At 43.9% G+C, this 140,232-nt stretch overlaps 11 protein-coding genes, 1 long non-coding RNA gene and 1 other non-coding gene across 24 annotated transcripts in view; 4 read left to right on the top strand and 9 right to left on the bottom strand.

Annotated features, from left to right (window-relative positions):
- The window catches only part of si:ch211-139g16.8, a 9,807-nt gene extending 2,804 nt beyond the window's left edge, over positions 1-7,003 (top strand). Inside the window, exons 1-7 of one of the 2 annotated variants that reach the window (XM_042086127.1) lie at positions 3,360-3,402; positions 3,803-3,928; positions 4,173-4,502; positions 4,717-4,814; positions 4,898-4,954; positions 5,160-5,273; positions 6,668-7,003. In XM_042086127.1, coding sequence (XP_041942061.1) covers positions 3,375-3,402; positions 3,803-3,928; positions 4,173-4,502; positions 4,717-4,814; positions 4,898-4,954; positions 5,160-5,273; positions 6,668-6,721 — 807 coding nt within the window. In that variant the 5' untranslated portion in view covers positions 3,360-3,374 and the 3' untranslated portion in view covers positions 6,722-7,003. Of the gene's footprint in view, positions 1-3,359; positions 3,403-3,802; positions 3,929-4,172; positions 4,503-4,716; positions 4,815-4,897; positions 4,955-5,159; positions 5,274-6,667 lie in introns of those variants that run through there. The other variant, XM_042086128.1, reaches the window with a different exon arrangement.
- Positions 5,283-6,661, top strand: LOC121705250. Its single transcript, XR_006030742.1, has 3 exons — positions 5,283-6,111; positions 6,347-6,353; positions 6,390-6,661. It is a non-coding gene; the product is annotated as an uncharacterized LOC121705250 (long non-coding RNA).
- A 90-nt stretch (positions 7,004-7,093) lies between the features above and the next one.
- Positions 7,094-11,714, bottom strand: mfsd13al (major facilitator superfamily domain containing 13a-like). Its single transcript, XM_042086125.1, has 6 exons — positions 11,341-11,714; positions 10,378-11,106; positions 9,652-9,806; positions 9,049-9,132; positions 8,442-8,585; positions 7,094-8,170 (listed from the first exon to the last, which is right to left on the bottom strand). Exons 1-6 carry the CDS (start codon positions 11,542-11,544, stop codon positions 8,029-8,031), a joined length of 1,458 nt encoding a protein of 485 aa, XP_041942059.1. The 5' UTR covers positions 11,545-11,714; the 3' UTR covers positions 7,094-8,028.
- A 119-nt stretch (positions 11,715-11,833) lies between these two features.
- cdr2a (cerebellar degeneration-related protein 2a) lies at positions 11,834-18,680 on the top strand. Its single transcript, XM_042086124.1, has 5 exons — positions 11,834-12,117; positions 12,996-13,108; positions 14,527-14,675; positions 15,058-15,243; positions 16,623-18,680. The coding sequence occupies exons 1-5, from the start codon at positions 12,036-12,038 to the stop codon at positions 17,599-17,601; spliced, it is 1,509 nt and encodes a 502-aa protein (XP_041942058.1). The 5' UTR covers positions 11,834-12,035; the 3' UTR covers positions 17,602-18,680.
- Positions 18,681-19,863: 1,183 nt separating this feature from the next.
- sdr42e2 (short chain dehydrogenase/reductase family 42E, member 2) lies at positions 19,864-34,390 on the bottom strand. The gene is made up of 13 exons (XM_042086126.1): positions 34,202-34,390; positions 33,084-33,154; positions 32,205-32,644; positions 31,198-31,293; positions 30,702-30,759; positions 30,379-30,497; positions 29,074-29,149; positions 27,703-27,785; positions 25,812-25,949; positions 25,631-25,696; positions 25,301-25,364; positions 24,513-24,586; positions 19,864-21,912 (listed from the first exon to the last, which is right to left on the bottom strand). Exons 3-13 carry the CDS (start codon positions 32,604-32,606, stop codon positions 21,676-21,678), a joined length of 1,413 nt encoding a protein of 470 aa, XP_041942060.1. The 5' UTR covers positions 32,607-32,644; positions 33,084-33,154; positions 34,202-34,390; the 3' UTR covers positions 19,864-21,675.
- A 3,990-nt stretch (positions 34,391-38,380) lies between these two features.
- vwa3a (von Willebrand factor A domain containing 3A) lies at positions 38,381-56,658 on the bottom strand. 2 transcript variants are annotated; one of them, XM_042086235.1, is made up of 32 exons: positions 56,496-56,658; positions 55,755-55,887; positions 55,418-55,542; positions 55,043-55,108; positions 54,755-54,809; positions 54,541-54,642; positions 54,293-54,399; positions 53,216-53,344; positions 52,826-52,934; positions 52,665-52,727; positions 51,931-52,044; positions 51,370-51,508; positions 51,172-51,275; positions 50,973-51,053; positions 50,626-50,723; positions 50,150-50,269; positions 49,421-49,495; positions 48,860-49,001; positions 48,416-48,590; positions 47,252-47,322; positions 46,736-46,897; positions 46,329-46,419; positions 45,913-46,011; positions 45,735-45,832; positions 45,458-45,610; positions 44,847-44,955; positions 40,579-40,723; positions 40,169-40,313; positions 39,677-39,828; positions 38,885-39,017; positions 38,694-38,791; positions 38,381-38,525 (listed from the first exon to the last, which is right to left on the bottom strand). In XM_042086235.1, exons 2-32 carry the CDS (start codon positions 55,878-55,880, stop codon positions 38,486-38,488), a joined length of 3,426 nt encoding a protein of 1,141 aa, XP_041942169.1. In that variant the 5' UTR covers positions 55,881-55,887; positions 56,496-56,658; the 3' UTR covers positions 38,381-38,485. The 2 variants fall into 2 exon arrangements, with proteins under 2 accessions (XP_041942169.1, XP_041942168.1); XM_042086234.1 differs by lacking the exon at positions 56,496-56,658 and adding an exon at positions 56,053-56,126.
- A 1,578-nt stretch (positions 56,659-58,236) lies between these two features.
- Positions 58,237-75,487, bottom strand: mosmoa (modulator of smoothened a). The gene is made up of 3 exons (XM_042086108.1): positions 74,404-75,487; positions 65,570-65,782; positions 58,237-61,911 (listed from the first exon to the last, which is right to left on the bottom strand). The coding sequence occupies exons 1-3, from the start codon at positions 74,507-74,509 to the stop codon at positions 61,727-61,729; spliced, it is 504 nt and encodes a 167-aa protein (XP_041942042.1). The 5' UTR covers positions 74,510-75,487; the 3' UTR covers positions 58,237-61,726.
- A 741-nt stretch (positions 75,488-76,228) lies between these two features.
- On the bottom strand, positions 76,229-84,239 carry kri1 (KRI1 homolog). Its single transcript, XM_042086107.1, has 19 exons — positions 84,028-84,239; positions 83,627-83,703; positions 83,368-83,473; positions 83,166-83,271; positions 82,981-83,038; positions 82,806-82,855; positions 82,594-82,681; positions 82,284-82,361; positions 82,013-82,119; positions 81,558-81,690; positions 81,381-81,476; positions 80,713-80,883; positions 80,355-80,430; positions 80,138-80,259; positions 79,484-79,664; positions 78,416-78,546; positions 77,638-77,702; positions 77,384-77,479; positions 76,229-77,204 (listed from the first exon to the last, which is right to left on the bottom strand). Exons 1-19 carry the CDS (start codon positions 84,110-84,112, stop codon positions 76,691-76,693), a joined length of 2,340 nt encoding a protein of 779 aa, XP_041942041.1. The 5' UTR covers positions 84,113-84,239; the 3' UTR covers positions 76,229-76,690.
- Positions 78,183-78,278, bottom strand: LOC121706348. The gene has a single exon (XR_006031021.1). It is a non-coding gene; the product is annotated as a Z30 small nucleolar RNA (small nucleolar RNA).
- A 6,379-nt stretch (positions 84,240-90,618) lies between the features above and the next one.
- On the bottom strand, positions 90,619-104,540 carry ldlra (low density lipoprotein receptor a). Its single transcript, XM_042086621.1, has 18 exons — positions 104,224-104,540; positions 99,949-100,071; positions 99,392-99,514; positions 98,585-98,962; positions 97,978-98,100; positions 97,415-97,537; positions 96,897-97,016; positions 96,358-96,483; positions 95,978-96,149; positions 95,623-95,850; positions 95,186-95,304; positions 94,860-94,999; positions 94,534-94,675; positions 94,247-94,390; positions 93,910-94,140; positions 93,670-93,750; positions 93,395-93,561; positions 90,619-93,287 (listed from the first exon to the last, which is right to left on the bottom strand). The coding sequence occupies exons 1-18, from the start codon at positions 104,309-104,311 to the stop codon at positions 93,252-93,254; spliced, it is 2,664 nt and encodes an 887-aa protein (XP_041942555.1). The 5' UTR covers positions 104,312-104,540; the 3' UTR covers positions 90,619-93,251.
- A 7,671-nt stretch (positions 104,541-112,211) lies between these two features.
- On the bottom strand, positions 112,212-130,934 carry smarca4a (SWI/SNF related, matrix associated, actin dependent regulator of chromatin, subfamily a, member 4a). 6 transcript variants are annotated; one of them, XM_042084921.1, is made up of 34 exons: positions 130,750-130,934; positions 127,893-128,157; positions 127,227-127,359; positions 125,824-126,333; positions 125,435-125,533; positions 124,663-124,918; positions 124,285-124,411; positions 123,764-123,937; positions 123,271-123,444; positions 122,887-123,060; positions 122,679-122,726; positions 122,375-122,505; positions 122,191-122,245; positions 121,712-121,821; positions 120,912-121,059; positions 120,451-120,614; positions 120,179-120,245; positions 119,937-120,047; positions 119,147-119,389; positions 118,511-118,624; positions 118,276-118,383; positions 117,865-117,951; positions 117,413-117,459; positions 117,003-117,169; positions 116,630-116,793; positions 116,114-116,341; positions 115,671-115,748; positions 115,281-115,499; positions 114,558-114,829; positions 114,184-114,289; positions 113,971-114,072; positions 113,645-113,777; positions 113,397-113,536; positions 112,212-113,159 (listed from the first exon to the last, which is right to left on the bottom strand). In XM_042084921.1, the coding sequence occupies exons 2-34, from the start codon at positions 128,112-128,114 to the stop codon at positions 113,124-113,126; spliced, it is 4,947 nt and encodes a 1,648-aa protein (XP_041940855.1). In that variant the 5' UTR covers positions 128,115-128,157; positions 130,750-130,934; the 3' UTR covers positions 112,212-113,123. The 6 variants fall into 6 exon arrangements, with proteins under 6 accessions (XP_041940855.1, XP_041940853.1, XP_041940854.1 ...); XM_042084919.1 differs by having other exon boundaries at positions 116,057-116,341; positions 130,750-130,932; XM_042084920.1 differs by having other exon boundaries at positions 114,184-114,292; positions 130,750-130,932.
- LOC121704587 (galactosylceramide sulfotransferase) lies at positions 129,588-136,823 on the top strand. Of its 3 annotated transcripts, none has more exons than XM_042084925.1 (4): positions 129,588-129,744; positions 131,579-131,890; positions 135,013-135,312; positions 135,588-136,823. In XM_042084925.1, the coding sequence occupies exons 2-4, from the start codon at positions 131,619-131,621 to the stop codon at positions 136,525-136,527; spliced, it is 1,512 nt and encodes a 503-aa protein (XP_041940859.1). In that variant the 5' UTR covers positions 129,588-129,744; positions 131,579-131,618; the 3' UTR covers positions 136,528-136,823. The 3 variants fall into 3 exon arrangements, with proteins under 3 accessions (XP_041940859.1, XP_041940857.1, XP_041940858.1); XM_042084923.1 differs by having other exon boundaries at positions 129,588-129,902; positions 131,550-131,890; XM_042084924.1 differs by having other exon boundaries at positions 129,588-129,906.
- A 336-nt stretch (positions 136,824-137,159) lies between these two features.
- The window catches only part of LOC121704588 (cysteine protease ATG4D-like), a 6,229-nt gene continuing 3,156 nt past the window's right edge, over positions 137,160-140,232 (bottom strand). For all 3 annotated transcript variants that reach the window (XM_042084928.1, XM_042084926.1, XM_042084929.1), the window contains exons 7-11: positions 139,641-139,789; positions 139,385-139,463; positions 139,045-139,121; positions 138,783-138,902; positions 137,160-138,430 (exon numbers count right to left, since the gene is read on the bottom strand). In XM_042084928.1, coding sequence (XP_041940862.1) covers positions 138,251-138,430; positions 138,783-138,902; positions 139,045-139,121; positions 139,385-139,463; positions 139,641-139,789 — 605 coding nt within the window. In that variant the 3' untranslated portion in view covers positions 137,160-138,250. The remainder of the gene's footprint in view (positions 138,431-138,782; positions 138,903-139,044; positions 139,122-139,384; positions 139,464-139,640; positions 139,790-140,232) is intronic.

The raw sequence follows: 140,232 nt of genomic DNA, 5'->3' as shown, positions 1-140,232 counted from the left end.
GATAGTCCATAACATACACACACACATTCACTAACAGCAGAAAAAAGTAATTAAAAGTATATAATATAAAAAACACAACTAAGCAATAAGGACAGTAGAAGATAAAGAATATACTAAATATACTAAAATACAAATTATACTAAATAACACTTCATCTAAATCAATTCTAAAAACAGTATCCACATAGTGGGTGATTCAAGATGCGCTTGCAATGACTGAGGCAGGGACTGAGCCTGTGATTCTCTGTGCATAGTAACTCTGTTTTTGTCGGGGTTACGTAGGGGTTACTCAGGAAGACATATAACAGATACTGTTCCAAGATAGTCCATAACATACACACACACATTCACTAACAGCAGAAAAAAGTAATTAAAAGTATATAATATAAAAAACACAACTAAGCAATAAGGACAGTAGAAGATAAAGAATATACTAAATATACTAAAATACAAATTATACTAAATAACACTTCATCTAAATCAATTCTAAAAACAGTATCCACATAGTGGGTGATTCAAGATGCGCTTGCAATGACTGAGGCAGGGACTGAGCCTGTGATTCTCTGTGCATAGTAACTCTGTTTTTGTCGGGGTTACGTAGGGGTTACTCAGTAAGAATAGGGAGGGTGCCTGGAGACATCCCTTGGGCAATTCCCTATATTCAGCTGTAAAGTTAACCTAAAAATGCAAATGTTATACCCTTTTGAAAGAAAAGCTTGAAATGTTTACCCATTTTTCATTTTTTCTGCAGTAGTATGTATGCCACATTGTGAGCAACTTAAAAGTGTTAGATCCAACATTTTTCTTTTACGATCCCCTCTGAACATGTCTGAAGTTGGAAAAAAATGAAAAGAAAAGTCAATTGAGGGAGCCAAAGTGATCAACTTTAGTTTTTTGGAGTTTTCTCAACAGGTTAATTCATTCTATATACCTTATAGGATGTTATTCTATTTATCCCCCATGTTGCCAGTCATGTATGAAGGCAATAGGCATGCATTTATAGCAGAAGGGAAATGCAGTTCAGTTTAAAAAGAGGCAGACCTGTTCAATTAGTTGTATTAGTAGTATTTCATTGGTTACGGAAACGTATGGGTAGTTTGCTTTGTTACAGTTGATTCCACTGTTGCGAAGCCTGCTTGTTGTCAGTTCAATCATCATTTACATTGATATGGGATGGTGACTACATTTTTTTAACCAGATCTACTTCATAGGTGCCCTAATTTACAGAATTAATATCCCCCTGCCAGCAAATCAAAAAATGGTACGTTTTCAATAATAGGCCTAGTATTCCTTGTTAGGATATGATTAGGCTATTGTGTGGGTAGCCTATTTTTGTATTTTCAAATGACTAATTATTTGTATTTTTCATTTTCATTTCATTTTTCATTTTCATGAGCCAGTATTTGTAATTTGTAACAAAATAGTTTTTGATGTATTTGTGCCCACCTCTGCCCAAATCCATGCTACTCATCGGCGCCCCACCCTGGTGAATTTACACTTTAATTATATACGCAGAAAACAAGCTTCGCCTTCGCGCCGGCATAGCACAGGGGTTACTTCTGTCTACAATTCTCTTTCCAAGAGATCCATACTCCACCTCTCCCGTAAAGGGGATCGAACCCCGTGCGCTGTCCGGCGTTTTACTGGTCAGTAACATGAAGAAATGCTATATTGTACTACTAATCAGATGTAATGAAAAAGAGAAAATATAAGATAGTTCGTAGGGGAATAAATGCTGAAATGCTGAGGTCGACGTGAGTGTGGATAACCTCTTGCATCTGCGTGATGTAGTCTGCGGAGGACGAACGAGAAACCACTCGTTTGATAAATCAGCCAGTATGGCCTAGTGGACAAATAACTTTCAGGAATAATCTGTAGGCCTACTGCAAAAACGAATGTTGGTAGCGGGTGTTTTAACAGCTGCAACAAATAGAGGATTCATAGTCATGGTTCGTAAATTATTTTCATAAAAGTTGCCCTATCATAACTTCACTCTTCAAATTCTTCACTAGACAGTAGGCTATTTATTTTCTGTACAATAAACACATTTATTTGTTCAACTTTTGCAATATTAACCCCCCCCTGTGTTTTCCCCACCTCTGCCTAGGCCTATTAGCCTATTAGATATCCCAAATATAGTACAGGCTACTCACCAGCGCCCCCCTGGTAAATTTACACTTGAATTATATACGCAGCAAACAAGTTTTGCTTTCGCGCCGGCATAGCACAGGGGTTACTTCTGTCTACATTCTCTTTCAGAGATCCGTACTCCACCTCTCCCGTAAAGGGAGATCGAACCCCGTGCGCTGTCCGGCGTTTTGCTGGTCATTAACATAAAGAAACTCTATATTGTAGTAGCCAACTATTCCGATGTTATGAAAAAGAGAAAATATAAGATACCAAGCGAACTAAGGGGAATAAATGCTGAAGTCGACGTGAGCATAACCTCCAGGGGGCATCTGCGTGATACTTTTCCCTTTCAGATAAATATGTAAAGCACGTTCTTTTTCTAGTTCTCCCGAAAGGTATCGAACCTCGGGCACTATTTCAGTGTTTTATCGCTCAGTAGGGTAAGTTACCTTGAAGAAACTCAAAAGTTTAGGCCTAGGTTACTATTACTGTAAGAGATAGCATGGTCTTTATAAGAATGTGAACCCTATATCAGAACCTCAATGGGACATCTGCGTGATACATTTCTCTTTTAGAAAAAAGATGGCAAGGGGAATAACAGTAGGCCTAAATATTCTTTGAACTATTCAAACATTCATGAGCATGTCCTATTGTACTGGCAGAAATGGAGTGTGTGCACTGATGAAAAAGCATACAGAAACGTGTAGGGCCTACTGTTTAATATTTGGTTGGCAATCAGTTTGTGATGCTAGGACTAGTTGATCCTGCCTTTCTCTGTCTCTGTCTGGCATTTACAGTGCATTTAGAGTAGTAACAATAATACGCTTTATTTGTATAGGCTAGCACCTTTCATACACAGAATGCAGCTCGAAGTTCTTTACATTTGGAGCATGTAACACAATATTAGAGTCAGTCAGTCATTATCAATCACTTTCACTTTTCTTCATTGCTGTGGCCGTTAATGATCCGATCAGCAACATATCAGAAATAAAGAAAATAACATGCAACACAATTATAGAGAAGTCAGTCATTCCCCTTTGTTGCTGTGGCCGTTTATGATCCAATCAGCAACATATCAGAAATACTATATATAAAGGCTTTGCTAACAAATGCTTAGGCTAACAAATGCTTAGGCCCCGTTGATGCAGACTCCAAGCAGCCAGCTTTAGCATGTTCTTAGCATATGTCGTAATTATTTGACTTTATACACAGACATTTAAGACTGGCAGCCTTAAAAACTCAGAGATGGAGGTGCTCTGCCATTCAGAGCTTTGTAAGTAATTAACATAACCTTAAAATAAATTCTACAGGGAGCCAGTGCAGTTCAGCCAACACAGGGATGATGTGTTCTCTCTTCTTGGTCTTAGTTAAAAGAGTGGCCTTTTTATCACAGAACTGTGGGACTGCTGCAGATTTGTACATTGAAGGGCGATTTCTTTCAAGCCAAAAAAAATAAAACCGTTTTGAGAGGCAAGTTGCCAAAGGATCATTTATGGTCATATATTATTTCCACTGAAAGATCTTTAGCTTATTTTTGTGTTCTGCTGCATGGCAAAGGATAGCCTGTGAGTCACCAGGTTACTCATACTCTCTGAGAAGAGTGACTCAAATTGGGCCAAGAAATAGGAAGAACTTTTGTAGATAGCTCACTTCTGTTTTTCTCTCTTTGACAGTGCCGGTAAAGCCACGTTCACGTCAGAAACTCGAGACACATACGCAGCGGAGGTATACTGTAGAATCTTTCATGGCACACGAGGCGTACATCTATCACCGAGTTGCACTCACTCTCATCTTTACAGGTAAGGATCACAGGCCATCTTCCCCTTGCTCTAGCAAACAGGAGGGTTTTCATAAGTCTTCATATCTGTCATAGTTTTTCTGTTCAACCTCATTCGTTGTTAAGTTCTAGCTGTAACGAATATTCTACAAATATATACCATCCAGTGTGAATTATTTCAGCAGAGCTTAATAACACTAATAATTGGAAGTCAGATGCATACCCATTTTGTGACACTTACCACAGCAACATGTTATTCTGCCAAGTTTTCCGTGTAGACTCCTGCAAGATGGAGGTCAAAGAGAAGTCAATTACAGAAATATGGCTGATGGAGGAAGAGTCCCATAGTATTCCCTGTGATGTCAGTGTAACTCAGTGTCCTGGCGGGGTGGATTTTTCCTGGCATGTCTTCAGGAAGTCCTCATATGAATGGCTAAACCTGGACGCTGGCTCATCTAAGTTTTCAGTTCTGAATGAGGGGGCACTGGAGGTGAAGTCCTTTCACGTGGTTGACAGTGGGATTTACCATTGTGGTGTGGAGTATCACAGAACAGGGAAACAAATCATTGGAAATGGCACGGTTGTGACAGTCACAGGTAAGAGGAGATTTGCAATAAAGGTGAAATGGGATTGTCTTTAGAGAAGATAAAGGAAACTGACTTCTTGTTATGATGTATTGTTGTTAACATGTTTACATCTGTGATAATGGTGAATAATAACTGTATGAGTTAAGAGAGAGACGTTGGATTTGGTCATTTGTCTTGTTGTAGTGTGATTGTTAACATGTTTACCTGTGCCCTGTGTTTACAGCGTTAAGTCATCAGATCAGACAGGCTTTGCTCTGGTTTCTGTTTGCAGTGTTGGCCCTCTACAGTCTAATAGTCCTTACTCTCCTCATTTTGAAGATGGTAAACACATTTGTGTCACACAATTATTTGAACTAACTAAGTGTTGAAAACTTGTTTTTGAAATAATTTTTGATTTTCTCCAGACTGGACGAGACATACCAATCCTCAGGGGGAAATGTGGAAACATTAATGGCTCAAAGGTATAAACACAACTATCTGCTGTATTGCGAAATGCATGCTTTGTATGCCTTATGATGATCTGCAGCTTCTCCTTTTCATGCATGTGTGATATAATGTATTAAATATATGTTTCGGTAAATTGGCAATGTTGACTCAATTACTTAACCGTGTATTATAAATGTATATATTTGTATGTCTGCCTCTTTACACCATCCTGTCTTGCAGAACAACTCAACCAGAAGAAGACACTTCCGGGCTGTGGTGCAAGAGCTATATAGCAAGAGGAACTTACACAGCTCTCCAAAACCCCCAGGCCTTCCACAGTCAGCAGACAGCCAGGTTCAAAACTATATCATATTATGGCTCATTCTGTGCCCCATAGGTTGTTGACCTTGCACCGTCTCAGATTTTGTTCAAACCTCGTCTATAATACCATGAATGGTCCAAAAACCAAGGCCAGTCAAATATTTATTTTATAAAAATATTCATATTTTTCAGCACTTGATATTTGTTTCAGTTGTTGTACATCCTAAAAACACATATCTGGGAAGCAGTGTTTGGGCATATATATAAAAAATATATATTTTTTAAAGTATTATTCATACCCAGCCCAAACTGTGTAAAGCAGATGAACAGGTTCTCAGTATGACTGAACAATTAAAAGTTTGTATGGCATGCTCAATGATTTTCTCTAAAGGCCCTAGATTTGAAAAAGTGCAAAACGAGTGACATTGAGAGTATAAACTTGAACACATTTCATATCAAACACTATTTCATCAATGTTGTTCCAATATTTGAGCTGTCCACATAAAACAAACATGACAACAAAACAAGAGAAGGTTATGATTTACTAGAATGGTAGTGGGGTAGCTAGTACATGAAAATCTATGTGGTAGTAGCTCAATGTATGGGTATTTAGTGTGCAAATGCCAATACTGTAGATAGATATACCGGTAGTTCAAATATTTGTTTTACCCCAGGGACAAGAATGAGAAGGCAGATCAATGCAAGTGTACTAGGAATAAAACACAGTGAAACACTGACACTTTGTATACTGAGCTATTCCCCCATAGATTTGTTGTGCTCCTAATGGCTACCCCACATGGCATTTTTAGTCCTATGAAAATGACCAAAACATGCAATTATAATTATACTTAATATCTTCATGTGTTTTTTTGTAGAGACTTCAAATATTGGCACATTCATAAAGTATTGAATTTGCAGACAAAATACTGATTGATCCCATGTGGGTACAAAAAAGTTTACAAGACCCTCAAAATCACTCATTTGGCCCTTTGTTCAAAATCTAGGGTCTTGTGTAAAATCAATGGGCATACAGAACAAATATTTAATGGTCCACTCATACTAAGAAGTTTGTTTGTCCTCCATCTTACACAGTTTGGGCAGACTAGGATAATAGTTTTTTAGATATTATTGTCCAAATATATCTCCAAGATAATCTCCAGGGTAAGGCATTTTTGAGTGTACAAATGTTTTTTTAAGGATGAAAAATCTGAGACAGTGTGGAGACCATTTTCCTGGATTCTGTCTGATTTTACACAGAATAACCCGCAAGATAACTGCCCAATTATAGAAGTTCTGATAAGAATTAGACAATTTCACCATGTGTCTTCATTGTTCTTGCCTAAACAAGAGCCTAAAATTGGTTTGAGCATTATTGCTATGTTAAGGGTTTTTGGATGGTGTGTGAAATTGGCCTTCTTCTGTTTCAGTTTGAGAACCCACATACCCCAACACAAGATGATGACATCTATCAAAACATGTGACTTAAACCACCGGAAGGAGTAGTGGGAGGTCAAAATGTTCACAGTTGTCACCTGACTAACCCAGAATGTTTACAAGTACAATGGCTGGTCCTGCAGCAATAGGATTTGATGTCCTGTTTAAAATCTTTTAAAATGTAAAATCAAATGATGAAGCAAGAATTCATTCAGTATACATGTGAACTCCAACTGCCCTTTTTGTGTTTGGGTACTCACACAATGACAACATTTGTAACCTGATAATTTACTGTATTTTTTAAATAAAGATAGACCCTCTGAATGTCAGGAAAGAGTTTAAGAATGACAAAATACAAAGTCAAGAAAATGAGTCATTCAAGTAAGCATTGGCCTCTGTACCAACAATTCGACTGAAAGTCTCATACAATAGCTTTACTGTTAATAGTCCTTCCAAACGCAAACCTTTTATCTAAAGTCAGTTTTGTAGTCTGGTGACAAAACAGTCTTACACAACTGATAAAAAGGAAAAGAAAATTCTCAAAAAAATATAAGCATACAAACCAGTTCAAATTGTTTGATATCAAATATAGGTTACAACTTAACTCTTCTCTTTTATCAGAACAGTGGTTGTTTTTCAGCTGTAGTTATTTCATGAATTCTGCACAGCTGGCAGTAACTTTAGTAGCAATCTTCATTTAAGATGTCTCGTATAAATCATTAAGACACGTGTGTGTGAAATGTCTGTAGTCAATGGGTTAAAACCCCATTCTACTGTCAAGGCAAGGCCACGTTATGAATGAAATTGATAGTCACTGAGTTAAAACAAATATACCAAATTTAGTGAACACTGGCATGTTTCAAACCTTGGCCCAAGTCTGGAAATGTCATTCTACATTCTATACTAAATGTTTCAGCAGCCCTTAACTCCATTGTGTGATTTTAGCATTTTCATTTATGGCTAATTTGCTACTAGGGTAGCTAATCTCACTTCTTAGCTCTTTCATGTGGCTGACTTCCAATAGGTAAAGATGAAACCTGTCCCTTTGAAACAGTTATTGTCAAACACTGAAAATCCCAGTGGTGGAGGGCCAATGCACTATTTAAGGCACTCACTCACTGAACCATTTTAAGGCTCACCCTATTAAAGAAAAGACAGAGTAAACAAAACAGCAACTGCCATCATAAAGAAGATATAAAAAAAACCATCACATTTCAACAGAGTTTAAAGCACATCATAGTCCTCTGTTCTTCTACATTCATCCAGTGAACATTTTCACTGTATAGCTTCCAGTGCATATTCTGCCCATAGGTCAAACACAACCAATGGAACGGAGATCTACAGTATGAGTATATCAGCCATCGATGTACTTGGAGTCAACAGTGTGACTGTTTCTGATGGAGAACGGCCGCCATGCCAGCACTTGTAGTGCAGAGACACAGAGGGGCACCAAACACACCAGGTAGAACATGGCTCCATATAAGGGCTGTAGTACACTGCAAAGTTAATAGAAGTGTTATCATTACAGAATGCATCAGTACAGAGTACATAATTATTACCACCACATTGTTCTTTTTTCCAACTCAAGTAACTTCTAAATGTAAATGACCATGACATTTTAACATTACCCGTACATGTAAAACAGTTTGATTAAAAAACAATTCAGTGATCAATTTGAACAAGACACATTTTAACCAAGCCAGATGATATCCCCAGTGACATATGTATGATGGGAAATAGAAATCTAACGAGAAATCAAAAGTGTACCTCGGGTCTGTGGCCTGTGAAGTGTCTTTTAGACTTTCGTAGCCATACTGGTTCAGAACAGAGACGACCAACATGGGGGCCAATGACTGCGCTGGTTTAGTGAACAAAGCGTTGGTCCCAAAGACCATGGAGGACAAAGGGGTGCTGGAGAGTCAATAGAAGGTTTTTGCATTAAAACCGTAACATGCAGGTTCCACAGAATCAATCGTTAACTTGTGTAGAAATCATTTGTTATGGTTATGTTATGCAACTTTTCAGTCTAAAGCATTGCTAGTTCCTTTCTATTATACAGCCTTGTGCACTCTTAAAACAAATGTGTTGAAAACAACACAACTTGTGTTGTTTTTAACACATCTCTGTGTCCAGATAGGGACAACACAATTTGTGTTGTTTCCTTTTTTTATTTGTTACCCAATATGGGTTGAAAATAACACAACTTGCATTGAAAACAACACATTTTTAACACATTTCTGTGTCCAGATAGGGACAACACATTTGTTTTAAGAGTGTGTCATTTCGCACATACAACACATCCAAAGTCCACCAATAAAATGGTGTTGTGTCAATCGGAAGATAAAAATGCACAAATGGGATGGACACAATTCACCTGCGTTTGTATCTCTGGAGATCAGAGTCGATGATGTCTGCCAGGGGTAAATTAAAGAGACTGAAGGCAGCCTGAACCAAAACCCTGAGAGAGTGAAAATAAGATCATATAATATGATTAGATTATTAGATCATGTCAACTTATTCATTACTAGCTACAATGTTCACACAAGTTACAAGGCAAAGCTTTTCCCTCTGTGTATGCTAATGACATGGTAAGGTTCACCACTAAGCATACAAAACCGATTTACATGTATAACTGTCTGAAGATAATTTTCTTAACTGGCTGTACAAGTACAGTGAACAAGTTTATTGGCAACTTACTACCAACTTTGCATTTAATCATATTACTACATCTGGATAGTAGATTTTCACAAATATTGCTTTAGAGAAAAAGAAAATACAACAGAATCAAAAAAGCTTCAGTATAGTAAATACGAAGCACTAAATCTGTTTAATAAGACACATTGCAAAGAGAACAGGTGAAGAGTTACACAGCAGGTAAGAGATAGATAGGCATACACAATAGAAATAACCACAACCATGCATGACCTCATGCACCTTCTAGCACAGCATAGGTTAAAATGCACTGCTAAAGGCTCACATGTTGGCGGTGAGGAAGATGGCCAGCAGATAATAGTGGTGTCGGCCCAGCAGCAGCATGATAGCGGCGCCCACTGCCTCCACGTGAAAGGCGAGCAGGATCAGCCGGTAGTAGCCAACGCGCTGCAGCAGCCTCTGGCTGCTCAGGACCAGGATCTGTGGAGAGCAACAGCCAACAGCCTCATTTCTCATGCAAGAGAAGAAGATGTGTGTGATGAACAGGTGCATCACGGAGAGTCACAGAGACTCTGTCTGTCTCTCTCTCTCATAAAGTCAAACACCCAGATAATTTCTGATCCAGCAACACCAGTTACCAGTCAGGGTAGACCTTGTTAGATTACCATGAACAGTATAAACCCTGGTAGCCTGTTCCAATGAGGCTTTGTTTTTGTTTTTTTAATCACACTGTTACACAGACATATTAACCTTTATCCTTGAATACAGATGAACAACATGCTAAATTATGATGTTAATGATAATTTGTCCCTCTTGAAAAGTAGAGGAATAGTCCAGTCAATGGAGACTTTTGATACAAAGTCCAGTCTATGGAGACTTCTTATAGCAATTTGTTAAACACTCAGACAAGTGTTTTCACTTGTAATTCACTTTTCACTGGTAATGGAATGGACCCTCTAATCCTTAAGAGCTATAACACCTCAGATACCAACTCGGCTTGGGTGCTGCTTGAACACTGCCCAGCCTGTTGAACTGCAGGAACACACACTACCTGTGGGCAGATGAAGCCGGCGCCATACATGAGGCTCTTGGCCAACGAGGGCAGCACATCGGGCGGGATGAGGTACTCAGCAAAGATCATGGTGAAGTTGTTGCAGAAGGCCACCATGAAGACCTGGAAGAAGTTCATGAGCACGAAGAGCTGGAAGTCCCGGTTGGCGAGGATCTGCCACGTCATGGAGAGCACTGAGGCCAGAGAGAGCTGAGGCTCGGAGGAGGATGGGGAGCCGTCCGACTGGGTCTTGCTGTCGAAGCGGGTCTCGCTGTTCAGGCCCGTGTAGAGCATGCAGCCGGCGCCCAGCACGGCTACAATCATGCAGAAGGTCTGGAAAGCGCCAAAGTCCTCCATGTTGCTCGATACAAGGCCGCAGAAGAGCACGCTGGACGAGCCCACCAGCGACGCCACCTGGCTGTACTGGATGAGGCGGAGCCGGCTCTGGTGGTGGGCCGAGATCTCGGCGAACAGGGCACACTGGGCCAGCAGGACGAAGGTCAGCATGCCGTCGAAGGCACACAGGGTCACCATCAGGTGCAAGCCGCTGAGCCAGTCGCCGGACTGGTAGGCCCGCCACGGGAACCAAGCGAGCAGGAAAGCCAGAGCGTAGAAGGGAGCACCATAAAGGATGGAGAGGCGTCTGTGGGAGCAGCATGGTATGCGAGAGTTATCCTGCAGGTACCCAAACAAGGGGTCGTTCACCGCATTCCAGATCATGTAAACTACCTGGAGAGGGAGTAGAGTTACACAGTTGTTTATTCAGCCCACATATGAATTCCTAACCCCTTTATGTGGCGGCACCTTTTTGGCTGTTTTGAACTTTTACGTTGACTGTGTCGCACCAGAAGAAGAACCTGGACTAAAAACAAGGCCCCGCCTAGGTAAACTATAGCCTAGGTGTGTGTTTAATAATAACGTAAGATTTCATTCTGCGACTCCATTCATGAGACCAGTACTCACTTGAGATTGGTGGAAGGCTCCCTCTGAGATCTTGTACTTGTTTAGAAAGAGCTTGACATAATAGAAGCTGAATATGCTGTTCATCATGCTCGCCCCAACAGTTGTCATCGCGTAAGCCACCGCGGCTGGGTGTGCACCTATACTTGCTGTCAGGTGTCTCACCACGGCAAAGGGGCCCTGACCCCTGACTTTCTCCGAATTCATAGCTGCAAAACTTTTGGCGCGATTGTTTGTTCAATAACTTACACCCACCGCAACCAAAAAATCACAAGTTAGAGACGTTTACTATATTTTTGATGCATAATCAGGAACCGCTGTTTCCCACAATTTGTTTTCAGCAACTGATGTGTTTGTCAGGATGCATGAACACGGAAGAAGGCGTGACAATAACTACCATGTGACTACGTCAACAGTAGAAAGGATTGGCCCTTGCGATATGCCCTACCCCTTGGACGAATCATTGGCTGACTGTCTAGTCAGTAAATTCCAAACTCTTGGTCCTCCTGGGCGATTTACTTCGGGGAGTTTCAGGGCTTGGACTTTGCCACGTTGCTGTGGACGCCGGGCTTCGCTGCTGCAGGATGTTGTGACTGAGGCAATACGGTGCAACCCTGTGGGATGAACGAAAAAGTTAAAGCACACGAAACAGCTGGTGGAGATAGTAGTGCGTTTGTTTGAGTGGAGCGCTTTTAAAAATGCTTACTGACGTGGTTATCGAGGAGGATTTCGAGCTGAGAGGCGAAGACCTTTGGTACAGCAAACAGGACCTTGAGAATGGTAAGTTTATCTTTTTTCAATTTTAGGATGATGTTGATGATGATGTAGCCTAGAAACGGTCGCACCCATCAGCAAAACTAAACGATAGCCTTCAGCAATTAGGCAGGATGGTTTGTTTCGTAGAACTAAACTGATGTTCATTCAAGCGAAGCGTCATCTTCTCTGATCCTATTGCACATTTTAATCCAGTGTATCCCAGTCAGGAGCAATGTTTTTTAGAAAACATATTTTTTTATTAGTTACATTTATAAAAGTGTTGTTCATGTAGGCCTTTGCATGCATAGTGTTGTACAACAGTAGGACTTCTACAAATGTAGATCTGTAGTCTGTCTAGTAAAATAAAATTTGGTTGGCTACATACAGAAGCCTACATCCCCAGGGGATGAGGTTTGTAAATATGAGGTTGCAGCCAAACTGCATATTTCACTGAATAAGTGCACAGTCTAGCCTTCTTCTTTCTTTGACTGGTATAAAATTCCTCCAAACTACAGAAGAGGTTCTGTACACATTCGTGTCTGTTGATCGACACTGCTGCCTTTGATTCAGGTTTGAGCTGAGCTGATTTTTTTTTGTTATTCTTTCTCTGACACTGTAGTTTTTTTTTTTTGCATGAATGCTCTCTTATTTAAAAGAGTGAAGTGATGATTGCCTGTGGGTTTTGTCTCGTGCTTTAAATTCTTGTGACACTCACACTAGCTATACTACCAGTGACCTTCCCTGATATTGTCAGACAGTCGTGTGTGTGTGTGTGTGTGTGTGTGTGTGTGTGTGTTCGGTTGCTGGTTTCTCACTGTGCTTTTCGGATTGCTAAGATGTATACATTTCATAAATCTCTCTTTGTGTATGTGTGTGTCTGTTCTTATGTGTGGATGTCTTAGATTTACATTTGGCCGCTGAGCTTGGCAAAACTCTGCTGGACAGGAACCATGAGCTGGAGCAGAGCCTTCAGCAGATGTACACAAACAACCAGGAACAGCTGCAGGAAATCGAGGTGACTGGCCACTTCTTGTAGGCCTACTAAAAAACAGGATTAAGCAAAAGCAAACCTCCAGACATCCAAAAAACCAAAGTCGACTTCCAACAGCATTTTTACAGATTTTCTGTACTGTCTGTACCTTCCTAATTACTACCTAACAACTTTTATATTATACAACAAGCTTAAGTCTTATTGTGTTGCTTGACCTCTTTATGAGATGAAGAGTAAAAACCGGACTTGATCTGTGTCTTTCCATGACAGTTTTGGCACAGTGCAGACTGAAGGCATAATTGGCCACCTATCTGTCTATATATAGCTGGTGCGTACGTGTGCGTGTGTGTGTGTGTGTGTGTGAGTGTGAGTGTGAGCCGCAGCCGCCTCTCACCTATGGGTGTGTTCTCCAGTGATAGATTTAGCCTGTCTGCTCTGTGGTGGAACAAACAGCTAAGGATTTCCTGCCCCTGCTCCTTCTTCTGCCAGGCAGTTGATGGGGTTGCTCAAGGGCCCTTCCTGTTTGAGTTTCCTCCCTCACCTTTCTCCCTACAAGTCTCTGTCACCACACCAGAGCCAAGATAAGGCTGCTAAAGCGTGACGCTCTTGGCCTGTGACGACTGACGAGCTGAAACTAATCTCATTATTCTGACCTGAGTAGGTTTGTGCTGTCCCTGTCCACTGCCACATTGTTTGTTGATTGAGAGAGATTGCTGAAATTGTGTCATTACAGTTGCTGACATTAATAGGTGCAGATGCCATATTGTGATTGGATTATAGCATATAGATGCTGTATAGAAATTGCAGCTGTATTTGTGGGTTTTGATGGTGTCCACCACAACTGTGGCTCACTGACTCCCTGAATGTAGAGCCACAAGCTTGCTCATTATGTTTTATGGCTTATGGTCTTACAGACTCAATGCAAATGCATTCCCTAGTTGGCTTAGCATAGCTCACTGGGAAGGACATGACGCCTTTCACGCTTTTCATGATGCGGTGGGGAATGGACTTTACCTCTTGGCCATACCTTTTCTACTTGTTTGCATGTCATTCTTGTAGCACCGACTAATTTTACTACCACAATAAAATCACAATAAAGCGTAATAATGTCTGGCATTAGGGCTTGTCACACTGTAGCACTAAAGCATGAGAAGTTTCATCGAAGAAAAAAAACCTAGTGTGAGTAAGCATTGAGTAATTTAGACAAGAACTTCGACTCATCAGATATAATAGACATAATACAGATAAATGACAGTGCAAGAGATAGGCAGAGGAAGTTGCATGCAACACAAATATCCGGCTACTGCTGCATTTGGCAGTACCAAAAACAAAGCACCAGTAATTTGGTTGAATATAATACAACCATATTGCACATATAGTACACATCGCATATAAGGCACCCCAATTTCTGCTAACTCACACTGCCTTCCTCCCTCTCCCAGTACCTGACCAAGCAGATGGACGTGCTGCGTCAGATGAACGAGCAGCACGCCAAGGTGTACGAGCAGCTGGACGGGGTGGCCAGAGAGCTGGAGCAGGGCAACTGCAAGCTGATGCAGGACAACCGGGCCGCTCAGCAGAGGATCCAGAGGTGAGAAAACAAGGTGGATGGAGTCCGAGGTGAATGGGGTCATTTGGCCCGCTTGCTCTCCTGTAAGGCTTTTGGCCAAAGCTTCTCCACGAGTCACTATTGGCATCGTTGATGATGATGATAAATGAGGCTTTTAGCCATACTGGTTGCTTGTTTGTGCTGATATTATCCAATCTTGCCACTGATGTGACATGTTATGGTGTGAGGTAATACCTCATGAAAATGTATGTCATGTACAAATGTATGTGCATTACAGAGCATCTCAGTACATGAAAGTTTGCACTTTTCAATATGCAGCATGCCCGTAGAATGTGCAGGTGCGTTTAATGTACAATGTGCCTATGTGTTCGTCATGCCAAACTCTTGTCCCCTCTCCTGGCAGCCTGACTGAGACGGTGGACACTCTTCAGGCGCACATGGACGAGCTGCAGGAGCAGGTGGAGCAGCTAAGTGCAGCCCAGTCGGAGCGCAGCCGCAGGGAGAAGGCCCAGCTGCAGCAGCGGCGCACCAGTCTGAGTGCCCAGAGTGTCCCCTGTCTGAAGGAGCTCTACGACCTGCACCAGGACAAGTAAACCGACACTCTTAAGCTTAATACACAACACGATAAAATACATCACAACACATACTGTATGACCTGAAATACACATTACATATATAGCATATAAGATGGCATCCCACACAACACAGTACTACATGGTATTGCATGTGGCTGAATCCCTTTATCCTGAACTTTGCTGTGTTGCACATAATGGATTTAATACTGATTTAATGCCTAAGCCTAAAGGCAGGTTTGTATAGCTCATAAGGACACAGCAATAGGCTAAGTGACTTACCTACAGGCCTAATCATAACTCTCATGACTCTCCTTGTGTCACAAGGCCCTATTGTCCCTTTGTTTTGCTTACAAACAAATAATTATGAAATGAGCTTTCGGTACACTGCTCCAAAGGTTCAAGTCCATGCATGCCCTAATTAGCACAACCGGATTGCAGTCATGTCATCTGATTGGGAAAGGATATTAGATATTGCCTTTTCTTGAGGCCTGAGTCTATCTTAGAGTCAGGTAAGCATCAGTCCCATGCAGCGCAGTAGGGCTGGTTTAGGCCAGTCAGATGCTGACGCCTCACGTGTTGCCCAGTCCAGTGGGTGACCTCTGGGATCTGCTCATGGTGACCCGCATGCTTATTAGCACATCAGCGCTCGCTCGCATGCTGACTGGACAGGTGCGGGGCTTGCAGACCTAGACACCACAATCTGGCCCGGGCCTTTCTGACTATAATCCAGTAATCCATAATCCACGCCTTCCATGTCAAGGAGGGCTGAGAATTCAGGGGCATGTTCAGCAAGCTTCTCTATTAATTAGGTACTGTATACTGCCTACTGTATAAGCTTGCTTATAGAGTTACCTTATTGATGTGAATTACCATATTACTGCTTTATTAGTGCATACAGATGAAAATCATCTTGACAATGAAACTCAACCATTTGAAAATCAGAGATAATTTTCAAGCCTTCATAAACATATGGTTGAAAAAAACTAAATGTAAATTCCATAAACGCACAGACTAGTCCATTGCTTTATTTATATATTTATTTACCCTCTGGATCACCCTCCCCGACCACATCAAATAGTCAAGCACCTTACCATCCTTCAAACAGGCCCTCAAAACTCACCTCTTTGAACTTGCTTTTTCCTGTTAACAGACTTTCTCAGTTTCCCCCTCCTTTTCATTGCCCACCTCTCTAGCTTTGCCTCTGATTGTCCATGCACCTATGTGTTTTCTTTTCTTTTGTCTGTTATGTAACCTTGTGTGTTTGTTGTATCTATGTATTTAAAGCTGTAAAGCTTCTTTGAATGCCTCGAAAAGTGCTATAAAAATAAATGTATTTATTATTATTATTTATTGTGTTTTTGTTAAGCCTGTATCTACTTCTCTGGCTCTTCAGGTGCCTGATGTCCACTGACGTCCTAGCATGTGAGCGTCCTTGGGTGCTTCAGCCGGAGGAGCAGACGGCCGCAGCGGAGGCGGAGGAGGAGGAGCGGGCAGCCCTGTGTGGGCTGGTCCAGACCCTGGAGGCCCAGCTGGAGGTGGAGCGCTCGCGCCGGCACGAGGCCGAGCAGGAAGCAGAGGCGACGGCAGAGGAGAACAGCATGCTGGGACAGCGTCTGGCGGCATTGGATGGCTGCCGCATCCGTCAGGCGGAGCTGGAGGCTGAGGTAGAGGAGCTCCGTCAGCTGTGGCGCTCTGAGATGGCTAGTGCCAGGAGGGCACAGCAGCGGGCACTGCACGATGACGTGTCCCTTAGCGCAGATGGGCAGCCCGGAGGGGAGCATGAGAGGGGAGAAGAACTGGAAGAGGAGGAGGAAGAGCAGGAGGAGGAAGAGCAGGATGAGGGAGAGGAGGTGGTGGAGGAGGAAGAGAGAGGGGAGGGGAAGCCGCGGGCGCGATGCCAGAGCGAGGGGGCCATCCAGGGCGCCAGCGGTGAGGAGCTGCGGCGACGCCACAGGCCCACCTGTGCCCGCCGGCCCCGGGCGCTCTTGACACGCCGCGGGGTGTCGCTGCTCAGCGAGGTGGACGCTCAGTACAGCGCCCTCCAGAGGCAGTACGACGAGCTTCTCCGCCGCTCCCAGCACAGCGCCGCGGCCGGCGGCCCGCTCAGCCACAAGGCTGTCCAGACGCCCGCGGGTGGCGGCAGCTGTCCCATCTACGCGCACGCCGCTGCCCACGCCGCCGCCCACGCTCCTCGCCGCCGCCTCTCCAGCTCGGCGTCCGGCGAGCCGCCCGAGTACAAGGCCCTCTTCATGGAGATCTTCAACTGCATCCAGAAGACCAAAGGGGACCTGAGCGACACCAGCGTCCAGGCCCTCCACAGAATGCAGACGAGACGTCTGAGCCAGTCCATCCAGACGGATGAGACACCGTGACTCACTCCCACAGAGAGGGTTGGCTACCACAGTTACTGCCTCTTTCCCCTGTCCTGGGGTTGGGGCTGCAGCTTCCTCTAGGCTTGGGCATCAGTAAGAGCAGAGTGTGCAGGATTGGCTTTGGGTTTCTCCACAGATGCTTCTTTTTGTTTAACCTCCTGCCATATCGGAGCTCAGTTCTGTTAAAGAGTTGTGTCTTTACTTTACATGGCTGGGTGCTGGACAAGCTTTGGTGTGGCGTTGAAGCTGTTTAGTTTTGTAGGCCTATGTCAGGGGTCAGCTGAGACTTGCTGTGTTTCTTCCAAAACAATTGCAAGTGAAAAGTTAGATGCAAGATGTATTAAATTACCGTTGACTTGACATTTTGAACCACAAAGTAGACCCGATTCAACGAAAACATATACATGCTGAATTTAGAAGCCAATGAATGTAATGACTTCAGTTCTTATATATTTGCACTTGATTTGATATCAATACAATGATGTGTGGTGCTTTGGGATTGAAGAACATTGCAGCTATTTTGAGATAGAGTTGCATAGCTGGCTTGCATGTGAGTGCCATATATTCTTATAGTAACGTTAAATGTGAATGATTACGTCCAGAATGATGAAGAAAATCTCATGGACTGTCCAGAAGCTACAAAGCCTGGGCAAGAAATGTGTTCAGGGAGTCCATACTGTTTAGGCAGTGGATAAAGTGTTTGTACTTGTTGTTGGAACACAGAGCAGATAGACCTACCATGGAGACGCTAAACTGCTTTGCACACGACCGTATTAACATTTTCCTCTTATTTATTATTTATTATAAATTATAAATATTTAGAAATGAGAGTTTATTTATTTTGTACCTTCTCGTGTGTTTACAGTTATGCATCTCAAATGGATGAAATTATTGTTCATGTAACTAAGTCAGAGGTCAGTTTTGTAAGTTACTTAGTGGAGGCAGAGATTGGATTTGACACGCATTCCTGCAGTCAGAATTACACAACAAGCATAATCTTGTAGTCTCTGTTACAGTAGCTAGCAGTTGTCTACTTGAATCAAAGACACAAGGTGATTTTGTGTTTTTTTTTTTTTTTTTGTTTTTTTTTGCAGAAGAACAGATCACATTTTCAGTGTTATTGCTCTAATGCAATGTTCTAAATGTGTAATGTATTTTGTATGTGAGAACCCAGAGCTGAGATGGAGGAGATTAAGTCAGTATGTGATCGAAGGACAAAGGAATGTTGATCGTTGATGGAGAAAAAAAAGATTGGGAAAGGATTCCACTGTTAATTGGTGTGTGGTACAAGAGCGTTGATTAGGGGCTCGGCGAGGTGTGAGGCTTGCATTCTTGGGTCCTCTCCATCCTTGCAATCTACAGTAATGCTAGCAAAGATTCGGTGCAAATTCTGTTCTCTGTTTGTGGCCCTGTGTAATTGGATTACCTACTTAATGTAAGCACAAGTCACAAACAGTGGAAGAAAGTCAGTAATGTTGCTTTTGACATTTAAACTAGATAAATATTCCTTAGTTGGAACTCCTCTACTATTTTGTTGTCATCAAGCTTTCTGATGGATTTGTGCTCTGAAATGGCTGTAGATTAAATAATGTAGCTTTCATATTGTTACAGACACTTTTTGAATCCAAATGTATTAATTCATGTCTATCAGTGGAAAAAAACATGTGTTGTTTGTATATCAATCATAATGTCACTCAACAGCATTTCTATCTTTTGTTTGACCTTTTTCAGAGACCATGGTATATATATTTTTATGATGCACCTTTTCTAAGTGTTGAAATCCTTAAACTGTAATCATAAGGCTACTTACTAACACGTGACTTGCAAAACAATAAAATATATTTATAAACAAGCAAGCGGTTTCCTTGTACTGATGTGTTTCAATTTAGAGATCATGAATGAGGTTATTAAATTTGATAACGGAAATGCTCGGTCAAAGTGCCCTCTAGTGGATTTCTGGTAGAGGTAAATATTCACACAATCCATACACACTTAAATGAATCCAATGGCCTCAGTCTCATGCAGGCAGTTAGCCTGGTGAGGTAAAGGTTTGGGCCGTCTTCCAGGCTAGCAAGCAGTGCTCCTTAATAAGACATAGTTATATCAAAAAGAAAGAGATTAAATCCATGCCTTCTAATATTGGAGTGAGAGTGAAGTACATCAAACCCCACTTAAACTGATACATGTGATGATAAACTGGTCATATTTCATGGTTTAATGTTGGGAAGCAAAAACATCCTTCTGTATAATTACTATTTATGGTATTTTTTTATATTAATTCACAACAAGAATCATGGACACTTGAGCATAACACAGTGATCATCTCCATGAAGAATCCAGAACACATAGTGTAACACATTAATCCCACTACCTGACAACCAGGCACAACACATGCCCTTTTAACACACAAACTATTACTCTAAAAACAAGGCAAATTTTAGATTTGGGTGTATGTTGCCTTGTGTACATTAGTGTATTGTTTAATTATATGTGTTCAAAAATAAATATAACATACAGTATACAACAAAATTGCATATGAACAGTATGCGATATCAATTAAAAGTCAAAAGATTCAAAATTATATCACCTTACAGTAATTGCATTACTTCAATTTTGAACAGTAGTATTACTATTGTGTAAAACAAAAACAAAAAATAAATGTTTTCTATATTTACTATATTAAAAATATAGTCCTATACAATTATAAATCATTTAACATGTAAGTGATATTGCACAGTGGTGTTCTCATTTCTGTTATATATTATATATATTCCATTATTAAAATAATAAATACAATATATATGCATTTATCATGTTAAAAATTATACATGTTATGTATGTTAATACTTTTTAGAAGCATGTCACCAGCACCCACATTCATGAACCACACAAACACATACTAAAAGCTTAAATTAATGAAAGATATTGCTATTATTCTAAGACTTGTTAATATTGTTAACATAGTTAATATGGTATTGTGTACTAGTCAATACTCTGGTTCATTACCTGCCAATGACACAAAAGTCTCTGTGCCGATTTACACCCCATTTACTTCTACATCCACTTCTACGTATAGAGTTTAGATTAGTGGACAATCATTTAGGTCCATTGCTAGGAAGACTAAAATAATGTCTACATTCACAGCAGTCATTTATGTATGTCTCTGGGGATAATATGCAGTATGTACTTGTTTGTCTCTGACCACCGAAGGTCTGGTCCAACTAACTATTCAAACTTATCTAGGTGTTTCAGTCCTATACAGCAAAATATCCATTAGAGTTCTCTCTCTCTCTCTCTCTTTCTCTCTCTCTTTGGAAGACTAAAATGTACCAAGGGATGTGGGCTTATCTCCAGACTTAATGAGGCAGACATGGAGGCCTAGAGGCCTCTTTGTTACTGCTTTACTATGTCTGGGGCCACATAACTATAAGGACATCAATATCAATGCCAATCGGGGAGAGTAACAACCTCCCCGAAAAGGGATTCTTCAGTTTTCTAAATATGGCACTGTGGGTATTCCTCAGGAAGCAATGGATATTTTGGAGGAAGTGACCAACAGCCACTGTATGAAGAAATTTGTGTAAAACCAGTTTGAGATGATGCGAATGCCAATTCTCAGACCACAGTAGTAATGGTGCCACATTTTGCCATCTGACACCAACTGCAAACATGCCTATACTGTAGAATTAGAAACCTGGAATTGGGTTACAATGGCTTCAGATACTATTTGGAATCATATCAAAAACAAAACTGCTTACATGAAATAATTCAACTAGCAATCTATTATTGCAATACTGATATTAAATGAGTCTTTCCTGAAGAGAACTGTTAAATAATGAGTATCTCACTTACATCTCCAGAATAAATATGTCAACACAAATTATTATGTTATCCCTGCAGCACACAAACACCCTCTGTCCCACAAACCCTCTTCTGTGTGTGTGTGTGCTGCTGTTTTTATAATAATAGATGATGTGCTTCAAGGTGTACCAGGCAGCCTGTGGTCAGGTACAGTGTGTTTCTTACGAGTCTCTGGGGTGAATCAGTGCTTTTCGGGGTCAGTGCTAGAGCGGTTCAGTGCTTCTGGTCCCATCCCCCTGAGCAGAGCAGCAGGGTGAAGAGGCCCATGAAGAGCAGCACCAGCAGGAAGAAGAGCTGGGAGGACAGGGGCCCGCTCTGGCCAGACTGCAGCTGCCGGTTCTTCAGGTAGTGGTCCACCGCATCGGCCAGGCTGTACTTGTTGGGAGAGTAGCCCAGCTCACGTCGCGCCTTGTCGATCTTGAAGGTATGACTGATAGCGATGTTTCTCACCTACAAGAAAGTTAATCACACCATTTGACACATTTATTGATTGTACTCAATATTGTCCTCATTTATTTTTTCAGCATTGTGTATTTCCTAGCATGTCAGCTCCATGTATGAGAGACAAGTTTGGGAAAAATAGGTCTGGTGACATTTTAGTGAATAATCTTAGACTTACATTTGAATTTCAACAGGGACTAATAACATCCCAACTCAAATGTTATGTGGCCATTTTTACCATGATATGCTCTCCTATATGTCTATGGAGATAACAATGTCAACAGCCTCTGACACTGATATTCACACAGAGCACATATGGAGAATGTAAACATACGTCCAAGAACTGGCCTCAGCTGTGGTATCATCAGCTCTCATGTTCGGGGAGTGCAAGTGATCGATCCTGCAGAAATCAACAGCACCTCCTACTGGCCAAGAGGGAATAAAACTGTCACCATGGAAACTGAGAGGACATCAGAGCTCGGAAACGAATCTGGTGTCCACTCGTGACACACGACTCACGAGGATCGTGTAACCAGAGATGCTGAATATGTTTAAAAACCAAAGACCAAGCGAAAGTGTAAGAGCAGGGGCTCTTACCATCACACAACACTGACCTCTACAGAGAAAGACCGGACAGGTCCAATGTGGTCAAGTGACAGTAGGGAGAGATGGACCCTTTAAAACTGCTCTTCCTGTATCGCTCACCTACTTCTGTCCCCCCGGGACGCAGCCTGGCACCACAACGCCAAGCCAAGCCCTCATCTTTAATTCACACACAGCCACCAATCATCAATCTTCTGGGCCATCTGATGAGGAGAATTACCCCTACAGGCCCAAGGCTTCTGTTTCCCATCAAACATGCATGACGGGGTACCTGGCTCTTAAACCAGCTCTAAATGCCTTAACAAAAGGGTCCTCATGTGGAGTCCGGGGAGAGGCCTCCGGAAGCCATTATTACCATGTCTGACAAAGCAAGCTGGGTAACATTCTCTAGTGTCTACTGTGACATTGTTGGGGACTGACTATCATGGGTACTCTAATTGATGATCAGCCAGTTTACCGTTCATGACCCCAGATTGACACATTTTAATTGAAGTTCTAGAACAAGGATTAAACCATGTATGGGGTAGTGCCTCAATATGTCTATGATAGTATTGTATTCATAATTGTGAAACACCCTAGCCTGGGTTTCCCCATGCTGCCATACACGCGCAATTTTATTTACGCTGCTAGGCAGCCTGGATTCCATGGACCAAATTTTCACCTCAACGAAAGAACCAATCACAGAACGGAGGAGGGACAGCAAGACGATGACAACACACCGAAGCGGTTATGAGCTACGTACAGACGCATTTCATAGACATTCGTAGCCTCAATAAACGGCTCTGGGCATTCGTAAATCACGTCTCGAATACGAGAAAATGAATGTGTACTGTAGTTCCAAGACCCCATCTCAATGAGATGAGGTCTGGCGTTAGCCAGGCTAGAGACACCCAATGACATATCATGTCAGGCTCAAGGCATGAAAATCACCCCTTCATCCTCTACGAGATGGGATTCACTTGAGCTGTGCTGGGAATTTCCTTCACTTCAGTGCTGTGGCTTAGCCCAGTGGTAGTGATAAAATTATGTTGGATATAGTGAATGTCATCAGAGAGCTTCCCTGACATCTTCACATTATCCTGTGCACTGTCTCAGCCTGTAGCAGTCTGATTAAAAAGACAGAAACCTGGTAAATAATACATATGCCATCGAAAGAGGTATAAGGGAGCGATGTGAAGGGAGGGGAGGAGAGGAGATCAGACTGGTTGATTGCGATGGCCTGTCCACTGTCTGCCCAGAATGGCCCAGTGAGACTTAAACAAGGATCTCATCAGGCACTGTAACCAGACCACCAGCGCCACCGCTGTCTGTCGCCTCAACACCTCCCCCACAGCGAGTGCTCCCCCACACAGCGCAGCATCTGACCGACTGGAGTGTGACCGCGACAACCTCTGGGGTTCTAGGGCCACCGAGACACAGGTCATGCACCGCGGCGTCTCGTAGGCAGTATGCCCTTCATTCCAGCACAGAGAGACTCCTGTGTCCCTCCTCAAAGAGTCCTTCAAGGACACAGATGAACGGATTCATCCTCTTTTTTTCTCTGTTCCACACAGAGGCTCCCCATGGACACATCCACTTTAGATAGACACCCTCGGGACATCAGCGTCAGAGGGACTCTAGGGACTGTTGAAAACCGTGAATAAGAAACTTGATGCACCTATCGATGTGTGTGCAATCTAATGCAACCAACTGACTCTGAGAACCAAAAATCTACAATCGCATGCACACATGAGTGAGTACATGAGTGAGTACATCCTCACTAAAATTGTGCTTTCCCCTCCCATGTTTTTTATTTTCTCACGGCCCGAAAGACAACACAACACAGGTTACACAAGCAGGGATATACCCATAAAAGAGATAGTTCCTCATGCCAAAGAAATCAAGGAAAGAGTGAGAGAGAGAGAGAGAGAGAGAGAGAGAAAACGAAAGAAAAAGAGAGAGAAGAGCAGAGGATTGTGAGGGGTGTAAGCGTGATGAGGGTAAAATTGCATGAGCCGAGGAGTTACCTCATTTCTGGTGAAGAGCACTGGGATTTCCACAAAGGGTCTCAGCAGCAGATGCACACGTTCCATCAGTACAGCTAGAAAATGGAGGAAATGGAAGCCATTTCAGAGAGAGCTTACATAAATGCACTGTAATGGCTATCAGTGAATCTCTGGCAGCGCTGGAATGTTTATTATCATGCGAGAGAAGACTATGATCTTATGTTGAGGCTCAATATGAAATGAAATGCAAGCTTTAAAAAGAGTCTGGAAGAGGGCTGTGCCAAAAAATATTTTAGGAGGCAAAGGCTCAAGCACATGAAAGAGAACTCTTTCTCTTGAACTCTTTCTCTTTCTTGATAGTGGGGAAGGCTTATAAAATGCCAAGGGTTTCTCTAAAGGAAGAAAGGGCAGGGGTTCAAATATTGCCTCAGGGCCTCTCTAAGCACATGCCTGGTGACGTGAACACTGACTGTGGACTCTACTGTGGTCTGTGTGACATCTACTTAAAACAGTGACCCATTTCAGGAAGCAGTATGCCCCTGTTGCTTCAACAGTTTATTCCTTCTCAAAAAGTTTCTGTTTTTATCTTATAGTTATAGCTTGAATCTCATAGTTCTAGAAACGCAGTCAAATAATCCCTCAGCATGGATAGCATAGAAATGAAGTGTGGAGTATCGTCTCTCTAAAACTTTTTTGGATGAAACTTTCTCTGACTGACAAGGGATTGCAGTTAGGACAGCTACACATGACACACACAGAGAAGCTGTCATCACATTGCTTATGTGTAGGCTTGTTTTCTGCTTTCCTACCTGCTGCGTAGACCAGACAGACGGGGAGGTGGATCAAAGGCCGGCTGTGTCCCAGCTTCTCAAACTAATGAGGGGAAATGTTACAAGAAGTGTCATAACAAGCAAGACAACTGGTGAATAGTTGCACACGTTAATATGGTAAGCCTACGTTGTTTCGTTTTAATCGTATCACATATGATACTCAGTAAATCTATCTTGTGGTCATTACACATTTGAATCTGGAGAATTCATCTTTAAGTGAACACCATTTTACAAATTCACATGCAGGCTTAACCATATCTTCATCCATAGCCAATGCCTCTAGTCTCCATACACAGCAGCATTACCTACCAAAGGTGTGAACCATTCAAAAATGTTCACGGACACCCCGTCATTAATGAAGTAGGCCTGTCCACTCTGGAAGAGAGACAGGAGATAGAGCACATGAGCCTCTGGACTACAGTAACACCAGCATAGGGACTACCTACTGTTTCACTGCTTGTCTGGGCAGCCATGAGAAGCTAATGCTCACCGCTATGCAGCTTTTCTCTGGGGTCAGTGACTCTGCAGCGAGCAGGTGGGCCGTGACCAGGTTGTCCACATGCACCCAGTTCATCTGGGCCCGGGGGTTCCCGAAGCTGAAGCTGAAGAAACGCCTCTCCACGTTGACCTGTAGGAAAACAGCCGTTGATGAACAATGAACAAATGAATGGTAATACGCTAGACTTCTCTTCTAAAGGGACTTCTCTGAGGTATCCTACTTTTGTTGTAAAATCTGTGTTGTATGAAATGTGTTTTAAGGGAGTGCTGAGAGTAATTTTGTTTCCAGCATGAAACCTGGTTAACACTGGCACACCACTTGAGGAAGCAAAAATTGCCTGAAAGCAGCAGAATTGTGCACATGTGGTGCCGTACTGCTGCTCGGTGACTTCCTGTGCACCGCTGGTTTAAAGAGGCTTCCAATTTAACACGGGAGTGTTCCTCGAGTGGTGCAGGAGGAGGCGTGGGGTGAAGGGCAAATGAGAGTAAAATGTAACTGAAAGAACTGAAAAGATGTGACTAATTCAGTATTTTCTAGTGTTTCACAATACTAATTTCATAACACCCATCACCCCCCCCATCCCCGCAAAAAATGAATTCACTCGTGAACAATATTTGTCCGTTTTAGGTCCGTGCATTGGTCAGTCAGCAAAAAAAAATAGCCTACATAGCATAACAACATCCACATGCAATAATACAACGACAACGTCTACAATGACCTATTCATTTGGACAACTTGATACAGCCCTATACAGGCTAAAGTTACCTTTAGTTTTGTTCTAGCGTAACGTGACGTCTGGCTTTAGTGCAGTCTAACGTTCTGACAAGCACAATTGCCTACCTTGTTCTTGTCCATCTGGAATAACTCCTAGCTTTGCTGCCTCCATCCTTTCTGTTTTCGTTGTTTAAAACTTGTGATATCCATGATGAGTATTGAGTTAGTGAATTAGCTCAACATTGTGTGCTGATAACCATATATAGATAGCCGAGTAAAAGAAAACAACAAGTAGCCTATTGTGTGCCTGCGTGCAGTATTCTCTCCTGCTCAAACAAAATGTGTGCACGTTAATTTTGATAACGTGTTCACTAACTTTACGTAATTGAAAAGTAAATAGCCTGATGGCATACAGCTAATGGGATACTGTGCATAGTTGGGAGGGTATGGTAGGCCAATTTGGTGTGAATACACACACACACACAAAGGACATTTTCTCTCGCTGTTGAGTAGCCTGATGGTACGCACAGTGCGTATGGACGTACACCTGCAGGCGCGCCTGGGCTATGGTGCAGAGGCCACTATTTACATGTACAGTTATATTAGATTTTCTGGAAACAACGAGAAAAAAAAACATTTAACCTCTCTTGCCATCTTTTACAGTAAAGGAAACTATTGATTCCATGTCCTGTGTGCATGCTGTCCATTAGACTGCATGCTGTGTATCATAGCATAAATAAATGGGTTATTACATTTGAATAAAACCTTTCACAATGCATAAGAATCTGTCAAGTAAGCAAGTAAGGTTTATCACGTCTATAAAGACAGTAAAGAGAGGACTCCCGTTAAGTTCAGTAAGTTAAGCTAAGCTCCATTAGGCTAAGCAAGTAACCCAGTGTGCATACGTGTGTATGTATGTGTGTGAGTGTGAATGCCGTGGTCTTGAGTCTCTCTGAGAGACTTTGAAGCAGGAGGCAGGAGGAGGGGGTGTAAAGTGATAGTCTCCAAACGTCCAAACGTTCATAAATATTGTACAGCCACCGCTAGGCTCACACAGGTGTCTTCAGGAGGACCACACAGCAAGCGCATTTGAGATCTCAGCAGAGACGGAGAGCTGCCCACGGAGGCTAAGGTTCCAGAGCAGGGAGAGCAGGGGAAAGAGACTCACCATCACCCGGTGGAGGTGGCGCCTCTCCTCTGGGCCATAGATCCCCGACGGACGCAGCACGCAGGTCTGCAGCACATCGCCCCCTGTTTGAGACACTCAGCTATTACACCTCTATGTAAGCCATCACCCAGGCATTTATAACCCAGGAGACCTTAAAGCCCAGCACAGAATTACAGTACATCTCACTCCACCAGGTGCCCTCCTGGGGCCACGAACCTCCTGGAACACTTCACCAGCACCATTAAAGTCTCTTTCCCCAGCCTCCAGAACACGGCTCCCTTAATGATTTTCCATAGCAGAGGAGGTCTCCCTCTCTCTCTCTCTCTCTGTGTAAAGCCTTTCAACGCGGGGCTGAGCCTCTGCAGACTTGGCTCCTCCGTCTGAATAAATGCATGAGGAAGTCTATGGGAGTATCATGACCCGGGACCATAGGCCAGAGCTTAATTGAATATGTTAATAAGATATAGAGTATCGCCTCTGGAGAGGGTGATCATACGAGCGAGCGAGTGGGCCTGCCTTGCACCTGTCAGTGGTGCAGCTGGGGACCAAAAAACTCCTGCAGACTTTTCCATTAAGGAGATTGGACCAAACCCACACGACTTGCATTGCACGCGCACAGACAAATGTATTAGTTTCAATGTTACGAGGTGTATCAATCTACTTTTCCATCAGGATTTTGTGACCTTCCTGGTTTGCGTTCAAATGGCGCACTGAATGTTTTGGTGTGTAAGGATATATATAGCTTTTTTTTCTATTCTTCTCTTTCTAGCAATATGGCTATTAATCTTCCTTTCATGGTCTCTTCTGTTCTTCCATTCAATTCCAGGAGTACTTGTGCCTGTAGTGAGTGTTAAAATGAATGAGGTGTGGCTAGTGCCTATCTATTTTCTACATGTGTTTCTGTAAATGAAGACTCTACTGCAAACCAAATTTACCTGTGGGTACAAATAAAGTTAGCTGAACCTGAAACCGAACCTGTCCATAATCAGAATTCCTGTCCAATTTACAGGAATTCTATCAATATACTTCCATACATGTATATGTGCATGTTTTTATGTATGTCTGTGCATGAGTGTCTGTGCATGTTTGTGTGTGTGCGTGTGTGTGTGTGCGCGCGTGCTACACAGCAGACACAGCAGTGTCAGGTTTAAGCTGGGCTCTGTTTGTCCGTATTGTCCTGTCCGACTCTATTTTTAACCTAGTGTCAGCAGGTCTGGCTGTATACCGTTGCAGACATAGGCTCGGGCTGCTGCATTGCCGTGGCACCACCTTAACTCACTCATGTCTCAGGACAAGAAGCACACGCTGGACTCTCATACAGGGAACTCAACGAATGGCTATATTGAGAGGGGGAGAATATGTTGTTCTTACCTTTCAGCGTCCTTCCATTGGCTGCCAGCACCATTCGGTCTGCTATGGCTTTGGTTCTGGAGTAGTGGTCTATGTGCTTTGAACAGACAGAGGGAGAGGAAAAGACAAAGTGAAACGGAAGGGAAAATGGAAGACTTTTCATCTCTAGCTCCTCATTGACCAAATACTTCAAATACCCCACTTCTCAATAGCAAGAAAGACTCTGAAGCTATATCTGTATGCATGTACTGTACGGTGTATACAATGTAAAGAAGCACAGTATAGAATAAGAGCAAATTTGATGAATGAATGATAAACTTGACTAAAGCTCATGAGCACCAGCTCCGACACGCTTCAAAGACTCTCGGCAGCCACAGCATGGAAGACAAAAGGCAGCCATTGTTGTTAACATTATGTTATACACAAGAGAGACACAGCAACAAAGGCTCTGGGTTAACCTACACGATCCCCACGGCTTATGAGCACTGCACCCACACCCACACCCACCCCAGCCCGCTTGGAGACCCAACTGAACAAAAGTCCCCTGCACCCTGACACTCTTCTGACAGGCACGTGTGTAATCCTCCTGAGAGTGAAATTACTTCTCTCTCTCTCTCTCTCTCGTACTCTCTCTTGTGCTCCCACAGAACATGAATAATCTGCCTTTTAAACCTCGATTGGACTCACCACAGGGGGATAATGTTTCACTTCAAACGTGGATGTAATGCTGCCACGGTCAATTTTTCGAACAGCATTGCTGAGCTACAAACACACTTCAAATCTCCTCTCTCGAGATCCAGCTCCATTCACTTTAATTCCATTTTATACAGTAACATTTTAAGAACTATCCCAGCATGCTTTAAAAAAAAAAAAACATGGCTAACCCATGCCACCACTACTGAGCGTGTGGGGGCCCCGAGGGAGAGTTTGTAGGAGAATGGTGGAGGAAGGGGAGAGGGAGGACAGGAATTTAGAGGAGTGGGTAACAGGCGGAGAGGGCAGAAAAGAAGCAAGTGGACGTACAACAGCTGGCGTGCATACAGCAGGTATTCTTCCATGGAGGTTGGGTTCTATGCTTCCATTAAAGGTTCTAAAGGTTCTATTTAGAAATCTCTGGAAAGGAATGTTTTGTAGAACACTTGTAGATTCCTCTGACAGATCGATGTAAACAGACACAGCCCTTGAAGAACCACTTTGGTGACATTTTTGCCAAGAAATATTCTATGGTGAGTTTAACCAAGCTGATAAAAACCTCTGAGGACCATTTTTGTGAAAGTGCAAGAGACCTGTGAGAAATGTTCATAATCCTAAGAGCTGACCACTCACCATGTCCAGGGGAAGGCAGGCCACAGTGTCCTCATCCCCATCCTCTATGGGTTTCCCAGCAAATGCCACATTTACGGTGCTGGTGTAGATCAGACGCGTTATTCCACGCTCAGAACACACTGCACAGACACGGACACGAGTCAGCCGGGACTATTGTCAGGATAAGTCATGATGGTACTTCATGTAGAATGTACATGTACTATACATGTGCTATATTATAGTGGTATCATACAGAAGGATGGCAATGATGAGGACACTTCAGCTGCAATATTTCCATAGGTTGGAGGAGGGAAAGTGGTTTTATTACATCATGGAGGTCTCACCATTAATAACGTTGTTGGTTCCTCCAACGTTGATAGATTCAACTAGATCTTTCTTTAGCTGTCAATGGAAAAAAACAACATTTACAAGCATTACCTACTATTCTATTAAGCATTTGACATCTCTTGACTGTGGCTACAGTAGTTCCATTTCCAGGACAATACTGGGTGGGAGCAAGTGTTTTTAAAAGAAAAGATACATTTTAATACATTTAATCAATTAATACAATTCTCAAATAAAGCCAATTAAAGTTATTTCAAGCATTAGTAACTTATTTAACCAGTAAGTACATAATATAAAATTCAAAGCAGCAACCATTTAAGAGTAACACATTTAAAAAAGAAAAAAAACAAATTAAGAGGCCATCTGCAGCTCTTAGACAAGAAAGCTGCCACTGTGTCCTCCTTGCATTTCCATAGCAGCATAACAGGGTTTTAAAGTGCCGATGTGGAGTAACATTAATAAACATAGAATGCCGCTGTTGCAGCTGATATGTACCTGTTCAGGACCAGACATTCCATAAGACGCCGTATGAAATATGCAGTCCACCCCATCACACACCTTGTACAGGGACTCATAATCTCGAATGTCACTCTGCAATGGAGAGATTTGAATCAGGCGATTAGTCATGGTGCAAACCAAGGTGGGTGACAGGTCACACCAGCTAACCTGTGAGGTGAGCAGTCCTGTCCGCGCTTGTGTCAGGAGAATCAAGCAATAAAAAGACTATTACACACTAGCATTGCAGATTTGGGGTTTCGGATACCTGTTCTTAACTGTTGCCCTTTGATATGGTTAGCTTTGTGTCTCAGGTGCCCTAGAGCAGACAGCATTAAAGTTATACATATTTGTCTTGACGTGGCCCACAGACAGGAAAGACAGGAAAGACTCTGGTGACAGCTGTGCGGCACAAGCGCCACACCTGTAACCTGAGGCTGAGAGCCCACCCTGCCCCCACGCCCATACACCCCTCTCCCCCAACCCCTTGGCCTGATCAGCACCTGGCCTTCTCAGTCACATAGATCTTCTCCTTGAGTTTCACCTGGCCAGCCAGCACCCACTCAAATGCCAGCACAGGACCAGGGGACGCAGCACCACTGAGAGGCAAAATCCGCCTCATGTGTTCCTGCTTAGCATCCTGACAGTGTGCTAACATGGCAAAGCTACGACTGCCAATGCACTGTTAGTTTAATCATTTACTACAGGTATATTTGTGCGGATTATGAATACCATATGATTCATAATCTGCCTCTATTTAACTGGTCCCAATTCAAAGTGCTATTGCTACTGCTGAGTAAGGCCAAGAATTTGTAATATTTTTTTTTACAGCATTTGCACCCTACAGCATTTGCTCCCAAGCCCCTGATAATCTCTGATCAGCCTGCCACAGGAACTATGATATGATATGATATGATATGATATGATATGATGATATATTCATTGTGAAATAATAAACTGCTTGGTCATTGCCTGCCTCCCCAACAAGAAATTTCCACACATCTTACCTGAAAGAAGACAACCCCATCCGGGACATCCCTCAGCGGCTTGTGCAGGTCAAGCAGAACCACCTTCACTCCCTGGTCGGCCAGAGTCCGCCCCAGCCTGAACCCAAAGTACCCGGCCCCACCGGTCACCAGGACCTTCCCCAGTGCTCCCCGGCCTTCCTTCTCCATGGTCTCCGCCCGCCTGGCCACACACTCCGGGCTGCTGCACCAGGAGCCAACTGCCCCATTGGATCTGTTTCGGGGACCGGCCGAAGCAGACGAACCCACGGCGGTGCTCTTTGATGCCCACGCTGAGTCGTGGGCACCGGCCTGGGCCCTGCTGCTGGTGCTCCTGCCGCAATCTAGCAGACAGGGGCATGGGGCAGGCTCCACCAACGCGCAGGAGGCACCGCTGTGTTTCATGATGCCCAGCTCTGCTTCAGTCCTGTGCTGCTCTCGACCTGCAGGGATGAAGTGGAACCCAGAAACGACCACAAGGTGATCAGAAGCAGGTCTGTCCAGGGCAATGTCCTCATATATCTCCCTATCAGACCCAAGCACTACACTACACAATCAACTGGAAAGTTAACCCTGTTCTAAGGAGCCTAAGATTACATTAGATCACTACTGTTGCTACTGCTGCCACTACCACACAGGGGATGATCTACACAAGCAATCACTCAGGTTATTTGGCTCTATTGCAGTGTGAGGCAAGACAGCATATTTCATTGAACAGGTCATGTTAGACACCGTGTAGTCTATGCGCTAATCTACACAAAATCCTGAATGCAGTAAAACAATACCAATGGACAGTTTCCAATACCAACTGTGTTTCTGAGCATTCTTCATTCACCACCAGCACACAGTGCAGAGAAAACAAAGGAATGAAGGAATGCTTACCAGCAAGATAATGGCTTCTGCCCAGTTGTCAAATGCCAGGATGCCAGGGACACCCTCCGAGTTTTGAACACCTACAGTTCATGATACAGCACCCACAAACACAAAACTATGGTCTTAGAACAATTTGTCAAGTTGAGAGTAAGTGTTGCCTGCCATGAAATAGTTTTAAGAAAAAGATGATTGACAATCACATCAAGGCACAGTGGTGCTTAACCAGTTCTGCAAGTCCATGTCATCCTATATGGAGAGGTACTGAATGCTGTGGCCTCTTGGTTGTACGTTATTATATAGAATGTAACTATTTATCCAGGTGGCATTAACATCTGTAGCCTAATGAGATAGATAGATAGATAGATAGATAGATAGATCGATACTTTATTGATCCCCATGGGGAAATTCAAGATTCAAGATGACATCAGAGGACTATTTTAAATAATGACCACGTTCTTTTGCCAAAAAAAATTCGCCATAGAGGTATTTTTGCAATGTGAAGCAGGCAAGTATTATGAATCAGAGCATGACAAACCTGTGACAGTATGTTGTTGTAAAAAACTGATTTTAATCGACTGCACGTGGCATTGATATAAAAACGAAAAGGGCAGGTAACGTTAACATTAAAAACATGTTCTCCGTCTTAAACAATCAAAGAAACAATTGGAACTGTTATCATATAAGCTTTAACAAAATAGGCCTACATGTGGTTATACCTCAGACAATTAAAATGCATGTAAATCGCATGTATATAGTTTTGGCAATGCTTCACGTGTTATTTGATTATTATTTTAAAGCATAAACCAACACTGATGGTTACAGATATCAGTAGGCTACCATAAATATGTTATGACGAATTAAAATAGTCCAATTGTTTCTTTGATATTGTGTTATTATAGGCTATAACAACATAATTATGCTTTTATATAGCCAACTAGCATGTTTTAAGGCATTAGGCCTACATTTAGGCTACTTTGACAAATAATGTTATTTGGAACCACTCAAAAAACTCCAACGAAACAGCACAACTGCCTAATGAATAAACCAAGAGATGCTCAGTGCATTGCAACTGTTTTCCAGCTCGACATTATATAAACAAACTAAGTAAAACTAAACTAACACTTTACCTTCTTATCGCGGGTCATGAATTACATAAAAAAATTCCATCCTCTGTCTCTATCCACGGACATTCCGCTTGTTCGTAGCCCCTTACTCAGGTTCCGATCTCATTTGATATCCTCAACCTGTCAATCACCTGTTGCTTCACCTGAGACTCTTACCGTAAGTAAACGAAAAGCTCCGCATATCGCATTCGCCTTGATCACATTCACACTTTTTTTTTTATTAAATACTATTAAAAAAAAACAGTGCCATAAATTAAAAAAAAAAACAGAGCCATAATATATGACTATATGCCTACTTCACATACAGTTGTCATTAAAGAACAATTTAAAAAGAACAATTAAGCCTAACATAGGCCTAATCATATACATTTTCAGAACATATTTTCTTTAATATTTTATGATTTTATGAATAAAAGTGAGGTCCCCCTACGTCATTGATTGCATTTCTTTAAAACATGGCATGAGTTTACCAGTTTCATTATTTCCAAACCATTGATACGTTTATGCCCTGGAATTCAAATACCACAGGTGCTGCTCTGTAGGCCTACACACAACACTGAGATCTAGGCTATTCACTTCAGTTTATAGGTCATCTACCAGAAAAAAATAGGGAAATCGTTAAACAAAATGCCCTTTGGATCCTGTCACACCTTTGCTAAAAAAGTACACTTTGTCCAACTGATGTGAAGAACTACAAACCTGTCTCCCTTCTTCCTGTCTTGGTGGTTTTGGAGAAAGTGGTCTTCAAGCAAGTCTGTGACTTCCTATATCAGAACAACCTGCTAGACATGCAGTCTGGTTTTAGGAGGTTTATGTCCTATATAGTCGAAAATTATACAGTGTTCCAAATTATTATACAAACATTTTTCTCAGATTTTCCTAAATAGTTGATGCAAATGACAGTCAGTAACATTTTCAAGTCATTCACCATTAGAGTATAATTTGAATTTTATTGAAAAAGCCTCCCAATGATAACAGTATTTTTTTTCAAGAATGCAAAACTCAAAATGCACTGTTTCAAATTATTATGCACGAGTTTCAAGACATTTTATTTTAAATCAAAAGTTAATTCAATCAAAAACATCTTAACAGGCCAAGTTACATGTCAATATAGGACCCCTTCATTGATATCACCTTCACATGACACTTAAATCCAATTTGCATAATAATTTGGAACACAGTGTCATTTTTACTCATTTAAAGTTGTTAATAAATAAGGGGACAGTTTCTTGCTAAAATGACACTGTTTTTAATGACAATGTCCCTATTAGAGGGAGAGCAGATAGCTAACAAACGTTCAGAAAAAGTCCTGTTGGCAAATTTTAGGAAAAGTCGGTAAAGGGGCTATTTCACACAATTTGAGGTTGCTGAATTCAAATATTTTGTTTAGCAAGTTCAATTTTGAGTTTTAAGCTTGCTAATTAGCATAATTAGCATAATTCACATACTTTTTGGTTTTGCCATCAGATATCATAGGAATTGCAAATAAAAAGGCATTAATATACTCTTTATGTATCAGATATGTTGTGGGACAGGACAGGAATTACCCCAATGACCCTCAAGTAGCAAATGAAAATAAGCTAAAATTAAAATATAAATTGAAATAATAGCTAAAATTCAGTATGACGTTTAGAAGCAAAATAGATTCCTTGATAATAAATTGATAGAATAGTAGATGACTGCTCATTTTTCTGTAGAAAGTACTTTGTCACTAACTATTATGAACAGTTGTCGGTCTTTACAGATAATTTACACTGTATTTTTTTTACTGTAAAGGCGACTGTGCTTGCATAGTTAAAACATCTCACTGGTGCTCTTTCCTATCATTCAAATTCCAGCCATGCAAAAAAATGGAAGAGTGTGCATGTTTGAGGGTTGCTGAAGAGTGCTATGGAGATTGCCTTATTTGCAAAACATTTAGACAAGATATCCTTTATAGTGCAACAAAAAGAAACATTCTCCAGTACATCATTACTGTATATGATGCTGAAAGGGAAGTGGACCTATCCTCAGCTATGAACTGATTAATGTCCCTGTACTGTAGCTATTGCAGATAGCGATGGTTATTTGTGAAGTGGAAATAAGTCTTATTCTCACTCAAGTGCTGTGTAGCAATGTGGAATGTCCAGTAGTGATCACTGCAAAAACTGCTCATTCAACACTGGTAATAGATGCTCAAGATTTAGTTATGTCTTTAGGACACCCATCTGACTGCAGCACATTTAAGAAGTATGCAGGAAAGTAGACCTAATGTAGGAATGCACACAGATATTGCAACAGATACGCTCAGGCCAATCCAAACTTTTCTCATCTGTTGTTCCTCGTTGGTGGAACACACTGCCAGTTCCTACAAGGGCAGGGTCATCCCTCTCCATTTTCAAAAAACTCCTCAAGACCCAGCTCTTTAGAGAACATATCCTCTCATAGCACCACTTACAACAAGTCTTGCTGATCCTAGCACTTACCACCCGTCTTGAACTGACACTCAACTGTTTAAAAACAGCACTTACTGATGCACTTATTCTTACTGTAGTCTACTGTTTTTAAATTGTCCTAAAATTGTTGAGAGAATTGCTTTAAAACTTAACTGTTACCATGTTGTTAGTCGCTTTGGTTAAAAATGTGTCAGCCAAATGTAATGTAATGTAATAATGGTGTAGGCCTATCTGATTAAGACCCAAAGAGTGGTTGAAACGTACTTATTAAATTACACTGGGAGCAAAGAAGACTATCTTCACTTTTTTCCCTTTGCAACTGTCAAAGAAATCCCATAAACACAGGAAGGCCTAGGGTAGCCTACATCAGATGGCCTAAAGATTAGGCTCTTCTGCATAGCATTAAGTGATTTGCATGCAGTAATTTGAACACTGACTTTGATCTAGCCTACTTTGGCTATTTAAAGGGACACCAGGCAACGTTTTTGTGTTAATTACTCATCTTCGTAAGTCGGTATATGGTTAAATGACTCATTACAGGGCGAATGAAGACTCTCTCGCCCGCCCCTACTGCCTGTAGGAAGAATATCCCGCTTGCAAGTTCAGTGTATTGTACCCGCCGACCGAAGCAGGATCAGTTTACAGCACAGAGGCAGGCTAACGAAACGCTAGCGTTTGTTGCAAACGTGTGTATAATGGCAGAGCCGGCGAAGAAGCAGCAAAAAACCCTTGACGGAAGATGCAAAGAAAAGGAAAAGAGCTTCAGACCGAGCGAGGGGGAGTTTCGTAGAGAAAAAGCATCAGGCTTGCCTGGTGTCCCTTTAAAGGTAATTTATTGCCAAAACATCACACAATATAAATGAGCTATAACAAACAATAAAGGACTTAATCACACACAAACTACTATTTTACTGACTACAAAAATAATAATTATGTAGGAAGTTTAGAATTTTGAAACCCAGAATTGACCAAACGTGCACCAAATTCAACACAAATGACTCAATACACTTGGAGGAGGCCTTCGTCCTTTCTTTTCCAGATATTTTAGGATTTGGATATCGCTTCAGTATCGAGTATCAAGATATTTATGGCAGGTATTGTATCGAAGTCATCATTTTGGTATCGTGACAACACTAGATGTTGAGGATCTGAGGCTCTACCACCAACAAGTGATGCTGCTCAATGGCATATTAGAAGAGCACATTATCAAGCTCTAGTATGGAGGCAAGCACACATACCAAATCCAGTGTTACTAGAAGTAAAATGTTTTTTACTTGACGGTTGTTGCTGACGGTAGATGCAGTTCTGCATTAGGCTTATTCCCGCTATCTAAGTTCATATGTAGCCTACTGTAGGATATACTCTGAGTTGAAGGTTATCTGTGCAATTTGTTATTGTGATGAAATGCATTAAACACCACGAGTGACTCACTATGTTAGCAATAAAAAATATGGTTGTGTTTTGATTAGAATTTCAGAGTTTATTACATGTTAACTGTAATCATGTTCCCATTAAATACGTTTATAAACTATAGTATGGCTTCTTTAATGCTCAAACATGTATTTAGAGAACACTTTTATTTGGTTTTAGTGATTACTTTTGAAATTAACCCAATTTAGGGAAAAATAAGCAAAAATAATCACTATTTTATGTTAAAATGCTGATTATGTGGCTTAGAACTCAGAATTGAGCTTGGTAAACTAAATATTCAGAATCAGCACCCTCAAATAAGGTAAGAAGGGTGGTTTACCAACTTTTCCTCAAATTTGCCGTCAGAAGTTCTCTTCTGTGAAGCTGCTCTCCCTCTAATTTTTCTGGCAGATGACCTGTCTATTAAGTTCATCATTTCCACTCAAGTTGCTTCATGATTCTTCTTCTCCAATAGAATGTCTCTGTTAAGACACACAAAAGACATCCTTTCAGTTTGACCAACACTTTTAACGATCATGAATAAATTACACTATTCCAGGAGAACTTATAAAACATCTGGGCCACTTAGCCTTAGTTTCAATATTTCAGTGAGTAATTGGAGGGCATGTGAAAGCAGATAAAGCATTAACCTGAAACCGCGGGCCTCCACCTGGAACTGCATCAGTTTGCTCATTTCCTCCCCCAGTCTCTTCAAGTCGTCTCCCTCGAACACAGGGACGGTGAGCTCCTGCAGAGCAAGGACCGAATTACAGCCTGAAAGTCAGAACCAGCTCCTCACAGCTCACTATGCACACTCATGTTAGAAGTGTGGGCTACTTACGTGCCCCTCATTCAACTTGCTCTCCCACCGTTTGCAGGCGGCAAGGGTTTCTATGGCTTTGGCATCCTCCTGGGCACAGTGAAATCGCCCCCCTGTTTTATGTGCAAGAGTCTTCAGAAACTCTTTATCTGCTCTGTGAGAAAAAATGAAATGGCAAGCACTTTACGGATGTATTTCCACTGTATTCTCTCCAAAGTCACTTGCAGCGCAGTTGAGACACATTTTCATCCATATGCATGTCAAATCCATGATGCCGGTGTTGTGAGCTCTTAGCTCTACCTGCCGTACATCCTATACCAGTTGAGTCACAGGAACACAAGCATATTACATACATCAGCACAATGCAGTATGTACACAGGCATATATGAAAAACAATATCTGACCCTGGCCTGCACAATGCTTTTATGTAAAATATGGACTGGAAGTCCATGCTGAAGGGCATATTGGATACTAACGGCTCCCACACACAGTTGCGTGCGTTGCAGTGCTGGATACGCATTCCGTTCACTTGACATGGGCTTACGTCATCCGTTGCCGAACTGAATTGTGGGTCCGTTGCGTCGCGTTGCTCCCGTCGCTCACGTTAAGGAGTTCAAATTTTGCTGCACCGACGGATGGCACCAGTCAATCAAAATGCGAACAAGCGAACAGCAGACGGCACCAGCCAATCAAATTACGGGTTAAGTAATTTGCATTAAGTCATTTGCATAGCTACCGTCGGGAACACCCATTGGCATGCGTTGACGGAACGCAACTGTGTGTGGAAGCCGTAAGCCAGGTATATTGCAGCACCTGTCTCTACAGTGGAATGCGATGGTGTGGACGGTAATGTCCTTCCCGGTGGTCAGTCTCTCTGCCTCCTGCAGAAGGCGACTGCAGCTGGAGTCGGGCCTCCCATCACTGATCACGTAGCAGCCCAGAGGGGCTCCAAGCCCACACGCCACCTTGGAGGATCACAGACACAAACTCAACTCACAAATCTACATCATTACAACGTGTCCCAAATTATTATGCAAATTGGATTTTTTTGGACATTTATTTTTTTTGTTTTTCTATTAAATCGGTTTAAAGGTTGAGGTTAATGTCTTTGTCTAATGCCAAAATATCTGTGTTGCTGTGTGCAACCTGGTACCATTATCTCACTACGGAGGTTCCTTACAAACGTACAATAGTCATTCACTAATATTGGACAATAGAACAACAAAAGGGGCGCCATGGTGCAAGTGTGAGTGCAATGTGGGCAAAATATAAGTGCAGTCAAGCAGTGTGGTGTGGAGGTGTTACCTGCAGGGCCTCCAGAGTGCAGGTCCCCCCGTGTGAGGTGAGCTGGGCCAGCCACTGCTCTGCCTGGCCGCAGGCCTCGTCAGTGGGCTCCACCAGTTCTGGGCGCCAGGGCCTCACGTCCCCCGAGAACGCCAGCAGGGTGAATCTGGAGAATGCACTTATCCTATGAGCATGTTATGAATCTCAATGCAGTATACTAAATGTGTGAATGTCTACATGATTGGTGTATGTGCTGATGGTGTATGTGTGTATGACAGCCTGTTGACAGACTTTTTCACCTGAATAAGACATGGCTGAGGGCATGTTTGACACCTATGTATGTGAGGTATGTATAGTGTGAGATATTATCTGTGTGCATGTGTGTGTATATCTATTTTTGTGAGTATACACTCTTTCACTGTCAGTTTCACCTCACTCTTCGCTTGTGCAGCTGTTCCCAGATCAGTGAGGCCAGCTCCCTCTTCAGCTCTGACAGGTTGGGGGCCATGGAGCCGGAGACATCCAGCAGGAAGCACGCCGAGCTCTCCAGCACTGCCCCAAATACGCACCGGCTTCCTGAACACAAACACCCCACTAAAGCTGATGAGACATGGGGCACCTTTTTGATATATCTTTTCCTCATTATTGTGGTTCTGGCATGTTCTCATTGATATTGGGCAACAATTTATTTTCTGGAGAACTTTAATCACCAGTAGGCAAATCATCATGATCATCCAATCAGAATAAATGGAACTGGTTATGTGGTTGCCCAGCAAAATTGCTCAAAATGTGCCCCATTTATCATCATGTCCACACTAACTGTAAAGATAACTTTAACTGTATTATGAACCAACTGACCAATGATAAAGAAAGACTCTCAGCAACATTCTTCATGTTAATTTACGTAATGTTTAAAATGTAATGGATTCTGATTTGCTGTCAGCTTTCACAAAATCATTGTGAATGCAATCCCCAAGGATAGTGCTCTTCAAGTCGTTGTCATTATAGTACACAATGTGACCATACCTGCGCTGGTCTCGACTACCCCTCACCATGCCTTAGTTATGCTGCTATAGCATAGTGCTGTCATGGACTTTTCATGTGTCACGCCGTACAACCCCCCCCCCCCCCCCCCCCCCTCTCTCCCCTTCTCTCTCTCTCTCTCCCTCTTTTGCTTATTCTCACTATGGTATACTGTAACAATATATAGTACCACTGATTACTTATTGACATTAACCATTTTGATTTTCAGTAACCCACTCTACTAACCCACTCTACATCTCTCTTTCTTCCCCCTTACTGTACCTCACTTGTAAGGTATATCATCACCAGTCATCAACCATCCGTGTGTTGGCCCTCCTCTCACCCATCTCACCTGAAGTCTTATCCTCAACTGCCCTATTACTGTCCCCCTATCTGGATTCCTATCTATCTATTCTGATAGTATATTTTTACTACCATATTTCTCTTAAAACACAATCAGGACGATGCAAGATCAGGATCCAGGCTTTATTCTTTTCAATGAGGGGCCAGTGGCCCTCAAGGGAGAGAAGAACATGTTTGTTTCACCCCATCATGGATTTCACCAGATTCTCAGTATTCTCTGACTTCTCTGACTATACAGAAACAGTCTACCATATTTAAAGTTACACACATAGAGAAGGAGTGACCTCTAGGTCCAACCCAGTTTGAATATGCAATAGAAAGGGAGGATGAGGATTAGGCCTTCATCAGGTCTGGTCAGCTTCTATTGTCTTTTAATTAAAACTACCCCCTTTCCTGGGAAGTTCCTCAGAGGCCTGGACACATGCTGTTCTACAAACATTAACATTTCACACCTGGTGATAGGCAAAGGCCTCTAGACAAGCTTTCATTGAATTCAAGGATAAACAAAGGATGCTTGCATACAGACCAGAGACATACACAGGGTACACATTGGTACAAAAATCACAGATGACCATAAGAAGTACGCAGTATGTACATTTACAGAAATGAGGCTGATTCACAACACTTTCAATTCCTATCTGGATGCCCGTACAGCCAGTACTGCCACCACTGTCCATCGACGGAGATGCTGTGGAGAGAGTGAGCAGCACAAAATTTCTGGGGGTGCACATCAGCGACGACCTCTCCTGGACCACCAACACAGCATCACTGGCGAAGAAAGCCCAGCAGCGCCTCTACTTCTTGCGCAAATTGAAGAAGGCAAGTGCCACGCCTCCTGTCATGACTACATTCTACAGAGGGACCATCGAGAGCATCGTCTCCAGCAGCATCACAGTGTGGGGCGGAAGCTGCACAGATCAGAACAGGAAGACCCTCCAGCGCACCGTTAACACAGCTAAGAGGATCATTGGAGCACCACTCCCCTCCCTGCAGGACATTTACACCACCCGCCTCACCCGCAAAGCACTAATGATTGTCAAGGATACAACCCACCCTGCACACGAACTGTTCAGCCTCCTGCCCTCTGGAAAGCGGTACAGGAGCCTCCGCTCCCGCGCCACCAGACTGGCAAGTAGCTTCATCCACCAAGCAATCAGGATGCTGAACACTCTACCCACTCTCCCATCACTGACAGCCCCCCCCACCCACCAGCCAACCAGGAACCTAGGAAACTAGGATCCTGTCTACCAAACCCCCCCCCAACACCGCCATGTGGAACTGCACTGTGACTGCGCAGCCAAACGTGTTGCTGCTTCACATCAAGCCTGATATACTTGAATTACTACATACTGCATATCAATGTAAATATACAGGTCACACAAGCACAAGTTTAAACTTCATGTAACTGTTAAGACTATAGAAATATACAACACAACTACCTCTATTTTTTTTATATATATATATGTCCTATATTTCTATTTTGATACATACATGTTCTATATTTCAGTCTTGCACTTTAATTTAATGTTTATTGTCTATGGCTATGTCCATAGTATGTCTATGTCTGTATTTAAAGCATGTCTATGTCTGCATGGGAAAGTAAGAAACGAAATTTCAATTCTTTGTATGACCAGTGCATGTAAAGAAATTGACAATAAAAGCCGACTTGACTTGACTTGACTTGACTAGCGACCCATCACCTGCCTATGACAACTCTGCCCGGATTACTGGCCCGTCTGCCGACCCACCACTTGACAACTCCCTTCCCCTGGACAATTCCAACGCTGGACTATTTGAACTTTCTGTCACTAAATCAGGATTAATGAATTATCATACCGGATACGTAATCATCCCACCTCTTGTAACTTTCAGCTCAAGTGCTTTTAACACCATGTCTTATTCTCTACACCTGACTATCATATGCATTTGTCATGTATACAGACCTTACTGTCCTGTATTGACCCTAGGCAGATGGGTCAGGCCCTTGAGTCGTGGATCTGCTTGAGGTTTCTTCCTATATGTATCTCCAATTCTAGGGAGTTTTTCCTCGCCCCTGTTACCCATGGGCCTCTCTCTTTCTTTTCTTCCTTTCTTTCCTTTTTTCTCTGATTGCCTACATTCTGTGAAGCGCCATGATACATGTGTAATGTTTTGGCGCTCTATAAGCACAATAAATTGACAATGTGGATGCCGTCATTCTAATTAACTACAGTATAGATATACTACAAACTATAGTTTTTACCATTATTGTTAGTTATTGGCAGGGTAGACAGGCCTTAATACTGAAGGTTCAGCCCACTTACCCACACATTGACATGGGAGATTCTTCATTACATCTACACAGTATTCACAGCATCACCATGCCACTGAATGGCGCTCAATATTATAATACAATTCAAATGATAAATGAAATTATTATTCTACCGCTGAATAACGCCGCTGTCTTTTAGAACATGCCAGGTGCCGTCTTTTCTTCTGCTTTCACTAGTGATGCGTGGCCTTGAGAAGCCAGGCAGGGCTAAATTGCCATGCAGGCTCCTTTTAAGTGGTCTCCACGGCTTCCTCCATGAAGCCACACGAGCCGCAACGATGAAGGGCCAACATTCATGCGAATGGTGTCAAGAAGTCCTTTTTCGAAAATGGCAGGGAAACGATGAATAATGCAGCCAGCGTGGGCGTAGGAGGGACAGAGAGAGAGAGAGAGAGAGAGAGGAAGAGAGAGATAGAGAGAGAGAGAGAGGAAGGGAGAGAGTGCATGAAGAAGAGGCAGAATGGAGCACAAAACTGTTGTCAAACTCTCTGCAGCAGTCCAAGGCCAGGCCTCACTTGGAGCTGCACGTTCCCACGTTTACTCAGTGATAGCAGAGCTTTCTATGCACCTCCTGTGGACCACCTCGTGTATGACAGGACTGCATTCGCATGGCTATAAAATTGTCACTCATTTGTCAGTTAGACTGAGTGAGTATACTGGATGATTAAAAGATGATTATTTACAGGGGAAAGGTCAGATGGTCTTAAGGCTCCTCTACTTGGTGTGTGTCTCATGACTCATGACTCAATTCCCTGTGAAAACACCCTGTTCTATGGCATGTATGCCCTCAAGGTACTGTATGTCCTTTTGAATGAAAACAGGAAGTGAATTTAATTAATCCAATGTCTGTACAAGCACAGCGAATTTATGTGGGTTAATTGAGTTTAATGTTTGGACGAGAGAGAAAAGATGGAGAGAGAGAGAGAAAAGGGGAAGAGGGGGGGGAGAGAGAGAAGGAGAGAGAGAGAGAGAGAGAGAGAGAGAGAGGTTGTGGTAGCTCACCAGAGAGGAGCCACTGCATCCTGTGGTAGTAGCGCTGCAGCAGCCTCTGGGCCTCGGTCAGGTACTGTCTCAGCTCAGCAGGGGTCAGCTGAAGGTGCCTCACTCTGCCCTGAGGCACACACACACACACACACACACACACACACACACACACGCGCACAGATGAGATAACCACCCACCCACAATGATCAGTGACGAGCACATGACATCAGAACACTGCTGAACGCTGACAAACAAAGCACCTTCTGGCCATGTGTTGAGGGACTGCAGAACATTTTCAAAACGACAAACTTGACAATACTCACAGTTTTCATTCTGGTCTAATGACTTCAATGAGTCATGACCATGTAACACAGAAGGGTAATGAGCTTTTGTTCTGCTCATAGGATATACAGTATATTTAAAGACTGCAGGTTTGTGTATCCTGTTCAGTATACAGCAGCTTGGACACCTCAAGATCACTGTACCCACTCTGACACAACAGATATGATAACTGTCTCTTTTTTCTCCATGGTGTCAGTATAAGGCCACGGAGCGTTCCCAATGAGATGCTCTGTCATGATTGTATTAGGCTAGTTATTCTCCAGTGGTCTTGTCTATCTCTCACTCACATTCAGTTCCACGCTTGGAAGGACGGCGCAGTACTTTGCAGGGCCTTTCTGCTGGATGACCGGCACAAGCTTCTTATGGTGAACGCAGTCAGGGCCCGAGACAAGCTTGTGAAGATCAAGCCGCAAGCTCCTGATTCCATATCGCTTCAGCCACTGTTAATCAGCACAAAGAAAATGGGTCAGCTTATCTGAGTGTGATGTCATTTTGTTTAAATGGAACGGAGTGAAGAAAGATTTGTGAGAAAAAAGCTTGGTCCAACGCTTGGGATCACGAGACCTGTTTAGTTGAGCAAATCTCTTCGCGTTTTGGAAGCTTTACTGAAGTAACCCCTTTTCGAACGCCTCTTGGTTTTGGGTAAGCCTTGAAAACCATCCCTATTATAAATGAAAAATAAACTGTAAAATACAAGTTGGAAATCAACATAAGTGTTAAAAATTGCCACAAATTATTTTACCCATGCTGCCATCTTCTAAGAAAAAGAATGACTGAGTTGTTTTGACTTTCTTTCGCTTGAGGTTACTTTCCACTGGCTTCCAACCATTTACTAGATTTGCTGAGAAAAACAGACAATATGTCAGAAAGTAAAAATACTGGGTACTTTTCAAAACAAGTGGAGTGAGAAACAATAACATGTTTACAAACAATCCTGTGATAACGTTTTGAAAGGTCATTACCACTTTGAATGTTTCTAGTTTACATATTTTATTCTTATTCTCTTTTGGCAAAGAATGGAATATAATGGAACAATAAACCCCTAACAAGCCTCTAGAAAGGGCAATTTAAAAGAATGGGTATATTTTTTAGTTATGGCAGATATTGTTGATGCAGTTTCTTCTTAAAGCCCGTTAAAATGCAGAGCAGCAGTTTCACCTGGGGGGATAACAGCTTTCGCACTGCTCGGACGCCACGTTATTGCTCTCTGTGGGGAGCCTTTGTCTGGTTCGACTGTTCGACTGTTCGACTGTGGGCAGAAACAGAAAACAGAAAAACGCTGTCTCCATTCAAACATAAAATAGCTACTCCTCGAAACATTAACCATCTCAAGTGTTTTTTCTATTCCATGTGAATGTGTTTGTTGACACATACAGGGATACTGTATGTCTAGTCACCAAAGACATAAAAGTCTGTCTGCTCTTACTGATGGCTTTGCCTATCATCTCTAAAGCTGTGGGAATAGCTGTTTTGCCACTAGGTGAAAATCAATGGCAACACAGATGACACAGTCCTGCTGACACAGGGACAGACAAGAGAGGTGCAGGTGGTGGGTTTTCTCTGACCAGCCGTTTGAGGGTGAGTATGGTGGGTCGGGGTGGGGGCAGTTTCTCCTGTCGTCCCCCAGCCTGGGCACTCCTGACTGAGGCACTGGCTGCCTGAGCCTGGCTTGAAACTGGAGCCCTGATCGAAGCCTTCTGGGTCAAAGACTTCACCAGATCACTGCACTGCAGAAGGGAAGGAAGGGGGTGGGATGGGGGTGGGCATTGAAACAACTTATGAGTCAGACAGAGCAAGGGTGAGATTCCTTCCTGCCTGTGTGTCAGAGTGATGACATATTTAATCTGTTCAACGATGTTGATGTTGATTCAGTCATTTGATATGAGGATAAATGCTATTGCTAACTCTGGAGGAAACAGATGCAGCTTCAGATAGTTCTCCAGTACAGTCTAAAAGTAAAGCAACAATGAGTCACGACACATCAGTACACTACCATATCAGTAGAAAAGTGGATCATTATGGCTTCGTACAGTACATGACGGACGGCTTGGTGTAGGTGTAGATTTGAGGGAAAGTCTCACCTTTTGCCAATAATGAGTAGCCTTCTCCATTTCTCCAATTAGAGCACTGACGTCATCACTCTCAATAACGCCTGCAGGGAGAGGGCATGCCCGGACTTTCCATGACTAACACCACAACGCAACACAAGTAATGACTTTGGTGCTGGAGACATACGCAGAAATGAGGGTCTCATGTAATATTATTAGCACGGTTAAAATGTTCCTCAACTGATAACAAAAAGCTGCAATACAGCGTGTTCATGAAATATTTGAGTTCATTTTTAAGGATATTGTCCTTTAAGAATCTGGCATTATTGTGTATGAAGTCCAGCACCATTTATGATCAAAACACAAGTCATGTGTCTTCTGACTAGTTGGTGAAACGATTAAGTCTTTATTTTACTATTCACAGGAGTAGATCTGCTGACTCGAACAGACTGACAAGCAAACAGAAACAGAAATTTGCACTTCAGGTCACTTCGGGTCAGTTCACCTTCCCAAACAGGCGCGCGACAATGCTTTGTTTATGTTTTCCCACCTTTTTGCCCCCTGCTGCTCCCGTTCAGCAGGGGGCAGCCATCACACTGATTGGGAGCGCAGTGAAATCTGCATGGAGGCAGCCTTTCTGGTAAAGACACCACCTCGGTAAACCCCCAGAACAGCAGGGACAAAAGGAGCAGCTAGGGCTAATGAGAACAAACTGGCCTTTTGGGCTAACAAGATGAAGTGACTGCCACACAGTGCAGCCTGCCTCCGTTTAACTCCCTCTGTGTTTCCTACAAAGGCCTTTGTGAATGTTCTGATCCCTCCTGCCACCCCCTGGGTTCATTTTTGTGTGTGTGTGTCAATTTGAAAATAAAGACATCTCTTCACTGACTAGTCAGAAGACACATTGCAACAGCTGCATTACTTCAACAGAGTCTTCAGTGAGCCAAGACTTGCTGAAGCAATGTAGGGGTGAATAAGATATTGAGGCTGTGCAGCTAATCTCTGGATGTCGGAGAGGCCTAGTTGTTTTCAGCACTGCAAAAAGGGTTTTCACAACAAGACTCAGCGATGTCAAATACCTCCTTAGACATCTACTCCAGAAGTAGTGTTGTTTGATCTAAACACCAAGAGCTAATGACAAATAAGTGTTCCTCTCTGGACCCTTGAATCCAGATGGCATGGCAGTGAGGGCCGTACCTGTGTGACTGATCCAGTGGAAGCGGCCTTTGCCAGCCTGTGCCAGCTGCCGCAGGGCCTGGGCAGTGTCGACCAGCGGGTCCACGGGAGACCCCTCTTCAGCAGTGAAGAGGCACACGTGGAGTCTCACGTCCAAGGTGCTGCAGCGCTCCGCCACATACGCACTCACCACTGCCTGGGAACCGGGTAGGTGAGGAGGGGGTTAGACCACACATGCGTGTACCCAGACACACACAAGAATCAAAGAGCATGCTACACACCTTATACTGGACATATTGAATGAAAAACAATCAAGGGCAGCTATCGCCTATTCCCATGAATCAGTGAGTAAATGAATAAATTGCTGAAGGAAAATGGAAAACACGAAATAGCAAAAACAAAATTGAGGAGAAACTAGAGGAAAAGGGAGCATGAGTGATTGCAAAAAAAGATGTTCCTTCTCACCACGTCCTGGTCAGGCATCCCGCTGGTGAAGAGGTAGAGTCCTTGGGGTGTTGGAGAGGCCCTGAGATGATCTCCCTCCAGAGCCAGCCTCAGGGCCCCCAGCGTGTTGCGGCCCCCAGCACACTGTCTGCCCTGGAGCCACCTACGGATGGACAAAAAGACCTCTCATCACTGACAAACCAATTGTGTACTTTAAAAGAGAACATATTGTATTTGGAGTATTTCTCTTCTTTTTTATTGTGATGAGTGGATTTATTTTAGGGTATTGTGCTGCTATTGCGCATGCTTTACAAATACCTGTATACCTTTAAATACCTATATACCTTTAAATGCTAATCACAAAATGAGCCAAATTCCCGGGGGGAAAATCCCTTGTTTGGGCAGTACGCCTCTTCCCCTTTAGTGTATTATATAAAACCCTCAGAATGGTCCAGTAAGTAGAGCCTACTTGAACAAGTGTTCACTTATGGGCAAAAAGGACAGAGGGAGATGGAGAAACGGAAAAATACGGGGGACAAAGGCTTGTATGGAGCATACGACGTAAAAGCAGCTCTCTCTTACTGCCAGGCGTCCTGAAGGCTCTTTGGGGACACAGGAACCAGGCTCTCTCTCCAGGACGTCGCCTCTGTACCAAACCTGAGAAAGAGAGAGAGAGAGAGAAAGAGAGAGAGAAAGAGAGAAAGAGAGAGAGAGAAAGAGAGAGAGAGCAAGAAGAGACATGTATAGAGGTCATCCTCATTTCTGATGTGACAGACAACACCCCCACTACAGCACACAGAGGTGCAGTGCATTATGGATATGATCGTACATCCTGTTTTTCCTGGATTCCCTGCGTATTCTAGTCGAATGCGAAACTCTAATTGATATTACCGATCCATTCAAAAACATGTGAAGCGAAACGTAGCACACTCGAGACAGAAATTATGTAAATGTCCCCCAAAAGCTACAATAAAGTGATTGGCACTAATGGGAGGCTAAGCCTGTTTATTCACAGGAAGGCTTTTAACCAAAGTCAATTAGTTATATTTTCATGCACTGCTAGACAAAAATATTCCCTATTGCGCCAAAAAGATATTAAGTGGACCATTCTCTGACTTGTCTATTTCCTCTCGATAATAAAACCCATTTTTAGCTGGCAGTTGTGCTTCAGGGTAGACGGTCTGCAGAAGATATATATTTTTTATATCAGCGTCCTTCTGCTTCTTGGGACTGTCACACACACATGTTGTGTAGCATGCTCTGAGCTGGATGTGTGCTGATGTGTGGAGGCTGCAGGGTGCCGTGACTTACACGGTGACATTGAAGCTCTGCTGGTTGGCGAGATGCTCTTCCAGGAGTAGCCTGAGGGAGTGCAGAATGTGGAGCCAGTGCCGATCGTTCACGCTCGACGTCTCGACCAGAATCTGCACCCTGTCACAGAGAGAGAGAAGGAGAGAGAGAGTATTGACTTCTAGAAGACATTTTATAGCATATGACACATTCCTATACCAGTAATGACTTCATGGCTAAACAATACTGCACTTTCATATTCCAAATGCCTATTACACATAACATGGAATGTGTCCAGGAGCTTCCCTTGGGTGAGACATATGTATGCATGGGCATGGCATGTGTGGTGTGTAGTTTGTGTTGTACTGTGTTGTGTTGTGGTATGTTGGTATGTTGTCGTTGCTGTCGACACATGTTCTGCAGTGATGTGGTGTGTGTGTGTGTGTGTGTGTGTGTGTGTGTGTGTGTGTGTGTGTGTGTGTGTGTGCATATCTTGCCTGGGCTCACACACAGTTCCCCAGATCTGCCTGCTGCCAGTGCTGCTCAGCCACAGCAGTCTCCGCTCCAGCTCCTGCATGGCCCTCTGCAGCTGCTTCTGTGGGCGCGCGCGCGTGCACACACACACACACACACACACACACACACACACACACACACACACACACACACACACACACACACACACACACACACACACACGTTAATAAGACACACCTGAGTGTGTGTTTGTGTGTGTATGTGTGAGACTGATATGTCAAACGAGACTAAATTAATAAACTAAATAGGTGGATAAATAGCTAAGACAGAAAAACAAACAGCCAGACAGATCATGCAATCACTCTACCTGGTAATGAAACAACAGCGGCAGATCCACGTGGACGTTCTTCACGGTTCCGTCATGCCACTCAAACGGCACCATGGCCCTCTAGAACCAACACAGCCACATACAACAGCAAAGGTCATCATCGCACCAATGCCATTCTAAAACAAATGGGCACATCATTTCGACATAAAGAGCCCATGGTCTCAAAGCACAAACCCACCTCATGTACAGTTGCTGTCACAGTCTTCCCCAGGATGGGCACAAACTCCTTTAGAGGAGAGTAGGCATTGGGAGCCAGGACGTGGTAGAGGCCCAGCTTCTGAGCTAGGAGTTTATTAGATCATTGTCACTGCAGATCAGAATACTGAATTCAATTCAAGATCACAAGAGCAATTTGTAGATATTTATTTCAGGTCACCTTTCAAGCCATTGGTCTTGAGCCACTCCACTGAGGTAACTGGCAGCAGGCCTTTAGGCTGGATGTGTAAGGGGGTGTTAAGATGGTCTGTCCCAGAATTCCTCTCAGAGAGTGAAATCTCCTCCACGCCTGTCAGGATCTGAACCAGAGGTTAGATCTCTTTTTATACTCCAATTATATCTTTTGACTAAAACCAGCTTTATTTAGGCTTGTATCTGGGCAGACTATCTTATTATACAAACTCAGGGTGGTTATGAAATGCTAAAAAGAATATTTTTCAGTTCAGAATATCCCATTTAAATACTGTAACTGTTTCTAAGTAACTGACTGCTATCTTAAGGAAGAGTCGCTCGATGGTGTTTTAAGCCCCCACCGTCGACTTCAAGGCAGTGCTGCGACCGTCGCCTTCAAGGCACCTAACCCTAACCTTAATCCTAACCCTAACCTTTACCCTTACCCTTGCCTAACCCTAGTGCCTTCCATGCAGCGCTACCTGGAAGACGACGTTGGAGGCTTAAAACACCAAACACCGTAAAAGTGTAAGAGTCAGGTCATACATACCTCCGCATCTTCCATGTGACCAGAGCGCATGTGGTGAATGTGGCTGAGAACGTCTCTGGCCGCTTTAATTTCAGCCCATAGGAGCTCCAGGTCAGTGCTATCATCCAGCACACCCTGACCCATAAAAAACACACAGATACACACACATCCACACACAGACAATATATGTGGCTGTTTTTGTGGGCCACTCATTGTGAATATATTCAAATATATTAAATAAATACTGAACACCCTGCAATCACATTATTCTGTAGTTAGAATTCAGTATGTTATTTAAGCAATAAGCCCCGAGAGGCCGTGGGTTACACTGATTTTACAACAGCTAAGGGGCGTTGTTAGGCCCTTTACAGTCTATGGTTAGGCCTAAAACCCCCCTTAGATGTTGTAAAATCAGTGTAAACTACGGACTCGAGTGGCTTATTGCTTTTCTAAAACTGTTACTATAAATACCTGGCAAAGTTTCATAAAGTAAAGGCACAGCAACGAGAAATGTAACGATTCATAGATCATCATTCTTCCGCCAAGAAATATATTTCCTCTATCTGAATGGTTGCCAAGCAACGCAGCTACTTTAACTTTTGTATCAAGTTATGGTAGCGCAGTAATATAGAACGAAATGCGGTCAAGGTGTATGTTTATGCTGCATTTTACAACAGCATCGAACGTGATTTAGCCAATCACAATCAAGGACCGGGACTATCAGTTTTAGAAAAGCACATTTAGGCTCCATTTACCAGGGACGGTGAGAACAGGTGGTAGCTCCCCCTTGTGACCCCAGCCAGTTTCTTCACGGTTTCCTACAGATATGAGAGACAGTTACCAGAATAATAACTGACAAGACCATGCAAACCACTGTGGACCTAAATCAGAGAAAACAAATTAACACTTCACTCACTATAGCAACAGAATTGCTGCAGCAGTAGCCCACAACATGGACGGACATCTCTCTTCCCGGAAAAGCCTGCTCCACTACATCACAGAGGAGGCCTAAGGGCTGATCGGGGCTAAGAGAAACACAGAGATGTTTTTAACAGTACAGACTTTGAAGAGCCTGAGTAAACATCTGAAGGACATGACAGGCACTGGTAATGCTTGGCTCAGAGTTTCAACTCCCAAGGAGCTCCAGTTCGGAGAAAAGTGCACTCGTCAGAGAAACCCTTCAGGTTAAGTGCTTTTCCACACGTCTGAATGTCAAAGGCGATGGCAAATGTGAGTGTAAAGTGAGTGTGGTGGGTCTGGGGTTGGTGTGTGTTTGTGTTTGTGTTTGTGGGAGGAAGGCGGTCACCTGGAGCCCAAGATGACGAGCAGAGCGTCCAGCTCCTCTGTCTGAGCCCAGGCTGTCTTCAGTGCCTGCAGCAGGTTACAGCCTCCGCTCGGCCTCAGCTGCAGGACCCACTCACGGACCTCCCGTAGCCTGAGAGAACAGGGAGAGAGGGAGAGAAAAAGAGAGAGAGGGAGGGAGAGGGAGAGGAAAAGAGAGGGAGGGAGGGAGAGAGAGAGAAGAGAGAGAGAGAGAGGTAGACAACACTTCTAGATTAAAATATAAAAAAAAGCAGTGACTTTGTAGATAAGAAAATTAATATGAGTGATTTTATTACTATGACTATCTACTCCACACAGTAAACTTGTCCACCAGTGTCATCTGAAGTGGATCCCTATGGCTACAAATCATGTAATTAAAACATAGAACATAGAACACAGCTGGATTTTCCTTAAATACACACAAACCAATCTAATGCGCAAAACTTTAAGGCAACATCACAGTACATTTTTTGGTGTTTTTCACCTTCATTAACCCAGCAGTATTCTCTCTCTCTCTCTCTCTCTCTCTCTCTCTCTCTCTCTCTCTCTCTCTCTCATCCCCTAGTCTGCCCTCTTCGCTATGCAATCTCCCTTCCATTTCATGGAGGAACACAATCTTCTCTCATGCCCCCCCCCCAAAATTCCCCACTGACTCATCTGAAATAGAATAGTGACAGCACATGAAAATAGACATTTAATATCCCTTTGTTAATAGCCAGTTGTGAACAAAACTGCAATCAATATAGCCGCTGCCACCACCACCATCCTCCAATCTCTCCTTGAGGACCTGGGTGATTAAGGCTGAAACAGCTACTTATATTCATGAGGTTAGGTAATCATCACATTCAGTGAGGACAACAGATAATGGCAATTTAATTTCCCTCGCTATATTTGATCATTGAATATTACTGTGAATATAAGTGTCAGCCCCATGCTCATCTGCATCTTGCTCTTCAAGAGAGGGGTCTGCACACACCTGCGTGCACACACAGAGAGAGAGAGAGAGACAGACAATACATATATGTGGCTGTTTTTGTGGGCCACTCATTGTGAATTCCACCTGAGGGGCGAGGTGTCTCTGGGCTTGTCCCACAGGGAGGCGACCTCCGACCCGAGTGAAATGGGACATATCCGGCTTTTGTGGCGCAGCTGCTTATCGAGCAAATCCTGCAGTGACACACACAGAGAAACACCACAAACAGATGAGCTCATCATAACCCTAATGCAGTTGAAGCCATGCCATTTTTCAAGGTGACCGCCTGGAGAGCTTTTGGCCTCGCTAGCTTGACGCGGCAGAGAAAACCTTACCAAGAGGTTCCTCTGAAGATCAATGAGTCTGTCTGTAGAGCAGTTCACATCCGACGCATCCACCAAGACCGCCACCTTGGAGCCTCTCACCATTCCAAAAACCTTTTTGGAAGCGCAGTGTTAAGAGATAATGCCGAGTCGGTTGAAATGTCTGGCTCTTTGAGCCCAGCAGTAAGCACTGGTGCTTGTGTGTGATAACACTGCACATGCTCACCTTCCTGCTTCCCTCTGTGAGCCATCTGATCCTGTTGTGGTAAAGCTCAATCATCCTGCAAGGACAACACCTTTCTATTAATATTCCCACAGCCTATTACCTTTTACACACAGCAAGCTCCGAACCACAAAATCACGACTTACAACTGGCTTTAGTAAACAGATTTTCACAATTTTCACAAGAGTTTTATTTATATATCATTTAGCCAGCGTGTTACATGATTCATATAGATATGTTAGTGGAAGTGAAATTCATAATCCAAATGTGGTATATTCAAGTGTCACTCACTGGTACAGCTTCATCTCAGAGTCTCTGAGCATCTCAGCACTGACCTCCAACTGTCCCCCAGTGGTGCTGTCAACAGATAATAATCTGCCGTCAGAAGCTGGACAGCCAGGTTTGGTGCACTGGTAGACTACAAGCCCATTTGCTTGGGTTTATTTGCCGTGCCATGCACTCTGCTGTCTTTTTGCACAGCGTTCCAAAACGTATTGGTGTGCTACCATTATATTTGTGCTGGTCTATGCTGTGTGGTGTTTTATTCAAGACCACTGAAGAAATGGCAGACACAAGGGGTGTTTATTGTAGGCTTGTAGGCTACTGTACTGTGTTCTGCTGCACTGTGCTGAGTTCTGGCCGGTGCCATGCTGTAGACTGACTGACCCAGGTGAGGCGGCGCAGCAGGACAGGAAATGAGGCAGAGAGAGGCCGGCACTCTCCAGACCGTTGGACTCCAACCAGTCAGCCGAGCTCTGGCAGCTCTGGTCAGCTCTCAGTGTGTGCATCCTCTGCACATAGAACACAAAAATATGGACATGTTCTCAGCCACCCATGACACTATACATCAAACACACAGAAACACGAAAATCTGACATTAAATTGATATGAGTGGAGACCTGATCTGACAATTAGACGGCAGGATATAGCTGATGACAAATTCTACATTTTGCATCACATTATAATTAAATTGATTCTATTTAAACATGAACAGTCATATCACCATTAGGTCCTTGGAGTGATTAATGCTTGTGATTAGAAGACCATCATCTTCATCTGCTGCCTGGTCTGACTCATGCCATTGTTCCCAGCATTGCCTAACTGAGAGAGATGCACTGTGGGAGTTCATCTCACACCTGTTGGTCAGCACGAAAGGGTGAAACACAGATTAAAACACGGAGTGACAAGAAGGCCTAGTAACAAATAAAGTCAGGATTTCTTTTTCTAAATATATTTTGCATGGAAAAGACACAGTGCATCACACCTAAAGATAGGCATATCGTTTCGGTCCTGAAAAATACCTGACTTTCTCGGAGTCAACCAATACTGTCTGCATCCATGTACATTGTGCTGTCTGAGTGAAAACACTGGCCTGCCTAGGTTACTACAACATTGCAGAATTCGGTCGCAGACTTTTGGCCTTAAATATCCATTGGTTATTTTGATGCTGATGCTGATGCTGATTTCGTGCTATAACTCGCGATATGAAGCCACGACCTTGCACTTCGTTTAAAGATTGTGTAGGCTACTCAACTCATATACATTATAAATTATAAGTCAACTAGCCCTCGTGAAGTAACGTTGCTTTCTTGTGGACACTAATGCTATGTTAAATGCTTCATCATGCTACATCAGTTTGTTACAAAGTTACAAAGCCAGAACACAGAAAAATAGTCTATTATGTAGAACTCAGAATACAAGCACGTATGTTTGTTGAACTAGGGTATTTGAAACCATTACATACCTAAATGTTCTCTGTACAACGAGGGGCAACCCTTGCACTCCCAACGCAATGTTTCCCGTCTCCAAGGGAACTGACAGACCAGTTCAGACCTTATACAGTCAATGGTTCAGACTGACTGCAAGTGTTGCAAACTGATGTGGTCATTGCTAGAGAACAATGTAACCTGAATGGAAGGATCAAAGTGTGTAAAAAACATTTACGTCTGATGTTAATGCATTTCTTGTGCGCACAATAAGCCTACTGTCGATAAGGGATGGGATAGGCGTATGCAGGCATCTGCCTATCTAATTTTTTACTCTAAAACTATTGACATCAAGACCAATGGACAACTCAACATTGGGATATAAAATATGATAGTAAGACCGACGTGTAGGTGTAGTTGATGCAAGCTATATTACTCTCTTACCTGGTAAATATTTTGAGTATTCACTTGTAGTCCTGTCTATTTCCAATCAGTGTGCAATGATGTCCTATGTCCCAATGAATGACACATCTATACCCTCAAGTTACACTCGAATAATACCTGGTAGCCTACAGAGAATCACGATTTGTCTCTTCTGCTTCTTATGCAATATCCTTCACAGAAAAAGAACACTTTCATGCAGAGGGTGAGTCTCTGACAGGCTAAGGGTCTCAATTTCATGATAAAACCTATTGAGATATAAAACATTGTGAGCTGCTGTTAATAAGGTATTTAGTGTAGGCTATTGCCTTATGTAATTTTGCCTGTATTTGAAAGAGACCATATCCTATAATCAGACAGTTTTCTATTAAGCTTTCTTACATAACTGTTTGAGTTGCCATTAAAAAAACACAACTCTTCTTTAATCTGCATTTGGACTGCTTCTCAGGAAGTTACAATGGACTGGTCTCTGATGTTTCTCACCTGATGTTTAACAACAGCCTGGCAATTTCTGTTCCTGTGTTACCAGGGAAACACACATACAAAGGGGGGGGGGGGGAGAGAGAGAGAGAGAGAGAGAGAGAGAGAGAGAGAGAGAGAGAGAGAGAGACAGAGAGAGAGAGAGAGAGACAGAGAGAGCATAACTGACCTGGTAATTTCACACACACAGGTCTTGTTTTCTCGTGGTGTTCAGAGGAAATCTCTTTAATGACTAAAGTAGCCCCTTATTAGCACTTCCTCCAGGCAGCACTGTCCACAGGGAGTTTCCATCAGTAGAGCACAAAAGCCTTAGTGCACGGTGAACTAGACTTTGCCATGTATCCTAAAAGAACATGGCAATTTTACAGAGCCGACTGATCAACGGTATGATAATCAATGGAAAACAATGCCTTTTCTCTTAAGAGATGCTGTTGTGATATTCACCTGACTGACTGATCAGTTTTGTTGATGATTCATCTAGGCAACCACTGGAAGTGTGAAGTGTATTTCAAAATGTAAAGGATAAACATGGGATCATAAATTTACAACCCAACAAATAGAGATGGCATATTTTTTGTTCCTATATGATGTTTAATGTTAAGATGGTCTGTGTTAAATAGGTAACTAACACAATTAAGAATGAGATTAAAGAAACATGACACTACTAGATTAATAAAGAACATAATCCGTTTTATGATGAAAACTATTTTAGATTACCAACACCATGTGTAAGAGCAATCATGTCTAAGCCTTGTCTGACTGATAAAGGCTGAAAGCTGTGGTGTCTAGTACTTGTGCGTTGCAACACTCACATAATAATTATTTTCGCAATGCCAGTTATCAGAGACTCTCAGTTGCTTATCAACCATAAAGGCTCGGATGATGCCTTTTATTGTATTGTACAGTGAAGTGAAACATTAACACAAAAAGTGAAGGGGAAGGAAAAAGAAATAAAACAATCAATAATGTCAATTCTGTCAACAGTAACTGTGCACTGTCAATGCTGTCATCCATTGATTGTTAACACTGTTGTGAATACACGTTTATTCGTCCCTTTTTAAATTATAAATATTAACTTCATAATCCTTTACAAAACAAAACAAGTTACTTTTTTTGCAAAAAAACTTAAACAACAAATCATTAAAGCAGTCTTTAAGAGTTCATATTTGTCATTGCAGGCTTTGTCACAATGTCCATTAGTGACCCCCCCACCCCCAGAAAAAAAAAATCTTTGACATGTATAAAGTCACTGTAGTGAGCTCTCAACAGTTTTGCAAAGATGCAAAGATTTTTACAATACTGAGTTGTACTTAGTGTTAGGTTTCCTTTATCACACTCTTTTTCTGCTGTCCTAACTGTGCGTTAATAATACTTGTGCTAGTGGAGTTTTAAGTTCTGGTTATAGTTTATACTGCTGACTCAAACCTCTACAGGTTTAAACCAGTGGCAGCTGGTGACTGAAGGGTGCTGGGACAAGGCCCTTTCACTGCATACGGTCAATGCCAATTCAAGTGTCAGCGCTTGGACCCCTATTAACTTAAGAGTTGGCTCCATATTGTTCAGCTGCATGACCCTCTACTAAGCATTGTGCGCTTCTTTACAAACCACACAAAAATTTTAATCAGCCTTCCACAAAAATTCCTACTTCTTAATGATGACATTTACTGAAGAAGTCAACAGCTGAAAAACTGATGTTAGAAATGAGGGATGATGGAACTCAGCTGAACAGTGTGCCCAGACAGGGCAAGCATGACTGCTACTCAAGGGTTGTCAGGATGAAAGGCCACAACACATTTGGGATGGTGATAGCTTTTGGATAATACTGTTGTTCATTAGGTCATGGTAGCCAAGCTAAGGTTAACAACCTAAATGGCCAGTTTGACATGGGTCAGCCCAATTATGTTCGAATGTATCCTTCTTATAAATATTTTCAATTCCCTCTTGCAGAATCAAGTTTTCAGAACCAAAATATGCTGACGAAATCCTAGGCAGTTTTAGACTTTCCCAAAGAAGATCCAATTTTGCTTGGCACTCACACTGACAGAATCGTAGTGGAGTGGAAACTGGAATCATTATGGAAATCTCACCAACTTCTTTGGGGAACTTCCAATGAGAAACTGCAACTGCCTATTCTTGTCAGTAATATTCTATGGCGCTGGTCCCAGTCCACCAACCAAAACTTGCACCAGTTGCCACCGGTTTAACTGAACAGGTGTCCTGCCACTGTAATCTAGAGAACACTGTTATATTCTTGACCCTACTCACATGGTAATAACCTCTTTCACATAATGAATGAAAACACTGATGAAGCTGGACAACTGTAAAAAAAAGAAAAGTAATTGAAAAATGTTGTTTTTGTGCAGATAGTTCAAACATAACAGGCCGTGAGGGGGGAAAAGATGCAATTTCAATGAAAGAAAAAAAAACTTCCATCATTTTTCAGGAGAAATGTAACTTTTTCTTTGAACAGACATTATTACCCTTGAGATTCTGTTATAGACCAATGCTCAGAAAGTATCCACTCTGTTTATGCAGCATCCTTGTAGATGTAGACCTGATGAAAGGCCAGGACTTCTATTAATGTTCAGAAGCAAGTGGCAAAAAACAGGACGTAATTACCTGCAAAAAGCTTGCCAATCTCTTATTCAGTGTAAGGTACATAGTGTGTCAGAAAAGCAATGTCAGGGTTTCAGTTGCCATGTTTCTGCTCAGGAAAGCACACAATGATAGGGCACACATGATGTTATTTTTAACAAAGGTTTACAATAGGTACAACAATGAGGTAAGAATTTTCTGTGTCTAGATCTGTGATGTTTTCCTGTGCTGCTGGCTGTACAACCCTAATGCACCGACTGTGCTTCCTTAAAAAAGCAAGCTGTCGGTTCATGGCACAACAGCATCAGGAAGGTAAAAGAATGGCGAAAAACAAAAAACAAACAAACACACACACACACACTCTCTGAACCTAGAGGAGCCGAAACAGAACAAAACAGATTTCGATTACACCCAGCACTTAAGGAACACAAGAAGGTAACGTGAGTTCCATTCAGCTTGGTCACACTTTGTGTGTGTGTGTGTGTGTGTGTGTGTGTGTGTGTGTGTGTGCCCCCATGTGAGATACTGTTCAGCAGCATCACACTGAAGCACGTTGAGGCTCTGTTCCACAAGGTCCTGACCAGCAGTCCTGATGCTGTTGAGTGTCTTTGAACTGAGCCTGTGACCAAAGCTTATTCCTATCCTCTAGCTATCCTCCCTGCTCGTCCATCTGTTTCCATTTTTTTTTTGGCCTTTTCTTTGTTGTGGAGTGGCACCATGGGAGCTCTAAGAACCTAACAAGGCAGCAAGCCTCCTCCTTCTGTCCCCTGTGGCCTCCTCTCCTCAGTGGCATCCACTCCTCCTGCTTTCTCTGGCAAGACGCCTCTTTAGTGTTGAGGGGGTTGAAGTGACCAGGGGTGCCAAGGAGCCCTCCTACAAGCCCCTGCTATCTCTCCTGACCTGCAGTGCTTCCGTTCTCACAGCCAGAATCTTCCCCGGTCTTTTGGTTTGCCAGCCCACAACCCAGTCATGGATGTACTGCCTCGCTTAACCTTCTCCACACTTTCCCCCGACTGCTATTGTGGAGGGGAAAAGAAGCAAACCTCCAAAAGGTCCAAGACATGTGGGTCCTTGTTCACACGTAATGGGAAGAAACTGAAAACCTCATGGGTGAAAATGATGGCACCAAAATGAAAGGGGGAGAAGACACTAAAGCAAGATAAAACAACTGAACGATCAAACAAACAAATGATGGACAAAAAAAATGTTAAAAAAAAATCGAGTGGTGGGCAAAGGCTTCTCCCAGGGACACACGCTGCCACTGACAACAGTGATGTCATAAAAATACTGGCGCCTTGGGGACCTACCGATTCAACCACAAGCATCGCTGCTCTGCTGTTCTTTTCCTGCTGCCGCCTCTCTCCAGCTCCCTCTCCCTGACTTCCTCTCCTCTTCAAACCACCCTCCGAAAGTGCAACATAAAGACAAACACTTGTGTAATCACAGGAGTAGGCACGGAGAGCATGGGGGCAGGGGGGAGGAGGGGCGTTCCTATCAGGACCCTCTTGCAGCTATATAACTGAGCGCAGTTTGTTGTTTGTTTTGTTTTTTTTGTTCCTATTGGCACTATTTTTTTTTCAATGCTTAAGTGTGGTTGCTCCTAGTTGCCGCTTCGTGCGGACATCCCTTCCTCCATCGTAACATTGTCTGTTTTTTTTTCGGTTTCATTTGTTCTTATGTTTTTGTTGTTGTTTGTCTGTCCTTCCTCTGGTCTGACAAGCCCAACGTTGAGGCCAGGGGGCAGAAGGGTCCTTCAGCCGGGCAGGCAGACCTTCCCAGCGAACAACAGCCCCACTATCGTGAAGAAGATGGAGAGGACGAAGAGTACATACGACGAGCCCACCACCGTGTTGTTAGGCAGCTTGTATGGCTGGCCCCCCACTTCATTAATGTAAAATCCTATCGGGAAGATGAGAGCAGCCATACAGAACAGGATCACTGCAACAAAAAAAAAGAGAGAGAGAGAGAGAGAGAAACAGGAGAAAGAGAAGTAGGAGATGCATTAGAAATACTATATTAAATAAAATATTAACGCACATTAGCACAGCTGTTTCCTAAAAATGGATAATTGAAGATTTACGCAACCTAGAGCCGCAGAGTTTTAAAGGTTGTATTAGCGATTTCAGGCCAAAAAAAGGGCCAAACATAAATGATCACATTCATCTAATCCTAACGATCCGCTAGCTGCCTGCCCCATAAGCAGGCCGTCAAAAAACCCCGTCTCTGTAGGCAGCCTAGGCTCCGAGATCTGTACACAAAAACAATAGCTACCAACAGGGGTTGGCAACCACTCAAAAGCAAAATAAAGTGTTTCAACCAATAACCGACGAGATGCGCGTTTAGGAGAGTTTCAATTGCACGGGAGGGAGGGGGAGGGAGTAGTGAGCTAGCTCTCTGTTTTGTTTGAACATCAACAGAAGTGTCGTATCCCCGCTATCACTGATACAACCTTTAAGCAGTTCTTAGAGAGCCACTGGTAAGTGCTTTTACCTCATGATTCACAAAAAAAATTTAACAAAATAAGCGGCACATCTGGACAAAATGAGGCCTCCTCCACAGTGTGCCACACCATCCTTTCAGGAGGCTCTAAAAGGGTTTGTGTCATTCAGTCGAGAGAACGAGAGAACAGTTGGAGATAAGTGCTGGTAGTTTTCTCCCTTTCTGCAGCTGTCAGAAATGAATGCTGAAGCTCTGATGTTTGAGACCTGACAGCTTTTGTATCTGGATGCAGAGAGGAACAAGAAAAGTTCTCATCTACAAATGTCTAATTACACAGGGAAGAGACTCCTCTGTCACTAATTATATCCTCAGAAATTAAATATCGGTTTGCTATCAGAAAGTTGTTCTTGCAGGCATTGCAGGATGTCTCTTTAGGGCCATGCCATTCATGCTTACACAGAACACAATTGGGCAATCCTACATAGGCAGAGTTTTTTTGAAGCTTTTTGGCATTACAACATAAGCATGTAGGGCAATTCCACGGAAAATGGACTTTTTGTCACATCCATAACGCCAGTGAAATGCCTTGGCATTTGTATGATGCGAGTGATAATTCATTTTTTGTGCATTTTTTCTCATGTACATTCTTCAGCCAAAAGTAGCAAATGCTCAAATTTCATGTAATCATTCACATCATACCATACCATCACATTTTATTGGCGTTATGGATGTTACAAAAAACTTAATTTTCCCTGGAATTGCCCTGTAGCAAAAAATAATCACTTTAAATGCTCTCTGTCCCAATCATAAAGACCTACAAGCACAGACACAACAGGCTGGCCTTTGGAGAACCAGCTCCTTGTTTTTTTTTTTCAGAGGCTGTCTGTGAATGACTACACATTAATCCCAATGTCGGGTGGGTGCTGAAGCTTTCAGGCCACAGAAAACGGAAAACAACAGAAAGCGAGTGAGGTCCCAGCCAGCTCCGTATTTCATTTCAATGGAGCCATTAGTCAGGGGAAAGCTTTTCTCCATCCCCGCCCCTCTCTCTCTCTCTCTCCTGCCACACTTACAAACATCGATTAAAAACACCCTTGCGAAGAAGACAAGGGTGGGCTGGACCAAGGCAGAGAACGAGACAGACAAAGATCCGATGCGCCGAAGTGGCTCCATGACAGATGGGGCCATTAACAGCTGATTTCAAGAGAGCTCTCCGCTGAGACAATTTCATGATTCCCCACTCAGGAAAATGTCTCACCTCACATACACTCCAGGGGGGCATACGTGGCCCAGGGGATGGGGATGGGGGAGCACCTCTAGGCTGCATAGTTACAGCTACTCGCCAACTTCAAAAACACATCTCAATGATTCTCTGCAACTGCTGTATATATGTATATGTTTGTAGAGTTAGGTATATTTAAACATATAACGCTACACTTTCTTTCTAAGTTTTGACAATCAACATAACTCTCAAAATGAGAAATTTGAATCTCCAGTCTCCGGAGAAGAGAGAGGAAAAGACAGAAGCGGTGCATGCGTATCGGCACATTTCTTGGGTCTTACATAAATATTTGACACAACCTGCTATTTTTGCTTGCGCTAATGAGGGGAGTGTATTTTTAAACGGCTGGCCTTTCCATGGGACATAGTGGCCTAGTCTTTTTTGCTGAATGAATAAATGACTGGCTGGATGAATGGATGGATGCTGTCTGGGTAACCAGCAAGGCAGTGGCCAGACAACAGCTAATATTGATGTCTGTGCCTGCCAAACATGCCATATGTTTGCCCTGCACCAGCCAGAACCACAGCAGCAGCTATGGCACCCCTAGGTCAGCCAGGAGGTGGGGTGACCTGTGTGGTGGTTGAGAGGTGGGGCTGGAGGTGAGGTCCAGTCCCAGCTGGGACAGTAAGGGGCTTGTGCTGCCCTCACAAAGCTGCCCTTTCAGGTGCTTTGGCCCCTGTCCAACTGTGGAGTTCCAGCACTAACTCAGCCACCTGTGCCGCCCCCCCCCCCCCCCCCCCCAACATCTCACACACACACACACACACACACCTTTCCCCACTTTCCAGACCCAAACAACTTCCTTCATCTGCCCCCTCAACCTCGCACTCCCAAAACAGCCTCTTAAATGTCTCTGAAAGGCTGCTCATCCCTCCCTGAGATCGTAGGAGACCAAATTCTATGTTTTGACATTCTGTTAATACCCTGGAAGCAATCCCAAAATTTGCTTGGGCACCAGCAAATCCTCAGCACACAAAACAAAATCTGACACTCCAAAAAGTGACGTTTCATAAACGCACACAGACTGCTTTCTTGTGGTTTCTGGTAGGCTCATCGGTGAGACACTCGACAAAATTAGTCCTCTCCTTATTGGGATGAGGATGACACGTTTAATCTTTGAGCTCATTTCTGGTGCTGAATACAGCAGGTCTTTACTGGCCCCCGTCTACTGATTATAGGTGACAAGAGGAGAGAGAGAGAGAGAGAGAGAGAGAGAGAGAGAGAGAGAGAGAGAGAGAGAGAGAGAGAGAGAGAGAGAGAGAGAGAGAGGCCCAGAGTACTAACGAGAGAAGCCTGGACACCAGGGGTCACTGGGTTTCTGTTGCCATGGCAACCATGTGACTGCGAACATGATTCAGAAAATGACTTCTTTATGCACTTCCCCTCCCAAGCGGAGGAAAATTGTGTCCGATAACAAGGTGTCCCTGGTGTCCCTGCTGCCCCCCCCCCCCCCCCCCTCCCATTCTCTCTCTGGCTAATGTGTTCAAATCTACAAAGGTGTTAACAACCTCAAAACGAAAACATCCATTTTGCGCACAGAGCTAAGGCAGAGTGTGGCTAACTCCCACCACAAACACCTCCACACAGATGCTTCCTCTTATATCGGGCTTGGCAATAAGGTGGAATGAGATGAGGATGTTTGCTTAAAAAGGCACATTGAGCAGGTTTTGGAGTAAAAAATGCTACACTCAGATAGATTCTGCAATACTACAACTAGAAGGCGATGTTTGTGATCAAGAACATGAAAAAAGTTAGCATCAAATGTCTTTTAATCAAACCCAAATCATTGAATACAGGCTCGATTTTGCCAAAACTTTTGAAATGACATCGTCAGTGTACTTTTAAGAATACTTTCTGCACTGGAAGGGTACTTACTCCCGGTGAAGGCGATCCAGCGGGCGTACTTGGTGGCCTCCCGGCGCCAGTGCGAGGCCACCAGCAGCCCGCATGTTACAGTGAGGGAGATGATGCCCATGATGATGAAGAAGAGCGTGGTGACCCACTCGGGCGGGAGCCGCGGCGGGATGCACGTGCGGTCACGCCCGTGGATCGTCTGACACTGCCGCACCAGCCCTACCGTCAGAGCACCTGAGGAGAGGAGAGATGAGGGGAGAGGGAAGGAGGAAAAAGAGGAAATGCATCAAATTAATGATTAAAATGAATAACTTAATAATTTAAGTCAGGTAAATAAGGCCAAATGAACTCGAAATCCAGCATCCAACTAGGGCTGCAACTAACAATTTTCATCGATTAATCTGTTGTTGAGTGTTTCCAAAAGCCCAAGATTATGTCCTCAAATGCCTTGTTTTGTCTACACACCAAACCAAGTTTAATGTCATAGAGGGGCAAGTAAAGCTGAAAATAATGAAGTTTAAGAAACAGCAATCAGAGACCTGAGGTATTTTCCTTAAAAAAAAGGACACAAAAAAAAACAATTACCAAAATTGTTGGCGATTAATTTAACAGTCGACAACTAATCGATGAACTGATGCAGCCTTACATCCAACAATGCAAAAATATCAGTCTAAGCTCCAGCTCCCACTTCATAACTGCGGCAGTAAGGACCATGAATTTAATTAGCCTGTTGGACCATTGTGTTAGGCAGCTCCTGCTCATTAAATTAGGATGTCACCTCATTGTCTCAGACACATTCTGGTTGCTCGCTCCCTGTGGCAATCAGAGCTCCTGGAGGAGCTGTTGCATCCAATAAACAAGCAGCTGTGCCCAGAGCCATCTCCAGGAGAGGAGACTCGCTGGCTGGATTAAGTGCTGTGTCACAGTTTTACACAGCGACTGGCGAATAAACGGAGTCGGCAGGGGAGCTACTGAATACAGTTCACCACCGTACACTTCAGCGTGGCTGCCATCTAGACCTACATCTTGTTTTTTTACTTCCACAGGCGAGGCCTAAGTGTGCCCAACAGTCAGCTGCTTTACTGGCAATCGTGGCTCATATTCCTTAACCATCAGTATTAGTATAATTATTAGCTTAATTGCACAGTATCCACCTTCACCTAACTTTAGCAGTAGGATCTCTACTCATGAAGCCCAGTCCCTTATCTGCTTTTTATTCACTGCCACAACAATTAGTGCAAGCAATGCAACATTATTGCATTACTGCAACCAGCCAGTCTGGTTGTCCAGTTTGGCCATGATTTATTACCAGCATAATCAGACTCAAAACAATTTTTTCCCCCTTCAATTCATCTGTTCATCTAGTATAATACCAGCTTCTAGCCATACATATCAGGGGAATGTCTAAGGCCCCGTCCACATGGAGACGCTGTTTGGGTTAAACGCACCGGTTTTGCTTCGTCTTGGCCGATCGTCCAAACGAATCCTGTAAACGCACTGCCCGAAACTAGCCTAGAAATCTAGACACACCCTAGCGGCAGCAAATTAAATTTGCTGCCAGGGCTAGTCTAGCAACTCTCCGTTGGCTTGAGCTTGAAAAATTAAACTTCTATTAGGCCAATCAAATCGTGTATAGAGTCGTTAGGCGGGCTTAACATAATGATTGATGGCAGAGTTGCAACGGTTTGGCTTGAATCCCCTGCTACTTGAAAACAAAGAAGATGGATGTTGCTGTTGGCAAACAGTGCGACACGAATTAAGCTTTCTTTAAGTTGGCAAAAGTTTGAACTAGCCAACTAGCTCCGCTGGTGGGAAAACGCATAGGACTCATAGCGCTGTCCTATTGCGTGCAGAGGGAATTTGAAAGACAACCGATTATCCCGCTCCTCGGACTGAGCGCTGCGAACGGTGAGTGCCCAGACCCTACATTTTAATGTGGGTCTGGCTCATCAGGCTAGCCTGAAACCGCACTTTTTTGAAACCTGGTCCCAGAGTGGAAAAATCTGAAACCGTAGCCCTTTTGAGTTCGTTTGGACGGCGAAACCGCATACTTGCGTATTGATGATGTCATCGGCACACCTCAGCTGCCCTGGACTTGACACTTATAGTATTGCCTAACAATACTAGTTTTCATACATGACATTACCTATGATTACACTCAGTAGGATAAATATCACAACTGGTGCTGCGCCGCGCCAATAGCTTATGACTTGGTGGACTGAACAGTGTTTTTTTAGCTACTGTCAGTGACGCGAGAGAACTAGTCAGAAGTTATTAAGGAAGTGCGGTGTAAGTTTAAATTAATTTAGTAGTGCCGGTGTCATTCATTTATTTTACATGTCTTACAACATAAATAAATGCATTCATATTCTAGTGAAGTCAGATATGAGCATACAAAGACGCTTAACTCATGTTAAGCCTATGGTAGATGCGCACTAAATGCGAATGCGCGATTTGATACAGGCAAAAGTATCGACTGTTACTAACGAAGGTATTATAGCAATATTATAAATGTGGCGACGGAATAGCCTAGAACTTGGGTAGGCCTAGCGTTTAGTAGCCTATGCACTTGCGGTGATATCCAAAACTAATGTGAATCGCGGACTATCCTACAACCAAAGAAAGTAAAGGAGATTATTTGTACCTGCGTTAGCCAAATAAAGGACGGGACTGCAACCCTTCACAAACCGTAAAAATGAAGTTTATTAGTTTTACAGTTGACAGTTCACCATCAGTCCACACAAACAATTCTGGTTTCCTTGTACACTAGCCATTTTCCGTAGCTGTCTGTTTGTATAGCCTACAGCGCGCAAGCTTTGGTCAATTTCTGTAAAGAAACAGTGCCACCTATAGACCTGGGATATGAAGTAACGTGTTGAGTCGTGTTGAGATGGATCCGTTTGGACGCAAATATTCTTGATACAGTTCCAGGGAAGACGGAGGAAAAAAAGATCGGTTTGGCACGTGTGGACTAGGCCTAAATGCTACAGGGGCTAGCCACTACATTAACGGAGAGTGGCATCATGTCACAGCTGGATGACTGGACAGTCCCTTGAGGACAGATCTGTGCATTTACTTTTCTGATGGCAGACAGACAGAACCTTCCAGAAGCTCTGTGCCTCTCTCCCTGTCTCTCTGTCACAGCTCCAGCAGCTCACAGGAGAGCATGTGGGGGATAGAGGAGAGGAGAGGAGAGGAGAGGAGGCAGCACGCAGCCTGAGAGCACTGAGCATGTGACAGAGCCAATCACTTGATCATAAGCACCCTTTCAAGAGCAGTGGAGCCTCAGGCGACGAGGACTGTGCTTCTCCCTGTGAGGAGCTGTGTGTGTGTGTGTGTGTGTGGCCTTAAGAAGAAAAGAGAGAGAGAGAAAGAAAGGAAAAGAGGAGAGAGAGAGTGGGAGGAGAGCTTGTGACTCTTGGACCATTGATACAGGCCTGTGGGGTCAAACCTCAAAATCACCAGCACTATTGACACCAGGTCACAGGCTACTGTGAGATAAAGGAAGTGAGAACAATGGAGCTAAAGTAAAGGGGGGGTCCAACGCTCCAATTCACAGGCTGACGGCACGGCTCAGAAAATCTCTCTCCCTGACACTCACACACACACACACACACACACACGCACACACACACGCACACAGATTCAGACACATGCAGTGTGCACACAGTGGCTGATGATCTCAGTAAACAGAAGATGCACACTCACATGGCAAGAGATTTTTCACTAGATAGCAACATGACGTGTGTGTGTGGGGAAAAAAAAGTCTCTCTGCTCCGAGTCACGACCGGCGGAGAAGAAGAGAACGTTTAAGAGTCCATTTTCTCCACACAACTCAATTACACCCACCATCTGGGGCCTTTTCGAAAGCGGACGGCCATTGACATCTCTACTTGCAACTCCGCCAAAGAGCTCCAACAGGAAGCACTGAGCCTATATATAGGACATATGTTTGGCCACTTGTTTCTCTGTAACCAAGACTGGTAGAAACCAGAGAGAGTGAGAGCGTGCACACACATGCGCGCAAGAGAGTCGTTTTTTTAAAAACATCATAATTATCCCACGCGATAGACCTTTCAGCACAACCCACCGTGATGCTCCACAGCATTATCCTGCAGGCCTCTCTGTGTGAACCTGTGTGTGGTTCCAACATGGGGTGTTCATCACCATGGAACGGATCACTTTCAAAGTGAGTACGCTGGCATGCACGGGGCAGATCATATCAGTCCATCACAATCCCTGAATGGGAGGATAGGGGGTGCAGAGTGATTTGTATTGAGAGTCAATAAGCGCCATGGAGACAGCCTAAGACATCCTTTTCTTCTGTCTCGGAAGCAGTGCAACTGGAGTGCTGCAATGTCAACATGGTGGCCCAACCCTTCCTTCAGCGCTATCGAACTCTCTCTCTCTCACACACACACACTCAGCGCCCGCATATATATATGTGTGTGTGTGTGTGTGTGTGTGTGTGTGTGTGTGTGTGTTATAGCCCTCCAGGAAGGAATGTTTTGATTCCATTAAGGTGTGGTGCATTCTTTTTCTGCTTAGCAGGAAAATTCTGCCAAGCGTGAGTGAGGGATGGACAGAAGGGGGGGGGGGGGGGGTTCACAAAGCCCTACTACCCTCTGGTCAGTACACACACACACACACACACACACACACACACACATGACCTGCATGCAAGCAAACAAACATATGTGCACATGTACACAAAAGCACGCACACATAAAAACAAGCATACAGGCTTGTGCATGCACCCACAAACACATGCATGCATGTATGCAACACATGCACACAGACGTACGCGCACACAGACAGACACCCACACAAACTCTGAAAGATTTGAAAAAGTACAGGTCAGTGAAGACACTCCGGTCCGCATCTCCCTTAAACAAGCTCCCACAGGCACCCCCGCTGCTCCAACACCCTACTGTTTCAAACCTTCCTGCAAAATGCCAACGTTCAAAACAGCTGGTGCACAGCGGCAAGCCATGGCAGACATGCTGGCGGGCAATCCACAAGACATGAGACGCTTGAGGGATGTCAGACTCCGACACACACCACACACACACACACACATCTCACTCTAAACTGTCAGGAGGCTCTAAATGCAGACTCAGGAGCACTGCAACCACATCACAAGTGAACAGCTCTATCTGAGATTTAAAGTTGATATGCCTGCAGGCCAGAAGTTCCTTCCCCATCCACAAAAAGTGCAGAGTTGCAATAATACTCCTGTCATTGTTTACAGGAGTTTGCCGGCTGAAATGAAATGTTATCACCTGCAATTGGACTTCCCACGACAGGTTTCAACATGTTGCTTTGTGTTTCTCACACAGCCAGGCCCAGGGCGGAGAGGAGAGAGAAAGACCGCTCCCTTCTACCTTCCCAAAAATAAATGTTAAACACAGGGTCCGTCTGCCCTAGGATGCCCAGGCATCGTGATCACATCGCCCTGCTCTCCTCTCTTACTAGCTTCTTCCCTCCCATCCCATGCTCCACCTTCACAGCTTTGGCGCCGGATGTACTGTAGGACAGGAAATGAGGCGGCAGCGTCTCCCTCTGCTGCGTGCTGAACAGGAAGTCCTCCTGGGAATGAGTCAAGTGGCTCATGAACTCAGATGGGTGGGGTGGGGGGTGGGGGGGTGAAGCAAGGATGGCGGGGAAGGGGAGGGGGGGGTGGAAGGAGCAAAAGATCTGCAGGAGTCAGCTTACATCACTCAGCTCTGTGCACCATCAAATGTGTGGGTGTGATCAGTGTGCATACATAGAATGCTCTCAGCAGAAACACAGCCTCTCTAACGCACACAGACCGTTTCAATATGCTAGGTGTCTGTTTGCTGGGAAAAGATAAATGCATCAGATAGAATTATGGCAATCCCAGACCACAAACCTAACCAATTAACAAAGCAATTAAAACAATTAACATACCCGAGAACCATATTAAATGTAAGCTTTACATACGGCTACATCATTTCAAGCCTCCATTCCCTGTTAAAAAGGAGAATATGTGCGTTATCCGGGGGCCAGACTGCACATTTCACCTCACTTCCCCTGTTCATCATTTGATAAGCAGTGGTGCCCCTGGTAACACAGAGACATTAGGGGTGCTTGTCTCCCCAGCCCATGGTGAGATTGCTGAATTGTTCATCGGCATTTGGCTTTCTAAGAGCAGTGGGCGGCCTTGACATTTCTTCCTGGGGGCAGTATTGTTTTCGCTGTGAACACAAAACTGCTGCCTACCGTACCAAATGAAAATAAAAATGAACCACAGAAAGCAGAATAGCTCCACACGCGCTACACCATGATCAGGTGCTGATCTATCCCAGCGCAGACCACCGCAACGAAAGCGCTGTTCTGTCAGCAGGGGTTTATTGTTTTGTTTTTGAAAATGTCAGAGCCAGCCTGCTGTGGGCACTGCAGGCCTCTCTGGGACCAGGACAAAGCCACTCCTCCACTGGGCATGGGTTGGAATTTTCATGCCGGCCTGAGGTTTGAATTTACAAGGGGAGGAAAGGAAAATATCACTTCGACGTCAGAGAGAGTTTAAATAGCCCATACGGATTTAGTCAGGTGTGTGGGTTGGAGCACGGTGAGCAGAAACTCCACTACAGTCCTGACACTGTTCAGAATCGAACAAAAGACAGATACTCCTTTCTCATCCATCTCTCACTCACTGTCCACTGTTTCAATTCAACAATCTGACTGTGCTGGAGTGGACCGTCCAACTCAATCATTCAACTCTGTGTGCATGTGTTGCAAGTTGATGCACTGTAGGTTTTCAGCACTATGCACAAAGAAACATAACAATGACCGGGCGCCCTCCCTGATGATTGAGAGAGAAGAGGATGTGCTCCCGGTAGCATGGCTTAAACTTGAAAAGGCCAGCACAGGCTGCAACGGTTTGGAAAAGTCCGATGTTTATTTACGGGAGTTATAAAGCTGGTAACACTTATGAAAATGTTAAGTCAACCCCTGTGGAAAATCCCTGAAGAGCAGGTAAGGCTGGCATGTGAGGATTTAAAGAGACCTGTCACTGAACTAGAGATTTCCAAACCTACAACACATTTGGTCATGTAGCTGGGAGTCAACAAAAAAAATAATAATCAAGATCCGGAATGCTGACCAAAGCAAAGTGAGCTGCTCAACACGCATGATTGAATATACAGCTTTCCGCGGACAAATTGGGTGACAGGAAAAGTTGACAATCCACTCGGCCAGCAGACAGCGCCCCAGAGAAAATTGCTCTGTCTGTGCTCAGCCTTTCAGACACTAGACGAGAGGCTAGAAACACCACCCTCTGCACTGCTTTCCACACAATCAAGAGAAAGGGAAACCACATCAGTGGGTGCCCGGGTGCCAGAGCTGTTGACACACACGTGCAAGGAATAGTGCGAAGTGCAACACACGGCCTTCCTCTATTGCTGACAACAGGAAGTCCTTCATCTCTACAGGCACCTAGGCTATAGGAGACATCACTATAGCCAACACCGCATCAGTGTCAAACTGTTTGAGAGGCGAGAATGAGGGGGTGTCCCCTCACATTGCTGTGGTCTCGTTAACCCAGCCCTCTGTCCTTTTAAGATAAGAATGAAATGCTGTGCCCAGAGCTAGGTCATGCCAGACTTGTCTCTCGGAGAGTTCAGTTATTCCTGGAAGCCCGTGTCACTCAGTTATGATGCGTCATCATGGTGGGACTGGTGGTGCTTACACAACCAGCAGAGATGAGGTTAACTAAATATGAAAATCAATTCACAGTGGCTACAAACAAGGACCCACCAGGGGGCCATCAACAGAGATAATTATCCTGTGTGTGCACTTCCAACAAATGGCAGGCTGAGCTGATTCAAATGTAATTCTTCCAGATGCCAATTTTGCACATAACATGCAAATTACTTAATCTGTTTTCAACTAAATGTCCCCACAAGTTACAAATTCATTTGGAGTTGCCAATTCATGACAAATGTAAACATCTAAAAGCATCACTCTGACAAGTGCAGGAAGGAATGCCTGCTGAGGACAAAGTCCTTTCATTGTCTGTGCTTCCTGAAAAACCAATGTGGGATTGATACTCTGGACTATAGAAAGCCTCCCTTTTGGAAATAATAAGCAAAGCCAACCGAGTCTCTCATTGTTCCTACAATGAACAACAGAAAGCATAGCTTCTCTTACACACAGGCACAACTGTTTGGCCATTCTGGCTGCCTTCACAAAACCCTATTTGAACCCTTCTTGACCCACTTAAGCAGTCGTGAATAAGGAACAATGAGACGCTGACAATCAGTAGCTCACTGTTTTGAAGGCTGGCGTAAAACATCTCCGTGCTATAGATAGAGATGTACCAGACATCACAATGAACGCCATTATTTATATCACTGATGCTTGACCTCAGCGCACTGATGACGTCGCTTACGGTATACTCATCACAAAAGTTATATGGCCTTTTAAAGACCATCAATAATACTATCCCCACTGAATGTACACATTAAAACATATAGTAATATAATGTTGAATGGCACAACAGTGTATGGCTATACCCATGAAAAAATCGAATGAAGCTGACATCTAACGTTGTTATGGTATCCTCATCAAAGAGGATGTGCTGTGTTCTTGGGGAGACAAAAGAGGATGCTAATGCACAGAGCAGTAGCGGGATCTTATCTTTGTTCAGGGGATTAACCGACGAGCTGAGCCCGCGCGGGGTTGCTCTATTCGCAATTAACCTGGGCTCTTTAGAGTGAGGACACGGCAACCTTGCTGGATGCTGCGAGGGTGACGGAGTCCGCGAAATCCAAGGATGCACTGGAATGGGAGGAGGTCCCACTTTCACCATTAGCCTAAGATAAAAAACATACCTGCCGACTCGCCCGTGTTGATCCAGTCAGGGTTTGCAATGCTAGCAATTGCAAATATGTCTGCGGCCAGGAATAGACATCCTGAAATTATGGTGAGTTTATCCATCTCAGATGAAGTCTATTTGCCTTGAGATTGGAAGGTGAAGAGGACACTTCAGACCAATGCAAACAGATGAGAGTCGACCCCTTCTACTGAAGATTTTACAGGGTCTGTGTCTACCTAGCCCCGTCCTACAGGAGCCCGGTTACAGGCTGAGTCTTCCCTTATTTTCAAGCCACATTGCGGCGCAATACGGCTCTCGCATCAACGGGAGAAGTTCAATACGCCTTCCATTTAAGTGCAGGTGAAAATACGGTATCACATATCCGTGGGGCCGGTTTGGTCTTGAGCTGTACTCCAAACGAACAGATCGCAAAATCTGAAAGTGTGGGCCCAAGGCTCCAGCTTCTCTTCTGGTAGATCCTCTACACAGCAGCGGCAGCGGCAGCAGCAGCATTGGGTAACTGCAGCTAGCCGAGCCGCTAGTAGCTGACCACTATTTCCCCACAGTCGGGCTCCGTGTGCCGGACGGCGGGCCTAAACGGACTTGACGCCCAAGCACCCATTTGAGCGAGCTACGAGAAGGAGTGATGAGAAATACACGGTTATGGCGAGGCAGGCGTCAATACAGGCCGCGATCCTATACACAGCACCATGTCCTTGTTTTCAGCCCTCCCGTTAGACAAGCGGAGCAGTCCTCTTGCTTAATCATGCCCCCCTTTCCTCCCCTGGAAACGCATCTGCACGAACTAGCAAAGCAAAACTGGTAGCGTTTTCCTGCACCACGTAGAGAAGAAAGAATGTGTATCTGCCTACGGCGTGAATTAGCTAAGTCTGTCTGAGCACGATGCGTTAAAGGTCTCTCCGACGCAACTGAAGCAAAATATGTAGCTACCAATCCGCACCAGCTTTCTCTCCCGAGCAAATGACAACGAGAAGCAAACGCGCACCCCCACGCAGCGCGATCGTCAGACACAACAGCTTGCCAACCTCGCGTTCGGTGGGCATTTGATCTCGCGAGATGCGCTGTCATTGAGGGCAACAGTGATGTGGCTGTTTATCAACCACACTTTCCTTATCATTTTCTGATGGGACAGTGAGTCCAGAGCAGCCAAACAAAAGCCATTATTTGTGGTGATCTGATTTATGAGATTACAATTAACAATTGAGCAGTGTCACATAAGAGTCAGTACAGAATTTAGTCAACATCTTGGAATTGAGTGGAATGACTAATATGTTTACTAATGTTTTTTTATATATATAATCTTAAAAAAATAAAATGGTGACTTACATTTGTCTTCCCTCCCTATTTTCCCATAAATAACACTCTTTGAAATCTCATCAGGCAACCTTAGATCACATCAGCCATATATTAACTGACTAACAGGATAAATTGTCTACACTCCCTATGTATTTCCTTAGTCTATGTAAACACATGTTCCATTACCATTATAGACTATATAATATTATACATAACAGTGTATCATACTGTATAATATGATTATATATGACAGTTTTTTTTTTTTTTTAGGCTTTTCAAAGACATTATTTACATTAGGTTTCTTTTCCAACATGTCCCTTGGTGAAGCCTTACAACCACATATTAAACTGATTTTTAAGATGAGCCTTGTGGTTCTATTTTGATGCACTCTCTTCAAACGCACAATTCATAAAAGTTTGGGCCTAAAATAAAAAATCTTATTGTACAATAAATCATTGAAATGAATGTATATTAAGAATTTCCAATCAATTAGAAAAACATTATTAGTCTGGACACAGTACAGCTGAAATGAAAAGCCTCAAACCTTCTTTTATTCTATATATACAAACGGACAGGGGCTGGGGAGAGAAACACACACACACACACACACACACACACACACACACACACACACACACACACACACACACACAAACAAAGGGAATTAAATCCACATGAACTTCAGTGGGTGAAGTGTGGGAACACTGGCAGATTCAGCTCTCCTCTAATCGCCCCAGGATGGGTCTGCCAGTAAACTGAACAACAAAGCTGTAAAGTACACTGTCGCCAAAGCAGGGAAACTCAACAACCCCCCCACCCCCCAACATCATCAGCACTGCAGACATGATGAAAAGATTAAATCGTCCTGCGAATGTAAATGTTTTGGTAAGGCATGTGGAGGAAGTTAAACCTTCTAACTGCGGCCCTGTTCCATGACAACTTCAAAAACGAACCTGGGCGGCATGTTGCTAAAAATGGCGACTGCTTTAATCGCTTTTCTGTGTCTTCTGCTTGTTGTGATTTTCTTGCCGTTTTCGTTTCTGCCTGTGAAGTTCCCTGTAGTGCAGTTTCTTAGGGTTAAGTCCGTACGCCCTCAGTCTCTGCCGGCTAAACTCCCTACCGCCCAGTTTGACCTTGAAGGACCTGGAGAGTAGCCGTCCACCTGGGTGCCTGGGCTTTTTCCTGGGCCACTTCTGCTTGTCCACTTTGAGTTTGGTCGTCTCTTCACCGGCAGCTTCTGCCACCACCACCTCCTTACGCTCCTGCAGCTTGGGCTTCTTCTTTTTGGGGACCAATAACTCTTCTTCATCCTCCTCTTCCTCAGCGCTCATCTCTGTTAGGGCTTTGAGGATGGATGCCTCAGTGGTGTCGGCAACTGTGTGACTACACCCAGCTTCCTCCTCCTCCTCTTCCTCCTGCACATTCTGCCTCTGTTCAGCATTCTTCATCCGATCTCTCCTCTTCTTCCCAACTTTGCCCTTGGCCTCCTCCTTCTCTTCCCTGGATAGCACAAAAAAAAAAAAACATAAGAACCTAGAGAAATATGAGCAACAAGTGAACCTAAACAAAAACTTTTGTTTTGCTTTTTAAGTAGTGAGGCTCAATGGCAGCCTCGGCTATTCGGTGCACAGCACATAAAAAACTCTTTGAAGGGAAACCGGGAAAGGTCTGGTACTCACTCGGAATAAAGGGAGACAAAGATCTGCTTCTTCTTCCTCACATCTTTGGCTTTGACCTGGTAATTCTTCACATCGCACAACTCGTCTTTTTCGGGCCTGACACAGAAAATTCAGGAATAGAGACGCCTCAGTCAGACAAAAAGTCTCAGTCTTTTTCTGGAAGCTAAAAGGATCTAGGTGTCTTGTGCTCTCAAGAGAGGTTATTTCTGAATGCCTCCATCCTGGAGAAAGACTAAAGTCAGAGACTTAGGTACCTGTACATGCAGGTCTTCTTCAGGGAGCACCAGCGATTCAGCTCTTTCTCATCTGCGGTCAGGATCTGCAAGGGGGAAAAGAGGCGCATGCTAACGGTGATGATACAAAGGGTAAACTTTTCAGCATTGTTTGCTGTGAAATGTTGATGGTTGTGGAACTGATGGTCATGTTACTGCCAGTCATATGTTCGACCAGCAAAACATCATGAAGTTAAACTTGCCAAACCCAGCTAAACAGTCAGCCAAAGGCAGATAAACATTGGCCATTGATAACAGTTCAACCATAACTTCTTTTTAGATATTTCTGTCAGAAAAGTGCTGTCTGTTTTCCCCTAAAAGTCAGTGGGAACGTATCGCAATTCAAAGTTCCCAGTCCAACTTATGGCACCCAGGTGGACGGCTACTCTCCAGGTTGTTGCCCATGGACAAAAGACAAGGACAAAAGAGCTGAAATCCCCATGCCAACTGTAGATTCCAAATTCCACGCTCACCTAACATCCTACTCCTGTTCATCTCCCCTTCCACCCATTTTCCCATCACCTTGTCAGCTCAGAGAGAAGATTACTGTCCTCATATCCTGGTCAGAGCTTACCCCAGAGGGAGCAATACCAGGTCAGACACAATCCGATCTCATCAGTGCTAGACACACTCGATCTTATGCCACTGCTGGGATTTGAACCCATGCACTCCTGAACTACAGGATTGGATTCTAGTCCTGACACTTTACCTATTGAGCCACAAGTGCTCCACTTTTACTAAGCAATTGCACCATTCTCACCTCATCAGTACTCAGGCCAAAGTCATTGGGGACCACTTCCCTATAGCGAAACCTGCAGGGTTGGTCATCTATAATGTCCTCGTAGTCCAGGCGGTAGTATTCATCAAGGTACTGCTCAAAAGACTTATTCTCTGGAATAAAACAATTCATATAAATCACAGATAAATAGCAGATCGATGCATCAAAGCAAATGACAATTCTCTGATATAATAATAATTCTTGAAAAAATAAATGTATATAATTACTAGGGCTGTCAAAATAACGGATTCATTTCAATTAATTAATTTGAGAAAAAATAACTCATTAAAAAAAATAGTGCAGATTAATCGATTCCGCATGACCCTGATCCGTTCTAGTCAGTAACCATTAGACTGTAAAATGAAGAAGAGAGAAGAAAATGTGCTGCCTAGATCATTGATTGAAACATTGATGGTGCCTGATCTGATGGTGTTGATAAAAATAAAGTGTTGATTAAAATAAAGTCCTCTGCAATGTCTGCAGCAAGGAATTTGCATATCACCAGAGTTCGTCAACTCAAGTCGCACATCAATGCAAAGAAATAGTGTTGACATTGAGGGGAGTGTTAATTTATTTTCATTGTGTCCCCTAGGTTATATCTGTGACCTGAAATGCCTTGTACAGTATGTGAAAAACACTTCTTCCTGAAGCACTTTTGAATTTATTTCCTCAGCATATTAGGTCATATCATAGATTATTATGGCCATTGTTTGAACAGTGAAAATAATAATAAATACGTTTTTGAACTTCAATGTCACTAATGCTGATTATTCAATGATTCATTTGAATTTAAATATTTAAAATACTTTCACAGCAAAAATTATAAATGCGATTCATTTAGATTAATTAATCACAGAGTATGTAATTAATTAGATTTTTTAATCGATTGACAGCCCTAGTAAATACATGTTAATTGCAACAACCTACATACCGTAATTTCAACAGAATTTCAAATGAACAAAAACATTTTTTTTTTGTGGCATACAGTCCAAAAAACACTGATTTTGACATAAGCCAATGGATATTTTCTTGGTGCTTGCTATGACTTACTTGGGTCAAACACGGGCTTGTTTTTAGAGATGACCTCAGCGAAGTGGGACACCTTCCTTTTCTTGCCCATCAGAGGGACATCATCTTTGGAGAGCTTCTGCTGCTTCTTCTTCTCCTCTCGCTCCTTCTTCTTCTTTTTCTTCTTGGCAGGCTGCTGACTGGGGTCATAGTCCGCATCCATCTGCACAACATCAGTTCAGATCGGATTTAGACAAAATACCGGACTGTGCTATTGTCAAGTGGGGCAACCAGGAACATGACGTGAAAAGAGCTGACCTAATCCAGATCTGGATGGCCATGCAAAGGGGACAAAGACATGGTGACCTTGTATGAAGATTTGAAGTAGATTGTTGTGTGAATTATTATGTAAATCTTATACAGGGGGTGAGGATAGTCACTATTGAGTTGCTCTGAACTTTATACAATTGGTTGCATATGAACAGTACTTAGGTATAATTGCCTTTTGTCATGCCCAATGACTTCACTGAAATGTAATAAAGTATGACATAAGTGTCAGCTGAAGGAGTAAATGAACAATACAGATGTGGTCTCTACAGCATCTGTCTTTGAGGGGGAAAGGCATAGGGCACAGAGGGCTTGCTTTTCCTGAGAGGACAGTTAATGGACAAAACAGGCAACATAGCAGGAGCTCACAATGAAATCAGGGTCATCACAGGTTGGCTCATAGTATTCAGGCTTCTCGTCGCCATAGTCTTCCTCTTGTTCACCGTCGCCTTCATCACCCTCTCCTGTCCAGGTGTCCCAATTCCAATGGCCTGGTGACACAATATACAGACCTCACTCACTCACTCACTCACTCACTGGAGAACAATGTCTGGTAAAACAATAGTGTTCAGACAACAGTTCTTACCATCCTCAAGTTCCTCGTCATCAAACTGAGGCTTTTCATCCTCGTCCATCCCATAATACTCATCACCAAAGAATTTCTACAAAAAACATACAGCATGAACAATTAGACCATAAAGACCATGTAGAAAAATCAAGTGATTTTCAACATTAATAGCATTGCACAATTGTCAGCACCAGCAGCACCACTATTCTCCTAAAAACAGCATTGTACATTTGATAATATGAGAAACATATAAGCACCTTATTATAAACCTCATGCATGTACTGAGCCTGGCCAATGTTTATTTGCCTAGAGAACATGTTCCCTAGGCCTAGAGGACCTAATGGCATCTTTCAGAAGTGTGGCCGTGAGAGCGTACCTCCATGAGCTGGTCGTGCTGCTGCGGGTCGAACTCTCCCTCCAGGTCGTGCTGGCTGAAGGCCAGCTCCTCGTTGCCCGTCAGGTCCTGCAGCCGCTTCAGCTTGTCCATGATCTCGCTCCTCTTCAGGTTCTTCAGCTGCTTCAGCTGCTCCCTCTTCTGCTCCTTCTCCTGCGGGGAGCACCAGGAAGAGGTGGAGGAACAAGACAGGAGGTAAGACTCGCGGCACAAAGGGCTTTTGGTTCAACATTATCTAGGGACTAGTAAGATATGCCAGATATGCCAGATAAGCTGAGATGATCATGACCTCCCTTTCCTCCTCTCTCTGGTTCTTACCAGCAGGCAAGACATGTAAAGCTAGAGTGCTTTCCTTCAGTATTGTTATATTAGTATTTGCTGCACAAATAGAGATTACACCATCAAGTACATCTATGTACCTTCAATATTGTTATTTTTCTGCAGACAAATGAAGCGGTCATATTTAGTTATCTTTTAATGTCAGAATGGACAGGTATAAACTCTATTCTCTGCCTTCTCTGTCTAACTTACTAGACACCATACTAACATATAAAATGTAATGGCTACATACATTTCAGGGGAGAACTGAGGATATACACAAGGCTAACCTAAATAAATGAAATAATGGGAGAAAGACTGGAATGTCTTACTTTTTTCTTCCTCTCCTTTATCTCCTCCCTCTTGCGTTTCCTCCGCTCATCTTGCGTACGGACGGAGGTGGCAATGTTTCGAGGGTATGTTTTCACCTGCAAGAAATATATGAGCATTTAGACATGTTTAACAACAAACATGCTCTAACTTTGTGGCCCATTGGGGCACTGAATCACCTTTATAGCATCTGGCTCCTCAAAGCGGAAGTTGTATTTCCTCTCAAAGTCTTCCTGCTTCTTTAGGAACGAGTCTCCTTCATCCTCAGAATCCTCCACATCGTCTTGGACCAACTCTTCATAGGTAGGTATCCTGTATAATAAACAGACATCATCCAAAAAGAAATTATTTTTAAACCAAAAGGTAACTGCCGTTTTACTGTCTGAAGAATTTTACACCATTCATTCAATTTAAGCCAATGAATCTACACAATGATTCAATTACCTACCTAAATAACAAATTCCCTACAGCAAGCAAAACCTTGTCTTGGTCATAAAAGGTGATAAATGCCTTTTCCAGATATTCATTCTCTGAGTAATATAAGCTTCAGTGCAAACAGCTGTATCACAGCATTGAACCACACAGAGAAAAGGAGCTATGACAGTATGACAGGAAGTGATGAGAGCCCAGTCACCTGTCTTCATCATCCCCCTCCAGGTAGCCCTTGTTGAGGACATAGTCCCGCAGGAAGCGCTCCTTCTCATCCAGCTTGGGGTCATTCCAGTACTCCTTAAGGTATGACTGCACCGGCACAAGAGCGAGTCAATTCATCAAAAGCAAAAAAAACAGATCACACCTCATAGAGGTCACATTATCAGTGACCTCTATGAGGTCTTAAGAAAGTTGGTGTCTTTGTGCGAATCCATTACAGCCCCTTGATGGAGCGGTTCTGACTACAGACTCACCATGTCCTGAACTTCCTCCTTTCCCTCCAGGTCAGCCTGCCCCTTTAGCCACTCCACATAGTCTGCCTCCTCATTGTCCTGATACACACACACACACACACACACACACACACACACACACACACACACACACACACACACACACCGAGTGAGTGTGTATTGCCAAGGGGAAAACCTTTGTGTATGTTGGAAATGCAGATTAACAAAAATATGAACACTGTGCAAAGATGTATGCATTTCTTATTGGTGAAATGTGCATAATATCCAAGGTGTACAAGGTCCTATGCTGCACTACTGAGCAGCTCCTGACCTTCTCTTCTTGGGTTTTGACCCTTCTCTTTAATAACATGCCATCATCATCACTGCCTTCATCGCTGTCCTGCATGAATTTGCGAAAACTGGGGGAAAACACAGACAGACACAACCCAGAGTCACACAAACATCATGAACAAACAAATCTATGTAGAACTCAACTACAACCTCAGGGCTGAAAGTCTTACAATCTGTTTGGGAAATGCATACCTGGCTTTTATATCCCTCTGTTCCTGCATGTAACTGGGTGATGCAGCTCTCTGTGAGAAGACAGAATAAATACATTAACATGTGCACCCTACACAATAATACACATACACCTCTACATAATCATGTTCACACATGCAAGTGAACAAGAAGTGTGGCCAAGCTCTGTAAACAGTACCTCTTGCATTAGCCTTGATGCATCCTCATTCTCACTGTCATCTTCATCTTCATATTTCCTAAGAGCAAAGACACGTTTTGAAGAGGTCATAAGAAAATGCATCACATTACTGTGACAACATGGTCTATTTGCCCATCACCCATTAATGGAGTTACATCAGTGCAAGCTGAAATAGACTTACTCACCCTCCCTTTTCCAGGATAACTTTGCGCTCATAGTCCCGCAAGTACATTGGCTTTACAGCTGCCTTAGATGTGGATGGCTCCTCATCATCACTATTGGACCCAGTTCCTATTGAGAAATACAGACAGGGTGTGAACTTGGTAAGACATTTTAAACTGAACCTGTTGATTTTTTAAGACCATGGTAAAGGGTGAAGGCACTTGCCTTCTTCTGCGTAAAATGTTACATCCTCCTGATAAATCTTAGGATCTTTTTTCTTCAGCAATGAGAGAGTTCTGTAGAAATCCCTCTCTAACTTGGGATCAAGCTCCTGTCAATGAATGAAGCAAACATTAGACATTAAACATTAGAAAACAAATGTAACATGTTTTTAGGCATCATTATTGGGCCTTTTAAAAGTTTTCAGAGGTTTTACATTCAATATGTCCTGCATTCATATAATTTGAGGGTATTTGATGCTCACCACTTCACTGTCTTCATCGGAATCCGAGTCCGATGTATCACTGCCATCCTCCTCATCATCACCGAAGCGGTCTTTCACTAAAAAAAAAATATTTCACACTGTTACGAGGTCATTTCCACCCAGAAAGTCTAGCACTATGTTCCAATCCACGTACTTCCATCTTTCATGCAGTGCGCTGTGTCTGTTTCTGCTGAAGTTGACTTAACGTTACTGGCAAAGTAAGTGGTTCGTTTCTTCTTTTTCCATGCAAATAACGTAAGTAACGAGTAACTGCAAAATAACTTTCTGTTTCAGCTTATCACTATAGAATATCAAAATTAATGGAAAAACAAGTTAGTAGTAAAGCAAGATGGTGTTAGCACAAGCCATGCTAATGTTAGATGTTGACTGTGACAACTCACACTTTTGCAGTTCCTCCTTTTGTCTGTACTTGTCATATTTCTCTGCAAATTTTGTATTGATCTTAAATTCCGTCTGACCAGGCATTATGTCTGAAGAACCAACTATATTTCAAAAGTTACTACTTGATTTACAGATTCACAGTTCCATTCCGCATGGAAATGTTCTTCTTTCTTTCTGTCGTGGTTCGTGGTGGCCTTCCTGTACTGCTGCCATCTACTGGAATGGAGTATCCATAATCCTAATAAACTAGACCCAAGATGCTTGGTGAGCGCTTAGTAGGCCTACAGACAACCTAAATCTAACTTTTCTTTTAAAAAAAAAATAAAATAAAAAAAACACCTGGCAACAGAAATCAGATATATTTTTGTCGAATAAAATTCCAAATTAGCAGACTTGGCCACCAAAATAATAACGTAATTTTACAGACAGATGGCGCTGCTGCGATGATGAGAGAGAGAGACCTGTACTCCACAGGTATGAAATACCAAAGCATTACCAGTAGAGACCAACAGAGTGCATTGCAATATCCATTCAAACCAACAATTCTCATTACACCTTATAGAATTTCTATTCTGTGATGGATTATTCTTTTTAGCAGGTCGGACATAACACATTAGGTAGGAAGAGCCTTGCTCCATCCTCCTATGTCTATATGAGTCAGGAGGACATTTAACACCCTTAACCCATATTCAATTTTCTAAAGCACTTTTCTTATCGTTTTTGGTTGACCTATTATGGCATCATTATAAGAGAGTATTCTATTTTTATTTTAGTCTAGAATGGGAGTTGCTGATTTTGTTGTAACATTTGTCATTTAGCACACATTGATATTTTGTTGGTACATCTGGAGATAAAAGTAAATCAGTAATCATAGATTATGAGAAAGTACTGGAGCTGAAATGGAAATGGAAATTCAGTCTCTCCCTGTAGGTCAGATCTGGATTGTAACTCTAAAACTGTGTGGATGAGCACCACTTCAGTGTCAGGATCTTCAGAGGATCCTATTTGACCCACGGTCAGGAAACTGTTGAACTTGCACATAAGTGCAGTGTCTGACACCTAAGGCGGGAAGGAAAGAGGAGCAACTCATCATGTTCAGAAAGAGACGTGACTAGAAGTGAAATGAGTGGTGAGATTCTTCCTGGCTAAGCCAGAAGCTCACTCCATAGTCAGTGCTTCCAGGAGCTGTACATGCATTTTAACACAAGTTCAAGGAGGCCTATGTGTGTGACTAACTCTTATTTCATTGTTTCTTAGTAATGAACTCTAATCTCCACAATAATGTGGCAGGAATACAGTGAACATGCTTGAACTGGTAGTTTTCTTTTGGGGGGAAATCCAAAGTGAGTTATAGTCTCTTCCTGTCACACAAATGTCAGACATGTGGAGCAGTTAAGATGATGCTGGTTTTTGCACAATGATCTATTCACGGCGTGTACACTTGAGTATAAAGACGGATAACATTTTAAAGACCCACCCATCATTCCTTTATCTCTCATCCGTATCTTGTGATGATTTCCACAGCTATTTTGTTTGCTTTGTAGATTAGCAGTATTGCTCATAGTCATTTCCCCTCCATAAATACTGTAGCTCCCATACAGCAGATGAGATTAGATTATTAGAATCTCCTCCTTGGGTCTATTTACATTGCAGCCCATAAGGAGGCCTGTCAAATAATAACATATCCCAATGCACAGAGGGGAGCTGACGCAGGAAGCATGTTTATAGAACCTTGTTCAAGTTTTTTCCCCCCTTTCCCCCCCTAATATCATTCTGGGAAGCTTGGACCACTAGGATTTCATGGGGCTTAGAGGAGGCTCTGGGGGAGTAAGGGCCCTGACATTTTTATGAAGTTGGAGGCTCGGGGGTGGGGTGTGTGTGGGGGGGGGGGGGGGGGGGGGGGGGTTATGGGACTTGTGTCTGATGTGTTAGAAGCACAGCATGTAGGCATTTATGTAAGGTAAATTACCGTAGTCTGACATTGACTTAGGTTTTGTCACATTTGTTTGGAACCTCTATTGAATGCCTACAGATAAACATCAAAATCTGGGCCATACTAGACTGACCTCATGCAAAAAAGAGGAGAAAATGTGTTTGATGGGAGGCCTCTGCTTCTATTTAAAAATGTCCTGAAGCACTAAATGTATTGTTTATATAGTCTAAACGCAATGTTGTCTTGTGGTATACGCTTCCTCAGTGGACAGTAATGCAGCTGCTGAACATCTGTTGCCATGCAATGGCAAGTGTCCTTCACTGGCCTCTATCCCTGAATCCCCTCTTGCAATCTCTGGGAAATGTAAATATTTCCACCCTACACTTATAGAGTTGGCAGCAACGCAAAGCACACAGTAAAGAGGTTCAGAGTGCAGAGTGTGCTACATTAATGACGGCTTTGATGTGGCCGCTAACCTGCAGTTGAGGTGGTTTTCCTTTGCCCCAGATTAAGTTTTAGTGATACAGGGCCGTGGTTATAAACACCTAGGGATTGGGCTTGACGCTGATTAAGAGAGGTGGCACTGAATGACACTATAACTAGTTGAGTATTCTAGTTATATTGGATTATAAAGAAACCTGTGACACAAAGACATAAGCTCAAATTGGAATTTTTGAAACACACAAGAGAAGAGTGGATTTGTGTGCATATCTGATCCCAGAATCATTCACAAAATGACAGAGTGATTAAACAATCTAAATTCCTGGAGTGGGGACATCGGAAGGAGGGGTTGCATCAGCTCAGTCAGTCTAACCTACTCAGATTGAATCGCTGGTATATAGCTGGAACACGTCCCATGGCCTCATTCCGCAGGCTCTGTTTGCGTGCTCACGGGGGCCATGGACTCTCTGCCTCCTCATCTGGCCCGGTGCTAATTCTCTCTTTCTCTCGCAGGGGCCCCATTTCCACTGCCCTCTATGGGCAGGCCTCATCTTAAATACTAGTGACAGATCAGCAATGGCTACAATAGCACCCTCACACAGTCCTAGAGCTTTTGTTACAGACACAGATAGTCTCTTTTGGTGGGAAATCAAAAGCCTAAGTTTTTTCCAAAGTACTGTTTTACCTTTTTAATGTAATGTTTTTTTATACACAATAATAGTGTGTAAATCTTTTTGTTGGGCACTAGCACTGCGTATTCATTCACATAAGTGCATTCACACTGATAATTATGATTAAAAAGAGCACTGAAAGTATATGGACGCTTTTCACCCTGAATGATTGCCATTTTGGCTGCGTAGTAGGGGAGGGAGATTATAGACTAACCGATATTGTTTAATTACTAATGCCAAAAAAAATTAGTCTGCATCAGTCCTCTTTCCTCAAATCACTCTGTGGCACTGTTGGTATAACAAATAACTAAATTTTATCTATTGTAGTGTTCATACAGCAATATGTGTGCATGTGTGTGTGGGGGGGGGGCATAACACAGTTTTGGGGGTGTATAATGGCTTAGATTGGAGTGCAACAGCATATTTGGGGACACTGTATGCTATGGCTCCAGGCATCCCAAAGTGCTTGGAGGAGAATGCACTGTAGTTATCAAGTGCAGATTAGGTGCCATTTTACCATGTACTGAAGCTTAATATTCGTGTTTCATTGTGGCCAGGTAGCCCACAATGCTGTGTTCATGACATTCCCAGCTTTGTAAATCCATCCTGTGGGTCTGTGACACCTGACGGACACACACAGAGGGCGGTGTCTTTGTCAGAGAGGCCCATTGACAGGGACTGGTGCCAGCAGGTACTTGGGGAGGGGTCCTGCTTATTACTACACTAGGGGCTCTCATGCAAAAAAATATTTGTCACTTGGAGATAACGACAAGGTGAAATGTCTAGATTGGTACAGTGTGATCACAAAAATATTACCATGACGTGTGGCCTTCAATGTGCTTCGTAGAAATGGTCTTGTGTTATTGGTTAATTATTGATGATGTAAAAGCCTGTGATTCACTAAACTCCCGTGTCATGCTGAGAAAGACAAACAATGTGGGACACTTTGTGTCATTTTCCTTGATGTTTCCAGTGTATGTTAATGCACTATTTTATCGGTAATCAATACCATTTAAAGCACACACTGCTACTAACAACAGCAGTCATGTATTAGCCAATGATTAAAAAATGTAGAACACTAACAGTGGCACAAATGAATATGTGTTTTTTATGGGTATAATAAATCAATTTGCAGTACACTGTAACAGCAACCATGACAACAGGAATATATGTGTTTGCATACTGTGTGTGTGTGTGTGTGTGTGTGTGTGTGTGTGTGTGTGTCTGCGTCTGTGTCTGTGTCTGTGTGTGTGTGTGTGTGTGTGTGTGTGTGTGTGTGTGTGTGTGTGTGTGTGTGTGTGTGTGAGAGAGAGAGAATGGGTATGTGTGATCTTGTTTTCCTTTTGCCATTCAGATCCAAATAAAAGCATTTGTGTGTGTGTGTGTGTGTGTGTGTGTGTGTGTGTGTGTGTGTGTGTGTGTGTGTATGGGTGTGTGTGTGTGAGAGAAAGAGAGAGAGAGAGAGAGAGAAAGTGTTTACCTTTGCTTTACTGGTTTATCACACATCTCCCTCCAATAGCCTTGAACTTTGAGGTGGCGTCTGCAGACGCCCACAGACCACTGCCCTGGAGCTGCAGGTGACCAGAGACCTATTTTCTCTGACCATGTGCTGTTGCTGTGGCCAGCTCCCCAGCAGCCTCTGTGGAGTGCCAGAAACGTGAGACAGCCCATGTGTCCGATAAGCCTAGGTGCTCAGGTGGAGTTGGGGCCGGCTGCACCCACTTGTCAGGTACAAGCCCCTGCCCAGGGAGGGACTCAAGGCACTCTAAATCGCTCCAATACATCAGGATTCTTCAAGGTCATAAGAGATACGAAGGTTTGACAGGTGGGGTTAAAACTGACCGAGAACTGATAATGTACTGTAGGCTGTTATTTGAAGCCAGCTTTCACATTTTTTTTAATAATGGGTACACAAGGATTTAGGTCTTAAATGGTTGTTTCCGTGCAATGTGGACAGTTTCTGTGAGACCACGGTGTTATCAACACTGGGGGTCATGGTTTTATGTCCAGGGGCAGAAGCATAGATAAAAAGCATACCGTTCTATACTCTAAAATCACTTTAAACGAAAGCATCTGTTGTACATACTAGCATAACAGCAGTCGATGCCCGTAACAGTTAGTGACTGACCTTAAAGAGCATTAAATCATTTTTAGTCAATAGATAGATAGATAGATACTTTATTGATCCCCAGGGGAAATTCAAGGTCTCAGCAGCATACAGACAACACAAACACATTCTTTAACAGCAGAAAGAGTAATTAAAGTATATTATATAAAAACACAACTAAGCAATAAGGACAGTAGAAGATAAAGAATATGCTAAATATACTAAAATACAAATTATACTAACTAACACTTAATCTAAATCAATTCTAAAAACAGTATCCACATAGTGGTGATTAATCAATCAGAGGCGCTTGCAATGACTGAGGCAGGGACTGAGCCTGTGATTCTCTGTGCATAGTAAGGTAAGGTAAGGTGCTCTGTGTGAATGTGTGTCATAGTGATAGTGCAATGGTGATAGTGGTCATGGTGATAGTGCAAATGAGTAAGTCCAACAGTGCAACAATGCATAAATAAAGTAAAGTAAAGTCTATATATCTATATATTTAACTATTTTAAGAAAAGGTATAAGTATGGCCACAGTTCGGCTGTGGCATGGAGAGAGGGGTTATACATATGTGCTAATGTGCTAATATAGCACGCAAACAGTGAGGCAGAAAGACAGTGGTAAAAGTGGCTAGTGGACAGACGGTATCCAAACATGGAGGGGGTGAAGAGGCAGACAGACTATGCAGAGAAGTCTATCTCTCCTCTTCCCTTAAGTGAAGCATTGAACAGTTCAATGGCCCTGGGGACAAATGACTTTCTCAGTCTGTCTGTTGTGCAAGGCAGTGAGCGAAGTCTCCAGCTGATCAGGCTCTTCTGATGAGGAGAAGCACTGAACACAGAATGAACTACTTCTTGGTGGCTATCTGAGCAAGAGGTAAACAGGCAAAAACCGCAGTGATCAAGCAAAAGATTGCATTCAATGAATTGTCACTTGTTCAGATAATTTAAATGAAGTTGTGTAAAAAGCTGTCCTACTGTTGACCTTCAGGGTGAAGGATGAAAAAGTTTCTGGGAGCTTATATTAACAGATGTTACTTGTAAACCTGAATGGTCAAACTAACAAAATATTTGATGATACTTATTATCTTATTTTTTTTTATTTAATCCTTTAAAAGCTAAAACAAAGATTTAATTTGAGTATAGTAACTCAAGTATTTAAAGTGACCCGAATCATATACATTCAATTAAGTTCACTGTCAAATAAAACTATTGAGCATTTTCCAAACACGTCTTGTATCTTTCACAACTGAACAATGGACAGCAGAGCAGATAGCAATACATTGGACTGCAATCATCAGGGAAGACATATATGCTCAACACAGCTGGGTAATAAAGCCTATACTGTGTGACATCTACGGGAGTGCTAATCAAAGCTTGACTATAGGTTATTAGTTTTATACTGAGAACACAATGAAATTATGTGAACAGTCAAGTAGGTCTCTTCATTTTTTATTCAATGGACTTCTTCACAATGTTTACCCTGACCATATCCAAGCATTCACCAACATTCAACTACATCTATTCACCAGCACATGTCAAAGATCACTATAAAGACGACACAACCCACAACGTTTGATCAGTACAGCCAATTCTCAAATGCATGCCCTGACAACTATATTTGATTATTTTAATGATTTTAGCAAATGATTGTTGGAATACATTAAGTTGTGTTAAACCATCATTTTGACTGTTATGGGTTTATAGAAGAGATTTTCAATAAAAAAAAAACAAGACTACCTATTTGGAATTGAATGGAAACAGAGTCAGACAGATTTTTTAACACATTTTTATAGTTTTACATCACACAGTTTCGGATTTCACAAACACACCTGGAATTTCTGTATTTACAATGTTAGTCTGACCAATATGTGACATAAATATCAACTCCTGGTATGATTTACAGACAGACGAGAGCACTGTAGAAAAGAATGCCTTCACTGAAATGTATCATTTTAATCAGACAAAATTTGCTTGGATAGTTTGCTGTGTAAACAACTGAGGGTAAACTGTACAGATTTGTTTTTTCAGTCATTTGAAAATACAACATGGAGGTATTTCACAAATGATGTTATGACAGTCAGTTTATATAAAAGTGATTTCACAAAAACAACAGTGATTAAAATGTTTTTAACATTGTCATGACTCATCTTAATGACTGATCTTAATTCCAATTAGAAGGTGATGGAAATGCCATTAGCCAATTTGGACATATTTTTATATAGTCTGTGTTTTCAAATAAATATACAGGAGGCCTTTTTGGAGCATGTTTTTCAATGTACAACAGGGGGGCAGGGATGAAGCACAAACATTTGTAAGTATTTACAGAAAAACATATTTACAAATACACAGAAAAATAACTGTAATCTGAAGGTTGACAATAATTACCGATATCTAGCTGGTTAAAAAAGTGAAATGGTTTTCGCACTCCCTTTTGGCCATAAAATATATGTACATACAAAACGTCTCACCAAAACACCACTAAAATGGTGAGGGTAAAGCATTTACAGACTATGGACATCCTGCCCTCTTTCTCACAATCTCACAAAGCAATGTGTGTAACGCTTTCACACACTCTGGCTACTGTGATGAACAGACAGCCCTATGGGCATCTTCTAATGTAGTTTAATTGGAGATTTATGGAGGTTCCACTTCACAACACTGTGATTTTTCTGCATTTGGCAAATCAGATACATATGTCGTGCAGAATTAAGTGCTCAGTTTCCTTGCATTACAAAAAAACAAGTACAACTATGCTATAATTTTCAAATTTAAGGAATGTTATTGCTTTGTCTAAAAGCACACTCAACCAAAAATGAACATATTGATAAATCTCCATATTAACCAAACTGTAAAAAGATCAGAACAAATAGGAACTAGGGAATTCCCTATGGACTCAACTTTAGATTTAAGGACGGTGTGGATGGACCACCTGAGACACTGTACCATCTAAACAATTAGATTGCACAAACACGAAACGCAGATTAGCACCATTTAAATCACTGCATTGACCTGCATTTGAACTATCCCTACCAGCACTCCACAGACAATGTGATATATTACGTATAAATACAACACAAAAGGTGGAATGCTCCCTAGCCAAAGTAAACTGCATTTAAATCAAGGCACAGACAGAATAGCTTATTGGCACTTTGTTTTGTTGAGGCAAGTAAAAATCCAGTGAAGCCTATTTGTCAGTTTAGCCTGTGGGTTGGACTTAGCTAGCCATTGAAAAACATTCAAACTAGTGTTCGCTCTTACGGGTTTCATGTGGTTTGTATTTTACATATACAACTATATCTGCCTTGAGGCAGTTCAAGACCTTGCTTTCGTAAGGTAGAGGTAGTGCACAATACACTCTAAGAAGCATATTAAAGCATTCCAGGTGTACTGGACGCAAATGCATGGTCTACATTCTCTTCTCCTCACTTCTCAGGGAACTACAGGGCTTTCAACGGGCTCCTTGTAAAAGTGGTTCCATAGTAACACACACACACACACACACACACACACACACACACACACACACACACACACACACACACACACACACACACCCAGACAGACATACACACAAACACACACATACACACACACACACACACACACACACACACAAACACTTCACAAAATCCTAAATGTATTCACATCTAGATACCAGACTGGTATTGCTTCCCACTGATTTGTGCATTAAACAAAAACATCTAGAACCTAGAACATTTGAGGTCTTCTTCAAGCTGAGGGGGACGAAACGTTGAAACATGGAACGACACAATTTGCTTTAATGTCCCCATGGGGACACAATAGGCCCTGTCCTATCAATCAGGGACTGCTACATTGACCGAAGGCCCTGCCCCAAGTACCCTGTAGGGGTAATTTATGGCTGTCATCCTAAAGTAATGTTCACAGTATTTTGGTCATGGTGGGTCTGCAATAAAACTGGATATGTTGTTCCCTCTTTCCAAGAAGCTTAGAAAGAAAAGGACCTCCAAGAACCTCCATATAAATCATGGCTTTGATCTTCATCCCGCCTCATTTCCACTGACAGACATGGTCACCAATGCAGACATCAAGGCATCTCATCGTCCAGGCTGACTACCTGCCGCTGGAACAAAATGCATCTGTTAGCAAGGCTATGACTGATACACTGGCTAGCAGTTAGCGCAGCACTTCTGGCCAAAGGTCAAAGATCTGCAATGCAATGTCACTTACAACAGGATAAATGTAGCCGTCTGAATTGTTTCGGCATATGTGGACTTGGTCTTCCGTGGTCTTCTGGTACACAGGGTTGTCAAAGTGAATAGTATTGGTGTTCTTCAGCTTCCAGTGTCTCCACAGGTACATGGCCCCGAAGCCGAAAGCCACTAGACATACGAGCGCTTTAGGAGAAACCATGAGAGAATATTTTTGAGTTTGTGCTGGGCAGACTTTTGAAGTCCAATATTTGGAGAGTCCAATAATATGGCTTTGAGCAGTCAATATCCTACCTATTGGCATTGCGATGTAGAGGGTCATGGAATTTGAGGGAGCTTTCTCAGGAACGACTACTGCTACTCCATTTGGTTTGTCTGCAATATGGAGAGAATGTATATCAGCAAAGAAGAAACTCGCTTATCGCATTTTAACAGTTTTTAGATCACTATGTTGCTTTCATACCAAAAGGAACTGAAATCCAACCAAATATGAGCAACTGAATCTCTTCAGGAGCATTCAGTCTCCTGTCATACCTGGTTGAGTGGTGGCAGGGACCTCTGTAGCGGTCTCAGGGACTTTTGGTCTCTCTGGCTGGGTGGGTCTGGCTGGAGGTGCAGGCTGGCCAGTGGTTCTGACTTTAAGGGGTGGTGCGCGACTGGTGACTGGAACTTTGGGCTGCACAGGAGGTGACACAGACACTTTGGGCTCAACGGGAGGTGGTTCAGTAACATTGGGCTCAACGGGAGGTGGCACAGTCACTGGAGCTGCATGGAAGAAAACGATCACAAAGTCAAGAGTGAGATCTGGAAGAGATTGACATCTGGGAGGTCTTCCAGGTTGCTTCTGTAAGAGGCATCAAAACTGACTTACCTGGAACACACTTTCTCATGTCTTTAGCCAGAACCATGTGGTCAGGACAGGCACAGGTATACTTTGGAGAGTATCTGGACACCTGTGGAGCAGCTAGACACAGGAACTCACACCCTCCATTGCTCCCTCGGCACCAATTAATACCTGAGATTACAGAGAGAGTTGAATCATTACTGTTCTTCTGCATCATTTCCTTTTTCAATGAGTATATTATATCAAAGGATGCTTGTAACATGGTTGTATGGATGTGTAATATATCACATAAAGCTACACATATAGCTCCATACCTGTGGGTTGCTTGAGGTTATGGTACAGCACAACATCCTCAGGTGATGTCAGGTGTTCTGCCACTGGGGTGATGTCCCTGCCTGTGACACGGTTGGCACTCAGGATGGCGTTCTGGTTGACGTCTGTCCAGAAGACTTTCTCCTGTGACCAACAGGAAATGACACATGGGTTCACAGGGAGTTCATCAGTCATACAGCATCCCACTGGACACTGAGACTTGTACTCGTAATGCAGCATAGTAGGTTTCAGGAATCAGGTGGATATAAATGGAGGTTCATAGTTATAGATGGAAGCATATCTGAAAGGACAAAGACACCCTGCTCACCTCAAACACAGCGACGCTGAGGGGATGGGCCAGCCTCTGCTTGTCTACGATGAGGGTGCGACGGCCACCTCCCTGGATATCAATACTGGAAAGGGTGTGCAGCTTTGAGTCCACCCAGTACAGACGCTGGTTCAGCAAGTCTAAAGAGGGGACAGGAGAGCAAGACATCGTGAGACCAGATCTAGTTTATTCCATCTGACAATGATAACAGCCAAAGGATGCTTAGAAGTGATGACTAAATGAGTGCAGGGTCAGTCAGTGGTATCCGTATGTGGTTTGGATTGGTTCAGTGTGGCAAGGCAGCACCAATCTAAATGAATATTCACCAAGGGTGATGCCATTGGGCCACACTATGTCATCCACCACCAGGTCACTGCGGTCCCCTCCATTCAAGCCTGCCTTCTCAATCCGTGCAGGATTTCCCCAGTCAGTCCAGTACATGAAGCTGGGAAGCACAAATACAAATGGCACATTCCCACGTATGTTAAAAATAGGCAGAGTTTGGGAGTCACGGGGGCAAGAGTAAATTCATGCTATAATCTGGCTTGACCTGTGCTGATAACACTTGTTTGCTCTGCCTTGTAGCTGAAAGAATAAGGCAAACTAGCAAAGGCTGACAAACACAAAATATGGGGTGGGAGAATATCTGTGTGTGGACTAAGCTGGAAAGAAATCAAATCAATCAAATCTCTGCTGATAGCTGAGCGTTATCTTCATTCAATGTCCCTGTCAAATGAGATTTGGAGGTTTTCATGGAACCTACTTGCGAATTGGATCCACCACAATGGCACGAGGCTTGGCCAGGCCCTCCTTGAAGAGGGTTTTTCGACGACTTCCATCGACTGTCGCCACGGAGATGGAGCCACGGAGGCTATCGGTCCAGTAGATGGTCCCATGGACCCAGTCCACAGCAAGGCCTTCAGGCGCATCGATACTTTCGCCAATGACCACGCTGTGTTTGGAGGAATCTAAGGCTGTGTCCATGGAGGTTCTAGGATGTAAGGTGACAGAAGAAAGACCACAGATAAAAAATCTGGATTTTGTCACAGACATTGCAAAAATTACATTTCATGTCTTATTGAAGAAGATGAAGGACAATAAGGTAATAAGATATTTACTTGTAGATCTTCTTATGGGAAATGTCAGACCAGAAGATCTCCTTGGAGGCCACATTCATATCCAGAGCCACCACGTTCTTCAGCCGAGGGATGACACGGACATACTCGCTGCGGTCCAGCGTCATCTTCCTCACCTCATGGCGATTGGTAAAGAACAGGTAGGCCACCGTACCTGCCAGATCCCCAACACAATTGGATTACAAACTCAACATTGTGAGTTATTAAGTAATTGCATGCACCAAGTAGCATGGCCGTGTAGTGTTAGCAGAGACGGTTAAAGCGGAGCTAGTAATCAAAGATCTTTGGTGTTAGTATCAATTACAGTCCATTACAGTACAGTGTAAGTAATGTAACATGGAAGGCCTTATGGTGTCACCTACCAGTGGCTTTGCAGGCTTTGGTGGAGGGGTCAATCTGATAGCCCTCTTTACATTCACACTTGTAGCTACCGACCAGGTTGATGCAAATCTGGCTGCACACGTCTGGGTTGGCACATTCATCGATATCTGTGTAGAGTTCGAAACAGGGCCATGGTTACATTTAACCTACCAAAATCAGGCAATAGTTTGACAATGTTGAGTCAGAAGGGTGAGGGTACATTGTGTGTACAAAGCACTGCATGTACTTTTATGCTGTGCCTTCTCCCATAGAGGGCCATTCATTTTGGTGCCTGCCCACAAAAAAGTAAACACAACCCAAGTGCAAGGGTCAGATGTCCAGTCTCTGGTCCTGACCAATGACCTCACTAAAAAAATATCTAGCTGTGATGCAAGTATTTAGTTTAAAAGAGTGTCCATCTGAATGGTCTCATCTGAATTGCCCCTTTGTCTCTGACCGAAATCCATATGAAATGTGCAAATCATATTTGGTGCCTGCGTGAGAGTATGTGTGAGAATCCTCAAGCACTTGGGAGACTGACCTTCACAGCGTTTCTTGTCCACTAGACGGAAACCAGAGGGACACATACACTCATATCCAATCTTCAGGTCGTTGCAAATATGTGAGCACCCTCCATTGTTGTACAGGCACTCGTTGGTATCTGCATAGGAGACAAAATGCCATATGATATCACTGCCTATGCCTGGAAACACAGTGTAAACAGACTCCTCCAGTCCCAGTCCAATAAATCAAGACCTGTCAGAATGACACTGCATAATCTGTGACCGAATGCAGCCAGTCATTTTAACTCTCCCAGCAATTCCACTGGCCATGAGCCACAGACTACTGCTAACGTCCATGCCTGGTGTGTGTGGGCTTCTTTGTTTTCTGAAAATCTTCTTGTGGGCTGCTGGCTATAGCTGTGGGCTGAACTACTGTCACTGGTCTCTGTATGGACAAGCACCGGAGAAACCGGCTCTGCACATTGATCAGGGCCTGATCCAGACATTGATCAGAGCTTAATCCAGACACTGATCTGCTGCCTGGGGAGCTACTCACCGCACTCTCGGAGCGGCTCGTCGGACCAGTCCCTGCAGTCGCGCTGCTTGTTGCACACCTTCTCCATGCTGATGCACTCCCCACTGCGGCACTTGAACCTGGACGGGGCCACGCAGTGGGAGACTGCCGGAGAAGAGCAGAGGCACAGAGAGAGAGAGAGATGGAGAGAGAGAGAGGAGAGAGAGATGGAGAGAGAGAGAGGAGAGAGAGATGGAGAGAAAGAGAGGAGAGAGAGATGGAGAGAGAGATAGAGAGAAAGAGAGGAGAGAGAGGGAAGTGAGACACTGAAAGATCAGGAATTGTGTGTTGGCTAACGCAGAGGCACTCCTGTGCATAATGAGAGAGGATCGTGAGGGAGAAATGTGCAAAAAAGTCAAAAATCCTCATCATCACATCTGTATACACAGATATTTCACATTTGGTTTAAAAACCACTGAAATCTGAATCTTGAAATAGATTAATATTTCCACTGATCTAGTACATGAAAATTAGTAATCCTAGTAATTAAGCATGGCGTGAGCTGTGTATGAAGAGGTTGGTGAGAGTAGAGAAGAGGTGCGTACCATTGACACAGCCCATCTCATCACTCATGTCTTTGCAGTCATAGACGTGGTTACACTGACGGCTGCCATGGATGCAGGTTCCATCTCCACACTGGAACTCGTCTGGGCGGCAGGTGGTGTGTGCTAAAGGCAGAGCAGAGAGGTGAGACGAGTATGACTTTCATCCTTTATCTTATCCATTCTCTATCTAGCATGGTATTTTATCCCCATCTTTATAGTTTATCACTTGGAAAAGCCTAAATGTTTAAAACAAATCTTGTCTGAGTGTCTGAATGTAAATTAAAATTCTTGTCTGAATCGTCTGAACATTTCAGTCTGAAGAAAATATTTAAGAACAGAAAACATCAAAGCTCTAGTTTGGGAAGATCTTCAGGTCTCACAGGATATGACAGGAAAGTGTCAAAACAAAGAAACAGAACCACTGCAGCTGGAGTGGGCAGTCTTGACTAAAAAGACGTGCATGGTCTAGCCGACCATGCAGCCGACCGACAGACTACCTGACTCCACTACTATGACCAACTAATGCCAGTCCTAATGCTTAACTGAACTGAGTATCGGTCCCTCTGGTCATCAGGTCATCTTTAGACACAGAGAGGTCTTCACTCACTGCAGTTGCTCTCGTCCGAGCGATCCAGGCAGTCGTCTCCGCCGTCGCACCTCCAGCTCTTGTGGACGCACTCGCCGCTGCCGCAGTGGAACTCCTGGGCGGTGCAGGGCCGGGTGGGCGGCGGCTTGGGCTGCGTGCCGCACGTCTCGGGGGCCTCGTCCGAGCCATCGGTGCAGTCGGCGTCGCCGTCGCAGACCCACAGGCGGGGCACGCACTGCGAGTTCTTGCAGCGGAAGGAGATCGAGCTGCAGGTGGCGGCCGGGCAGGACGCCTCGTCGCCGCCGTCGTCGCAGTCGGCTTCCTCGTCGCATACAAAGGACGCCGAGACGCACTGGCCACTGGGGCATCGGAACTCGTTGTTGGTGCACTGCTTTGGAGCTGGCAGCGGGTGAGGTTGGGTTGGGAGAGAACACAGACACAGAGGGGAGTCAATGAGGGAGCAGATCATTGAAAAGGTGTCTCGGCCCCAGCTGTGGCGCAACTGGCTGGGGCACCTGCACCGTACGCCGGCGACCCGGTGGTCGATTCCCGCCCTGTGGTCCTTTCCGGATCCCACCCTGACTCTCTCTCCCACTCGCTTCCTGTCATTCTCTACTGTCCTGTCACATTAAAGGCATAAAAAAAAGCCAAAAAATATATACTGTCTCTATATTTTCCGGGGTTGTGCGTACAAAACTTCTACATTACACAGTAAATCTCAGGATTTGAAATAAAACAATTTTTTCCAACACGATATAAATGTCATTGATTAGGCTGATAATCTCATTGATGCCAAAAGGGAGTTGAGGGAGGTCAGCAGCCACTCACCACATCCTTCCTCGTCAGCAGCGTTATCACAGTCAGCTTTGCCGTCACAGAGCCACAGAGTGGGCACACACTGGTTGAGCCGCCCACCGCAGCTAAACTCTGTTGACCTGCACGTCTTGGCCACTGGGGGAGATACAGCAAAGGGAATGTGAGAAAGAGGACCTCTATTCCCAGTTCTGTAACTGTGTAACGCATAGGCTCTGTATGGCATGTAGTTATACTTATGCACTCCATGAATGATGAAATTAGCAAAAGTGTGAGGAAGCTAATCACAAATGTATGTAGGCTAAATCAAAGACTTCTGGAGTGCTGTGAGTTGTAATGTGAATATGTGTGTTGCAAATGTATAGTCAGAATTTGTCATATATATATATTATACATTTGTTATATATTATACATATATTTGTCAAATATATATATATATATATATATATATATATATATATATATATATATATACATATCTTATATATTTCACCACTAATGAATAACTGTATTCAAATTATATTGCTCATATAATATTGCTCATGTTCTGCGACAGAGGTGAGGACACTCACTGCAGACAGCTGGCAGCTCGTCAGTGCCATCACCACAGTCGTCCGTGCCGTCACACGCCCACCTCAGGGGGATGCACTTGCCATTACCACACTGAAAGTGCTTGGTGTCACATGTGACTGTCTCTGTCAAATAAAAAGATTACAAGGGGCTTAAGTCATTATCGAACCATTGACTACCCAAGAAATATGATAAAAGAAATTACTCTTTCAGGAGGATATGTTTATGATGCAGGGCTTTATCACCTTACCAAGTGGTGTTTTATGACTTTATCAACTCACACCCCATGGTTATCCCAAACTATCAGTGCTCTCACATATCTTCCCTTTTCCATGGAACTTGGCAGTTCAAACACACAGCACACAATCTCACAGGCAACAGTGTGATAACAGTGCGTAGAGTTCAGCTACCCCAGTGCAGATAAGACAGAATGATCTTGTGCGGTGAGCAACCTGCCCCTTCCACTCTGACATATCAACACAGGCCTGTTTACAAGGACTGCCAGTCCCACCACCACACCACAGCTAAATCTCAGCTCATCCCTGAGTACAACCATATGGCTGCCCACGCAATGTCCAGGCATGTCTGTTTGTGTCTAGGTGGGGTTGTCTCGTTTGTGGTCGATTGGTGTGGTACTGATTTAGCTTGAGTCGATGCAGTCAGGAGGCAACAGTGTATATGCTGGTGTGGAGTTATTGAGGTTGAAGGTGGGGATTGGAGTTAACCCTTAACCCTTAAAGGAGTACCGTGTGATGTGTCAGCTGGTAGACCAGAGCTGAAGAATGGCTGAATTAATGGGCACAATGTAAATGGACATTGTAGGCACAAACAGTTTATAACTCATGCACCATCAAATAATTGAATTCATTGAATTCATTGAATTCAACATAGAATTTTAGAACCTTGAATTGTTGCGGAACTTAGAATGTTCAAAAACCTATACCTTTAAGGGTTAAAGGTGTAGGTTTTTGAACGTTCTAAGTTCCGCAACAATTCAAGGTTCTAAAATTCTATGTTGAATTCAATGAACCCAGATATTCTTTAGAACGTTCATTTCCCAACATTCCAGTCACACCGGTGTGACGGTACTCCTTTAAGGGTTAAGGAGTGGAATAGATTGGTTGGGGGGGGGGGACACATCCAGTTGGCACATATGTTCCTCAAGCAGCTGAGATACAGAAGTGTGTTATAGAAGACTATTACAGGCCCTGAGAAAATATGAAGAGATATGAAGTCAGGAGAATTGCATAGATTAGTCTCATTCTCCTGCCAAATGTTTATGGATAGCCATCAACAAAGACTTGCTATGCAGTCCCCCACCCCATCACCATATTCAGTGAGGTGGGAGAGCTGTGAATGGAGTGGTAATGACTGGCCACCGACCCTCCTGGGACATGTCAGGGTCACGCCGATGCCCAGGGAATCCCACTTCAGGGGCCCCAGGGCATGGTCACCTGCTCCTGACATCCATGGCGAGGGAGGAGCAAACCAATCGCACCATCGCCTGCCAACTGGACCGACTGTGACTGGACATTCTGCATAATTACGACTCAGACTGGGGTGGAGCCAATGTTCCCCATGGACTTTGAGAGGCATGGTAAAAATATGATGTGTCAGCTGGTAGACCAGAGCTGAAGAATGGCTGAATTAATGGGCACAATGTAAATGGACATTGTAGGCACAAACAGTTTATAACTCATGCACCATCAAATAATACAGTGGCATATTTTGAATATGGGCAATTCCGCGCAAAACTGTCACATCCATAACACCAACCCAATGCCATGGTATTTAGTTGCCGTTATGGGCGTGACAGTTTTGCATGGAATTGCCCATATATTGCATAACTCCAGATTCTAACACTACATTAAAATGGTTGGAGATGGAGAAATGAGTTCTCAAGTTGTGCTAAACAAATTTACCTGGTACGCAAAAACAAAAAAAGAATCAGGGTCAAACGACAGTGAGTTGAATAGAAACAGTCTTGTAAATGCATGTAGTTTCCCTCATGTGTTGGGGGGCTGTCATCATTCATCATGGTTGTGAATGGCGAGAGCCTGCTTCTGCACCCCCCCATGGCCACTAATGAGTCCCTCTCTCACTAGCTCCACGGTTGCCATGGAGTTGAATGTGCCCACGGCTGTGGCCTCTCTTCCACGCCTCTACAGTCTCAGCGCAGGCCCCATTCATTCACCTGCACCTACATTTGCTCACTCGTCTATCTACCAGTCATCATCTGTTTGCACTCTATTTAACTGCTCATGGCTCGCCCCTGGCTTCCCCTGAACTTCACCCCAATCTCCTTTATCCAGGAGATACAGGAGATCTTGTGGAGACTGTTTACAATGGTGTCAACGACAGGCAGGCCACCAGGGAACAGCCATTTCTACCAGTTTAGAATTTACCAATATCTGGCTCACCCTTAGAGAAGAGGGCAAACCTTTATCTCAAGCTACTCTAAGAAATCATGGCATGGACAGTTCAGGGAGTTAGCCATCATATTTGAGCGTGGATATAATAACCTCTATGCTCGCAAAAGATAGAGTAACTATAATTTATGTTCATGAGTGTCACACGTGATGAAGATAGGAGGCTTGTCTAAGGTCTTGCCTGTGACTTAGTGACGTGTACAGATTAGCTCAAGGCCAAGTGGCAAGTGTACCGCCTAGAGAAGTCGTGAGCTTGTCTGGAACTGTAGCTAAGTGTCAGATAAAGCCCCAGTGAGCAGCTAATGTTGAGTGACAGATACTACCCACCACTCTGAGCTTCCACTGTTGTGTCTGCTCAAGCAAAGTCTCACATTACATTAGAGGTGCCCCCACAACCCCCAAATGAGGCTGACTTCCCTTCCTAGAAAGGCTCAAGCAAAGGAATGCACTTCTGTGTATTGTCAGGGTGAAAGGAAACCATCTGTAAAAGAAACTGGAATCTTTGAGTATATTTTGCTATAATGAAACCCACTTTGTGAAAGGCAAAGGGCGGAGTGAGGATCAGCCCAAAAATATTATTTTAGACAACGAAATTTGTATCCAAGTGTGTATTTTGAGAAGGTGTAATCTCAAGATCAAAGACCAGGTATTTATAGAGGTTAATCTGGTCACTCACAAAAACATGTCCATGGCCTTCACCGCACAAAGAGGTATGGGGACAGAGCAGAGTGCCTCGCTCTGAGTATCTGGTTCATATGATTCATTAAACATCCAGTGGGTCTCAAAAAGAACACCAACTAATCCTCTCTAATTTCTTGTATGCCTGAGGCTGACAACAGACAACATCCTTCCGAGTGATCGAGTCAAACAAGCAAACACTCTCCAATTGGACAATAGACAATAAGGACATCGGGCCTGAGTTTGACTGAACAAACAGCTTCCCAGAGACCACGACTAGGCTGTCATACAGTGCTGGAAACAGACAATACTCTGTTGTCACTGAAAATAAATCTTACGGACTTGACCAGTTCCAACACGTTCCTGGTTCTCTGCGTTCATTGCCATTCATATGGAATGAGACCTCGTTAGAAAAAGAGGACAAGACAAATAAAGTAATGTTTACCTAGTAATGTGTGTCTGTTTATCTGGAATGAGGTTGGTGGCGGAGAAAAGGTGTATTACGCATGACGCACTTACAGCTATATTGCGTTGCTTAGGATATTTAGCAATTATCGCATGTTTTTCCCTCCGCTATCTTGACTCAAGGTGACGCATGGACGCAGATAGCCTACTTTCCTTCGTGAGTAGTAGACGCCCATACAATTGGTAACTGCCACCTGCCAATTTCTCCAGGACGCAGTTTTACAAGACCCTAACATGCCTGTCGGCCAGAGAGCATGCACGCTCAATGGAATATGGCGCTAAATGAATTGTAAGTTGCCCTAACTAATACAACATATTTTAATGCACGAAAACAAACTTTTGCTGAATTTTGTCTAGTCATCCAAAATCGACCTAAAATAAGGGCCACTTTGACCTACATTCATTCAGGTAATCCCTCCCCCACAATCTCGCCTGCTGGTAGAAGGTAAGAGCACCAACGAAGAAAATGTGAGAATGTATAAATAATTAATTTAAACCAGACAATAGCATAATAATTGGACAGTTAATGACACTGAAATTGACCATTTAGAACAATATTCCATATGATACTGGGCCACCTTTACAGAGGCTATAAGATGTAGCCTACATGATGCAAGATAATATGTTGGCAACTCTGTACACAATTAATTAAAATTCTTATTATGGATTTCATTTTTATACTAAGGGTTCAGAATTTCTACTTACGTCCTTTCACGGCGTTGATGATGGTGGTGATCACAAAAAACGCAACAAAAGTTCGTTTCAGGACTTGAAAATTAATTATTAACCGCATCTCCGTTTGAAGTTTTTGCAGTTAGACAAGAAACAAATAATTTTACCACCTATTTGATTCAAGTTAATTAAAAAGTTCACCAGCGTTGTAGTTTACTTTTGTGTACGATGTCTATGAAATAAAATGTGTGATATTGGCAGTTAGCCTAAGTGTAAATCTGCATCCACTCCTGTTAGCTGATGCTCTGTGCACTCTGAGCGCTGCCGCTGAGGTTAAGTGAGGATGCCGACTGGTAGTAAATTTGCGTTGTTTGGATACATCAGGGCAATTTGAACGTGGCTGAAAGATGGGCGGGGACGGACCCCGCGGGGGCGTGATCGGGTGGTGTGATTTCTCAAGTGTACATTTTCACAACATGAGGGAGTGGTCTTTAGGGGCCCCACACATTACACTGTCACAAATATCAAATAGCAATACTTTGTAATTCTCTCTCTCTCTCCCACTCTCTCTCTCTAAAGATAAGGAGAAAGAACACCTGCATCCTAAATTCTGCTTGTGATTCTTAGAATTTGCATTCTTTGGGTGACATTGCAACATAAATCAGACAGTGTTTTGAAACCATTACGAGCATGGGCCCCACAAAAATGTGCTGATAATTCCTACCAGAGGTGTGGCAGTTTGAAATTGTGAACATTGCTCTCGAGACCCATTTTGTCTACTTTGAGTCTTTCAAAGCTATTTAGCCTTCATCATATCATTGCCTTCAACATAATATGTCTATCCAGGAGTAAGACATTATATTATCATTAGTATCAAAGTGGCAATATAACAGCACTAGTGGGCCTCCTTAAATAAATGATCCAACTCATAAAATGTGACTTCCCTCTCTCTCTCTCTCTCTCATTTCATACACAGAGGTCATTCAATGTGCTTTACATAAAGAAAACCAAACAATAACTAGATGTACCGCAGAGCGGTACAAAATATGACCGCCGCCCAGTCCAGCACATTTTTTCCACAAAAATAAATCACGCTGAAAGGCCTATATGATTCTAACTGTCTCACTAAATTGCATTATGCACACTCAATTCCCACTGGTATCTGCTAGACAACAAGTACCAAAACATGATTAGTTCATAGATTTCACATGTAAAATTGATTTTATACAACCCCACCCCCATCTTGCCTGTTCATAATTCTGAGAAATTCTTGAATTGTGTGCATGTGTACGTGCACACGTTTATGTTTATGTGTGTGTGTGTGTGTGTGTGTTTGTCTGCGTATGTGTGTTTGTGCATGTGCATGCATGCGTACATATGTCTACTGTGTGAGTATGTGTCATACGTATGATTACTGTGAATGTATGTGTGTGCGTGTGTATCTGTTTATGCACATGTGTGCACATGGAATGGGTTAACATGACCCCTGGAGGCAAACATACGGAAAAAATTGGTCATCCTAGGCCCTACGGTTCTCAAGATATTCACAGAAAACTGTGTCTGCCCTACCCTCCTTTCGGGGGTGGGTCCAGTCCAGCGAGGGGGGGGCTACAGATCAAAACAAAAAACGATGGTTCCATGCTATCCATGTGGGGTTACATGCCCACTAAGTTTCGTGTACCCCGGTCTTTCAGTGTCCCAGGAATCCTTGTTGGTGTACGGTCACTAAATGTGCTTTTTAATTTTTAACTAGGTGGCGCTATACATGAAATAAGTGGTAATGGGATGGGTTGACATGCCCCCTTAAGACCAACATACAAAAAAAAGGTGGACCTCCTAGGCCCTACGGTTCTCGAGATATTCACAGAAAACTGTCTCCGGCCACCTACAGGCCAGTTGGTGTATAGTAACATAAATTAATTTATTGTGTGGCCCCCCATTAACGGAATTCCACGAAACGTGGCGTGCATTCAGAGGGTGTCATAATGATCCTACACTTCCAATTTCGTGCAGTTTTGACTATGTTAGGTCACAGATACCTGCGATTACAACACCTCATTTTTACTTTTTTGTGTTTAACTAGGTGGCGCTATACATGAAATGAGTGGTTATGGAATGGGTTGACATGGCCCCTTGAGATCAACATACAAAAAAAAATGGTCCTTCTAAACCCTACGGTTCTCGAGATATTCACAGAAAACTGTGTCTGCCCTACCCTCCTTTCGGGGGGTCCAGTCCAGCGGGGGGGCTAAAGATCAAAACGAAAAACGATGGTTCCATGCTATCCATGTGGGGTTACATGCCCAACAAGTTTTGTGTACCCCGGTCTTTCAGTGTCCCGGGACTGTGGCTTCGCTGCGCGGCGGTCATAATAAAAGCATAGAAGGGCAATATAGTCAAAGAATAGTTCAAAAGGCAAAGATCATAATAAAAAGAAAACATAAAACACACAAGTTATAATAATTTAAAAATAAAGAATAATTAATAAGCAAAAAAACAAAACAAAGACAAAAGTAGTAAAAAAGTAACTAAGATAAGACCAGGTAGAATAATTATCCAGGCAATTGGAATTAGCCTTCAGGTCTCATAATGGCCATAATATTTGCATAAGGAAGAGTTTTGTGTGAGAGAGTGTGTGTGTGTGTGTGTGTGTGACTGCCAGCAAATTTCTGTTGCTACTACACTTTCCATCTTTGTTTATAACTGACCCTCGCTCCATCACGTGAGTCCAAAGGTCCAATCATAAAGTAATTTAAACTGTAAGGTGTATTTACATTGTCTTTTTGATTCCTGTTCTTTCTGGGGTAATGAGCGGTCAAAAACTCTTCCTTATATGCAAATGTTATGGCCATCACAAGACCTGAAGGCTAATTCCAATTGCCTGTGTCAATGAGAAATATTTGCATCACAAACCTCCAACATTCCCATTTGTAACCTTTAACAAGAACTTTTGTAACAGAATTCGTCACAAGGAGACCAAATCAGGGCCGCTGATGTTTTGACAGTGTCACACAAAGTGTCAGTTGTCAGACTATGCTGATGTAATTCAGCATGTCTACAGTGGCACATTTCATCTCTTGGTAGGCTATTCACATTAAATTGAAATGAGTTTTTGCTTATTTTTAATGTAAAGTGATCTTATTCCAGACAATAACAACGAACATGAGCCCACTGCTCAAATGTTTGTTTTTCACAGCAAGAAAGGAAGCACAATATTTTGTTGAACTTTTGGACTGCTTCTGATAAATCTTATATTTGTTCACTCCAGTTTCCTCCGTGGGAACCTGTCTATCGATTGATTCTCCAACAATTTGGACAAACAGCTCGGCATCCTCACAGACACAGATGTACGTACATGACCTGTGCAGCCTCCTCCTACACAACATTCGTACAAAACTAAGACACCCAAATAACCTGAGTGTTTCCCTGTTGTGTGTGTGTCTGTGTGTGTATGTTACGCATATGTGTGTGTGTGTATATTGCATATAGCAGAAAGAAAATAAAGATAAGCAAGTACACCAGTCACCAGCATTTGACAGCAAAACAGAAGCACCCTCCCCCCCTCCGGAAAAGACGTACAAAGTATGTAGACATCTGAACGTGTGCATGGGCAAGTCTGGAAATCCTATAGGTTAGCTAATAGGTGAAAAGCTAACAGGTCAGATAGCAACTACAGTGCTTTTTTGTGCACACTCTTCCTGTTTTGGTTCTAAGGCTAAAAATATCTTCATAATCTGTTTGTTTCTGCCCTATATGTAATTTTCACCCTTAATGAGCAACTCAAACAAAGGGTGAGAGAAAAACCAGAGATGCTTTTGCTGCAGCATCATATCAAAGGTAAACCACATGGTGGAGAAGAATGCGCTCGGCCACACTATTCTCTGAGCAGTGAGGCTTGGACAGACACAGCATGGTGAAGGTCAGCTGAGGAGGTAAACACCTCGCTTGTTCTGACCTCAGATCAGATTCATATTCATGTCTCACTTTCCTGAGACGCAGAATACATCGGGGTATGGGTTTGCAGTTTATGGCAGTCATCTCTGTTGGGGACAGATGCAGAGTGCTATTCCTTTAATGCTTAGAACAATTCCATCCCTTGGGTGCAATTTCTTTAACGCATTACATTCTTGGGGAGGAAAAGGGGTTTTACAACTGCCTGCTTTTGAAAAACTCAAGATTTTACTTAGAGACTTCAATAGTTCTCCTATATAGAGGGAGGAAAATGCTGTTGAAATGATAACACAATAGGTTAGTAAAAACGTATTTGGATATTTAGATTGTATCTATATGTGTAAATATATAAACAGAGACTCCCTGAGGCATGGGTGACCTCATTCCTATGTAATGCCTCTATCCTAATAAAACATACATGATTAAATAGGGGGTTGCATGCATGCATGCATGCTTGTGTTCGGTGTGTGTGTGTGACTGCCAGTATGCATGTTTTTGTTGCTGCCACTACACTGTTACTACTACTTTGGCCTTCTCTCTATCAGGTGAGTTCAAGAGTCCAGTCAGAAAGTGTGTGTGTGTGTGTGGGAGGCAGGTAAAATTGGGTAAGTCAACGTCTTCACCTTGTATCTCCACCTCCCATTCAGGTGAAACCGGATGTGTAACCCTGCACACCTGATCGACCGGTTTGAACTCACACCCACCCATGTACTCTCACCAAATATCGTACGATTCTTCAGAATTCCTCCAGCCAACCTGAGAACATAGTACAGTTTCCTCCCAATCTACATACTGTAGAGGTAGCCAAAAAATCAACACTCTTTTTATTACACACCGTTAACCTCAACACAGATACCCCAACTGGCACGTCTCTGTTTAATCTATGCCTCTCTCTCCCTTTACACTATATCATAGCATTACATTACATTACATTAGGCTGATACATTTTTAACCAAAGCGACTAACAACATGGTAAACAGTGTAAGTTTTAAAGGTGCCATGTGTAATGTCCGGCAAAAAATCAATTCCATTACAAATACTCCACATTCCATAAAAGATGGGGGCAGTATACCTCCAGAAAGTGAGTTGGTCTACCCTAGAGTAACAACCGAGACACGTGTATTGCAGTTTGGCTGGCGGTTATGTTGCCCGCATACCGCTTCTCATGGCCGAAACTGGTATTATGACACCTGTCGGGCTGTGGCTAGTAATTTAGCATGCTAATTCAGGGTGATATCTCTGCAGCACTATACCTTCATTTTTTAATGACATCATCGTCCTTATTTCTTCTCATTCTTTTGATGCGTGTAGCTCATTTTTTGGATATTTTTACCTCAATTCTTACACATGGCACCTTTAAAGCAATTCTCTCAACAAATCTAGGACAATTTAAAAAAGGTAGAGTACAGTAAGAATAAGTGCATCAGTGAGTGCTGTGTTTAAACAGTTGAGTGTCAGTTCAAGACAGGTGGTAAGTGCAGCAAGACTAGTTGTAAGTAGTGCTATGAGAGCAGATGTTCTCTGAAGAGCTGGGCATACAGTATATCTCCCCATGAGTCATGCCGTTAGAGGATGAGTGAGGTGGGTTGTGTATAACCTGACAGTACTTGTTCTCCTTACAGGTCAGGCAGGGACACGTACAGGGATGTGTAGGTGCAGCACAGTGCTAGATAGATATGTAGGTTCTGCCTAGACCTAGACATCGCACTGCATGCCCTCTGCGAAGGTGGTGTTGGGTCAGACTGAGGATGCCGTGGGAACGAGAGTGCCCTGTTTGTTGCCTGGCATCGGGAAGCCTTCACCCACACTCTACAACATATCAACAACCCCATGTGGTCTCGACGGTGAACGACAACAAAATCCACGCTTACGCACATTATGAAGGTCTTTCGGGAATTAACCCCTTCTTGGAACTAAGGCACGTGAGAATGTAGGAGGGGTTGGTAGTGAGTTAGGGCAGAGGTCACGCATGTGTTTGAAAAGTAGGCATGTGTTCTCTGACACGGCTCATAAAGGGAGAGGTTCATGCTACATAAGTCACCGCTGAGCTTCAGCTGCAGCACCCAGGTCTGCTGGCCCCAAAGCAAACATAAAAAAGCCTAATGGTTTGCAAATGAATCACACAGCACCATATAGTTTTTTTTTTTTTACCATTCTTACTAGAGATGAAAGGTGTGCTATACCCTAAGCAATGAGCCACTCACTGATCAACTGAACACATTACTTCAAGATTGACACATTTTGAAATCCCAATTGGGGCGGCATGTTCACTTTTGTAAATCTGAAATCTCCTTGGTCCATTGCATCAGTCAACAGACAGGCTACCACATGCATGCACAAGTTTCCTGTATAGACGCCTTTGAATGATGTCTAAAGCAGCTGCCTTGTCCCTCCCCCACCAGCCAAGGAAGGGCGGGCAGGACCTCCCCAAACAAGGGCCCCCCAATGTTGTCCTATAGGGGGAGACCGTATAGGGAGCTGGGGCCTTCCCTCCACCCACACACAGTGGACCACCTGCCAGCGTTTGTTTTGATCCGTGTGCGCACATGCTAGGCCACCTCCCCTTCCCATGAGCGGAGGCCAGTGGGGTATACTAAGAAGCACGTTAGACTAGGCTATGTAGACATATCGAGGCTTCATAAAGCCTTGACTCAGGGGTATACGTTAAGTGATACTACGATAGCAGTTATGTGATATGTCAAACTAGGCTTTCAGCTCAGTCTGTGCGCGTTCTCGGTGTTGGGATGACGTTGGCCAACGTGGAGACGCACAAGGCCGCCTCTATTTAAAAACAATTACTTCCCCATTCATGAGCGATAGCTTAATCTACACTGCTGTCATTTTTTGTGTCTAACCTATAACATCAAATAAATCAATTGTCATCAGTTGTTGTATGGTATGCACGTCCATAGTGGGATATTTGCACGCACAGCACTATTAAAGCGCATTCGAGATCCAAAATGTTAGTAGAGGCAGAGCTCCACCTGTAAGGTATATGACAGAATCCTACACGTGAGATAACTTCGTTTTTAAGACAATTGATTGGTCAGTGTGCGGTAGATTACACGATTTGAGCTATAACTTAGCACATAACCTCCTCCCAACCAGGTTTGGTTGACAGCATAAGATACCATGGTGATATAGCGACACTACAGACAGATCCACTTCCGTGTCACAGCACACCCTGGCTTTGAGCGCAACATACCTCGCTGACCCCCTAATCGAAGGTTCGTAGTATACCCCACAGAAGAGGTTCAAAACAGACCGTGAGCGAAAGGTTAGATTGGCCACGTCTGCCGTGGCACATTGCTGTAGCAGGACTGTTTTGGTCTGAATCACCACTGGCTTGGTGGGGGGGGTGGAGTTCCGGGAAGAGTTGTGAGGACCTGTCTTTGTCAGGCAATATGGTGTATATGTGTTTTTTTTTTGTTGGGGGGGGGGGGGGGGGGCTGTCCGAGCTTATGTAAAGCACATGTGGGACAGATGAAGTTGGGGTCAAACATAGTGGGTAAAGGGAAAAAGAGCTATGGGTTGTTCTTGGTAAAATGAGGGTTAATAAGCCCCACTGGCTTCTTCTCCAAACACATACTCCCAGGGGCTAGAGGTAGTTGGAGAGAGGGGCAAGCCAAGAGTTTTGCATTTCTAGACCCATTTCCTGATGGGGTTGTTTTAGACAAGTAGTGGTTGAGCTACAGCTCTTCACAGAGATGAATTGAAACATAGATGGGGCCTGAAACAACGTTTGTACACCTGATCCTTCTCTAACCTACTCTATTCCTGGAAAGACTACAAGAAAAACATCATGATTTTTCCCCTCAAAAAGACTAGTATTGTTGAGTTTGAGTAATACAGGTTCTCACAAGTGATTGTCATGAAAAACACCTGCATCTGATATGAGGGCAACGGTTCTCCAGTCACCACAATCCCAACAGCCCCTGGAATATTCCAGATAATCCAGACATATGGTGCCCCCTGGAGTTTCTAAGAAAAAAACACAAATACAGCATCACTGAGCCACACTCTCCACTTACAGATAAATATGCTAACTGACAGAAGACACAGTGCCTGAGTGGATTAATGAGATGCCTTTATTGTAGATTTGGAAATCCAGTGACACTGACACAAGACAGAGTCTTCACCGTGTCCCTCCCCCCCCCCCCCCCCCCACCCCCCAGCTCCAGGAGCTGGGGCCCCGAGAGCAGGATGTACCGTGATCCCGCAAAATTTCCTTAAATTAAACTTCCGAGGAAAACAAAGGCGGAAAAAGAGAGCCAGACAGAGAGAGAGAGAGAGAGAGAAAAAAAGACATAGAGGACAAAGATCAGCGAAACATCGTGTCGTCCGCGTGCACTCACACACAACATGCATTCAGGGGGGAAGGGAGGGGGGGGGGGGGGGAAGGGAGGGGGGGGGGGGCAAGGGAGTGGGGGAATGGTTTGACTCTGCAGCATAAGTGACAAAAAAAAAAAAAAAAAACGAAAAGAAATACATAACGAAAACGTTCGCTTTAAAATGTCAAGTAAAACCCTCCGTGTGGTCCGTAGTCAGCCCTCGTCTGGTCACAAGCACACATCATCTCCAAAGAAATGACACACACAAAACACCCCCCATCAAACAAACAAAAACAAATAAACAGCCAAAGACGTAAACGCTTCTACAGTTTTAGATCGGGATTGCCTGCTTAAATATGGAGGTGGATTTGTATCTTTTTTTTGTCGTTTTAAATTTAATCGCACATTTTTTATTTTATCATCTGATACACATGTAACTAAAAAACATCTGCTCATCTAAAGTCAAACTACACCCCAGTCTTCAGTCTGACCCCTCCCTCCCACAGCACACACACACACACACACACACACACACACACACACACACGGTTACAGATGATGTTGAGTGACCACAAGTTTGTGTGTGTGTGTGCGTGTGTATGCATGTGTGGTGGTGGTGGGGGGTCAGAGGGGCATTGGTCCTGTAGAGGCTCAGTCTTCTTCACTGCCGCTGCCTCCGGAACGTTCCTGCACACAAAGAAACACCACAGCCAGCTGTCAGTAACTCCCACCAAAGTGCAGCAAGTTAAGATGATTGTGCAACTCCTAATAAGTGTGTGTAAAGAACTTTCACACAAACATAAACCTGATACTAGCTCCAAACTCTGAACGTAGTGACCTGCGAATACAGTGCTAGCGGTGTTTGACTGTGATGGACAGTAGCGCGCATGACTGTGTGTGTACTCGAGTGTGTAAGCAACTTACATCCTCCTGCTCTTCATCACTGTCGTCGTCGCTGACCACTGGTTTAGCGCGGGACCCACGGCCCATGCGCCGCCGGCCCTTCCCTCGCTCTGACCCCTTCTCCTTCCTGCTCAGCTTGATCTTCACCTTCATCGAGCGCGCTGGAACACCGCAGGAAATGGACAATGAAACAGGAAATGAGTGAGACACAAGCACTCCTCACGTACACTTTAGACCAGAATGTCTGTTGGTGATGAGTGGATACCTACATTCAGATTCAGAGCCTTCGTCGACCTCCTCCTCCTCTTCTTCACTCTCCTCACCCTCGCTGTCTTCCTCTTTCTCGATCTTCTGACGCACGCTGGTGAAGACTGACTGCAGCACGATGGAGTCCTCGAAGATCTGGGACGCACACACACATACGTTAGAAATAGTGTCAAATTATGGTCAAGATTTTAACACAAGTACCTTTAGCTGGCCCTTTGTGACAGACAAATCTCCCTTTTATTGTGGCCCAGTCTATTCACAAATGAACTTTTGGCATTTCCCTCTGTCGCACTGTTAATTCACACATTCTTTCTTACTCGAACCTTACCAGTGAGCCCTCCAGGTTGAAGGTCTGCGCATTCTGGCACAGCAGCATCACGTCCTTCTCCAGGTCGTTCAAGCTGCGGTACTTGTGGCTGCGGATCCTCTCCTGTGGTTTGGGGGGGGGGGGACATGTACTTAATGGACTAGAACCAAAATACATGCTTTGAGTCTAGCCAAACTTCTTGCAGAGGTGGACATCGGTGGACGACTGGCTCACCTTAATCTTCCTGAAGTCCACAGGCTTGCGGATGAGCTCGTAGTACTCGGGCAGCTCCTTACGAGAGGGCAGCTGAATGAAGACCTCGCTCAGCTGTCGCCCATTGCTACTTCGAGACGGGCGACAAGAAAGTCAAGGTAAGTACAAAGCGCTGAGAACAAACTGAGACAGAAAGGAGACAGCAGGGAGGAGTAGAGGGACAACGCACGATTTAAAGAGTACAGATCGCATATAGTTTAAGACGCGCTACTCAATAATGTCAGCTCGAAACATCGGTGAAACTACAATTCAGACTGTAGTTGTTACTGTTGTTACCTACAATTAGCGTCGATGTTATGTAATGGCATACCCCTAGTGTGAGCGGTTCTCCTTACCTGTCCTTGTATTTAATGACTGCGTCCACGACCTTCTTCATCTTCTTGGTGAGCGAGGGGGGGTTGGGGGAGAGCTTCTCGGCCGGGGGTCGCCCGCGCTTCTTCTGCTTCTTAGCACTGCCGCTGTCCTCGTCTTTGTCCCTGCCGCGGCCGCTGCTGGAGCCGGGCGTGGCCGGGCCGGGGTCAACGTCGCGGTCCCGCTTGCGCTTGCGGGTGGTCTTCTTGGTTCGCACCTCCTCCTCCATCTCCTCAAGAGTGCCCTCCTCGATGGCCTAGGGCACAAGGGTGGACAGGGGAGAGAGAGAGAGAGAAGTTAACATGGGAAACCACACATCCATAAGCTGCTGGACAGCAGGCTGAAGAGTGGAGAGGAACTGCAGGCACTGCCATTCGCTCTCAGTACTTGGGGAGCAGCCAGTGGACCTCCGAGAGCAACTTGACCACCAGGAGAAACAGAAAAGACCGCAGAAAAAAACAGATGTTCAGTCTTTACCACGCCTTGCTTTTCAAGCACACCTGATTGGTATTAGTGTAACTAAAAGACACTTGGTAAGCCAATGGTGTAATCAGCTAGATGACTTCTGTCTTGAATCCAGAGGGTGAAAAGATGGAAAAAACACAAGTAGCAAAATAGCAGGACTGAGAAACAACTTGAGAACTTCAGGAACTGATCTCCAGTAAATCTCTAATTTCAGACTCATTTCAGCTCCCTGATAGCCTCACCTTGAGCCACTGCTTCTCGGTGAGAGAGTCGCTGTAGTCCACCTCCTTGCGTTGGCGGGAGCCGCGGCCGAACATCTTCTCTTCTTCCTCCTCGCAGGTGAGCCGCTCCACCTCGGCGTCGTCCTTCAGGATCCAATTGGGCAGCTCGTCCTCCTCCATCAGCCGCGGCTTGCGCTTGGGGTTGCGGGCGTCCTCACGTCTCCGGTCCAGATCCATGCGCTAGAGCGAGGGAGAAGAGAAAAACATGGAGAGGAGTGGAGAGAGGAAGAAAAAAAGAAAGTAAGACACAGCTACAGTTCTACAGAATCAGTATACATCCTTATAGCCATGGCCATAGGACCACCCAGGTAGGAGATGGCCTGGATCATTGAACAGAGAAACTGGACATGCCATGAAGTGGTCAAACTCCTCTTCGCTTCTGGCAATCATCTGGTTAACCGTCTCATCATCTGGCACTTCATCCTCTTCCTGTGGGGGCAATAGAGCGAGGGAGGGCAGATAGGAGGGAGAGAGGGCAGATGACAGATGAAGGCAGATGAACACATTTAACTTTAGACTTAAAAGGAAGGAAAATGTTGAGTGGCTAAAGTCATCAGAAACTGTCCATGTATAAATTATCATATTTTTTTCAAATATTAAACACGTTGGCCCAACACGTTATTTCAAGGAAAATGCCTGAGAAATTTAAGCTTTAAGTTTAAGTTTACCGCATTATTTACAACAAGTCACATCACATCACATCGCTAATCACACTCTACCAATATTGCTTAACCAACCTGATCTCTGCTGGTTTCGCTGCCCCTCTCGTAATTACCACATTCTGACTGCCGTACCTCGTCCTGTTCCTCGTGCTCCAGGATGGCCTGAAGGAAGGCCCGCCGCTCATGACTGGACGACTTCTGGTCAAACATGCCTGCTTGGATGACCTTTTGGTCGACGTTGAGCTTGTACTTGGCCGCGGCCAGGATCTTCTCCTCCACACTGTTGACTGTGCAGAGACGCAGCACACGCACCTCATTCTGCTGGCCGATACGATGGGCTCTGTCCTGGGCCTGTAGATCCTGAGGAGGGCAGAGGGACACAGAGAGAGTGGTCAGTGGAAAGACCACAGCATTGGAGGAAACCGAAAGGAAAGACAAAAGAATGAGAGCTACAGATATGGTACAAGAGTGATCGATACAAGAGATGACTCTTGACAGTTTCTAAGCAATATGATTTCATTGAGGAAAAACAACGATAAATAGTTAACGGTAAGATGAGAGCATCAGCCAATGCTAAACTGGTCCAGTGTCCATGATGTTACCAGTATGTGTACTGGGAGTGAGGTGGAGCTGTGGTGATGTCTTTACCTGGTGAGGGTTCCAGTCGCTGTCAAAGATGATGACCGTGTCGGCCGACTGCAGGTTCAGCCCCAGGCCTCCAGCTCTGGTACTCAGCAGGAACACAAAGTACGACGACTGGGGGTCGTTGAAGTTCTTCAGCAGCGTGCCACGGTCCTCGGCCTTAGTGGTTCCTGCGATGTGAGCAAAACCAGAGCCGTTTAGACATCACCGGCAGATAACACACACACACACACAACTTGTCAGAGACAGAGGAAACAGAGATAACTCAGAGCGAGAGAGAAAGAGAGAGAAAGAGAGAAAACAAATGACAGAGTAAGTAAAGGAAAACAGAGGGAGATGGACAATGTGCTAGGAATTGCGACATGCTGCATCCCCTCACCGTCCAGGCGCATGTACTTGAAGTTGCGGTAGGCGAAGTAGTCCTCCATGATGGTCATGAGGGAGGTCATCTGACAGAAGAGCAGCACCTTGTGGTTGGTGGCCCGCAGTTTGGGCAGGATGCGGTCCAGCAGCTCAAACTTGCCAGAGGCACGGTACAGGTCAGGCCTGGGCACAGGTGAGAGGTCAATGAAGGGTCAGTTGCAAACTGAATGGGTACCATTACTAGTACTTTGCATTCTGCCATGTTTTTAATTCCTCAGAACAAATGGGCAGCAGTTTTACTACTGCTTTCAAGACCTACCCTGATAGATAAATACTGGAAATAATTCTACTGCCAAAACTAAACGACTCATTTGTGCGGTTTACCAAAAGCCATGCTATGATGCAGTGGTCAACCCTGATACTCACCCTGATACGATGCCTCCAGTGAAGCCCAAGTGCTCGGAGAAGGACTCCTACAACACAACCCCAAAACACTGATGAGCCAAAGGAAAGGACTACACACACACACACACACACACACAGCCAGCAAAGCACAGTGCAAATGTCAAGCGCACACCACTTCTGCTCAAACACGCGAATGTAACTTAACGTAAACCTGTCTGACAACTCCGTAAAAGGCTAACCTCCATTAAATAGGCTGCAGATTCATAACAGGGAAACAATAGAAGTTGCCTTCAGTACTGAATGTGATGACCCTTCGCAACGTTCTGGCTACTGGGGGTTTTCCTCTATGTGATTGTGGTGGAGCTGAGAGAGCAGTGCTGCTGCTTGAGGAGGGGTGTGCGTGCGTGTGTGTGAGTGTGTGTGTGTGTGTGTGTGTGTGTGTGGTGGACACTGAGGCGGCCGGCGCTCCTCACCTCGATGTGCTGGAACATGTAGGGGTGGTTGCAGATCTTCCTCAGCTGCATGATGGTGTTCATCAGAGTCTTGGTGCCACCCTTGCCCTGAGAGAGAGAGAGACATGGATGTGGCATCAGGTTAACCTCAGGTGGTAAACAGTCAACACAACAAACGGACTATTTAGGAAAGCCGCATACGACTTCACCAAACAATGGCAAACTACCCGCATATTCCGGGTTGACCACAACGGCAAAGAGCCAGGCCCGCTGGTATGGCATTCAGAGCGGATAGTCAACCGTAGTGACGGCACTCAGTCACAGGGTGACGGGGGGAACTCTTCCCATTAACAAAACTCATGATTAAAGCAGTCATTTAAACATGGCTGTGTATGAGCACAACGTGGAACATGCTTGTGTTCCTGGTCTCACCTTCTTGTCCTTCTCGGAGCCATCCGTGAGCAGGACTCCCTTGGCCTGCATGTGTCTGTACAGCACCCTCTGGAGCGCAGACATGTCGCACTTGATCACGTACTCCACCTGGTGGACAAACAGGGGCATGTGTCAGGAGGAGCCTCCGGATTAGTCTCGATGGGCATGGGGCATCTTCCCATTCCAGTTTATACTAGGAGTGTGTGTGTGTGTGTGTGTGTGTCCAGTTGCTGACCTTCTCGGGGAGCTGAGCCTCGACCTCCTTCTTGAGCCGGCGCAGCAGGAAAGGCCGGAGCACCTTGTGCAGACGACGGATGATCAGGATGGTCTCTTCCTCGTTAAGGTCCACCTGGGAGTGGACACCAGAAGAAAAATGGGTCAACAAACACTTATGAGAACACAAAAACAATTGCTGTTAAAATGCTGCACATCAAGCACAACACACAACCAGAGAATAGAACAGCATAGAGTGCCAAATAAAAAGCGGAACTTCTGAGCGAGTGCGGCAGAGATCACACTGACATTTAGGAAAGGGGCAGAGGGTAATGCAATGCTCAGACTTTTGACTAATTCAAACAAAGTTCTCCCTCATTGCTAAATGATGCCAAGTGAAGTACTACAATCTGTACGAAAAGAAACATCAGAAAGCCTGACATGTTCCTAGGAGACGTCAAACTCAAGACATTGAAGAGCCTCGCATTACGCTCCACGTTGCTGGTGGATCACTGGCGGTGCCAACTGTTAAGTTGCTGATCCATAGCAAACAATATACAATTTACTACTGCCACTGGTCAGCGTGTAGGCAGCCAAATATTGACCAGAACTGCCCAAACAAAACCAAAACAGGACAGCATGGTGCTCCTGCACCCACCTTCTCCCCAGTCATGGCGAAGGGCGCGTTGAACCACTGCTCGAAGGTGCTGCAGCTCTTGAAGATGGTGGGCAGCAGGAAGTTGAGCAGTGCCCAGAGCTCGGGCAGCTTGTTCTGCAGCGGCGTGCCCGTGAGCAGCAGCCGCCGCGGGGCCAGGTAGTGCGTGTTCAGCACCTGGGTGAGCTTACAGTGGTGGTTCTTCATGCGGTGACCCTCGTCCACGATCATGTACTTCCAGCGGATCTGCAAGAGCATTTCAGCAAGCCATTAGTGTTGTCACAATACCAAACTCATGTCTTTGATACAATACCATCCACAGCTTGTTTGATAAAATAAAAACCTTAAAAACACACACAAAAAACAAGGCAAAACCAAATCAACAGACAGAATTTTTTTTCCAAATGCAAACAAATACAGCTTATACTAAAACCTGATTAAAATGCCATTTTTTAATCAGTACTAAGTAAAATGGGGTATTGCTACATGTCAAGTACATCATACAACACTAATGTTCTAACTAAGACACATTTGAAACAGTTTCCAAAAGGTTTCAGTGAGGATGAGGCATAAGTGGGCCAAGGGCGTTTTGGATTTGAATACGAGTAGAATCTGCTTCTCTCTGAGACTTTGAGTTTGATTTGTGAAAATAAGGTCAGGCTGTTATTCAAAAAGGCTTCTTTCAAGGTTGCCAAAAGTTTCTTCAAAAGTTCTATCTTCAACTCTCTCTTCTGTGTGTGGGTTTGAGAATAAAGCATAAAGATGAGCTTGTGCGTGTTGGGAGGAGACTCACCTTGGCCAGAACTTGCTTGTCCTTGATAATGTACTCATATGTGGTGAGCAGCACGTTGAACTTGCCACTGCGTAGCTGGGGGACGAAGCCTCGACGAGCAGCTGGGGAACCCTGCCAACACACACCCACACACTCAGTTTTGATATCCACATACACATATTGCTTAAGGACTGCAGCTCTTCAATTTGTTCTTCCTCATTCATTTCAAAGTATTCCTATTTTTAAATGTACTGTCGACCCACCTTGTAAGAGACCTTTACCACAGATGGAGCCCACTTGTCAAACTCATACACCCAGTTGGAGAGAGTTCTGACAAAAGAAAGTGATGAGAAGAATTAGACATTAAAGCCCATTATTGCCATACTACCACACACTGTTAACGGGTTTGCAGGAGACAATAACAAGTAACAGTTAACAAAATCTACACTCCTGGTAAGAAATGTATAGCGTGACCAGGTCAGAAAAGAGCCAATGGCAGTGAGCGGTAGCGTGAGGATGAGGCCTGTCCACTCACGAGAGGGGCACGATGATGAGGAAGGGCCCGTTGATGCGCTTTAACTCCATGAGGTAGGTGATGAGGGCGATGGTCTGGATGGTCTTCCCCAGCCCCATCTCATCAGCCAGGATGCCGTTCAGATTGTTGTTGTACAGAGACACCAGCCACTCCAGCCCTTTGATCTAAAGACAGACACAGACAAAACAACCAGAAAGGAATAAGTGAGTGAGAGTGTGTGAGACATGTGACAAGTGAAAGACAGCAAGGAGATCTTGGAGTCCCTGGTTTATCCATGAAGAGACAAATGTCAAATGTATGTCCAGCTCAGAAGTTGATGACCCTGAAGGACAAATCATTTTTTTGTTCGACTTACAAGATTGTATGCATTTCAAGCATCCATTTAGGATTTCGTTCTTGAATGTCAACATTCACGTTAAAAAGTTGTACATAAACACAGCCACTGTGGGTGCGTTCGCTACCTGGTACTGCTTGAGCTGTCCGTTAATCAGCAGGGTGGACTGCCTGTCCACCTTCTCTGTAACAGCGTGGGCCACAGCGTAGTAGGACTGAAGGCCGCGGTTGAAGGCAGCATTTCCGTACTCATCGTCCACGTCCTGCTTGGCATGTCTGAGACACGGATGGACAGAAGAAGAACCGTTTGAGGAACAGTGATCATCAGGCGCCTCCAACATTAAGCAAGGCAAGTGTATCTGATACATAGAGGCATCTGATACATAGAGGCAATACATACACACAGAGGTGTATTGTGTAATTGCCCATAAGTACAAACAAGTCTTATCCTGTTTGTATTTTTTGGTTCTACAAGGTCGATCTGTTTGAGGCCTGTGTTCTAGAATGCAAACACCACCCAAGGCCAGATCCCAGTCTGACCCAGGGACACCATCGTACATATCAACAAACATGTCTTTTGTGAAACTAGCGGTGAGACCCTCTCCCTGTCCACTTCGTTAGCGTGCTAATGTGGAGGGCGTGCCACATTAAGGGCCATGCAAAACCCATTCAGGTGAAGTGGAAGTGGGTAGGGATAGGGGCTTTAATGCCCTAAAGAGCGAGTCTGTATCAATGCTCACGTGTCACATGTCGGGCCAGCGCCTGAACTCAATCCAGTTGTTTTTCGGCCCGCATGGCAGAATGTGTTCGTTAAAATGTACTTTATATCATATCAGTTACTAATATTAGCAGCATATGCAGCAAAGTGCGGAAACTGGTAGGTATAAGCAACAACCCTGGGCCCCGAGAGAGATAGACTGATACTCACTCGATGATGTGACGTACGTCCACCTCAGATACTTCCTCGCTGTCAGGGTCTGGAATCTTTTTCTTCTCCTCGGTGGGAGCCTGAGACGGCTGAGGCTCGTCCTCCTCGTCCTGCCAGAGGGAAAGAGGCCCACAGAGCAAATTAGGTTTAGGCTCAAAACGATTTCTAGAACAGCCATGGCTTTTTATATGAGTTTATTTTAGGGGGGGGGGGGGTTAATTGAGATATGACAGTAGAGATTGACGGGAAATGGAGGGAAATGGGGAGAGAGAGAGAGAGAGAGAGAGAGAGAGAGAGAGAGAGATGGGAGAACACAAGGAAATGACCATGGGTCGGAAACAAACTCAGCTCCCTGTGGTCAAATAGACCGGAGGTATGGATGCTGCCGCTACAGCTCCCCTAGACAGATATGTCAAAAAGAATAGATAGAGAGGACTGAAAGAAGGGCAGAGTAAAAAAAGGGAGATAGGAGACTGTACCTCCTCTTCCTCTGATCCACTGTCTTCACTGTCTGAACGTGGTGCCACTTCATACCTGTGCAAAAAGGGACCCACAGATCACAAGACTGCAAACATACAAACACTACTTTGTCACACACACAGACACACACGACAACACATCATCCAGATGACGACATACAGCCGGTCCTTTTAAGCAACTCACCCAGGGTTCATCTCTAGCCATGTGTCCAGCTGGCCTGCTTTGGGGGCGTCCTCCCCAGTCAGGATCTTGCCACTCTCCACATGCATGACCTTCACTGGCAGGTCACTCATCTGACTGGTCTCATCCAGAGGCTTCCAGGGACACAACACACAAGTGCAATGTTAGCATGCTAACTAGGTTAGCCTGGCTAACATTCTTTTATCATCTTCAAACTGACAACAGTTTGCTACATGATCAACATAACCAATGTAGAACTGCAAAAACAACCAATGTAGAACTGCTCTTTCTTGTACTAGACACACACCTCTCCATCTGGGCCCAGGGCAGGGGTCTGGCCATCGGCATTCTCCGTCTTTTGAAAGAAACACAGAACAAGGATTCAACATCAAGACAATCAATCCACTCAGTTCCTTCAAACTCCAAATACGTGAGAAGTGGGGAAAATGGCAGTCCTTCAACTAGACTCTCCCTCCCTCCCTCCCTCCCTCGCTCCCTCCCTCCCTCCCACTCACCTTCTTTTTCTTCTTCTTCTTCTTTTTCTTTTCCTTGGCGGCCTGCACGGCCTTGTGGGCGCGCACCAGCTCGGTGAGGTTGGCCACGTACTCGTCCGTCTGCTGTAGCAGGTAAGCCAAGCGCTTGTCCTTCTTCTGGTCAATGAGCTTACGGTAGCCCTCTTCATCTTCAGCCTGTGAGCAGTGACCAGTGTGAGCGAAGAAACAAAGCCACGGGTACATGTATGTGGTCAGGGTTGAGTGTGCATGTGTAGCCTCGAAGCACAAGTATGCATGTCTATGTGTGCTGCCAATGTGAATGCATGTGCCTGTGTGTGTGTACCCCCGATATGGACAAGTGTGCATTGTGTATGTAGCCAATATGAAGTGTGTGTGTGTGCTCACCATCAGTCTCCTCATTCTCTCCTTCTCGATGCGCTCATTCTCCTTCTTCTGCTCGCGCTCAGTGTTGGCGTGGTAGGTGGCCACGGCTTTGGTCAGCTTCTGGATTTTGCCTGTGATAGAGCGGTGGTACTCCTTGAAGTCCTTGGCATGCTGAAGGATGCTGTTGAGGTATTCCTGAGGAACAGAACAACGACAACCATTTAGAGCCACTGCACCGTATAATCAGAGATCCCTTCCACAGTGAAAACTAGCATTTGATATTAGAGTCTAATATTTTAACTTCAGCCATTTTACAATACTGAACTTGACAGATCATCATTTTTGCAGCTGATGCATTACGCTAAGCTTTGGAATCATTAACTACAGCTTGTGTTAACCAACACCAAATCAAAAGGAGCTCAACAGCACATGGATGGATAGAATGGATGAAGGTCCAGTTGCATTGCTATGGATACGTGGCAGCGGTGAATTGAGGAGAGGAGAGAAGAGGTACCTGGTGCTTCTGTCGCCGCTTGCGCTCCTGCTCGATCTTCTGCTGCTTCTCCAGCTTCTCGGTGATGCGGGCCTCACGCAGGGACTGACGCTTGCTGCGCTTGTAGGCCTTAGCGTTCAGGGCCGTCTCGAGCGCCGTGTCGCGTCGCATACACACCACCACCTCCTGCCTCAGCTGCACAGGGAGACAAAGACGCAAACACACAGAGAGAGCGTGAGAGAGAGAGAGAGAGAGAGAGAGAGAGAGAGAGAGAGAGAGAGAGATCGAGATCAGCATAGTTTACAGCCTTTACTCATTCAGTGCATGTTTAAACTATCCTCAGTTTCAGTACTAAGGCTTCATATTAGACACAGTCCATGATATTTTCAAGATATCTACATACATACTAGCATTTAAAATCATGCACGTTCATTTGATATCTAACTCATTCTTGGGTTTAATGTATTCAACAATGAAATCTCAACTGTGGAGACCCGTTTCCAGACACGCCTGTAGTTAAGGGAGTTGGCCAGAGGACTCACCTGTCTCTGGAAGTTAAGCAGCCTCAGAGCCTTGAGCTCAATGGTCGCTTTGGTCCTCAGGTCTCCAGCCAGAGAGCCTGGAAGGTTCTCCAGCTCCTGGATGCGATGTGTTATACGAGCCTGCAGCCTGTCACACAAGTAAAAAATATAACTTTTTAGGATGGATTTCAAAAGCAAGGGTGAGCGGGTAAGTGTGTGAATAATATGTTTCGAGGTATATGACGGTGTCTATGTGCATAGAATGTATGCGTGTTCTATGAGAATAGTATGCTTAGAGGCATGTATGGATGTGAACACAAGTAAATAGTACACTTTGAAGTGTGTGTGTGTGTGTGTGTGTGTGTGTGTGTGTGTGTGTGTGCTTATCCTGTGTCTGACCTGTACTCCCTCTCCTGCAGGATCTCCACCGGGTCAAGCCCGCGGGGTTTCTGTATGGGCGTGATGCGGTTCTGCTTCTGGTGCAGCATCATGGGTGGCGGCTGGGCCGGTTGCCCGGGGGACTGGGTCTGAGGGGGCATGACGGGCGAGGCGGCCGGGGGCACTGAGGGGGGCGCAGGGGAGGGCCGTCCGGTGGGCTGAGGGGGGAGGAGTTTCTGAGGAGTGCTGATGGGGGGTGCAGCATTCACCATGGGACCTGGAGGGATGACGCCATTTCATTAGTACGGAAATAGTGGCACATTTCTCTCATCTTAAAGCAACACCAAAGAGTTTTTTGTACCTTAAAATAATGTTTCCAAAATTGTTTCCGTGGTTCATCAACTCGTAACGACTTGACTTACATGATGTCGCAATACATAATACTTTCATAAAGTCATGCAACATATTCTACCATGTCTATGGACATCGTTATTTGCAAAGCCGTTGCTGGATAAACAAATAGCGTGCGTGCAACAGAGGAAAAGTTCTTTGGTGTTGCTTTAAACCATTACTTTCAAATATAACAACCGCTGGGTTAGGATTGTCTCAATAATATTATTCTTGTCCAAATTGGGAACCCATGAAAGTTATCTACTAGTCAAATATAGCAACATTCAAATTCTCATTAAAAAAGGATTCATTGCATAGGTCAGTATAGTTAATTTCAGGCAAGATTTGTGCACTGTCCAATTGATTAACTTGTCTGTGCTCGTCCGCTTGGGCAGGGGCTCACCTTCAGGCCAGGATTTGGGTGGTCCGTTGGTGGGCTGCCCCTGCATTCCTGGGGGGACTCCAGAAGGCCCTGGAGGAGGCATATTGGGTCCAACCATTCCTGTAACAGAAATATTTAAAAAAATATATATTTATATAACAAAATAAACATAAATATTACATAAAAACATTTCAAATAAAATTCTTTCCATTTCAACATTGGAACAAGACTAACAAGTCGCAACAGACTAACATGATACAAGAGAACCAAGTTATGTAGTGGCCTTTGGATGTTGATGTGGCACTGTATCTTCAAATCCCACCACCAGATGTCACTGTTTGTCCAAAAGGAATTGTCTGCATCTGGTAATAAATGTTTATTTACCCCAAAAATCCCAGCCTGGACCTTACCATGAGGTCTGTTGTAGTTGGCGGATGCAGGTCCGGGGCCTGCCCCAGGCCCTGCTCCGGGTCCGGCGGACGGTGGCATGTTGGGCATGCCCTGTGGCTGCATGCCCGGCATGGGCCTCTTGCCCTGCACTGCCATCTGCAGGTGATCTGGCAGCACCTGCCCGCGCGCCAGCATCTTGTACGCCATGATCTGGGCACGGAGCTGGTGCAGCTGATTCTGGTTGAAGGGTGTGGGTCCCCCTGCTCCGCCCGGGCCTCCGCCAGGGCCACCGCCGCCACCACCCACGGCGCCGGGCTGCCCCCCTGGGCCGCCAGCGCCGGGACCCCCGGGCACCCCGCCTCGGCCGGGCTGCTGCTGCTGCTGGCCCTGCTGCTGGGACATGGTCTGAGGGTCGCCGGCCTCCATGGGCACCCCACCCGGGCCCGAGGGCATCATGGGGCCTGAGGGGGGGCCGTTGGCTGGGACGGGGCTGGGAGCGTGCTCAGAGCCCCCGAGAGGAGAAGGGTAACCTGGAGGAGGAGGAAGAAAAGACCAACAGAGAAATTATGAGCACAGATGGAGGAGGAGAACAGGGACTACTTGCAGCAGCAGCAGCAAAATGTTAGTACTGGCTCAAAAACAAGAACACAAAGACATTTGACAAACAGCTAATAAAAAAGGCAAAAAGCCACTAAATGGTCATCTAAGCGGCCTTGAGAGATGTATGTACCACAACAAAATAGGGTTACTAGGTATAATAAAACATTTCATAAAGTACAAGCAGCAGTATGACTGAGCTGTCCCTGTGTTTTGACTGGTTCATGCCCCAGTGCTCATCTGTATGTACCTCTGCTCTGCTTCTCTGGTGAGTGTGGTTTTCTGACAGCTGCCTGTGTTTTTGTCTCTGAGGGGGGAACTCCCCTTCCCCTGTCTCTCCCTCACTCTCTCACTCCCTGCCTTTGTCTCTCGCTGAGCATCTGCTATACACTCTCCAGAACAAAGCAGCGCTGATGAAAGAGAAGAAACTGGCCGAGGTGGTTGACAGTGCAGCTGGCTGACGCCCGCACCACGGATCCGTGCCCTTTTCACTCCACTGGTTAAGCCACTGCTATGAGACCACATGGAAGTAGGTCATATTATTTGTGTATGTACGTCACAGCAATTGATGTTCAAGTATTCACTTTTGCTGTGAAGGTTAACGCTTCCTAATGATCTACTTCATTCTATTGGCGAGTCAACTGTCCAAAACATTTCCTTCTCAATTACTAACAATGACGCCATTAGGATATGTCTATCAATATTTTATATACACCTCTCCAATCTGCACTAGCAAAGAGAAAACAAGATGTAAACCAAAACATCATCTAAAAGGTTACTAGCACAGCTAACAGCACCCCTGGTGGGAGTCCATATGAGCGAGTACCTTGGGAGTGCTGGTCCATAGGGCTGGGGGGAGGGCCCATGCCACTGTGGGCGCCAGGCCGCATGCCCATGCCCTTCATCTGACTGTAGCGTGGATCATCGGGCATGCCCTTCTCATGCATGCCTTCCATGGGCTGTGGGCGATACCAAACACAGTCAGAATCTCAAAGTCAGATCACCCTGCCTATGGGATTCTGTTTAGGGAACCTACTTAAAGGTTGCTAAAACTTTAACATGCAACTGGAACTGTAAAATGATGTACGTAATTAGAAGTGTGTATATATATTGATCTGTAATTGTGTTTAAATGTAGCAAAACGTGTTGCAATTATTTCCATTGCAATTTTTCCCTGCAGATATTGTGATTTAATATGCAAGTTATTTTTAATAATCCAGCTTCAGTTCAGTATTCCAAATTTCGCTTTAAGTTGGACCACTTTTGATTGCTGAGCATGCCTAATGCATGAGAAGCACAACGCCCCTTTTAGGTGAGTTTTACAGTCTGTCAAACATTACAGATGTGACAAGATTAACCATCGGGACAGAGTTGCGAGCTGCACGATTAATTGCAGCTTTTGAGATAAGCTAATAGCATTAGTTGAAACTGCGATTTAGATAAAAAAAATCTATTAACTGTGCAGCCCCTACTCTGTTGTGCTGTGTCTTACCTTGTGCATCTGATGCATGTTCTCTTGTGGGTACCCTGATGGTCCCTGAGGGGGCATGGGGTGACCTGAGGAAGGAGGCCCTGGGCTCGGGCCCATCATGCTGTGGGTCGATCCAGGAGAGGGTCCAGGGCTCGGCCCCAGCATAGCCCCAGGAGAAGGCCCAGGGCCAGGGGAGGGACCCGGCCGAGGGGTCCCTCCCATGGGGGGGTCGGGAGTGGACATCTGTCAGCAGATGCTGGAGGAATGAAAGCAGCAAAGCACTGTCCTGCAGAGAGAGAAGTAGAAAGAGAAAATCATTGCCATGCTTAATTCCAGCTAAATACAATTCCTAACAGAATCCTGACCATTGTGATTCACTAGTTACTTCCACTGAGGAGTGATGTTTTTGATTTAGCTTGTTTGTTTGTCTGCCATTTGCCAGCATGATTGTGCAAAAACTACTGACCAGAATCTGAAGAAACTTGATGGAGGAGAGTATTATGAGCCAAGGAAAAAACAATTAAATTTAAGAAATGTAAGAATTATTTATCACTTTCATTAACATTGAGAGGTACGGCACCAGAGGTCAGAGGTCCTGGTGAAGGTCTGCATCCTACGAGCGCCCTTCTAAGTTCTCAATGAGAAGACTGGGAATCATTAAGTTACTCCTCCTCGCCCTACAAACTGTCCTATAACATCAAACTGTCTTGGTTTAGAGTAACCCTAACCTATGATTCTTAACACTACCTGTTGGTATATTTGAAGGTCAAGTAATGACAGCATTATTAAAGACTCTTCTAAGCACTTTGGGATCCATCAAGACCATCAGATCATGGAAGGCAGAGACTTGCTAAAATCTACATTAGGCAACTGCCAGGCAAAGCTATAATCATGATACTGTCTCCTAAAAAACAAAGCATTCATACTTAAGCTAATGCAACCTCACTCTAACAGCGAGTAATAAAATCCTTTGCAAAAAAACATATATTTTAGTACACACTAAACATTGGGGATTGTGAAGTGTGTTTTAAGGCTGTGACACTAGTACACTTGTAAATCTGCAGCAACCCCTTGATTCTCAACTTTATCTCAAGCAGGGAAAAAAAGAAAAATCACTCAAAAAGAGAAACATCCCCAGCTTGCAGATAACCCTTAAAATATTTTACCAGAAAATATATGGACAGGGGTGCCAGAGGTTCTCCATTGCTGTAGATTTCTATTATGCCCTAGTACTGGCAGAATGGCACCTGGACAAAACTCGATAGTGACACTGATATGAAAGGAGGCTGACACCAAACTTGCGAGACCAATGCTTAATGACCGTGACCATGACATCATATTATGCGCGCCGGAGAGTTCCCGAAAGTAAACAGAAACCGGTAAAACCTGAGAGCAATGCAGGTCTGCCGCTTGTTGCTTCTTCAAGAAAGTACAAAAGCAACCAACACAGCCAACAGCAAAACACAAACTATTTTTTAAAAAATGTTTAAAAATGTAATAATCTGACAAATGCAATGCACAGCCTTAACAGTATTAATTAACTTTTGACTGAGATTATACCGATTCTCTTATTTACATTATCTCAATCAGTATGCCAGTGTTACACAACTGGAAAAATGTAGAGATAAATGAAATAGCTTTTTCACAAACTAGAGCCAAAAAAAACGTCAGACAAGTGTATCCATGCAATGCTAATAAAAGGCAAAAAAAAAAAAAAAAAAAAGATCCCGGCAAGTTCGCATCAAAATACACTATATTTCTCGCAGATAGCAATGCTAGCTAACGAAAACCGGGAGCTGCTAAAGTGTATTATCAAAGATTGTTGTGTTAACAGTCTGGCTGTGTGTACCTGGTTATGCTAACTTTGTTAAATGTTAGTATAACAAAAATACAGTTCTTCACAATATGTGGTGCTTTTTGTAGTTCAGATAGTGACCATACTACGAGTTTTATTCGAGCGTTTGCATTTAGGAAAAGTAAGCGCGATAGCTAGCCAGTCAGACTAATACAGCCCCACCACCATGTTCAAATGTAGGTAAGCTAATGGCAGCTTCGTTACGATCCAGTCCAAAGGTTTTGCCCGGCGATCAAAGCTAACTACAATACAATATTTGTTATGTACTCGACAGAATGCAAGCTGTTAGTTAGTATGACTTCATTAAACCGTTTTCGCACAACCAACGTTAACGTTAGCTAACGTTATAGTTAACTGCTAGCTTGTAACTGTTAAAGTGAGAGACTACAGTGGCTAACAAGCTATATCCAGCTAATAAACAAAGGAAACAGCTTTATATTGTTTAGAGACTATTTCTGAATATATTCCTGTTCAGCAGAAGAAATAATGAAAAGTGTACATAAACTGCTTACACGAAAATACCGTAGGGAACGTACGAAGAGTAACTTAAAGGTAACCAATTAAGAGAAAAGACAAAGACAGGCAAAACAGTCGGTTCGCTAGCTAACAGTTAGCATAGCTTGCTTGCTATACTTTGGATTCAGGCTGCTAGCCGGCCATGCTGTCCTCCATCATGTTCCTAACTGAGAGATTCTAGTCGTTTCGCTACTGGCCCTTGATATGGCAAAAACCGGCAAAAAATACTAAAATCTTTCACATTATAACCCAATTGATCCTACTCGCCACCCGTACCCCTGGCTCAGTCCCCGCTCAAGCTAGATTTCCAAAAAGAATAATTCATTCATTCCCCCTCTGCCGCTGCGACCGAGGCTATAATGTCGGTCTTGCTGTGGGGAACGAGCTCTTGAAAAAAACGACCAAAGCAAATAAGGAAACAAATTTTACAAAAATTACACAAATAGTGATGTTGTACATATATACGTTATGTGCTCTATGAGAATAAACACGGTTCATTTAACTTACACACAGTGAATTCAGGTTTCGCCGGTATCTCCCCTCGATTTCTTTAGCTGGCTAGAAACAAAGGGCGACGCTGCCAGTTCGCTTTTTTTCCCTCTTACCCCCCTCCATTTCGTCTGATTCTATCACCGAGAAACTGCTTGGACGCAATGTTACAAACAGTGGAGCGTTAGCGCCCTCTAGCCCCCATAGAAACGACACAGAAGTCACCGCGCATGCCTGGTGTCAGCTGCACTGCAGGGTGGAATGCGGGCTGCTTGCGTTCATTGGGGGATGGGTGTGCTACTTTCTCAGCAAGCTGGGAATAAAATGCCTCACTCTGGTTTCCAAGCTTGAATAGCTGTAATCTAAACGGGTTTTAATTTATTTTACCGATAAAACCATAAACTGACGACCTATCCTAAAATATTTACCACGAAAAGCATTGAAGAAAAATAGGCCTACTCACCTTTTGCACTAGGGCTGGGATGTTAAATCTTAAAACGGAGTGTGTAAAAGCAAAGGCCAATAAAAGGATTAGGACTTTTTAATAGGCTGAGGCAATCCAGTTTACACCATACAAAAAGTTAATGGTTTTGGTTTTCAAATAATCTGGCAATTACAAGTCAAAAGAAGATGATAAAAAGTCTTGACAATGACATATACAGTAGGACTAAACAAGATATTTTGTTCAGTCTCCTCTTTTAACATCTGAAATCTAGTCTGTTGACAGTTTATATGAATATGTTGATATTACATTTTGTCAATGTTTTCATAAAAAATAATTAAAAAAAATAAACAACTAAATCAAACTAAACAAACAGGGAAACACTTTCTGTGAGGATAACAACAGATAGCCAAGGAGAAAACAACCTTCCCACAATGCCCTTCTAATGTGTGGGAGGTTGAGCCAGCTTAGTGAGGTGATCCCAGGTCCTCATGAGCCTTCCGTTACTACCTCTGGAAACACTGATCCCAGCCAGCATGTGTGGGAGAGGGCAGCGCCGCGCACAGACAGGCCGAGCAGGTGGACCACGGCTAGGGAGATGACCCTTCGGTGGGTGTCCCACCAGTTCTGGAGGCACCGAATGACAGGTCTCCTGGTGACTCTGGCTGTGACCTTACTGCTTATGCTGCTGGCCACTCACTCTCTTCAGCCTCTCAGGTAGGCAATGCTCTTCCCAGCTGGCTTTTGGCTGGTTTTCACACATAGTTTTGTTAGATGATGCAAAGTAGACGTTCAAACATGTGGGGAGAGTTGGGAGGTGATATAAGTAAAGTCATCTTGACATTGGCACTCACATGCAGTATTTGGTTCATATCTCCAAAGCAGACTGATGGATCTTCATTAACTCTAGTACATTTATTGTCTATACAAGTTAGATGAACTTAGGGACTCAGGGCCATGGGGTCAAAGGTTAAGGTCAGTTTCATCCCCTGACATACAAGGTTATAGACGGTGGAGACATGCTAATCAACATGCCATGTTCAATTCAATTACTGTAAATATAGTGAAGTTTTTTACGTTGCACAACATAGACTTGGTTGTTTTTGACATGGGGAGTCCCTATCTACAGCACAATGAGTTTAATACCCCTCCTTATAAGAATCAAGTATCTGATTGCAATTACTGTAGGCAAATGTGCTTAGCAGTTACATAAGTGAAATACTTCCACTAGCATAGTCATGACATGACCAATATCTCTTTCAATATTGCCTGTGCAGTCCTTTCCACAGTACAAGCAGTGCTACTTCCAGCTGTAAATTATAACTTTCTCTGCTGTTGTGACTTTCCATACGTTAGCATGACTGTTAACTGTGGCCCTTGCTATTTTTCCCTTCATGGACAAGGTGTTGTCCACTTTCTCCTGGCAATTTCTGTGACCCTGAAGACTAGCATTGTCTTCCAGTTTTGATGTTAGTAATGTGGCATGTCCGTTGTTATCTGTTCAGTTGAAGTTAGGGGTGGGCAAAAAATAATATCTAAATATTTTGGAAGATTTTGACGGTAGATATCAATAATATAATTAAATACGAATTTGTTACAAGCCACCTTATAATTTCTTACAAAGCACATTAAGGGACACAAAGTATTAGGATAGCAGTTCATTTTCTAAATTTTGTTTCTGAAAGATGAGACTGTTGTAAGAAGCAATATTTTCCCCTGGGATGAATATCGGTATTTAATTGTGCTCAGTACTGTCTTGATTCATTATTTTCCATTTCACTGCAATGGATGATGAGACTAACCTGACTCTCGCCAGATGAATTTCGTTCCGTCTAGCTCCACTAATCCATCTGGGATCGATCCATTGGAGTGGTGTTTCAGAAGGCTGGGCCTTATCAAAAATCCTTGCATATGATTGAATAAGCCACTTGTCCGTCCTCTATTAACATACTCCTTCAACCACTCACATTGAAGCCAACCCGTGACGCTGAGGACAGTCTCACAGTCGCTTCTACGCTACATCACATCTATGAAACTCCCGCCCTGCGTCCTGATTGGCTCTACCATAAAATCTGGTGCCGAAATCACTCTCAACGGAAGCGATCCCAGATGGATGTGAGTGGAGTAAACATTGGTCTAGTGTTATCCAATTGCGTGCAGTGAGATTTTCAAATGCACGCTTGGTGCCACCCCTCGAGTTGGGCCATTACATTGTTCGTGGCCAGACCCTTAATCTTTCTAGATTACCAGAGTCTGGATTTTCCAGGCTTTCCCTACAGATGGCTATACTGTACACTATATTTTATACTCCTCAGCCCTTGAGAAGTGCCACCCTCTCACCCCCTCTCCCTCAACACCCTTCACCAATCAGTACCAAGCAGGGTCGCTTACAGTACATTGGTGGAAACCATCTTCCCATCATGCATAAAACTATATGCAAACCTATGTAATGCATAGGTAACATATGTAAAATAGTGTAGCCCTAAGTTTTTCTGTTTCCTTCCAGTTTAGTGAAATAAGGCCTTCTTATTAATCTTATTCTCTTCCTAGCTAGACAGGCCCTAACTCGTAAGGCACAGTGGCCTCCTCATCCCTGTCCTGTCCAGTTCTCACCAGCTTGATAACACCCCCTCTCCCTTAACCATGTAAGGAGGAGATCCTCTCATCCTGGTACCCCCAGTACTTTATGAAACCCATGATTACATCCCTTCACATCCTAAAAACCCACCATAATACCTAGAAGAATCCTAGGTAATATCAGTCCGCTGCTGCCGTTGCTTATATGCCTACTACCAACTTCAGGGAACAAAGTATAACTATTGCAATGCGATGCAAGGGTAGTTTTTATTTCTAACAATATTCTATCAACATAGACATTTACATCAATTGTCTGGCGTTATAATTTAAGTTGAAGGAAATAGCTGTAGATGACAATGTTTATCAGATGTTTGACAGAAATGGTTTGGATTTAATCTAAAACTCTGAACTGAAACAGTTATTTTAAAACAGGTATTCACACAGATGTTTGAAACAGCAAATTATTTAGATTTCCCCTAGTTTCAGAGAGGCTACTACTACAATACTAAAATAAGATGTGGAGGTTGAAACAACTGTTTTTATACAGAAAATAAAGTTTGTTTTGCTTTAATAAATGTCTTAATCTTTTTAATGTCAATTCAGATAGTTGATTCTATGCCTCAGCCAGCTATAGCCTCATGACCTTTAACCTCTACCTGTGACCCCATGATCCTTTATGCCTTATTAGTTAATTTAGGCTTAATTAACTGTGTTACGTTTAATGAGGATCCTTCAATCTGCTTGAGAGGTATAAAACAAACATTGCATGTCAACTATGACCTCACGTGACCTTGACCCTTGACCCCAAGACATTAAACACCTACTAATTTCATCAAGAACTTATGGAGAGTAAGTACACCAAGTTTGGTAAAGATCCTTTTACCAGTATGGGAGATATCAGCTAATATCTATATGTAATAATATACGATTTTGGCCCAATAATTATTATACCATGGTCCATTCAAAGCTGTATATCTTTTTTCTGGTAAAAATCTGCACTGTAGGCACCTGAAATTCTTAATCTACATGAAATTACGGTTCGATTGATACTAAATATCCTTTTGCTGTATTTACTTCCACCTTCAACCCTAATTCGCTCAGACTAATGTCAACTAACATATGACTAACATATACATATAAGTTTTTAAAAATGTTCTTTTTTGTTCATTTCTGTGTTCATGAAATTGGCACATATGTCAACTAACTATGACTAACATATACAAGTTTTTAAAAAATGTTCTTTTTTGTTCATTTCTAACTAGCCAAAAACCAGTTGTAGAGAAAAGGACAAAGCATGAAAATGCACAGCACAAACAAAAACAGACCTCCCACAAGGAGAACAGCGGGAGGAAGTCAGGTGAGGTGGCCACCACACAGCCTACAGAGGACATCACCGGCTCCACCACTGAGAGGAGGAGGAGGACCCCACCACCAATCGTCTTCCTCAAAACACACAAGACGGGGAGCAGCACTGTCCAGAACCTTCTGTTTCGGCTTGGCGAGCGAGAGAAAGCCACATTTGCCTTCCCATACTACACTTACCAGTTCAGTTACCCTGAGAGGTACCTAAAACATATTACTATTTCTTTCATGAGGAAAAACAACATGGCAAAAAAAAAAAATTTACTCAAAGTAATTAACAGTCAAAAATTTTTGTTTGCAAAGTAGTCTTTGTTTCTATTTTGGATATGATTTGAGTAAAACAACAGCAAAGTCTGAGAGTGGTCAAATTAACAAGCAGTGAGCTAGTGTTAGTGTTCAGTATTCATCAAGTAGGTTGTGTGTTTTAAAAAGACAGTGTGCAGTACAGTTGGACACTGTGTCCTCTGGCACGCAGGTTCCGAGCGGAGTTTGTTGATGAGCTGCCGGACGGCTCCTCCCAGTTTGACATCCTGTGCAGCCACATGCGTCTGGACCTGGCTCAGGTGAGGAAGGTGATGCCCCAGAACGCTGTGTACATCACGCTGCTGCGCGAGCCCCTGCACACCTTCGAGTCCGTCTTCAACTACTACACCTCCACCGTGCCTGCCTTCGCCAAGGCCCAGAAGGCAGCCGATGCTGCCGCGGTGGCCGCAGCTGCAGCCGGCTTCCTGAAGCGAAAGTCGGCGCTCACCATCTTCCTGGAGAACCCGGAGGCCTACTGGGACCCCATGGAGGTGGGAAACGGCCTGGCTAAGAACCCCATGTGCTTTGACATGGGGCTGAACAACCTGCAGTGGAACAGCTCGTGGCCAGAGGACCTGGCACGCTTGGAGGAGACCTTCCACCTGGTGATGATCGCCGAGCACTTTGACGAGTCGCTTGTGCTGCTGGGGGCGCTGCTGGGCGTGGGCCTGGACGAGCTGGCGTACGTGCGGCTCAACGTACGCTCGGTGCTGAGTGTGGCCACGCTGGACCAGGCCTCCAAGGAGCGGATGAGCACTTGGAACGCCCTGGACACGCTGCTCTACGACTTCTTCCTGCAGCTCTTCTGGGAGAAGGCCGAGATGTACGGGCGCAAGAGGCTGACACGTGAGGTGGCGGAGCTGCGGAAGGCCACCGAGCGCGTGCGCAGGAGGTGCGTGGCCCGCGAGGGGGTGCCCCCCGGGCAGCTGGAGGATCTGGTGCGGCCCTGGCAGACCAACTCGGCCACCATCATGGGGTACGAGCTCAAGGCCAACCTCAGCCAGCTGGAGCAGGGCTTCTGTGTGCGACTAGTGCTGCCTGAGCTGCAGTACCATTCCCACCTGTACTTCCAGCAGTACGGCCGTGATATGAGGTCTGTGCCCACTGACTGAACTGGACAAGCTGGACACCTGTCTGTGTTTGATATTCTTGATAAGTAGCTATGAGTCAATTTACTTCAAATCAGATGAGATGTTGATGTAAATATTATTAGATGGTAAAATGGTTATTTATTTTTTGAAATATATATATATATATATATAAATATAACAGTGTATTTATTCAATAAATATGTCCATTTTGATATTGCCAGAGAAGAACTAATGGGGAAAATATGTAAATAAAAACGGAACGAGATGAAAAGTAAACAGTGGTACCTATACATGCATGCTGAAAAACACACACCCCAGACACAGATAGACTTCTAACGTGCCACACTGAAACTGTAGTATGCTTGTGCTCTTAGTTAGCAGCAGGACTGCATTACACTAGCTCCATGTGCCTCTCACATGGGCTTTGGAATGGAGTCCAGATTTAACCCATTTACAAAAAGCACATCCTGTCACATGACCTGAGAGAGTCACTCGTTGCCTGCTTAGTCTTGCTAAAGCCCTCCTGTTTCAATCCTGCCTCAATTACCGGCACCAGGTCTAGTGAAAGGCTAATTATCCATGATCAAGACGAGTCAGACCATTAACAGTGTTACCAACATGACTCAAGACACATCAACACGTCAGGACAGTACTAGTATCATCTGCATTGAAATAAAGCATGTCAGACATTTTTATTTGATCTCTTCATATAACAGATTCAGTGTAAGATATCAGATATCTGATTCAATGTAAGAAGACAATTAATGTAATATCAATAGAATGATCCAAATTGTGCATACATATTTCCATCAATAACCAACCAAAACCTAAATCACAACACACACACACACACACACACACACACACACACACACACACACACACACACACACACACACACACACACACACACCAATGTAAGAGTAGCTTCTAGAGTATCCTTCACTCATGTTCCCAGTCACTTTGTGTTTGGGACAATGACAAATACTGTACAATAAAGTGTGTATAAACCCCCATGAATTAAGATAACAGAAGCCCACATTTTTGATGTGAGGTAATAAAAATAGGAGACCCTGAGACAGACAGTAGCTGCTGCTGAGGACGGACAGACACATGGCCATATGGACCGAGCTGCTTAGGACCTTAACAAACACCACAGCTTAACAGGCTCAGGCCTCTGACCACACTCAGTGTTGACAGAGGCTGACGAAGACACATGAGCACATGGGGCTACTATAAAGTTCAGCTCTGGCAACAGATATTTTCTGTCCAACTAGTCAGTAGTTTTTTCATCTACCATGGGTCCAACATTAATGCTGAACTAATAAATACAAATAAAGCATACTTGAACTTCAAAATGAACATTTTGTGTCAACAAAACAGTGTGACATTTCTCTCAACATTGACAAGGTGAACGGAAATAACGGAAGCAGATCCCAGAGATCATCTGTGAGGATCATGTCAGTGTATAGACACAGTAGTTAGTTTCAGTGCAAAACAATGTTTTTGTTTTACATTCAGAGAGGTGCATCATACGCCAAGCTTATCGAACAGGACACTATGGCCATGTAAACATCGTCTGCTCACAGAGGCTACATGAGCCCTTTTAGTATAGAGAGCTTTCCCAGAACACCTATTTATTTACCTTCACTCATGTTCAGACTGGCTGAGGGCTGGTGTCAAACACAGCTTTTTATCAGTCCTGTGTCCTTAAAGAGTTGACTCTGGTACATACAGTGTGTCCTCATAATAACACAAACTCATCGGTGCTACTTGACTGGCTCGTGCTGCTTGACTTGCGTTGGCTGAAGATACAGACATCAGAGAAAAAAGACTTTTCACTCTGTCCATCGTCCCCCTCTTCCACCCGTTGGCCTTCCACAAAGGTGAACATCGGGTATTTGTCTTTCTCTGCGTTTAGTGCCTAGGTAGGGGTCAAGAACACATAGTGAATTGCTGTTTGGTTCTTTAAGCATGCTGCTTAAAGTCCATTATTTGTTTAGAAACTGAAAAATGGTGAATTCACACATGTATATGTTATCATTAGGTCATATGCAAAACTGAACACCAGGTTTGTTGCCATGCCCTGTCACCTGAACTATAGGCAATGGTCCACATGCCACTAGCCGACTTTCAATTAATCTGTGGACGATGTCAACAGCTACGTGGAAAGTGTTACATCTTGTGTCCAGTGTTTTAACCATTTGTGCACCATGGGGTAGTCAGAACAGATGCAAATGGAACAACTGAAACACCAGGTCCTGTCGTCTACATACCGCACTGACCAGCACACACAGTGTCTCGAAGTCCTGCTGGCCTCTGGCATAGAAGCCTACAGCACAGCTGGGGTCCATGCGGCTGAAGGCCATCTTCCGAGCCGCCTTACAGTGAAACGACTAAGAGGAGACAGAACACAGATAAACAATAGATATCCAAAGTTACATGAGATTTTTTACCACCATTTTCATTTTCTGACAGGGGATTACGGTGTCTAATGGTCCGGACCTTTTAATTGGTTACTAAAGAACCTCTCTATACCTCTAACGGGAAGTCTTCTTGGCTGATGTCCACTGTGGACTGGCTGTAGTGAGGGTCTAAGTACACCAGCTGCTCATCTGAGTGAGTGGAAAATTGAAGACAGAAACATACATGGAATATGACATGAATCCCTCACATCAGATTCCTAACTTGTTCTCTTATTAAATTAAACAAACAACATTTTCAAGAAAGATATACTGTTCATCAAGTGAACTAATGCTTACTTGGACTCTTGATTTAGAACACATTCTTGTTTAACCGTTGTCAGCTCAGGGATCCTTTAATGTTCCCTGAATATGACACAGTGGATTCAACTGGAATGTTGAGAGGTAATTCTTACCTTGGAAGCCAACAAAATAGAGTGAGTGTTTGGGCCTGCCACCGATGATTCCAATGCAACACTCTAACCTGAGAAGTCTCTGTTGAAAAAAAACGAGATGAGGACAAATTCATATAATTTTTTGATTCATGTGTATCTGTATCAGTGTCTGATCTGTTTCCAATGTATTCCACTGTCACATTCCTTAGCTGTGTGCTATGTATGCATATACAGTGGGTGTCCGGCATGCATCTGTGACCATCTGATGATGACTTACTTTGACAGACTCTGTGTAGGCTGGGTTGAGGGCGTCGCCCCCGAGCCGAACAGGCACCATGAGGATGAGGGACCTCCACGGGCCCCCACGGCCCCTGGGGCCTTCCGGCTGGGGCCGCTCGCACAGTCGCACAATGTCCCCTTTGAACACTGCAGCACAGGGGGGGCAAGAGCGCGGCACACTGAGCTCAGTCACATACAGTCAGACGAATCACACACAGAACACAAAGCTCATACAGAGAACCACAACAGAGGCATCAACATCAGAATTCCAGCTAGATGTGTGGATGTAACAAAAACGGTAATGTCAACAACCCCAAAGGGTGGAAATATCTAAGTTAGCTAGTTAGTCCACCCGGACACATCATGTTTCTGACTAAGAGTCTAGCGTTCACCAAGTTCATAATTAATCAACGGAATAGACAAACTTTTTGAATACATGCATCTGGAGATATAAAAAAAATACAATGAAGACGCATATTTCATTGTGACAATATAGGTGTTGCAGGACAGAATTAGTCCCACATCCCTCTAAACATATGATACATGACTACACCTGGTCCATGGTAGTTGAATTGCATGACACAATAACT

This window comes from Alosa sapidissima, chromosome 3, assembly GCF_018492685.1.
Source record: "Alosa sapidissima isolate fAloSap1 chromosome 3, fAloSap1.pri, whole genome shotgun sequence".
In the NCBI taxonomy this organism is placed as follows: domain Eukaryota; kingdom Metazoa; phylum Chordata; class Actinopteri; order Clupeiformes; family Clupeidae; genus Alosa; species Alosa sapidissima.
This window is presented reverse-complemented; position numbering and strand designations above follow the sequence as displayed.

Excerpts from the sequence above, each read along its gene's own strand:
- sdr42e2 (XM_042086126.1), bottom strand. The coding sequence starts at position 32,606 with ATGAAACACAGCGGTGCCTCCTGCGCGTTGGTGGAGCCTGCCCCATGC. Across the intron at positions 30,498-30,701 it reads AACCAACAACGTTATTAATG|TGTGTTCTGAGCGTGGAATA; the intron begins GTGAGACCTCCA and ends GTGTCTGTGCAG. Across the intron at positions 25,697-25,811 it reads CAGAGAAAAGCTGCATAGCG|AGTGGACAGGCCTACTTCAT; the intron begins GTGAGCATTAGC and ends TCTCTCTTCCAG.
- mfsd13al (XM_042086125.1), bottom strand. The coding sequence starts at position 11,544 with ATGAATTCGGAGAAAGTCAGGGGTCAGGGCCCCTTTGCCGTGGTGAGA. Across the intron at positions 8,586-9,048 it reads CTCCAGAGATACAAACGCAG|CACCCCTTTGTCCTCCATGG; the intron begins GTGAATTGTGTC and ends TTGACTCTCCAG. Across the intron at positions 8,171-8,441 it reads TCACAGGCCACAGACCCGAG|TGTACTACAGCCCTTATATG; the intron begins GTACACTTTTGA and ends TTAACTTTGCAG.
- LOC121704587 (XM_042084925.1), top strand. The coding sequence starts at position 131,619 with ATGTGTGGGAGGTTGAGCCAGCTTAGTGAGGTGATCCCAGGTCCTCAT. Across the intron at positions 131,891-135,012 it reads CACTCTCTTCAGCCTCTCAG|CCAAAAACCAGTTGTAGAGA; the intron begins GTAGGCAATGCT and ends ATTTCTAACTAG. Across the intron at positions 135,313-135,587 it reads CAGTTCAGTTACCCTGAGAG|GTTCCGAGCGGAGTTTGTTG; the intron begins GTACCTAAAACA and ends TCTGGCACGCAG.
- kri1 (XM_042086107.1), bottom strand. The coding sequence starts at position 84,112 with ATGCCTGGTCAGACGGAATTTAAGATCAATACAAAATTTGCAGAGAAA. Across the intron at positions 83,704-84,027 it reads AAAGGAGGAACTGCAAAAGT|TGAAAGACCGCTTCGGTGAT; the intron begins GTGAGTTGTCAC and ends TTTTTTTTTTAG. Across the intron at positions 79,665-80,137 it reads GTGATGACCCTGATTTCATT|ATGGATGCGGACTATGACCC; the intron begins GTGAGCTCCTGC and ends GATGTTGTGCAG.
- mosmoa (XM_042086108.1), bottom strand. The coding sequence starts at position 74,509 with ATGGATAAACTCACCATAATTTCAGGATGTCTATTCCTGGCCGCAGAC. Across the intron at positions 65,783-74,403 it reads CAACACGGGCGAGTCGGCAG|GTGCTCTGACGGTAGGGCTG; the intron begins GTATGTTTTTTA and ends TCCTCTCCTCAG. Across the intron at positions 61,912-65,569 it reads CTGGATCGCCTTCACCGGGA|TGATCCTGTTCTGTATGGCT; the intron begins GTAAGTACCCTT and ends TTTTTGTTGCAG.
- ldlra (XM_042086621.1), bottom strand. The coding sequence starts at position 104,311 with ATGCGGTTAATAATTAATTTTCAAGTCCTGAAACGAACTTTTGTTGCG. Across the intron at positions 95,851-95,977 it reads TCCCATAAGAAGATCTACAA|AACCTCCATGGACACAGCCT; the intron begins GTAAATATCTTA and ends CTTACATCCTAG. Across the intron at positions 93,288-93,394 it reads ACGGCTACATTTATCCTGTT|CGGCAGGTAGTCAGCCTGGA; the intron begins GTAAGTGACATT and ends ATTTTGTTCCAG.
- cdr2a (XM_042086124.1), top strand. The coding sequence starts at position 12,036 with ATGCTTACTGACGTGGTTATCGAGGAGGATTTCGAGCTGAGAGGCGAA. Across the intron at positions 12,118-12,995 it reads CAAACAGGACCTTGAGAATG|ATTTACATTTGGCCGCTGAG; the intron begins GTAAGTTTATCT and ends TGGATGTCTTAG. Across the intron at positions 13,109-14,526 it reads AACAGCTGCAGGAAATCGAG|TACCTGACCAAGCAGATGGA; the intron begins GTGACTGGCCAC and ends TCCCTCTCCCAG.
- vwa3a (XM_042086234.1), bottom strand. The coding sequence starts at position 56,087 with ATGCAGACAGTATTGGTTGACTCCGAGAAAGTCAG. Across the intron at positions 54,643-54,754 it reads TCACAGAGGGAAGCAGGAAG|GTTTTTGGAATGGTGAGAGG; the intron begins GTGAGCATGTGC and ends GCTTCCAAAAAG. Across the intron at positions 45,833-45,912 it reads CTTAGAAGATGGCAGCATGG|GGATGGTTTTCAAGGCTTAC; the intron begins GTAAAATAATTT and ends CATTTATAATAG.
- smarca4a (XM_042084916.1), bottom strand. The coding sequence starts at position 128,114 with ATGTCCACTCCCGACCCCCCCATGGGAGGGACCCCTCGGCCGGGTCCC. Across the intron at positions 124,412-124,662 it reads CTGCAGGAGAGGGAGTACAG|GCTGCAGGCTCGTATAACAC; the intron begins GTCAGACACAGG and ends CTTGTGTGACAG. Across the intron at positions 114,830-115,280 it reads CCGAGAAGCAGTGGCTCAAG|GCCATCGAGGAGGGCACTCT; the intron begins GTGAGGCTATCA and ends CTTGTGCCCTAG.